Source organism: Lepidochelys kempii, chromosome 1 (genome assembly GCF_965140265.1).
Source record: "Lepidochelys kempii isolate rLepKem1 chromosome 1, rLepKem1.hap2, whole genome shotgun sequence".
NCBI classification, from domain to species: Eukaryota; Metazoa; Chordata; order Testudines; family Cheloniidae; genus Lepidochelys; species Lepidochelys kempii.
The window spans coordinates 294,157,533-294,260,941 of NC_133256.1; the positions used below are offsets into that span (position 1 = coordinate 294,157,533).

At 41.2% G+C, this 103,409-nt stretch overlaps 1 protein-coding gene across 10 annotated transcripts; it reads left to right on the forward strand.

Moving 5' to 3' along the window:
• Positions 1-5,417: 5,417 nt before the first annotated feature.
• Positions 5,418-73,423, forward strand: SCAF11 (SR-related CTD associated factor 11). 10 transcript variants are annotated; one of them, XM_073327979.1, is made up of 17 exons: positions 5,418-5,717; positions 20,731-20,785; positions 23,290-23,354; positions 27,099-27,179; positions 28,439-28,599; positions 37,281-37,358; positions 45,376-45,473; positions 47,094-47,158; positions 49,710-49,765; positions 54,521-54,618; positions 55,852-55,941; positions 59,745-59,851; positions 63,694-66,177; positions 68,207-68,550; positions 71,470-71,688; positions 72,169-72,288; positions 72,647-73,423. In XM_073327979.1, exons 4-17 carry the CDS (start codon positions 27,119-27,121, stop codon positions 72,779-72,781), a joined length of 4,116 nt encoding a protein of 1,371 aa, XP_073184080.1. In that variant the 5' UTR covers positions 5,418-5,717; positions 20,731-20,785; positions 23,290-23,354; positions 27,099-27,118; the 3' UTR covers positions 72,782-73,423. The 10 variants fall into 10 exon arrangements, with proteins under 10 accessions (XP_073184080.1, XP_073184082.1, XP_073184081.1 ...); XM_073327981.1 differs by lacking the exon at positions 28,439-28,599; XM_073327978.1 differs by lacking the exon at positions 23,290-23,354 and having other exon boundaries at positions 5,419-5,717.
• Positions 73,424-103,409: the final 29,986 nt, after the last annotated feature.

Genomic DNA, 103,409 nt, shown 5'->3' on the forward strand with positions numbered 1-103,409 from the left:
GCCTTCACAACATACTCTGGCAAAGAGTTCCACAGGTTGACTGTGCATTGTGTTAAGAAATATCTCCTTTTGTTTTAAACCTGCTGCCTATTAATTTCATTTGGTGTCCCCTACTGTCATAAATATAAAGGGAAGGGTAACCACCTTTCTGTATACAGAACTATAAAATCCCTCCTGGCCAGAGGCAAAACCCTTTCACCTGTAAAGGCTTAAGAAGCTAAGATAACCTCGCTGGCACCTGACCAAAATGACCAATGAGGAGACAAGATACTTTCAAAGCGGGGGGGGGGACAAAGGGTCTGTCTGTCTGTGTGATGCTTTTGCCAGGATCAGATCAGGAATGCTCTTCAGAACTCCTTAAGTTAGTAAGTAATCTAGCTAGAAATGCATTAGATTTTCTTTTGCTTAATGGCTGGTAAAATAGCTGTGCTGAATGGAATGTGTATTCCTGTTTTTGTGTCTTTTTGTAACTTAAGGTTTTGCCTAGAGGGATTCTCTATGTTTTGAATCTGATTACCCTGTAAGGTATTTACCATTCTGATTTTACAGAGGTGATTCTTTTACTTTTTCTTTAATTAAAATTCTTCTTTTAAGAACCTGATTGCTTTTTCATTGTTCTTAAGATCCAAGGGTTTGGGTCTGTGTTCACCTCTGCAAATTGGTGAGGATTTTTATCAAGCCTTCCCCAGGAAAGGGGGTGTAGGGGTTGGGGGGATATTTTGGGGGGGGAAGACATCTCCAAGTGGGCTCTTTCCCTGTTCTTTGTTTAACATGCGTGGTGGTGACAGCGTAGGGTTCAAGGACAAGGCAAAGTCTGTACCTTGAGGAAGTTTTTAACCTAAGCTGGTAAGAATAAGCTTAGGGGATCTTTCATGCAGGTCCCCACATCTATACCCTAGAGTTCAGAGTGGGGAAGGAACCTTGACACCTACTTCTTGTGTTATAGAGTAAATAATACTTCCTTATTTATTTACTTTCTCCATACCAGTCAATTTATAGACCTCTATCATATCTCTCCTTAGTAATCTCTTTTCCAAGCTGAAAAGTCCCAGTCCAACTCAAAGCAACACCCTACAGTGGGGTCAGTTACAACTGCTTGTATCCACGCACCACAAGTTAATACTCTATTAGTAATCATGGCTACATATCATGTGTCATTGCCCTTGCCAGCAGCCAAGGCTGGCACATAATTGTCTTAGTCTAACCAGGTTGTAACCATGGGCAGCGTGTGGCTCTGGCATTTGGGGAGGCTGGCATGAGCACTGGAAGCTCCCCTGGTGCCTGGCCCGTGGCCCCGCTCCACCCCCACTCTGCCCCATGCTCCACCTCTGCTCCATCCCAGGGCCCGCCCATGTTCCACATAGGGGAGAAAGAGAAGTAGAGTGGGCAGGAAGAGACACAACATGGGTGGGGCCACAAAGGAAGAGCAGGAGCGGGGCTTTGGGACGGAGTGCAGGAGAGGCCCTGGCCCAGGCGTCTGCACTCTCAAAGGCAGCGCGTCAAAGCTGTTTGGGGAGGCTTAGCCTCCCCTGGCCTATTATACCCATTGCCCATGGTTGTAACAGTCATTTTGGGTTGGGCAGAACCCTAACCAGTCTCTATTATTAGGATAGCCAGGCCTAACTCCCAGCTCTCTGTGCTACATCAGAGTGCATTGCCGTATGTGTGCTGTTTCTACCACTCGGCATGCATGTCATACAATATCAGGGTTGGAAGGGACCTCAGGAGGTCATCTAGTCCAACCCCCTGCTCAAAGCAGGACCAATCCCCAACTAAATCATCCCAGCCAGGGCTTTGTCAAGCCTGACCTTACAAACTTCTAAGGAAGGAGATTCCACCGCCTCCCTAGGTAACCCATTCCAGTGTTTCACCACCCTCCGAGTGAAAAAGTTTTTCCTAATATCCAACCTAAATCTCCCCCACTGCAACTTGAGACCATTACTCCTTGTTCTGTCATCTGCTACCACTGAGAACAGTCTAGAGCCATCCTCTTTGGAACCCCCTTTCAGGTAGTTGAAAGCAGCTATCAAATCCCCCCTCATTCTTCTCTTCTGCAGACCAAACATCCCGAGTTCCCTCAGCCTCTCCTCATAACTCATGTGTTCCAGTCCCCTCATCATTTTTGTTGCCCTCCACTGGACTCTTTCCAATTTTTCCACATCCTTCTTGTAGTGTGGGGCCCAAAACTGGACACAGTACTCCAGATGAGGCCTCACCAATGTCCAATAGAGGGGAACGATCACGTCCCTCGATCTGCTGGTAATGCCCCTACTTATACAGCCCAAAATGCCATTGGCCTTCTTGGCAACAAGGGCATACTGTTGACTCATATCCAGCTTCTCGTCCACTGTAACCACTAGATCCTTTTCTGCAGAACTGCTGCCGAGACATTCGGTCCCTAGTCTGTAGCGGTGCATGGGATTCTTCCGTCCTAAGTGCAGGACTCTGCACTTCTCCTTGTTGAACTTCATCAGATTTCTTTTGGCCCAATCCTCCAATTTGTCTGGGTCCCTCTGTATCCTATCCCTACCCTCCACCGTATGTACCTCTCCTCCCAGTTTAGTGTCATCTGCAAACTTGCTGAGGGTGCAATCCACACCATCCTCCAGATCATTTATGAAGATATGTCCTCTGAGCTCTTTCACTCCTACTGAGGCACTATGGAAAAAGCTACCCAAAATTAACTGATTCAAACACAGGAAACATGGACAAAAATGCATGAGATGGTTGTGTTGTGAAAAAAAGCTGCTAACAGTTCAGATAACAGCCGGGTTCTTGTAGCGCAGATATGGACTAAACCTTGCTTCTTCTACAAGGCCGACAAATACTAACCCAAACCAGTAATTGCTATCACCACTCCATTTTGAACAAATCAAAAAATTCCCCAAATTAGCACAATTCTCGGTGTCTTGTGTGTGCAATTATTGTAGGTATATTTTTAGTCCGTAAGCCCCTTGTGGCAGGAACTGTGTCTTTTTTACATCTTGTAAAGCACCTTGCACTTAACTATTGGCGCTCAACAAATAATATAATAATGTTAAAATGAGGTAATCTGTTGGGCACATATAACTAAGAATCTTGTGACTTTCTTAGAGTATTAGGGCCCAGTTCTGCTAGGCCCAAAATGCTGGATGTGACTTTGTCCCTACATCCGCAGCAAATTCTTACGCTATGCAAACTGTGAGGATCAGAATCACACAGGGACTGAATAAAATTTAATAAAGTAAAGGAGGGTAAGGTAATGAATGCAAATCAATATGGGTTTAGAAAAAATAGATCCTGTCAAACTAACTTTATCTTATTTTGATGAGATTATAAGTTTGGCTAATAAGGTAAAAGTGTGGATATAATAGACTTCTGTAAGCCATTTGACTTGGTACTACATGACATTTTGATTAAAAAACTAGAATGACATAAAATAAACATGACACACATTAAATGGATTAAAAACTGGCCAATAGGTCTCAAAATGTAATTGTAAAAAGGGAACCGCCATCAAGCCAGTGTGTTTCCAGTAGAGTCCTGCAGGGATTCATTCTTGGCCCTATGCTATTTAACATTTTTATCAATGACCTGGAAGAAAACATTCTTTGATATAGTTGGCAGATGACACAAAAACTGGAGGAGTGGTAAATAATGAAAAGGACAGGTCTCTGATTCAGAGCGATCTGGATCACTTGGTAAACTGGACACATGCAAATAATATTTTAATACAACTATATGTAAATGTATGCATATAGGAACAAAGAATGTGGGCCATACTTACAGGATGGGAGACTCTGTTCTGGAAAGCAGTGACTCTGAAGAAGATTTGGGGTTTTATAGCAGATAATCAGCTGAACAGGAGCTCTCAGTGTGATGCTGTGGCCAAAAGAGCTAATGTGATCTGGAGATGCATAAAAAGGGGAATCTCAAGTCGGAGTAGAGTGGTTATTTTAAATCTACTTGGCACTGGTGCAACCATTGCTGGAATACTGCATCCAGTTCTGGTGCCCACAATTTAAGAAGAACGTTGATAAATTAGAGAGGATTCAGAAAAGAGCCACAAGAATGATTAAAGGATTAGAAAATATGCCTTATAGTGATAGATTCAAAGAGGTCAATCTCTTTAGTTTCACAAATGGAAAGTTATGGATGATGTGTTTACAGTCTATAAGTAACTGCATGGGGAGGAAATATTTAGTAATGGACTCTTCACTCTACCAGACATAGGTACAACACAATCCAACAGCTGGAAGTTAAAACTAGACAAATTCAGACTGGAAATAAAGCATATGTTTTTAACAGCGAGCGTAATTAACCATTGGAACAACTTAGCAAGGCTTGTGGTGGACCTTCCATCACTCACAATTTTTAAATTAGGTGGTATTTTTCTAAAAGCTCTGCTCTAGGAATTATTTGGGGGAAGTTCTAAAGCCTGTGTTTTAATTACAGGAGGTCAGAGTAGATCAATGGTTCTAAAACTGTGGGTCGAGACCCCAAAGCGGGTTGGCATTAGACTTGCTGGGGCCCAGAACCGGGGCCAACGCCTGCTCCGACCACCCTGGGTGGTGGGGCTCAGGGTACAGGCCCCCCTTAGGCTTTGCCCCCCTCCACCCCTTACATGGGGCAGTGAAGCTCAGCTGGGCTCAGGTTTCTGTCCCTCTTCCTGGGGAGGGGGTCACAGAGTATTTTTTGTTGTCAGAAGGGGGTCGCAGCACAATGAAGTTTGAGAACCCCTGGAGCAGATCATCGCAAATCTCCCCTCTGACCTTGGAAACTAGGAACCTGGGTAAACCTTTCCCCTGCCCGACGTGGTCTGTCAAATCTCTCAAAAGCCCCGCTGCTCACGCAGGAGAGCCAGCCAAACACCACAACTACACACCGGCACGAACACCCGCTGTCTGGTCACCTGACCGCCGCCGGGCGAGGCCGCCCGCCCTGCACATGCCGCACAGCCGCTTTGTGCGCCCCACGGAAACAGCTGCGGGGCCCCCGGCGCCAGCGCCCCGGCAAAGGGGGAAATGCCCCGCTCCCAAAGGGGCGCCTGTTGCCATCAACCTCGCAGCGCCGGGGGCAGCAGGAAGCCGCTCACGCCCCGCACGAGGCGAGCACGAGCCTCCCGCCACTGCTACCAGCCGCGCCAGTGCGGCCCCTACGAGCCCCCGCAGCTCGGCACCGGGCGCAGCGGCCCGCGCCCCCCAGAGAAGGTTCCAGCCCAGCTCCTCGGCCTGCCCTTTCCTATCGCCGCAGCGACTGACCCCCACCCCCCGAGCTCGGAGCTGGAGGACCTTTCCCAGAGTGCCCTTGCAGGCGACGCGCGCGGGCCGGGTCGGAGGTGTCTCGTTGTCAGGTTGCGCCGCCCGCCGCCACGCTGTTCCTCTGTCGCAAAAGGCGGTTGGGCAGCGCCGCCGCGCGGCTTCCGTGGGTGCTGCGCAGTCGCCGCCGCGCACTGACATGTGGCCGGGGAGCCGCTGAGGATCGAGCGGAGTAGGCGGCAGTGGCGCAGCGCGCTCGGAGTCCGCCCCTCCCCTCCCCTCCCCTCGCGGAGCCTTTAGGCCGGGGACACGTTCCGGGCCTTAGCCGCGGAGAAGCGACCGCGGCGGCTCCCGGAAGTCCCGAGGCGGCGGCGCAAGGAGCCAGAGCCTCCATGTTGGGGAAGCTGGCAGCGCAGCAGTAACCGAGCCCTGTGGGGACACGGGGCCTCAACAGCCGGAGCCTCCGATCCTTGGCGCCAGGTACGCCCTGGGGCCGGCAGCCCGAGGAGGGGCTGGGGGAGTCTTAGGGTCCCTCCTGGGGGAGCGCTTGGGGAGGCGGTGTCGCGTGTCCTGGGACGCTGGTTCCCGGAGCGGGGGCGCGGGCGGGAGGACTCTCGGCAGCTCCCGTCTCACAAGTGAAAGTAGTTTGAGCCGGCTTCTCCCGGTGGGGCTGCGGGGCGACTCCCCTGTCCCGCGTCGGAGGCGGCCGCGGGGCTCCGCGGGGCCTTCACCTCAACTCGGAGCCCCCCGGAGAGTTGCGGTCTCTCTACTTCCCCCTCCCCGGGGCAGCGGGCGGAGTTTGGTGCCCGGCCCGCTGCGCCCCACCCCGCGCGAAGAGACTGACACGAGCCGGTCGGATCAAGAGTTTAAGACCAAACGTGACAGGCCGTTGCCCTGCAGGCGCTGGGCTCGGGCGCGCTCCGCTGCTTGGGCCCTTACCCGGCTGGCTGTGCATCTGCGCATTTCCCCGGGGCAAGAGGGAAAACAAAGGGGACCAGCGGCTGGAGTAACTGAGCTCCCCAGTCCCCGGGCCAGCCCCGGCCTCTGAGCCTCCGCCGGAGCACTGCTCCTCCTCGTCCCCGCTCAGCCAGCATCCGGGGAAAGCTTTTGTTACACAAACACAAACCACCAAAACAAATCCCGACTGTGTGTAATCGATAGGCACGGACCAAGCCTTGTTAAAATCGCATGTGTAGAGCAGTCCCGTGCACTGAGCTAAATGTTGCTCTCGTTTGGGTCGGTCAAAATCTTATCTAGACCGCTTTTGTAATAAAATGTTTGGATACGAGCTTTCTGTATTGGCAGCACCGTATCTGCACGTTGCATTCAGGCACCAAGAATTAGATTAACACCTGAAAGTTGTTGTAAAGTTAAAGGGAGGGATTTGGGATTTAGCCCAGGTATGATTGCCTTTATGCTGGAGTAAATCAGGAGTAATTTGTTGTTGGAGTTAGACTGGGATGAAACTGGTAGTGAGAAGAAAATTTGACCCTTTAATCAGTGAGACTTTCTACTTCTTGATTTTTGGAGGGAATGTAGTGGTGGTCAACCAGGTTCCAATTTTTTTTGTTTGTTTGTTTTGCTTGATATCCATTAAAAGGATGTTGTTGGACAGATGAGGCCCCAGGTTTAAATGTACATATATATTTCACATTTCCTAATATTAATAAAAGTAACAGTAGTACTTTATGCTTATTTAAAATTGAGTGATTTTCATAGATTTTAAAATTTGCAGTGTTTGTACTACAAATGCTATGAAACTAAATATCCAAGAAGAGCAAAATACAGAAAGTAAATAGGCAAAAGTAAGGTAACTCTTTTGTGTTAGTAATCTTATGTGGTATTAGTATAATTGGTAAGGAAGCTTTTTTTAAAATATAAGTAGACATTACCCAGAAAAGAGAACAGGAGTACTTGTGGCACCTTAGAGACTATCAAATTTATTTGAGCATAAGCTTTTATGGGTTACAGCCCACTTCATCGGATGCATAGAATGGAACATATAGTAAGATTTTATTTTTTTTTATATGTGGATATATGTATACACAGAACATAAAGTGGAGTAAGAGGCTAATTAATTAAGATGAGCTATTATCAGAAAGTTCATTTGTGAATTTATTTTCTGTACTACTTATTGGAATACAGTTTTTTGTGCTTTATATAGATTTTTATTAATATTTATATTACAATAGTGCCCAAAGGCTGGGTGCCGTTGTACAGATATAATAAATGACAGCTCCTGCCCCCAAAGAGTTTACTGTCTAAGAACTATCTGGGATGGAGGGTGCAGTGCAATTTGACATTTTTTAAAATAAAGCTTCATGCTAAATATAAGATTCTTAATTACAAAATAAAACTTAAATATAAAGTTCAAATTTAAAGATTCATCTGAATCTTTAAAGTGGAATGTAGCACAGTGCAAAATTTGATATCAGGTAGAGCAGTCCAATAGTTGCATTACAGTTAAGGTTGAAAAACACTTATATTATGCTATTTTCTAGGTTCTTAGAACTTTCTGAAAAGATTAGCCTTTGGGCTCTTATCATTTTGGGATTTTACCATTTTAAAAAAAAATTCAGAAACTTTTTTCTTTTTTCATTTTAGAAGTTCAGCCTTGTATGTGTATACTCAGTGAGGAATGAATTCTCGAGAGAAGAGTTTTCAGAGTGGTAGCCCTGTTAGTCTGTATCAGCAAAAACAATGAGGGGTGCCACAAGGACGACTCCTTGTTTTTGCGAGAGAAGAGAAGTAGTGTAACTCTCATACGTGGTATGGTTCTTTTCTTACTACTAATGTGAGCCCTGATCCTGTATATACATCCTCACAGATTCAGCTGCAGCGCTTGGGAGCTTTGTTTTGCTAGCTTATACATATACTTGGTTTTCTGCATGTTGAAATAACCAATTACATAGATTTATTTGCATATGCAATTATGTACATAATCAGTTATTGTTCAGGTAATGCATATGCAACATGAAATGAAACTATATTGTGTATAAGTGAGTTAAATGTGGTTCCTGTAAGGGACTAGAACTTCTTATATTTCCTAACTTTTTTGTGTAAACTCTTAAATATAACTTTGCATTATTGTATTTTTTTTACGTTCTAATTATCTGATTGGACTACAGAATTGTGTCCATGATATTCTACACAGTTTCACTTTAAAGATTGACTTTATATGATTTTTAGTCTACAGAACTTTATTTACCAGTTATTTCAGCAGTTTTATAGCTTTTTAGGACTTTTATACAGATGAGTTGATATTCAGTAAGTCTAAAAAGAGCCCAGAGGCTCTTTTTCACTCAGTTATTTTTTGCACAACCACAGCATCATTCATATGATTAACAACATGTTGGGCTTTTAACACAACTTTTTCTTAAGGGGATTTAGCTTTTAAGGGAAAGACACCTAATTTAGGGCTAGCATATACTACCGCACTACATCAGCGCAGCTGCACCAATGCAACTGTGCCATTCTAGCGTGTCTGGTGAAGACGTGCTATGCTCATGGGAGAAACGAGAGGGGAAGCTATGTAAGCGGGAGAGCATCTCCCACCAACATAGCATGGTGTAGATACTGCTTTACGTCACTTGTAACTTGCATCGATTTAAAAGGTAGTGTAGACAAATCCTTATCCAAGTGGTACTGTCTGATGCCTAGTCTACATCTAAAACTTAGATCATCTTAACTGCATAGCTCCTAGTTGCGAAAAATTTTGCACCCTGTCAGACGTAGTTAGGTTGACCTATTTTTCCCCCCCCCCCCAGTGCCTTTGTAGATGTAGCTAGGTTGGCTGAAGAGGTGGATTACCTACATCAACGGGAAAATCCTCCCATTGATGTTCTATTAGCAGTGCTATTGCTGCAGGGTTGTGGCTATGCTGCTATATTGCAGATATGCCCTAAAAGAGTTCAAGCTTACTATAAGGACAAAGAGTGGAGTAAATCCTTAACTCCCCTGCCCTGGCCTTCATATCAAAGCAATAACCTTGGCAACAGTAATTAAAATATCAGGATCTTGAGATGAAATGACAAATTAATATCACTAACTAAAATGTATTGGAATTTTATTTTGTAGGGATATGAAGTATTCTAACTCATCTTGTACTAATTATTGTGAAGTTATATTTGAAAGCCTAAAAATGGAAAAGTTATTTTGTGCCGTCTTTGGTTACTTTATGAAGTATTAAGAAGCCTTGAAAAATATTTTTCAAATTCTTTTTCCACTTATCTTTTACCTTAGCAATACCATGAAATGCAAATTTTGTCTTTTTTTTTTTTTTTTTTTTTAACTAATGGTCTCCTTGGACGAGACCCTGGAAGTGGATTGGGAGCTTCCACAGTCTTTTACTTAAAGAGGTCAGTGTGTTAAATCTTTAACAAAGATATCTTCTCAATTGCTTGTTTTTGTTAATACACATCACAAATTTTTTTTAAAGAGCCCGAATAAAAGTTCTTCCCTTTTCAGCAGATCAGGTTTCACTCATACGGTACTTGTAATGGTATCTTAAAAGTTATCCAGTTTTACGTAGTCTTCCAGGAAAAAAATAGGATGACAAGATCTGAATTTCCTGCATGTGTATGTGTTAAAGCAGAAAATCCCCCAAAATCCCTACTCCCAAGTGGTCTTAAAAGTAAGAAAGAAAACCCTTTAGACATTATAAAGAAGTAAACATAGTCATCCATTTTTCTTCTTATATGAGGTATCTTTAAGGCTGAGAGCCAGTTCATTCTAAACGTCTTCAGAAACTTTTCAGGCATTCTCAGGACTGTCATTTTATTTATTACTTGAATACTTTCAGGCACAATATGTTAGGATTGTATCCCATTAGTCTAAAACTGTAAACATTGAAACTTGTTAGATGAATGTTAACCTAATATTTACATGGTGTCTTCACAATCTGTGTTTATAGGGCAGTGGTTATCATGGTACCGTGTGTACCAGAAGCATGACTTCATATTTGTTGTGATTTTTAAATCAATAAATTTTGAGCATAGACCTCTATTCGTTTGTTTTAGAAAGGCTATAAGTAATTTCTGCTCATGATATGTCTGGTTACGGTCCACCATATTTAGTTGTTACACAGATGCCTGGATGTATGTGAAAAATTATACATTATGAAGAATTCACCTTCAATATTCTGTGGGAAATTTTGAGAAGTCTGAAATTTTTTTAAAGAAATCATTCCAAATGTATGAACATTTTTAAAGATAATTTATCCCAACAATTAATTTGATGTGTAATTTTAAATAAAATAAGCTCTATTTCACTCAGTCTTGGGGTTTGTTTTTTAAATCCTCCTTTAATAGGGGTTCCCTCTGAGGGCAGGGGGGAGTGCAGTACCTTTGCAGAAAGTGTTATATGCACTTGGGCCGTGTCCACTAGTTTTCTTATTAGTGTGGTTCTCAACCTATTTACCATTGTGGCCGCATATGGAGCTCTCTATCTGTTGTGTAGGGCTCTGTGCCTATCACGGATTCAGGGCAGCCCCGGTCAGTGGTCAGGCTGCGGCTGGAGCAGCCTCGGGTGGTGGCTGCGGGCCCTCTCTCTTTCCCTGGTTCACCCCAGCAACACACTGTCTCCCTCCCTTGCGCCCCCCCAAGATTTAGTCAAGGGTATTTTTAGTAAAAGTCATGGACAGGTCACTGGCCATGAATTTTTGTTTATTGCCCGTGACCTGTCCATGACTTTTACTAAAAATACTCATGACTAAATCGTAGCCTTAGTTAAGTGGGATACAGCCACACAATATATATACTACCTGTATGGTCCTGAGGATGTCACATAGGCCACATCTGTGTGTTGATTGGGCCGTAAGCAGGCCGCAGGTTGAGAACCAGTGGCATAAATGAACTCTGAAATAGTCATTAAGTGGATAACTCATTAAGATGGAAGAGTCAGTTTAAAACTCTGAGTACTGTACTAATGTTTCTGATTTGGGGTGTGTCTACGCTATGCGGACTGTACTGGCCTAGCTAGGCTCCTGTAGCTATGCTGGCATAACCCCATAATGTAGACTCAGACCATGTTGATGGAAGGGTTTTTTTCATTGGTGTAGGAATACCATGTACCCAAGCAACAGTAGCTAGGTCAGTGAGTGCATTCTTCCATCAACTTAGTTGCGTCCACACTGGGTGTTAGTTCAGGTGTTTTTTTCACACCCCTGGTCCATGTAGGCATGTTGACATAACCTTTAAGTGTACACAAGGCTTTTCTTTCAGACTTGGGAAGACAGCACTGAATTGGTTCACATTTAGAGACTTATTTCACAACCATAAAGACAAAACAAAAAAGTTCGTAATTAACAATGCATATAGTTTTTTACAGAACACTGTAGACACCATTAAACATAGAAGAGATCATGGGAGAGACCTTAAAAGAATTTCCACTGTCTGTATTTTCAGTGGCCTATAGTAAATTCAGTGATTGATTATTTTTCATTACCAGCAAATGGAGCTATGGAAACTGTTGTACTGTTTATCGAGGCTTATTGATGTTTCTTCTGATTATTTATGGCAGTTTTGCCTGATTTCTTTTGTTTGTGGAACTTGTTTTTGGAATTCCTTCACTAGCACTGTTCATTTAGTTGGGCTGTGCTTTGGAAAGTGTATAGGATAAATTACGTTCATGTTACTTGGGAAATTGGTTCATTTTCAGTATTAGGCATATTGGATGCACTGGTTAGTTGATGCATCCGTTATTTAAGTGCAGACTAATTTTCATGGTGGGAACTGATATATTTTACATGATAAAATACACATACTTACAGTCACTAAGTGAGCTTATAATAAAAACATTGCTTAAGGTTAGCAATCAGAAGTAATCTCCCTTAAAATCCCCCTAGATGGAGCTACTATAAGGTGGGTACATAACTGGTTGGAAAACTGTTCCCAGAGAGTAGTTATCAGTGGTTCACAGTAATTCTGGAAGGGCATAATGAGTGGGATCCCCAGGGATCAGTTCTGGGTCTGGTTCTGTTCTATATCTTCATCCATTATTTAAATAATGGCATAGAGCAGCAGTTCTTAACCAAAAAGAAAAGGAGTACTTGTGGCACCTTAGAGACTAACCAGTTTATTTGAGCATAAGCTTTCATGAGCTACAGCTACATGCATCCGATGAAGTGAGCTGTAGCTCATGAAAGCTTATGCTCAAATAAACTGGTTAGTCTCTAAAGTGCCACAAGTACTCCTTTTCTTTTTGCGAATACAGGCTAACACGGCTGTTACTCTGAAACCAGTTCTTAAGCAGTGGTCCAAGGCCCCCTGGGGCACCACAAGCAGGTTTCAGGGGGGTCCGCCAAGCAGGGCCAGCATTAGACTCACTGGGGTCCAGGGCAGAAGGTGGAAGCCCCGCCACCCCAAACCCCACCATCTGGAGCTGAAGCCTGAGCAGCTTAGCTTCGCTAGGCCCCCTGTGGCATGGGGCACCAGGCAATTTCCCTGCTTGCTACCCCCTAATGTTGGCCCTGGCTTTTATATGCAGAAAAATAGTTGTAGCCTGGGTGGGCTGTGGAATTTTAATAGCATGTTGGGGTGGGGGGTCAGAACGAAAAAGGTTGAAAAGCCCTGGCATAAAGAATACACTTACAAAGTTTATGGACGATACCAAGCTGGGAGGGGTTGCAAGTGCTTGGAGACTAGGATTATAATTCAAAATGATCTGGACAAACTGGAGAAATGGTCTGACGTAAATAGGATGAAATTCAATACGGACAAATGCGAAGTACTCCGCTTAGGAAGGAACAGTCAATTGCACACATACAAAATGGGGAATGACTTGGGGGGTCATAGTGGACTACAAGCTAAATATGAGTCAGCAGTGTAACACTGTTGTAAAAAAAGCGAACATCATTCTGGGATGTGTTAACAGGAGTGTTGTAAGCAAGACACAAGTAATTCTTCTGCTCTACTCCATGCTGATTAAGCCTCAATTGGAGTATTGTGTCCAGTTCTGGGTGCCACATTTCAGGAAAGACATGGACAAATTGGAGAAAGTCCAGAGAAGAGCAACAAAAATTATTAAAGGTCTAGAAAACATTACCTGTGAGGGAAGATTGAAAAAAAATTGGGTTTGGTTAGTCTGGAAAAGAGAAGACAGAGAGGACATAACAGTTTTCAAGTACATAAAAAGTTGTTACAAGGAAGATGGAGAAAAAATTGTTCTTCTTAACCTCTGAGGGTAGGACAAGAAGCAGTGGGCTTAAATTCAGCAAGGGAGGTTTAGGTTGGACATTAGGAAAAACTTTCTAACTGTCAGGGTAGTTAAGCACTGGAATAAATTGCCTAGGGAGGTTGTGGAATCTCCATCATTGGAGATATTTAAGAGCAGGTTAGACAAACACCTGTCAGGGATGGTCTGGATAATACTTAGTCCTGCCATGAGTGCAGGGGACTGGACTAGATGACCTCTCGAGGTCCCTTCCAGTTCTATGATTCTAAACCTCTCGGTGAATAACCCCTCAAAAAATACTTTGATAAACAGATAGCATTACTACTTTTTCCAGAAGGTCAGAAAACTTGCTTTTTACCTGGCCAGTTGTTGGAACCTTTTCATTTGTACAGTTTGGGGGTTTTGGTAGTTTTGGTCTTCCACATAGGACTTTTCCCCTAGTCTGGTTACACGCATGCATACTTTAAAAGAGTTGAAAGTGAAAATTTGGCCCACAGCTTGGAACATGGACCCACCAATTGTGCATATGTCTGTGTGGTATCCCAATTCATGCTTATTTAGCCCCCTCAGCAAGGAGGTGAAGGCAGTGTATTTTGTTTTTGTAACACTGCAACCCATGTCTCCTATTTTAAAAATCTCCTATGATCCTTCATACACATGTATGGAACTCAGGGCAGAAGAACATTTTCTTAGTACTATCCACTGGAATATCTAAGAAGTAGAATTGCCCTCAAGTGGCTGCATTCCTCCTTACACTAGGGTCTACAGGCAATTAAGTGTTACCTTATCAACTGTATTAATAAACACTGATAGATGGAATATTGACACGGACAACTAATATTCATTTGTTACCTGGAGAACATGAACGCTTATATTTCAGTCTCTGTGGAGTTATTTCTTCAATGCTACTACTATTTTTTTTTTTTTTTTTTTTTACTATAAACACGCCTTTTAAATGTGATCCTCCCTCAAACATAATACCCAGAATTGAACCTACTGGTTCAGGAAATAAGAAGCATCAGTATTGAGTTGTCTCATCAATGTTATCCTAGAAAGGAAGACTTCAAATATATTGACATTGGTCTGATAGTCATTAATCTCCACTGTATATTTTATTTATGATGGACCAAGTAATCCCCGGAGCCACCTTCAGCCTGGAAGGACATGGATCCAAAGTACATGTTGTGGAATAAAGTTCTCCTAGTCTCTCCAGAGACTTAGATAGCAATGCAGACAAAAACTGAAGCCTTGAAGTCTTGGTATTTGTCTCTCTACACATTGCTCTGCCACCACAGAAGCAGAGAGGTTTACATGAAATGGAGCAGTTTTAATCTACAAAATACATTTATTTCCTGTGGGACGGTCTTGAGTCAGCTGCTGAAAAGAGACAGCCTGTGTTAATCAGTCTGGCCTGCACGCAGGACAAATCCACTATCTGCCATTTTCCCAGCCACTGCATAAAAATTTGAAAACTTTTCAAAGCAATTTATCAGCTTTGGCACAGAACTTCTGCCACTGGTCTGTTTCTTTTGCATGCTTCATTTGTCACTTGTAATCCACAACCAGTGGTGACCCATACGGATACATAGTGAAAGAAACGTCTAGGAAAAGATCCTGTAAAGTCCCTATAAAACCAACCATAAGACTGGTCTGTTGGAGGACTGATATTCTCTTTCAGGGCAGGGTGGATTAATTTAAATCACCAAGTGGAAAACCTCGTTTTTAAATCAGTGTTTCCATTTGTACTTCAGTTATTTTTCTACAGAAAGATGCGTTCTCATATAACCATTAAAATGTTGATTTACAGATAAACAGAGCTTTTACGCTAGATTTGGTACATCTTTTTGCTATGTAGAAGGGCACGCTATAAGTATTCATTTATTTAAGCAATTATATGGCTTAATATTTTCAGATTTTTATTGTACATTATTAGTACATTGGAAAATTGGTGAATGATATTGCTCATTTACTAGATAATTAACTTTTTGCTCATGATCTATGGCAAACTGCATTAGGATGGTAGCTGGAATTTAATTAAACACACAAACCAGCATATAACATTTATTTTTATTAAACAAAATAACCGTAAATGTTTTGGATACGTAATCTTCTCTTATCAAAACAGGTTTCACATTTACAACTTAATGATTTATTAAATAGAGGGTTTAACTGTAATCAGTTTAAATAAATTGATTATTGCAGGCCAGCCTGGGAAAATTTTCAAATATGCCTATGTGAAAGTGACTGGAACTTGAGTTCCTATGTGCCTAAGTTTCTTGAAAATGAGACAGTCTTCTAAGCCGTTTACACTTTTAAAACTAGAGTATCTTGTCTCTCCTCCTCACTCCCCCTTCATTTTTATTCATACACTGGAAGAGAGAGACAAGTTTTCCTGCTTTTTCAACTCCCAATAGATTTCTTAACTTTGATAGAATATTTTCTTCATTTGGACTAATTCATTCTGTGCCTGCAGAAGAGGCTACTATTATGAAATACTGATTTAAAGCTTCAAAATTTCTGGTTCCAGATGCTTAGCTAGTTACTTCCACCAGTTCAGTGGTGTGACTTTCAAAATATAGTAAGCAAACATGTCTTGCTTGAATGGTTCACCTCCAGCTCTGAAGTCTAGTGTGGTTGGCATGATTGGTGTATGAATATTAGATGCTCCTGTCATAGCAGCATCTTCTTCAGCAGTTAGGCAACTACCTTGGAACTTTGAGTTGAGAATATTTTCAAGAAAACGAGGTGGAGTACTGCCCGCAGTTTAACTTTGTTGTTGGATATTTCTTTCGTCAGTGTCTCTAGAAGTTCTTTCCAAATTTCAACAGCATGAGCAGTACAGCAGCAATCTTCCTGCAATTTGTTCAAGGCTATGGAAAGAGATTTCAGTATATTCAGCACGTCTTCTACATTTTTCTTTAGTCTGTTGTTGACTACTTTGGCTGTGATAGTTCCAGGTATTTTGTCACATTTTTCTTCACAAATAGTCATCAGAATAGCCCAGTTATTTAATAAATAGGTCAAAACAATCAACCATTGAATTCCTTCATACATCTTGAGGAAAAATTAGTTTGGATCCTCCTGCTCTCCTCAGTGAAGCTGAAACACAGTAGCTGTTACAGAAGCATTTTGCGTACCAGCAAAACATGCGCAACACCTTCCCTGGAACGGACAGCAAGGTGATCAGCCTGTAGCTCTTACATTCGCTGCTCTGTCCCTTGCCCTTATAAAGTGAGATCACAGTACCGTCCTTCCGGTGGTTGGCAAGGTTCCATTTATTTTCTTTTATTCCTGGAGTTGTACGTAAGCTTTTGGCTAAAATATGCCTCAAATGAGCACTACGCCCATATGTTAGGAGTTTCAGGTTCCCTTCATTATTTTATTCAAGATTTTTTTTTTTTCCCCCTCCTGTCTGCTACATTTGCAGTATTGTCTGTGAGGAAGTTCCACACTTGACAGTTGAATTTTTGTTCACAGTTTGTTATAACAATTTACTGCTACTTTTAAGTATTCTGCTGTATGGGCATCTGATGTATCAGCTGTTTATGTGAGCTAGACAACCCTAGCTTCTGTTGTCACATAAGCATGTATTACTGGATCACTGTATACATTGCTCCAACCATCAAGATTCAGCTTAATGAATTTCCCATCAATGTTTTTGCACACTTTTCAATTTCCTTCTCATACACTGTATCTAGCAATGTCTGCTCTGCCCAGTGAAGTATAGCCTGGTCCTAATGATTACACTGTATAAATTAAATGTTTGCTCTGAACAAGATAAAAGGGAGAATTGGTTGCATAAATGAACTGAGCAATCTTCTCATCTGTGGAGTCTTGCTGGAGTTTGCTGATTTTGAACTCTTCCATGGTTTTACTGGATGATAAAGGTTGTCTTTACCTTTATTTTAAAAACAAACTGCCTGCTTGTATGTTTAGTTGCTGCACTGCTGGTGGTACTGGCAGATGATTTTGAAGTTGTAAACATTGCAGATGATGGATGTTCATAACCCCGTATGTCTAAGATGGACCCAAAACATAATGGTGTTTAAAAAAAAAAAAAAAAAAGTCGTTCTTGTTCGCTGGGTATTACTGAATTTATTGCTTTAAAGAAAATGAGATTGTATATGAAAGATTCCTCCTCCTGCAAGTTTGTACCATTTTTTAAATGATGTAATTTATTTTAAATCCAGTTTTATAGGGAAAATAGCTTAATAAATCATAAGGATTGTTTACATCTATTTAAATCCTTATGGCTAACAACATAACAACCAAACAGCTTGAAAAAAAAGTTAAATGTTAAAATTCCATAAATGCCTAAAACTTTGCTTTTAAACAGGAAACTTTCTTCTAGGATGCTTGATTATATTGAGCAAAAAATATAAAAATTTCTGAAGTCTAGCAGTAAAAATGTAATTGATAAATATCAAGAACATAAGAACGGTCTCAGGGTTTAAGCCAGTCTCTAACTATGCGAGCTATATTATCCCATATCTGCCTACTGCAGGGTTCTTACATGTTCCTCTGAAGCATGTGGTTCTGGCCACTGTTGGAGACAGGATACTGGCTTGGATGGACTTTTGGGTATGATCCAGTCTGGCAATTCCTTTGTTCCTAAATTCTTCAGGTGTTGGCATCGTCCTTGTTTATGTTTTGTTTTGCACATGCTATAGTTAGTGGGGGGGAGGGGTGGTTTGTTTTTTGTTTTGTTTTTGTGTTGTTTGAGACAGGCCACAAACTACTTAAGAATGGGAATCCTACACGGATTATCTCTTTAGGAAAGGGGTCTTTTACCTCTTAATTTATCTGAAAATAATCTCTTGCAAGATTCTCACTAGTCTGCCCTACCTCTGCTGTTTGGAAGGAAATCTCATGGAATATTGCTTTTATCGCTGTAGCTTGCTGGTGGTTGTCCTAGTCTGAACATATCTTTACAGAAGTATGCTTATTTGTAGGTGAATAGTTACAAATTTGCCTATTCTAGAGACTCTAGCGAAACTATATAATTTTATCTTGAAAAGTGATTGAGCGGCTAAATGGGTTCCATGTTTGTGTCAATGATTTCCATATCGCATTTTGTCAGCCTACCAGTAAAAAGATAGCTTTCCCATTAGACAACTTTGAAACCTAAGCATGGAATCTGAAAATCTTTTAGCTTTTGCTGATATCAGTAATAATAACTCAGGCCAAATTCACCATCAGTTACATATGAGTAATTCAGTGTGTTCCACTTGGTAGCACAGGTGCAATAGCAGAACTCAGCCCTACATTTTGAATGTGGTGGGTTCTATTTGAATCAGGAATCAGAAAAACGTAGATTGCTTTTAGTGTGTTTGACTCTGTCCAGTTTAATAGGAGTAAAAAAGTGTGTGTGTAATTTTAGTTAAGCAACCAGATATGACTGTAAGCACACATTAGGAGCAGAACTGTCAAGGAAGATGGTTCTATTTTTATAGTCCTTCTTTGTAGCAGAGGCACAAAAGATTTATAAAAACAAAACTGAACTAGTGGAAAAATATGGTGTCAACACTCTCTAAAGATGTTTTACTTAAACCAGTGCAAAACCCCTTCATGCTTTGGTTTAAGAGTGGCTTATTTCAATTTCACTTAAACCTCTTCCTAATCAATTTACGCTAAACCAAATTTATCCTGTTTTAAACTGATACTGGATTGTTCACAAACCCTTTTGCACCTGTTTAAGTAAATCGGTTTAAAACCACACCTTAAGTTAAACTGATGCAATTCTGTATGTTGGAAAGTCCTTAGAGCAAGTTGAAGCATCTGGGGGAGAAGTTCTCATCAGTCATGATCTCCCACTTCATAGCAGTGAACTACATGGTTAAAGATTTCATTAGTTTATTGTTGGTCACACCTGGTTATACTCATCAAAAACAGGTACAGTCTTTTGGGTTTAGATGCATGAGTCTTGATTGCATGCAAGGCACCTCCAGTTTTGTTTTGTTTTGTTCTTTATTTTATCTGATTGATTTCTACACCACTGCAACTTTATGGTAAAGATTTTAATTTTAATAGTTTAAGGTATTCAAATGTGTAACTCTTTCAGCAAATCAAACTCTGATCCCTTCTGCCTGTTCAGTAATGTGTATTGTGCTGTGTAGTGTTTAATGCCTTAATAGATTTGTAATGTAACTAACTTAAGGATGTTCTAATTTGTCCTTACTCACTTATCTAAACCATAACACATTTACATAGTTTTACCATTTAGCTATTTCAAAAATAAATGTAAATGGTCACGCTAGTGAATATTTTCAGATGCATAAGATCAAGCTTAGAAATAACCACAATTTCATTTTATTCCTTAGGGAATATATGTGGCTTGATGTGGATCTGTTTAGATGTATGTATCTTTGGGGCTTTATTCCTCATGATAAAAGTGAAACATCTGGAACTGTACCTGGGTCCTTATTTTCAAATAGAATTTATTGACACGTGTCAAAGAACTTTGTCTTGCATTGACAGAGACTACAATTCTCTTTTTGAATCTAGCCTAAATCCCTAAATTTGAAATGTATAAACAGCTGTTTTAAAACTAAAGTAGGTCATATTTAATTGGTGGAAAACATTTTATGCTCAGTTATCTGAAAAATTGCTAACTTCATCAAACTATGGCCACAATTCATCGCTAGACTGAGATTAAACAAGAAATTACATGCCAAAAGGTAACTTCTATAAAAAGTTTTTATAAGTACCTGAAAAAGCATCTTTTCAATTATAATGTTGCTACTATTCTTAAACTAGGTATTTTGTATGTTTATCTTGTAAAGGAGATATAAATTAGAATGGATTTCTCTTGGTTTTGGAACACTTACATGGTGTGATCTTTGCTACTACTCTTTGCAAACACTCATTTCCTTTTTGAATATTCCATGTCAACACCTGGATGACTGTAGCTGCTTAAACATTGTGCAGTATCATGCACAAGGCAATCAACAGAATTTGATATTATTAAAACTCAAATAGAAAATTTCTCAGAACCTTACTGGACATTCACAATTTGCATGCAAAATCAGTTGTTGTTTTTTTTTAAGAAACTGAGGAAATTGGACAGATGAATATTGTTCTCCATTTTGAATGCAAATTTTCTCTAATTACTTAAACTGATGTGGTATACAAGTGCAATACAATGAGCTCTGATAAGTGCTACTGAAATATTCTTAAGGTTTAAATTCTCAAGGTTTACTTTCTTGGAAGATATTTTATTTTGGGGAAGAGAAGTACTTCATCTTCTAACAGTCCTTTCTCTCCCCCCACCCCCTTCCTCCAAAAATCTTAATTTGCTTTTAAAATTCTTTGTTTTCCACAGTTTATCAAAACTCAGCTGTTGAACACATTCCAGACTCCTTGGATGCTAACATAACGTAAGTGTCCTTAAAAATCTTTAACCGTGTTACTACTGTGTTCCTTGTAATACCCTTTTAAAACTAGGCAGGAAAAATAGCCTTTCAAAGTTCCTTTACGAAATAACTTTTTATTCATATTTTCAGTGAAATAAAAGCAAACAGCTCTTGTATTGGTTTTGTTGCTGAAAATGTTGGTCAGTTGGTGAGGGGGAATAAGATTAGAAATTTATCAACCTTGTTGGAATCAGCTGTAATCCTGTGGCTTCTCTCCATCAAAATGTTCTTTTTTTTAGAATAACACTCAGTGCTTTTTTTTTTTCCCCTGCTAGGAAATCTTCAAAACAAGTGCTGTTTTTAATAATAACAATAAAAGAAAAAAGTTAGTCTCCATTCCCAAAAGGTAAAATGGATTTAAGTTATGTCCATCTCTCCAGTTCCATGATGTCCATGCTTTCTTCTTTATATTAGGCAATGTATTGACATTGCCAAGGTTTCTGCTCAAAACACTTCAGAATACTTGTTCATAAGAAGAGATCAGACAGAGGAAGCACCGGTAAAAATGCATGCTTTCAATCACAGTAAACCATGAATTTATGGGTCGGCTGCCGAAATTGAGGACCTTGGAAATTAACACTACTGCAACTCATGTTTGGAGGTTTGAAAGTTGACTGGTGGGTTTGCCTGTCAACCTAAACTTGGCTGCTTCCCTGGGGTTTATGCTATTACCACTTTTAAGCAGGGTGGATTTGATTTAAATCAAATTAGTGACTTAAATCATGATTTAAATCACTAGTCAAGAAGACTCAATTTAATCATGGTTTTCTGCATTCTTGTTGGTTTTTATAACCTTAATACATATTCTTCACAACTCAGAGAAAGATGTAGGTTTCATTTTTAGAAGGTACACACTATACATTTTTAAAGTGATTTATTCTGAAAACTTTTCAGATTAGTTTTACAGCTATATCAGAAAATGAATGATTGTTTGGTTATTTCATTTACCAAAGGTAATTGAAGATTATTTATGAAGTCATTGGGAGGTGAGCTATCTCCAATTCAACAGGTTAATCATTAATATTTGGAGGATTTTCTTTCCAAGCTGTATTAGGAGGAGAACATCATCAGACATACATTTTAATTGTTTTATTTAACTAAAACAACAATGTTATGTATTCTGGATTTTATTTTTTCTTCAGTAGCAGACATAGAATATTTTAACAAAACAAGCAAATGAATTTTTTAATTTAGTTAAACATTCAAGTTTTTTAAAATCAGGTTTGTTTTTGTTTGTTTTTAACTAAAATAGTTAAATGAAATATTTTAAAAAATAAAAATTAAATCGACTATGTCAGCCAGGTCAACATGAGAAACTTAAAATATTGGCTTCAGCAGCTAACTCAATCGTCTTCACCTTCATTTTCCTGTTTGTTCATAATCTGGAAAAGAAAAATAAGCTTTCCTGCTTTTTCAGGTCCCAAACGATTTGTCAATTTGGAATGAATTAGTCCAAAGAAAGAAAATATTCTTTCTACACCAGCAGAAGAAGCTACTGCTGTTAAAAGTGAGATTATCACCTCAACAATCTCTGAATCCTAGTGCTTAAGTGACTTCCAACAGTTCACTGGTGTGACTTTCTTTAAAACATCATCAGCAAACATATATTTCTTGAATGGTTATTATTCCTAAACTGGGTCTCTTACGGCCTGCTGCCATTATAGGTTTTCCCTTCTAGTGAGAGAGAATGGTATGGTAGATCTCAAATCAATGAAGGCTACACTCAAAAAGACCTCAAGACTTCTGGAATATGGTGCTCAAACAGTTTCACTTTTGTTTCTACTGCTTGTCCCTCCCTTCTCACATTTATCTCAAGACTTCTTCTCCTTGTCTGGATCTATTCCGCCCCCAACAATCTTCTATTCATTGAACTTTCTGAAACTTTGCACTTCTAGAGAGAGATAAGGGATTGACTCTGTGTACACAAATTTGCAGAGGGACAATAGGCTTGAGGTCTGTTATTTCTCACCTTTCTATGTTTGTTTGTTTATTTATTTTAAAACATTTTTGCTGTTAACAAGCATATTATCTCTGAAGAGACAAGTGCACAGTTTGAGAACTGCAAAATTAAGCATCTTTGATGGTAACTTCTAGACTGAGCACTGAGTTCCATTAGGTAGATAGAAAGATTAACCTAAATAATCTATACAGAAGTCCTGGAATCCCATAAAATTGGGTCCCTAATCCATGAACTGTTGGAACTCATTTAAAAAATTTTTCTTAAACATTAAATGAATATATTGTCTCATACTATAGAATTAGAATTTGTAATCCCTATTCTATGATGAGATACACTGTAGCTCAAAGGTATCTTAATTAAAACTATATTTAGATCAGTTTATTCCTCAAAAAGCAATTTATCAAAAAAATCCAATTTAAATAAAAAGAATTGATTTTTTTTAAAAATGTTTTAAAAAATCATTGATTTTTACCCATCCTGCTTTTAAGTACCACTTTTGTCATTAAAGGTCTCAAGACACTTTTTGAGAGATGGGGCATTAACCCTGGTGATGTTGCTTGAATTGCCATTCTGGTAACTACCTTATGCATATGTCAAACTCCCCTTGCAGATTATTACAGTATTTTGCACTTCCTGTCCTACATGTATCCATCTGCTGTGCAGTGATCATAGAAATCATAAGACTGGAAGGGACCTCGAGAGGTCATCTAGTCCAGTCCCTTCTACTTGTGGCAGGATTAAGTATTATCTAGACCATCCCTGACAAGTGTTGGTCTAACCTGCTCTTAAAATCTCCAATGGTGGAGATTCCACAACCTGCCTTGGCAATTTATTCCAGTGCTTGACTACCCTGACAGCTAGGAAGTTTTTCCTAATGTCCAACCTAAACCTCCCTTGCTGCAATTTAAGCCCCTTGCTTCTTGTCCTATCCTCAGAGGTTAAGGAGAACGATTTTTCTTCCTCCTCCTCCTTGTAACAACCTGTCAGTACCCAGCCCGAGCCGGGAAAGCTAATGATCCAAACAGCAGACCAAATTCACTGGTGAATCCTAGTCATGTGCCACCTGAGGCACGTTGCACATATATGCTGAGAAGATATCCTCTCACAGTCTTCTCCAGATTAAACAAACATCTTTCCTGAAATGTGGCACCCAGAACTGGACACAATACTCTAGTTGAGGCCTAATCAGCGTAGAGTAGACCGGAAGAAATTACTTCTCGTGTCTTGCTTACAGCACTCCTGCAAATACATCCCAGAATGATGTTTGCTTTTTTTTGCAATAGCATCACACTGCTCACTCCATATTTAGCTTGTGATCCACTATGACCCCCAGATCTCTTTCTGCAGTACTCCTTCGTAGGCAGTCATTTACATACAAGGGGATGAAATTTAGCACCATATGACAGCGGTGTGAACAGCTAGCTAGGTACAGTTGCTGTGGGAACCATATAACCTTGAATTTCATGGTTATTGTGCATTTAAAGGAGAGCTTCAGAGATGTTGATTAGACTTGTACATTTCAAAAAGGGAAAAGGACAATGTTTTAAAATATAACGAGTGCTCTATTTTAACAAAGCTATTTGAAGTCCTGAAAAGTCAAAATTGCAGATGTCTGGTTTCACTTCCAGACTGAGCAACATCACATAATTTAACAAAGGGGATTGAATTAGGGGTTTAGAATAGAAAGGCTGTTTCAGAACTTTGGTTTGAAACATTATGCATTCTGTTGGAGTAAACAGTCCAGATTTATCTGGAGCTAAAGGAAATGGTACCTATCACAAATCTTGATTTTAAAAACACCATTTCTCCTTTGTAGTTAGAGACACCTGTTCTCACAATGGTCTTTCTGTCCTCACAGCAAATGGAAAGCAGCAAAGGTGTTATTCACTGCTGGTGCTAGATCCAGAAAGCCCCTCTCAACACTCACTCTGTGTGCTCTTCTGAGAGCCAGAGAACCAGAAGTTACTCCCATAATAGCTTCACTATCTTGAATTCTTTCTACTGAGGCTCCCCTCTAAGCACACTCTGGACATTCAGTGACTTAGGGCTTGTCTACATGGGGAAGTTGCTCTGGAATAAGATAGGGTGTGAATTTAAAGCACAGTAGCTATTCCAGAATAGGTCACTGTATGGAAACTTTTACACTGGAATAAGTGTGTCCACATAGAGAGCTATTCCAGACTAGCTGTTCTGGAATAGTTTATTCCACAGTAGCTATTCTAGTCAATTCCCTGTATAGGCACGCCCTTAGCGGCCTGAAGTAGCCAATTAAATGGCACTACACAAAGCCACCAGCAGCAGTGCTGCTCACCTTGCTGTTCTTACCACAAGATTGGTAAACAGCACGTGGGAGTAGCTGGGAAGCCGGGGGCGTCTCAACTAAGAGTTACTAGCTGTGCTGAAGGGGACTGCTGCAAATGGGAATCCAAGTGCACATAAACATCAAATCTTAGCAGTAAGCAGCAAGGATAGTGAAGAGTTCAGAGAAGGGAAGGTTACCATGTTACAGCCAGTGGCCTTAGAGCAGCTGCAGGAAAGTGAGCTATGGCTTGGAGGGGCTATGTCTATGCTGCAGTTAGACACCTGTGGCAGGGCTGTTGAATTGCAGCGTACACTTCTGAGCTTAGGCTGCAGCCTGAGCTCTAGGACCCTGCAAGGTTGGAGGGTCCTAGGCTGCATCCTGAGCTCTAAGTAACTGCAGTGTAAACTTCCAGAAACAGCCCTGAAATCTGAGCTTCATGACTACAAGTCAGCTGGCACATGCCAGCCGTGAGTTTTTAATTGAAATGTAGACATACCCTCAGTCTATGGACAGGGTAAGTCACCTCCTCTCCCACACTCATTCCCTCTTATAGTCTCTATCTACCTCAGCTGCAGGAGTGGTACCAGAATTAGTTGTATATACATCCTTTTCAGGCAAGCAGGCTTCATACCTAGATACATCAGTAAATCTGTCTCTTAACTGGCCCTGGCAACAAACACATGGGACGTGAATTGAATCCATTCCTGGGTATTGTAAACATGTTTTAAACTATAAAATGTCTCCAACTTCTGCCTTTCTCATGGAAACTTGGATGTTTACTGGGGTTTTACCTCCTCTTCCCCTAAGACTTAGGAGTCTAAGATGCCGCAAGAGGAAAGGGCAATTCAGTGACACAATTCTTAGTGAGTTGCAGCAGGTGTTACTTTTCCAAGGCATCACCTTGTGACCTAAACAAAGATACCCTTCACAAAGAGAGAGAGGAAAAGACACCTATTTTCCATCCTCAGCTAAGAAGACCTGGGATAGGTATAGTGGACAGGCTTTCCCCAAAGATACATACATCCAAACAGATCAACACCAGACCAATGGACAGGCTGTCCTTCAAACCTGTTTTTTTCTTACATGGTAGCACATCAGTGCAGTCTGAGGGAATGGGATATAGGTCCCAGGGACCTCTCTAATCCTTCCCTTTTTTCAGTTAACACCTTTCCCTCTGGGTGATTGTTAACTGTGTCCTCTATGCTGGTGACTCTTAAGTCTATACCTGCGCTTGTGACCTGTCTCGAATCTCCTATTTCAGCCTGCCTCATTCACATATCTTTCTGGATGTCAAGACAACACTTTCAACTCAGCATGGCTAAAACATTTTCCTGTTAAATCCTCTTAATTCTCACTGTAGTCATGCTACTATTTCTATTCTTCAGGCTTGGAGCATCATCTTCATCTCTTCTCACTCTTCCATGTACATCTAAGTGATTTCCAAATCCTGCTGTTCCCTCCCTCTCCTGCCCCACCCCCAGCTGCTGAGGTGGGAATGGCAGAGCATAGTTGCTACAGTTTTGCTAGAGATGGAGAATCCCAGTTACAGGTACTAAGGGGGCCAACTTATCAAGGAAACTTTCAAGGAAACACATATTTTTATTAATAAAAAGTAATACTTTTCCTTTTAGAATCTTACAAAAGTTTGCGGGATATTTTATTAAAAATTGATTTGTAGTTCACCTATAAAATATCAGATATAAAGTTGTATTAATATAGTTTTGATATTAAAGGATATTCTTTATTAGGTTTTACAGTGGCTAAACTATTTCTATAGCCATCTACTTGAGCTGGTCCAGTGAGACATTGGGATCAAAACAGGCTACAAAAATGTGCATATTAAATGATCCATATTCTGCTGCTTTCCCTGGCAAATACGTCTGCTCTCCAATTTATATAATAAAAGAATGGCGAGCGCTGGAAATTCTTTTGTAAAGTTGATAGTGGTTAATTTCTTTAATTGGAATGTAAACATATATTAAGCGAAACTAAATTGTTACTTCAATATTTTTCAGGTTGTATTTCCCAAGTAGAGATGAAGAACAAAAAAAAATGTATTCCAGATATTGAGGATCAAAAACATGAAGACATGGAAGGTAACGTGTGTGTGTGTGTGTATATATGTGTGTGTATGTAACTTGTGCATGGTGTCCTGTAATAAAGTGACAACATCTGGAATTACGTGAAATAAAAATGTTAGGGAAAACATGAAAATGTTTTATTGTCAGTAGTCAGGTTCAAGCAATATGCTTAGATTTTGTATTTGATCTTTCTCTGAATTAGTAGATTGTAGAGTTTAATCTGTTAACCAAATTTTGCTAACCAGTGTAAGTTGTTTTTTTGTTTGTTTGTTTTTTCTTCTGCCTGGAAAGGTCCCTAAATCCTTTACAGCAACATGTTCAACCTGATCAGTTCTAGAAACAGAAACAGACCTCTTAGTCAGGTGCAGGCAGGGATTGGCCCAGCCCTGGGTTAGTAGTGTTTGCAACTTAATAGCAATGTAGTTTTTGTAAATTTTGAGTAATGTCTCTTCATTTGTGTTTGAATTATGGGTGAGTGGGAAAACATGAAAACACACTTTTGAGTGAAGGAATTAATATATTGTGTGAAAACTTTAAAGTTGACGTGTCATGAAACTAGTCCTTACTAACTGTTGAATTCAGTTTGGTCTGATTTGAAAATAAGTTTTGATTTAACAAAATTAAGAACGTTGCTGCATTTAGCATACACTGTAGATATTTTATTAGGTCAGGAGGAACTCATGTGAAAAAATAATTTTAATTTGAATGGAAGTACAAAAAAGCTAAAATTAAGGATAGATGTTTTTGTTGATTTACAAGGTATTAGAACTGAGACATGCTTAACTCATCCCATTATTCCCAGACACCACACGCATATGAGGGGGGGCTTAAACAAAAGGGAACTCATTTTACATTGTGCATTGATTCCAAATAAAATAGGGCTAGATTGTTCAATAATTTAGCCTATCATCCCTGTGTTTATATTTTTTAAAACAAATGTCGAGCTAACTTCCATTCCTTTGAATGGAGAATACTGGTAAGGGTTATGTGGTTTTTCCAGTCAAGTTAAAATTCCTTTATTAACATCACTGTTTTAGTCAACAGCTTGACTAAACAATTGAAACATTGATAATTGACTTGCCACTCTGCTCTTTACTACAACTAGATGAGTTATCTTGTACAAAAAATACAAGATATTAAACTTGAGGAATCAGGAAGATACTAATATGTACAGTTAAGAGTGTACACACTTATTTTTAACACACACTGTTGTATTCAAATCTAATGTAGTTCCAGAAATGAACAATAATTGAAAGTGTCAATGTTAATAACAGGTGAAGAGAATGAAGAAAGCTGTTCCTGTCCTACTGCTGTGTTATATGATGAAGCTGACAGGTGCCCGATCTGTCTAAACTGCCTTTTAGAACAGGAGGTTGGTTTTCCTGAAAACTGCAGGCACTTCTTCTGCATGACCTGTATTCTTAAATGGGCTGAAGTAAGTTTCAGAACAAAGATGTAATGTGTTCTGTGTGTCTGAAGTCTTTAATGGGAAAAATAACTGATTAACTGATCAAGTAAAGTTGTCACTAGTCACTTAGACCATTTATTTTAAATCTGTGAGTATGTGTTATAATTGGATTCAAATTTTCAAAATTTTTAAATAATCTGTTTATAAATAGTGCTAAGTAGCTTTCTCCACTGTTCAAATAGTCTGATACATTACATTTTCTTTCTCAAGACCTCCCACCTCTTGTGATGCCTACAAGAAATTAGCCCATTAATTATTGGCTATTTTGAGGGGTAGATGGGGATAATCTCCACTTTATATTTGTGATTGCTAATTATATAAAAAAATTTTATTTGAATCCAATTCCACTAATTATTTATACTTCCCTTATCTTATGTTGTAATACTTTCTGGGCAGGGACATTGTCTTCATAGGTGAGTGTACAGTACCTAGCACAATGGGGCTTCCATTTTCTAACTCTCGAGTTTGCTGCTGCTCTCCAGGAATTTATTAAGAAATGTTGCTTCCTCCAGATGCTTCATTGTGGTAATATTAAAATCATAACCACAATTTCTCTGTTCTGTAACCAGTAATTATTTTGTAGGTTCTGTTTGTTTGTCTAAAGTAAGTGGAAAACTTTTTTCTGTCCTTAACTTTCTTTTTAATGGTTTTTAATTCTGTTCTGTATCTAGTGTACACTTATTCAAGAACTGAACCCACTGCAGCAAAACTATTATTTTTCTAAGGTTGTCAAACCTAGCTTTAGCTGAAAGTAGGTAAAAGCAATGGATCGTTTGTTTTATGTATCGCTGTTTGGGTTCCTAGTGTAAAAATGACATTGTTTTCTTCAAAAAAAAATTGTCTTTTTGAGTTAGTATTAAGTTTATCTCATTCGGTACAATACAGACCTATGAGAGTTTTCTTCTCTACAATCCTCCTTGCTAGAGTAAATGAGATTTTTGGTTTAAATACATGCTTTACCAGATCCCTAATCATATGTTTAGAAAATAAGATCTCTGCCCTTCTGTTCCCCTCTGTAATAGCTTTTCTTATTGTCATTGATTTCCTCTACAGTGTATAGGTAGCATCTACAAGGCCTGATTAGGATTGAGACTGCCATTGTATTAGGCACTATACAAAAGCAGAATAAAAGGTGATTTCTGCCGCAAACAGCTTACTGTCTAATTATTTAAGATAGATAAAGATGTACCTTTTCAGTTTGCTTGTATTTAAGTTTTGTTAGTTGCCATGGGGACCTGTCTGCTTTTTCCACCATGGCTAAAGATAAATGTGTGTGGAGGGAAAACCTCAAATAAATAACTCTATGAAGGTTCCTTTCTCCTCTGGGGCTCTAGGATACCTTCAGCCCATGTAATTATATAAATATAATTTAAAATTTCTTTGTAAAGTCTGGTGGGGAGACACCAAAATGCCATTGTTGGGGAAATTTATAAGTGGTTTTATAGAAGTATATTTTAAATGTGTGACCACTAGAAGTATGTTTATGTCATGTAGTTTGGTCATTACTTTTCCTAATTAATTAGTATTAAATATTTACTGTTAGTTTTAAGGGGTTTTTTTTGTATTTGGGTGAAGGAGTAGTTTAATATTTGCTTACCTACCTTGATCCTTCTGTATGGTCATTCATTTATAAATAACTATCAATTACTTTGACTTATGAGTTATGAGAAATCACCCAATTCGGAATATAGAAGATACGACAATAATGTATCTTCTTTGAAATGTACAATAACTAGGTTTATACCACCATATACAAGTTCTTGAAGGTTTGTGGTTTATTTTAAAGGCAAAGCTACATCCATTGGGGTGGAAAAAAACTAAGCAGTTACCTGAAAATTCTAATCTGAAAGACTCTCCTCTTTCCCCCACCTTCCAAAATGGAGCCTATTTTCAATATATTCTGTAAAAACTGAGGATAAAAAGAGTTGCTCAATATGACTTGAACTACTGTCAGATTTTTATTTTCTACAGAGGAACCAACTTAAAAACACTAGTGTATACACAGTGACAAATGACATTTTACAGTTAATTACAGTTAATCTGCTATTATTTTAAAGAAACTGAAAATTTAAAAAGAAAGGTTTCCTGATTTCTTTGCAGTCTCTGCTTTGATTGTGTGGGGGTAGAGTAGTGTCCTAGGAGAGAAAAGACTAGTACACAGCAATAAGAGAATGTTGCTCACCTTGAAATTCTATTTTTGTGAAGCTGTTTTGTAGGATTCTTCCTCCTGGATCTTAGCTGTCTAGCAAGAGTCAGGTGGTACCCACCAAAATTCATCCCCATATCTGACAGTCTTATCTCACTATGGAACTTAACTAACAGGAAAACCGAGAAGTCTGCTGCTTGCCAGGGGCTAAGATTCGCGATGTGATGGAGAGACTGCCGAGACTCATCAAGCCCTCTGATCGCTACCCCTTCCTGCTTCTCCACGTGGGCACCAATGATACTGCCAAGAATGACCTTGAGTGGCTCACTGCGGACTACGTGGCTCTGGGAAGAAGGATAAAGGAGTTTGAGGCGCAAGAGGTGTTCTTGTCCATCCTCCCCGTGGAAGGAAAAGGCCGGGGCAGGGACCATCGAATCGTGGAAGTCAATGAATGGCTACGCAGGTGGTGTCGGAGAGAAGGCTTTGGATTCTTTGACCATGGGATGGTGTTCCATGAAGGAGGAGTGCTGGGCAGAGACGGGCTCCATCTTACGAAGAGAGGGAAGAGCATCTTTGCGAGCAGGCTGGCTAACCTAGTGAGGAGGGCTTTAAACTAGGTTCACCGGGGGAAGGAGACCAAAGCCCTGAGGTAAGTGGGAAAGCGGGATACCAGGTGAAAGCACAGGCAGGAACGTCTGGGAAGGGAGGGCTCCTGCCTCATACTGAGAATGAGGGGCGATCAGCAGGTTATCTCAAGTGCTTATATACGAATGCACAAAGCCTTGGAAACAAGCAGGGAGAACTGGAGGTCCTGGTGATGTCAAGGAATTATGACGTGATTGGAATAACAGAGACTTGGTGGGATAACTCACATGACTGGAGTACTGTCATGGATGGTTATAAACTGTTACTGTTCAGGAAGGACAGGCAGGGCAGAAAAGGTGGGGGAGTAGCACTGTATGTAAGGGAGCAGTCTGACTGCTCAGAGCTCCGGTATGAAACTGCAGAAAAACCTGAGTGTCTCTGGATTAAGTTTAGAAGTGTGAGCAACAAGAGTGATGTGGTGGTGGGAGTCTGCTATAGACCACCGGACCAGGGGGATGAGGCGGATGAGGCTTTCTTCCGGCAACTCGCAGAAGCTACTAGATCGCACGCCCTGGTTCTCATGAGTGACTTTAATCTTCCTGATATCTGCTGGGAGAGCAATACAGCGGTGCATAGACAATCCTGGAAGTTTTTGGAAAGCATAGGGGACAATTTCCTGGTGCAAGTGCTAGAGAAGCCAACTGGGGGGGAGCTTTTCTTAACCTGCTGCTCACAAACAGGGAAGAATTAGTGGGGGAAGCAAAAGTGGACGGGAATCTGGGAGGCAGTGACCATGAGTTGGTTGAGTTCAGGATCCTGACACAGGGAAGAAAGGTAAGCAGCGGGATACGGACCCTAGACTTCAGGAAAGCAGACTTCAACTCTCTCAGGGAACGGATGGGTAGGATCCCCTGGATGAAGGGGAAAGGAGTCCAGGAGAGCTGGCTGTATTTCAAGGAATCCCTGTTGCGGTTACAGGGACAAACCATCCCGATGAGTCGAAAGAATAGTAAATATGGCAGGCGACCAGCTTGGCTTAATGGTGAAATCCTAGCGGATCTTAAACATAAAAAAGAAGCTTACAAGAAGTGGAAGGTTGGACATATGACCAGGGAAGAGTATAAAAATATTGCTCGGGCATGTAGGAATGAAATCAGGAGGGCCAAATCGCACCTGGAGCTGCAGCTAGCAAGAGATGTCAAGAGTAACAAGAAGGGTTTCTTCAGGTATGTTGGCAACAAGAAGAAAGCCAAGGAAAGTGTGGGCCCCTTACTGAATGAGGGAGGCAACCTAGTGACAGAGGATGTGGAAAAAGCTAATGTGCTCAATGCTTTTTTTGCCTGTCTTCACTAACAAGGACAGCTCCCAGACTGCTGCGCTGGGCATCACAACATGGGGAGTAGATGGCCAGCCCTCTGTGGAGAAAGAGGTGGTTAGGGACTATTTAGAAAAGCTGGACGTGCACAAATCCATGGGGCCGGATGAGTTGCATCCGAGAGCGCTAAAGGAATTGGCGGCTGTGATTGCAGAGCCATTGGCCATTATCTTTGAAAGCTCGTGGCGAACGGGGGAAGTCTCAGATGACTGGAAAAAGGCTATAATGTAGTGCCAATCTTTAAAAAAGGGAAGAAGGAGGATCCTGGGAACTACAGGCCAGTCAGCCTCACCTCAGTCCCTGGAAAAATCATGGAGCAGGTCCTCAAGGAATCAATCCTGAAGCACTGACATGAGAGGAAAGTGATCAGGAACAGTCAGCATGGATTCACCAAGGGAAGGTCATGCCTGACTAATCTAATCGCCTTTTATGATGAGATTACTGGTTCTGTGGATGAAGGGAAAGCAGTGGATATATTGTTTCTTGACTTTAGCAAAGCTTTTGACACGGTCTCCCACAGTATTCTTGTCAGCAAGTTAAAGAAGTACCGGCTGGATGAATGCACTATAAAGTGGGTAGAAAGTTGGCTAGATTGTCGGGCTCAACGGGTAGTGATCAATGGCTCCATGTCTAGTTGGCAGCCGGTGTCAAGTGGAGTGCCCCAGGGGTCGGTCCTGGGGCCGGTTTTGTTCAATATCTTCATAAATGATCTGGAGGATGGTGTGGATTGCACTCTCAGCAAATTTGCGGATGATACTAAACTGGGAGGAGTGGTTGATACGCCGGAGGGCAGGGATAGGATACAGAGGGACCTAGACAAATTGGAGGATTGGGCCAAAAGAAATCTGATGAGGTTCAATAAGGATAAGTGCAGGGTCCTGCACTTAGGACGGAAGAACCCAATGCACAGCTACAGACTAGGGACCGAACGGCTAGGCAGCAGTTCTGCGGAAAAGGACCTAGGGGTGACAGTGGACAAGAAGTTGGATATGAGTCAGCAGTGTGCCCTTGTTGCCAAGAAGGCCAATGGCATTTTGGGATGTATAAGTAGGGGCATAGCGAGCAGATCAAGGGACGTGATCGTTCCCCTCTATTCGACATTGGTGAGGCCTTATCTGGAGTACTGTGTCCAGTTTTGGGCCCCACACTACAAGAAGGATGTAGATAAATTGGAGAGAGTCCAGCGAAGGGCAACAAAAATGATTAGGGGTCTGGAACACCTGACTTATGAGGAGAGGCTGAGGGAACTGGGATTGTTTAGTCTGCAGAAGAGAAGAATGAGAGGGGATTTGATAGCTGCTTTCAACTACCTGAGAGGTGGTTCCAGAGAGGATGGTTCTAGACTATCCTCAGTGGTAGAAGAGGACAGAACAAGGAGTAATGGTCTCAAGTTGCAGTGGGGGAGGTTTAGGTTGGATATTAGGAAAAACCTTTTTCACTAAGAGGGTGGTGAAACACTGGAATGCGTTACCTAGGGAGGTGGTAGAATCTCCTTCCTTAGAAGTTTTTAAGGTCAGGCTTGACAAAGCCCTGCTGGGATGATTTAATTGGGGATTGGTCCTGCTTTGAGCAGGGGGTTGGACTAGATGACCTCCTGAGGTCCCTTCCAACCCTGATATTCTATGATACCACCCTGGAACATTTTATTCATTTCCTCTTGACAGGAAAGGTTCCCCATAGAAGATACACCTCTTCAATTATTGTTCCTGTTCAGCACCTACTCTGCTTTAGTATCTATTCTGCATGCCCCTGTGCCTTCTAATCAGGTCTTGTCCTCCATTATTTAAGTTTTATTTTGGTGACATCAGGGCAGGACTCTTCAGCCATCACTAGATCAGGAGCATAAATAGAAAGCTAGTCTCTGAAGATCTTAAAGAATCCTCTGATGCGTTGCGTAAGTTCTTCCTTTTGGCACTGAGCACTTTGGCATTGTTGCTTCAGCACTTTGGCAAATAACACAATCTCCCACCAGGGTTTAATCCAAGGAAAGGCACAGAGAGGATAGTTTTATCATGTGGAGGGTGGGGTGTGATCCAAGGAAGCCTGTAAGGTAAAAGAATAAGACAAAAGGAGGAGTATAGCAGGGGTCTGTGAGAAGCCAGATCCAATTAAACGGGGGCAAAGGGAGACTAATGCCTAGGAGTGGTAGGAGCCATTTCCTCTCTGCAGCAAGAGAACAGCATTACAGTTAGTTAATTACATTTACATTTCAGTTAGTTATGAACTTCATTTCCTATCCTAAATTGTCATAATGATGCTATGCGCCATAAAAAAGCTGATGAGTTCCACTGCAGACGTGGCTGTCCTTTAGTAGTGGGCAAAGTGACTCATGTACAGTGTTTGTAAAGAGCTGTGGGATCCCTTTGGTATGAAAGGCACTATATGAACATAAACTGTGTTATCCATGGTAGCACGTTATAGAAAAATTGAGTTCTGTGAACTTTTTGTATATATGCTATGACCCAAGGAACCCTGAATGCCAGCTGGCAAGGGGGTTACAAGAACATTCGGATTCTGGTAGGTACATTCTGGTTCACCAGAGAAAATCCTATGTGGGCTTAAATGAAAGCCAGGGTCACACCAGTCATTGTCATTGTTATGAAATGTATGTACAGATGCTATGTAAGGAGTTATGTATGTCTGCTGAAAATATGTTCTGTATCACAGCAGAGGTGCAGAAGCAGGTTTCCTGTCAGACAAAAGATGTTTATTTACCTGTCTCTGTTAAAATGTAAATTGAGTTTTATCTGCTTCACAGTTGGTCTTACATTACCCATCAAAGCTAAATGCAGATGAAGGATTGTAAGAATTTCGGAAAGGAATGAACAGGTATAGAAATACAACAGGGGAAGAGAACCTTATCTTGATACCCTTTAAAGGTTCACTGGCTGATATTTTGGGAACAAAAAAGACATCCTGTCATCCTGCACCTAGGGAGTAAAAGTGCAGTACATTTACACTCATGAAAATGGGATCGCTGCCAGTTTGGTTTTAAGACTCTTCAAAAGGCTGTGAGTGAGGTTAACTTCATTAGACAGGTTAACTAATAGTTAAGTTTAGTCTCTAGAAAATGTTATATTTAAAAAAAAAAAAACCATAACTTTTTCTTTCCATTATCCTTGCTCACTATCTCTTGAATCATTGGTAATAAACTTATCGTTGTTTTCACTATAAATATATCTAAGTGTTGTGATATTAAGTAAGGTGAGTTGAAGTTGATAAACTTTTTTCAAAAAGATTCAGAAACTGTATTTTTTATTCAGCGTCCTTTATACCCCACATCTGTGAAGGAAAAAAAAATAGGTGCAGCTAACTTCATGTAACGTTATTTCTGGAGAGTACCTGCTGAACTAGATATTTTGGTACATTCTGTTTCACATATAGCAGTTTTGTCCTTAATTAAAAGTTTAATGGTTGGGTGAAATTATGAGTCTGTACATGACAGCTTTTATGATGGTTGATTAAATTTTACTAGGGTAATAAATGCAAATCAGTTAATATGAGCCAGTTGTAACATTGCATGTTTCGAGCAACTTACTTTCATTTTTGTGGTTTTTTGTATTTTGTTTAGGGAGTCTTAATAGGTTTACATACCATTGCCATGTAAATATCAGAAACAAAATAATAAATCAGTATTAGAGGAACAAGGTAGGTGAGGTAGTATCTTTTATTTATCCAACTTCTGTTGGTGAGAGAGACAAAGTTTCGAGCCACACAGAGCTCTTCTTCAGGTGTGGCTCGGAAGTTTGTGTCTCTCACCAACAAAAGTTAGTCCAATAAAAGATATTACCTTACTCACCTTGTCTCTCCAATATTCTGGGATCAACATGGCTACAACTACACTGCATACAATAATTAGCATGTCAATGAGCTTTTGTTTAGACACATCATACAAAAATATAGTCATCAAATCTTTCTTTAACGAAGTGGTACTATATTATAAAGTGAGCCTCCTTACATCTAAGACATGGTTCTAGTGATCTTATTAAATTGAGTAAAAAGAAAAGGAGTACTTGTGACACCTTAGAGACTAACAAATTTGTTAGTCTCTAAGGTGCCACAAGTACTCCTTTTCTTTTTGCCAATACAGACTAACATGGCTGCTATTCTGAAACCTGTCATTAAATTGAGGGAAATCTGCTCATTGAACAGAATAGGCATGTTTATCCAATATTATTTTATTTTTAAAAATATTGAACAAGAGTGCTGGGTTATTTTATAGGTGAACGTACTTTGTCTGAGTACTGAATAAAAGATAACCAAATATCAAAGTATCCATTTGCCCTCTGTCTGTTTTTCTGGGTACGTAATTAGTGTGTTAATTTTTCCATAACAACTTCCCATATTTATTGGATCCGTTCCTCTACGGTTGGACTATTTTTCTTTTTCCATTGAGAGGCTATCAATAGCTGAGCAGCTAGTAGAGGGTGAGAGATTTCTGCTAAGAAGTCCAGGAGAATTAAATGAATTAAAAGTCTAGACAATTAGGTTTTTTTTCCCTAATTTGGTGTAAATCCTAATAAATGAAAAATCTTCTTTCAGGTTATGGCTTCATGTCCGATTGATCGCAAACCTTTTCAAGCAGTATATCAGCTTGGTGCATTAAAATACCATATAAAGGTAAGTCCAGAGTTCTTTTCTTTTTCAAATACATTTCAGTTGTGGGCCATGCTGAAGCCTGTTGTTCATAAATTACTATTATTAGCTAAGACTCACTGGTTAAATACACTGCATTTTTACCCAATATTTGATTACATTTAAGTTGTTTTTGAACAAAAAAATTTTTTTCTTCACAAACTTTTACAGTATCCCCCAAAATAGGCATTTTCCTTGCATCTTATCTTCACTTAAAAAAGAAAATACTTAAGTGTCTTTATAAGCTAACCTTGTATAAATTTGCATGTAAATTATCCTTTCTCAGAAAAAGTGCTGCTTGTATGTACAGGTTTTGCTGTTCTATACAGTCACCAGTAAAAATTGAAATTTCAAGTATCAAGAAGCTTTGCCGCAGCCAGATGTTTAAGTTTGAGTGACTGTGAAAGGCTCAGCTGTATACAGTGGTTGAAGTGGAGCACACACAGAGAAGGGCAGTTTTTCAGAGAGCGGTAGTTTTTTCAGATAGCTAGAAAAAAATATAAAGTTTTCATGGGTCAATATCAACATCTTGAATTGCACCGGGAAGCAAGTAAATATGCCTAGTGCAATTCTTATGTAGTGTACTTCTTGTGGTTAACACAGCAAAGCAAGCTGGCTTCAGCATTCTTCAGAAGCAGTGAGGTAGTTTTTTTGCAGTTCAGTGGAATATCAGGTTGAGACACTAATTATCAGGTGACCAATTCCTGTCAGCTGTTTCTAGTGTCTCCTGGCAATGCAGTTTGTCTTTGATTCTGTTATCATTGACCTATAGCCAATAGCCTGCCTCCCATCAATAGAAAACTACTTTTCAATCCCATTTTATTCCTGAATTCTCTTCTGAAGAACCAAGGAAGTGGCTGATGCAAGATAAACTAAGTTTTTGAGGATGAGGGTTTTGTATTGGTTGTGGGAGAAGATAAACCTAGCTTCTAATGTCACAAAGAGACTGTTAAGGAGTGACTAGATCACAGTCTATATGGGAAACAGATATTCAGTCTAGCAGCCAATAGCTGGCAGTTGATGCTAGACATATTCAGACTGGAAATAAGGTGTGGGTTTTTTTAAAGAACAAGAGTAATTATATATTGGAACAGCTTACCAAGGGTTGTAGTGGATTCTCCATCACTGGTGATCTTTAAATCAAAAGGTGAAGTTTTTCTAAAAGAGATGCTATAGTTTAAACAAGTTCTGTGACCTGTGTTAGACAGGAGGTCAGACTAAATCACAATGGCTCCTTCTGGTCTTATCTGTGAATGTTCAAAATAATTGCATTATCAGCTGGCAAACGGGGCAGCAAAATAGGGCTTTTAAAACAGCAAAAATTCTGGATGTTCATCTAGCAGGACAGTTATGAGTAAGATTTGCATGAGGCCACAAACAAAATTTTGTGTGAAGCATAATGATCTATTGTTTAGTGTTCCTGATATATGACTAGTTTGAGTATTACAATAGGATAATTATTTATTGTATAACCATAGTGCCCAGGAACCCCAGTCATGGACTGGGACCCCATTGCACTGAGGTCTGTGCAAACCCAACAAAAAGAAGGTCTCTGTCCTAAAGATCTTACAAGCTAAGTACAAGACAAGAGACAACAGATGGATACTGACAGATGGGAGGGAATACAAGGAAACAATGAGAAAATATTCGTTAGCGTGGTAGGCTGTGATATCAGCACACCAGTGGCCTAACTATATAAGTAATATATGGATTACTTGATGATTTTTCATGTGTCAGAAGTATTTTAAAAGTTGAGTCTAGAACAAGGAATACACAAAAGTATAAAAATGAAGGATTTTCATTTTTCAAAAATGATCAAGTGTAATAAAATGCAGAAACTTGTTGTGGGGCCATGGTAGAAACTCCCTGATTAAGACTCTAACTTAATTGAAAGTTGGTCTTGTAATGGAAACAGTGCTCCTTCCCATTTTCACATACTTTCTCAAAGCTCCTCTTTATCGGAAATCTCTCATGTTGTCTGTAACCAACAGGAGAATCTTTGTTGGAATGACTGAGATAATCGAGCACGGTCCTTTTAAGAGATGGAACTATGGTGGGGGTGGGTGACTGTTCTAATTTGGAAAGTATTCAATTTTTGCACTGCAAAAACAGCTTAAACTAGAGACTTCATATTTGCTAATTTGTCTTTCTTCAAGTAGATGCAGATGTGTATTCCACTTTGTTGTGTACATGCCCAGCACACCAAAGCCGGAGATTTTGCCTAGCAGTACCCGTAGAGGCTGTGGTCCCTTCTCTGGTTATATTAGGAGGTGCTGTCCATGCGCCCCCTACCTCCTCCCCTCCCTCTCACGCCTCCCCCTCCCCCCCCGCGTTCCTTCTTACCGCCTGTGTCTGGAGTTGGAGCTGTGTGGTTGTAACCTCACAACCTTGCAATCAGTCTAGATTTTTATTGTATATAATTAGTGTTAGTAGTTTTAGTGTTGGTTAGTTCTAGTGTTTTTTCCCCTGGTGATACCCTCACTGGGGTTTAAACACTGTCCTTCGTATAGGAGAGCGATCCCTAATAACAATCCCCACATACAGTGCCTGCTTTGTCTTGATAAGGCCCACCTCAAAGAGCACTGTTTGATCTGCAGGAACCTTCACCTCAGGCAGCATCTGCTTGAACAGGTCATGTGGCCTGATCCAGTACCAATGCTGTCATCCAGCTGATAGTCACTCTCGGGCTCTGAGAGTGTGTCTGCTTCATGTTCGGGAGTAGCACCTCTCCAAAGAAGTGGAGGAGCTGTTCCCTGTCAATTGTGCCAAGGAAAAGGTCACATAAGATCAATCAAGACCGCTCCAGGTCTCAGGGTGACTCTTTTTTGCCTCCCCCAGGAAAAGCATGGACTGGCACGGAGCTGGTGCTGGCGGTCAGGATGGCACAGGTAGCTTTAAGCCTGCTACAGTATCAAGAGGGAAAGTCAGAAACCCTGTACCGTTGAGTCTGGTACCAACGAGGGGGATGTTGGTACTGACTGTGTCCATGTCGTCAGCATATCAGATGGCCGCAGACATCATGTGTCTTTTGGTCCCAACTTCACCACTGGTCCAGGATCAGGATTTTCCCAGAGCTGCACCACCTATAGCCCCTCCAGTGGAGCAAGCCGCTGTCAGCAGTTCATCCCAGTGCTCTTCTTCCAGTAGTGGGGGTAGAGTTAGTATCAGAATTGGTATGAGGAACCTCCTCAGCACTGCCACATGTGTTTCCCTGCCAGCTTTCACCACCCTCAGTGTCGGTACAGTCAGGTACTTCGGTGCCACTGTTTACAACTCTGCATTCGGCACTAGTAGGTTCAGTACCAACAGTATCACCTCCATCTGATGCACTGCTTCCTGCCTCATTCTGGACAATAGCTGAAACGGATCACTTCCTTGCTCCCTCTGGTTTAGCTCTGCCCCGCCTTGCCGGAATCCCAGAACTCTTCCACAGCCAAGTCAAGGTTATCCTGCTCTGCATCGTCCAGTGAACACTGAGGACCACTGATGGACTGTTACGGTCCGTAACATTGGCAAGCGCTCCCTGGCCAGGCGCCTACTGGCCACCAATGCCCTATCCATATCTGTGGCCTCCTTGGAATGAGTGGGATGCCCCTCGTTCCTGCAAGACCTGCTATTCATCTCGTTCAAAGACTAAATCATCTGCCAGCTCTGCAGTGATGGCTGTAGATCAGCTGTGGATGCAGAAATCAGCCATTTTCCTCCCCATGGAGCCTCCAGAGCCCTCTTGTCTGGGTGCATCATCCCTAAGACAAGATCCAGCCTTGGCTCAATTAAGAGCCTTGTCCTCGTCTCTGGATGACGCTATAGTACTGAGTTCATCCTTCCCTTCAATAACAGAGACCTCAAGAGATATCAAGACCTTTATGCCTTGTGGCCTCATCCGTGGGCATCCAGGCAGAGTTCCTGCATAAGAACACCCACAAATTGGTGGACGTTTTGCAGCCATCTGCCCTTGGGAGAGTTGCCCTCCCAATCAACGACATGCTCCTCAAACCAATGAAGTCCACCCCCAAGGACAGAGACTCTAAGTGATTGGACTTTTTGGGCAGGAAAGTCTACATATCCTCATCCCTATGGATGTCAATTGCTAACCAACAGTGTTGCTGTCCAAATATAACTTCCTTAGTTCGGCCCTTATATTCATGTTTGTGGACCAGCTTTTGTCAAGAAAGGCTGCTTGGTGGCCAGAACATCTCTGCAGTCCACCCTTGACGTTACAGACACTTTGGCCAGGGTGATGGCCTCTGCGGTCACTATGAGGAGGACTAAGTGGCCGCTAAATTCCAGCGTTGCACCTAATGATTGAGGACTTGCCTTTCAACAGGTGAACCCTGTTTGCAGACAAGACCAATGAAATCCTTGACTCCTTCAAGGACTCTAGGGCTATCCTGAGATCGTGGGTATGTACACCGTGCCAGTGCACAGGCACCACTACGGTGCTCAGTATCAGCAGTATCGCCCACTGTGTAACTTTGTGGAGCCCTTTCCCCTGAAGCAGCAGAACTGACCTAAGAAGAGGGATAGATCCCAAAAGAGAAAGCGGTTCAGCCAGCCTACGCACCATCCCTCGGTGGCATCTAAATGCCCTTTTGTCTACTTGGTCCCGAGTACTGTTCCAATAGTTACTCCTGCCTCCTCATCTTCCCATCCCTTTGGGGACAGACTGACCCTTTTTATAGCGGTTGGGGCTTGATTACTTCCAACATCTGGGTCCTGGACTCTGTTAGATTGGGTTATGCCATCCAATTTGTCTCCAAACCTCCTCCCCACCCTCCCTTCCTGTCCCTCTTCAGGGACCCCCTCATGAGATACTGTTCACCAAGCATTGGTGTTGGGAGTGGTGGAGGAAATTCCACTGGAATACTGAGGTCCTGGCTTCTACTCCCAGTACTACTTGATACCCAAATCCAAAGGAGGCTGAGACCTATCCTTGACCTTTTGCAGCCTCAGCAAACATATCAGATATATGAGGTTCCAAATGGTCACTCTTTCGACTGTCCTCCCTGTGTTCTCTCAGAATGATTGGTTCACTGCTTTGACCTCCAGGACCCCTACTTCATAAGAACAGCCATACTGGATCGACCAAAGGTCCATCTAGCCCAGTATCCTGTCTTCTGACAGTGGCCAATGGAGGCTGCCCCAGAGGGAATGAACAGAACAGGTATCAAGTGATCTATTGCCTGTCGCCCATTCTCAGCTTCTAGCAAACAACTTCTGTGTAGCAATTCTGCTCAGCCACAGGCAAATCCTTTTGTTTCATTGTAGAGCACCATTTTCAATACACAGTGCTGCTGTTCAGCCTCTCTTACACTCCCTGAGTCTTCACCAATTGCGTGGTGTGGTTACTATATATCAGGGAATCCATATCTTCCTGTACCTCAATGACTGGTTATGAGGGGCAGATCCAGAGAGGAAGTTCTCACTCACATCAGTACCACATTGCACTTGCTTAACCATCTGGACGTCATTCTAAATGCTGGAAAGTCAGCTTTGGCTCCCACTCAAAAAGTCAAGTTCATTGGGGTCCTTAGATTCCACAAGATCATTCCTACTGATTGACTGCTTTCAGACAATTTGATGGGTCTGCCTCAGTCTGCAATCTCTGTCTTCCATGACAGTCCAGGTGTGTCTGAGCCTATGGAGGCACATATCCGTTTGCATGCAGGTGGTTCAGTTAGCGAGGCTGAACCTCTGCCTCCTTCAGATGTGTGTCAACATGGTCTACCACCCCAACCTTCGTTTGCTGGAAAGACTAGTTCATCTCTCTCCGCTAGAACTAGACTCCTTACAGTGGTGGATGTGCCCATAGAATGTTTGCCTGGGAGTTCCTTTCACCCAGCCCTCACCCACCTAGTAAGTGATCACCAGCGTTTCCCAGCTAGGTTGGGGGGCACACCTGCCTTGCTGAAGGTACAGGCATTGTGGTTGAAGCGGGAGGCCTTGCTCCATATCAACATGCTGGAGCTTCAGGCCATCCACAATTCATACTGTGCCTTCCAGTACTGTATAAGACACTCAGTGGTTCACTTGCTCACCGACAATACCACTGTGAAGTACTGTGTGAACAAGCTGGGGAAGCACATTCCAGATTGCTCAGCCTAGAGCGGGGTCTCAAACTCAGTTTACCTTAGGGCCAGTGCCAGTCCTCAGATCCTCCCAGTGGGCCAATAATGTTACTGAAGATGGTGTTCAGAAAAGAAAACGTTTATATTGTATTTTTTATTTTCATTTTCTTAGAAATAATAACTGTCATACAACTTCATGCAATTCTTCGCCTGCCAGTGTGTTTAGTGTTTGCCAGGCGCCTGGCAATGCTTCAGTTCTGTGAGTTTGTTGATGTTTGACCTCAGTGGCTGAGCAGTTGAAACCTTCAGGATTGCAGCAAGGTGTGCATCAGATAGTTGTGTTCGGAATTTTGACTTGTTTATATTCATGGTGGGGAAAAAAGTGACGCCTCCATGGCTGACTCTGCCTGGCGACTAGTGATGGTATCACTGTCCCCGAGCCAATGGGAGCTGCATGGGGCGGTGTGGCTGCATCTTTCCTCCGCCGGCAGCAGTGGGGAGGTTCTCAGGCTGCAGATGGCCCTCAGGCCGGGACTTTGAGACCCCTGGCCTAGAGGCAATCAATCTGTGGCAATTTTGCACTGAGGAGGACATTACTCTGATAGCTGTCCACTTACCCTGGGTTCAGAATCATCTCACGACCACCTTAGCAGGTATTTTTCCCTGAGTCACGTGTGGTCCCTGAAGACTAGTGTTCTCCAGGTTGTCTTTGCAGTGTGGGGCATTACCATGGTCAATCTGTTTGCTACAAGGGAAAACGGGAAATGTCAGATGTTCTGCTCTTCGGGGGGGGGCTCCGTCCAGGCTCCCTCTCAGATGCTTTCCACTAAAGTTGGCAATCAACTCTCTTGTATGCCTTGCCCCCAATCCAAGTCATTCCCCAGGTCACCGTCAAGCTCAAGGCGGATCACGCGAAGGTTATCCTCATAGTCTCATTGCATGTATGAAGGCAGTATATGAGATAGCTTCGGCTGTGCCTCCTCAGCAGGTACAAGCTCATTCGACGAGAGCGTAAGCAATGTCAGTAGAATTCCTCAATGACAGTTCCATAGTGGACATTTGCAGGGCAGTAATGTGGTTGTCCATACGTACATTTACAGACATTATGCTATTGCCGCATCTTCCAGAGTGGACACAAACTTAGGAAGGGCAGTACTACGATCCCTACTTCAGTAGACTCATAGTCCCACCTTCTGGAAGGGATACTGCTTGCAAGTCACCAAGGTGGAATAAAGATCTGCATCTACTCAAAGAAGAAATAACGATTGATTACTGTAACTGGTTCTACGAGATGCGATGTAGACATGTATTCCACTACCCACCCTCCATTGCCTCTGCGTCGGAGTCCCCTTATATGGAGGTTTGGTGCAAAGGAACTGAGGCCACTCGGGGCAGCACTGCCTTATATAACCCCAGGGAGGTTCCACAGCCATGAATTGTGTGCACCATCCCTCTGCAGGTACCGCTAGGCAAAATCTATGGCTCTGGTGTGCTGGGTGTGCACACACCTAAGTGTATTACATGTCTGCATCACATCTCAAAGAACCATTGTAACTGTAACTAACTATTTCTGATTGGGAAAACATAATGCTGTTTTTTAACAAACTTGGATGGATAATAATGGAATTACTTGCTATGAAAATCTGAATCTTGACAGATTATGTAACCACTTTGATATTGCAGAATTTAAATGCATGATTGACAAGGCAGTAAGTCCTTATATATCAAATTAAGATTTATAAAAATACCTGACAAGACCTGTACATTTTGAGATCCAAATAGCTATCTCTTACGGAAGTTTTTCGTACTTTCCTAGTGGAGCTTGTAAGATTCAGGAATAAATAAGTCCTCATTCATTAGTTTTCAAATAATAATTTTTACACATTATACTGTGCGCTCTAGTTCCAAGACTGACTTCATTTTTTTTATTGCAGGTTCAGGAGAAGATTCAACTAAGGGAGAAGGGAGAAAAAGAAAACTGCTGCTGCAATAAGGAAAAATATTACCACATGAATACAAAAATCTTTATGAGGTTGGTTGTGCTCTGAATGTAATATGTGGTAATATCTGAATCCCAAATATAAATATGGCTATCAAATTTACAGATTGGAGACAGTTTTGAGCATCTTTTTCAATTTTAATAAGTTTTAGATATGGAGTGCAAAATGTCCCATTCTCCCGTAAGTGGTACATAAATTTGATAATGATGCCGTGTCTGCTTGATTGTAGTAAATATTGGATAATGGGTTAAGAGTCACCATTTGCTGTTAACCATTGATACCTGGGCTGGGAGGTTCTTCAGAAGGCAACTAACTGCATGCATCTATGCCTTTGCTGAGTAATTTTATCAAGGCACTAAAGAAATATGGGTAGATTGCAGTGAAATTAAATTTCTAATATTTTCATGATTCTCCTTTTAATACAACCTATGAAATGACGTGTAAAATAACTTATGAATGTATATAGGCTGATATTTTCAAACCAGGTTGGGGATTTAACACATCTATTAATTTTAATGAAGGGGATGTATGGCTAAATCACCTACACTGCTTTGAAAATATTAACTTTAGATGTATAATGGATATGGCCCCTTTTGGGGAAAAGCACTTGCCACCAAAGTAAAAGCACTTCCCCTCCATTACCTTGCTAATGGGATCTCTGGCAATACAGTCAGATGAACATAAGTCATCTCTTTATACATTGAAAGAAACCTGATCATGGTTAAAACTGGTGCATATGGCATTGCTTTAAAAAAAAAGTCATTAGCTTTTACTGATCCATATGGAGGAAGGGATGCTAGTGTCCTATTAAATCTTTGGTATATTGTAAAGTCTCTACACCATTGGTATAAGCACTAGTTTGGTGGTGTAGCGCTTTACTTAACTCTGTTTATGGTTCTTACTTCCATGTCTAAATGAGCTTATTCAACAGCAAAATAAATTGACTATAAATTAATCTATGAATAGAACAGTGAAGGAGTCACAATAATACTTTGCTGACTTTGTTGCTTCTGATTTCATCTAAGTTGTGATTTCAGAACTTACAGTAGCTCAGAAAGCAATTAGCAGCTGTTTCTCTGATATGCAAGCATGCAGATTTAAATATTAAAGTTTTATGTGCCAAAATATAGTAAGCAAATTCACCAAGAGCTGTATACTGAATTCTTAAAATAAACTAGCTTATTTGAAAACCAGCATCGATGTATTTTCCAGAATAAAGTTTTAAATTCCCTTTTTAAATTTCTAAAACTATTAAAAGATTAACTGCAAAGTTTTGCTGAAAATTAAAAACATGCGAGATCTTCACTTGGTGCTCTTTGAAAAAGCGTAACAAATAAAATAGTCTGTATACCCAGTACATTGTTTCTCAGTGGTTCTCAAATTGATCTAATAATTGATAATATAGTGAAAGTTTTTTGATTCTTTGCAATTATAAGACTAATTGCTTGAAACAGGGCCAGTTAATGCAAAATTTTGCATTGCAGATGATGTGAAGTTGCAAATCTTGGCTCTGGTCCTGCAGTCTGATCCTTAACAATCCAAGTGCTTTAAACCTACCAAGGTTTTAAAGCTCTTTAGGGCAGTGACTGTGTGTGTCTAGTGCAGTAGTACCCATAGGTGCTATTGCAAATAACTCTTCATTAATATTACAGAAGGGATGTACGTGCTGACAAAGGACCATTAATAGAAAAACTCTGTAAAGGTTTGAAGAACTATAGTAAGTTGATACTTTTCTTTCTCTTGTTGTTACTTGTAGAGCCACCCCCATATTCTAGGATTATTTTCTTACCTTCGTTTTCATAGTTCTTTTAAGATTCTGTCAATCTTGTATCATTTACATGTACAAATGGAACCCATCTTTCTATTATTCAGAATTTGGATGTAAAGGGAAAACTTCTGGTTTTGGTAGAACTATATATACGCTATACTGTGTAAGTTAATATGAAAGCTTTCTTTTTAATCATAATGAAACTGGCGTATATCACAAGTGAAATGGATTTGGTTTCAACCTACCAGGTGGTGTTCTGCACCATGGAGCCACTGCACAGTTTATCAGAAGTCAACACATTGGTAGTCTCTGCTAACAGGAAGCCCACAACTAGGTTATAGCAGTTCAGAACTGAGTTGCTTTAGCAGTATTTGGGGGGGACATTTTCAGAGAGCCTTTCTCTAGTTAATAGTACCAGCATCGCTTTTTTTAAGAGCTTTATAGTTCACAAAATTCAGCCAAATTTTGGAAACTGTAGCCTACTTGGAAAAAGGCCATTATCAGGTAGCTTAGAAAGTAAACAGTATTGAAGTGATTTTAAAAAATTATTAACCTAAGGTGCTACAACAGTTATTTTAAGAAGTTTCCTTTGCTTGACAGTAGCCATTTAATCTGATATAATGTAGAGACAAAATTGCAAGATGACATTTTCTTTGTTATATTTTATTAATAGCTATAAATAATAACACTTAAAGTTGGCTTGTGATATTGAAGTTGATCTGTTACAGTACAGCTACATTGCAACAAAAAAAAAACAAAAAACACCCCCCCAAACCTTAGCACTGAGTCTCAGAGCCCATGTTAATTGACTCAGGTTCATGGGCCTCGAGCTGTGGGGCTACAAACTGCAGGTCAGATGTTCAGGTTTAGGCTGGAGTTCGGGGTCCGAGTCCCTTTAGGGGGAAGGTCTCAGAGCCCAGGAACCAGCTCAAGCCCAGGCATCTAACCTGCAGTTTGTAGTCCCACAAGCCCAAGTCAGCTGACCCGGGCCAGCCGCAGCTGTGCCATGGGTCTTATTGCAGTGTAGACATACCCTTAGATTTTCTCTTGAAGTGATTGGAAAACATTCTTTTTATCTGGTGGTGAAATGCAGGCTTTATGGACCTTCACAGAGCTTCAAGCAGAAGGCTTAAATCATCTGCTGTGACCTTCTGTATATCACAGGCCATTAAATTTCACCCAGTTATCTTGTACTGAGCCCAGTAACTTGTTTAATTAAAAACATACCTCCCAGAAAGGCATCAAGTCTTGATTAGAAGACATCAAGAGTTGTAAAATCCACTGCTTCCCTTGGCAGTTTGTTCCACTGTTTAATCATGCTCACTGTTAAAAATGGGTGCCTTATTTCCTGTTAGAATTCGTCTAGCTTCTACTTCCAGCATTGGTGCTTGTTATGTCTTTCTCCACTAGATTAAAGAGCCTTTTAGTACCTGGTATTTTCTCTCCATGGAAGTATTTATACACTGATTAAGTCACCTCTCAGCTTTCTTTTTTATAAACTAAACACACTGAGCTCTGTAAGCCTCTCATTGTAAGGAATTTTCTCCAGCCCTTGAATCATTTTTGTGGCTCTTCAAAACCTCAGAACTCCCAGTACAATTAATGGAAATGGTATACATGGACAGTTTGTTAAATCAGCCGTGTATCTTGACAATATTGTCAGTTTTTTCAATAATCCATGAGTTCACAAACCCTTTCATAGTGTTGGCCGTAACTAAATAGAAGAAATATTGTGTCATTGATCCCTTTTTCTCTCTCTCCCAATTTTGTATCCCCTCTCCTCCCACTCATTATTGCATATAATCCTGGTGTCAGGTATAGCAATTGCTGTGTATTTATTGTATTTTATTCTTTCTATTACCGTCATATTAGGAAAGTGGTGTCGTATTTTTCACTGTCTGTGAAGGTAGTTTAGTGGTTGGAAATAAGGAGAGCTATTACTTTGACTAGCTCGATCTCTGTGGTTTACAAGCAGTTGGTCCATGGACAAGTTTAAGAATTGCTTTAATAATCTATTTCGTTTCTAAATAAAAACTGAATAACTCTGGTAATTTGGAATGCATAAATTTAGTTCTATAAGCATCTCTCCAATTGACTGCTGAGAAATTCTTTGTGGAAAAGTATATATCACAACATAAACCTAGTTTGATCGGTGTGCCTCTCTCTCTCTCTCAAAATGAGATTATATGTTTATATTCTGATTTATATAAATTAATGGACTACTCAGTATTTCATTTTCCAGTCTTGTATGCGCTAGTAGCAATTTCTTCTCAAAGCAGTTCCCAACAATTTACTGGTTATTCTCTATAAATTACTTCTTGGCTCTTGCCTGTAACAGTTAAAAAAAAAAAAAAAAAAAGTAGTAGTAGTATTTGGAGAGAGTCTCACTTGACAGTGCATATTATAATGCTGTTGCATTAATGCTCTTAAACATACAATTAAAAAAGAGCAAAATGTGTTAAAATTTAGACCAAAGCGTGTCATCTTGATTTTTGCACAGGTGGTATTTCAGATGATGAAAGAAATAAGGAAACTGCATCTGTGAAGATAAACAAGGTTTGTTCAAATAACTGGAGGAAATATCGTGGTTGAAACTAACTAGGAAGTGAAAGTGTCAAGTTTTTTACACTGTAAATTATTTTGAAAGTTAACTTGTCTGTTCTATCTAAAATACTGCATATCTGTAGTTATTTAAAAAAAATTAGCAAGTGATTTAAGTAATACTGGTTATGTGAACTTTGACAGTCTGCCTGCAATACAGTTTTATACTGGTCCATTTTGTTCACTTACACTAAAATGTCACAAGGGTACCCTGCAAATACCTAAAAGTAAGTTGCAGTATATTTCCAAGTCTTAGCTTGTGGCATCTGGAGAGCTCAAAGAAAGGTCTTCTCTAAAGAAAAATAGCTTGGAACTTTATCTTCTCACCAACTTGCAGCATCAGCCACAAGCTCTTAGGCAGAGAAATTAAAATATGAAGGCCACGGAGAGAGGAATGCCTGAATCAGCAGATGTACTTAACCAAGTAATTTGCTATGCGAATAAACATTCAGATTTAGAAAAACTCCATTTTTGTGGGATTATCTGAAGATAACGAATTAGTATCTTCCAGTTCTTTTGCTTTCTTTGTATAATTTAATGTTACACCAGAGCTTCAGAGCCAAGGTCACAAGAAGCCATGAAGTCTCCAGCCAGTTTCTTCCTTTTCATCGCTAGCTGTGGTTATAGAGACCTTCACTCTGTGCCCAGAGTTTTTCTTGGATTTTGCCTAAGAATTCTTTATCTGTTAGTTGTTTTTAGACAGTTACATTTTTAAATAGTTGTAGGTTTCTGTATCATGCATAGTTTAGGTTTCATGGCCCCAGTTTTCCTGATGTAAGATCCACATACCTGGTGTCTGGTGGGCCTTGAGGATATTTGTTTTCTGGATGATTGTTTCTTGTGTTGGGCCTTTACCTCTTGGAGCCCAAAAGTAGTTCCAGGCTTTCTCTTCCTGTGATAGCCCCCACAAGCCAGGTCTTTTGATCTGTTTGGGGTCTCATTCCCAAGCAGATATCAAAATTATCATTCATCCACTTAAAAGCATCTGAAGTCCAGGGAAAAGGCCTTTGATGTCGGATCAGCCCCTTAATCTGGCTCTGGGATGGATGAATACTCTGGGTGTCCAGTCCTAGTGCTGTTTATTATACCATCTTTGGAATAATCTTAATCATTGAAGCTGAAACCTGTTAATAGAAGGCAATATGCCACATACATAAGGTACCCAGTCTTTCTGCAGCAGAAATCAATAGAAAAAAGACTCCTATTAGTATCACTGGAAGAGATCCAGAGCTCAGAATTATCCACAACAAAATTATTTGTTGTTTACTTACAGCACCTATTTACTTTAAATATAGCTAGTTTTCACGGATATTTAACTATGGAAAGAGTGAAAAGATGGTAAGCAATTGAGACTAGGGGTTCTATCTATACCGTCACAAGACATTGTCCTAGTGCAAGTTTCCATAGCAAATACATCCTTTGGTTTGACAGTTCTTCAATCATCAGTACTGCATAGGTCCTCACACCTTCCTCCTCAGTGAGTACTGTCTCAGTTACCCATAGTGGAATACACATAGGGAGTTGAAGAAAGAGGTTCTTGCCTTGTATGGTAACTGGGTTCTTTGAGATGTGTGGTCCATGTTTGTATTCCACTACCTTCCCTCCTTCCCCTCTGCTTCAGATTCTTGACTCATGATTTGCAGTAGAGGAGAGGCAGCCAATCCACACCGCCCCTTCTACTCTCAGTTCAGAGCACAAGGAGATGAGGAGCGTAGTCACAGACCAACAGATACTGCTAGCAAAAAATTTTCAGTCTTATCGCGTGTGTAGCCCCAGTGAAATGCAGGTATGGACCACATGTCTCAAAGAACTGCAGTTACTACACAAGGAAATGACCTGCTTTTGAATTTTCCTTTTATTTAAAAAAAAAAAATTAAATACTTGAAATTGAAACAAAACATTAGTTTTGCGTCAAACACATACTCTGTTGTTCACACAGATCTAATAATGAACACCAAATAGACATGGAAAAAATATCTTCAGTGGTTACACATTAAACTTCAGGAATTTTTTTTTGTATTGTTCTCAAGTGAACAACAGCGTCACTTTGTAGTTTTCAGAATGTTTGAACCATGAAATCTTTACTCTTTGGTCCAGGGAAGAGGGGAATATGGATTATTAGGGCTGTCAATTAATTGCAGTTAACTCATGCGATTAACTCAAAAAAATTAATCGCACTTTTAATCATACTGTTAAACAATAATAGAATACCAATTGAAATTTATTATAAATATTTATGGATGTTTTTCTACATTTTTAAAAATATTGATTTCAGTTACAACACAGAATACAAAGTGTACAGTGCTCACTTTATATTATTTTTTATTGCAAATATTTGCACTGTAATGGAATGGTGGTCGAAGCATGAAGGACATATGAATGTTTAGCACATCTGGCACGTAAATACCTTGTGACACCGGTGCCATGAGAATGCCTGTTCTCACTTTCAGATGGCATTGTAAACAAGAAGTGGGCAGCATTATTTCCTGCAAATGTAAACAGACTTGTTTGTCTGAGTGATTGGCTGAACAAGAAGTAGGACTGAGTGGACTGGTAGGCTCTAAAGTTTTACATTGTTTTATTTTTGAGCGTAGTTAATCTTTTTATATAATTCTACTTTTGTAAGTTCAATTTTAATGATAAAGACCTTGCACTACAGTACTTGTATAAGGTGAATTGAAATACTGTTTCTTTTGTTTCTCTTTTACAGTGCAAATATTTGTAGTCCAAAAGTAAATATAAAGTGAGCTCTGTTCACTTGGTATTGTGTTGTAATTGAAATCAATATATTTGAAAATACAGAAAACATCAAAAGTATTTAAATAAATGATATCTATTAATATTTAACAGCGCGATTAATTTTTTTAAATCACTTGACAGCCATATTGATTATCCAATTTTTAATCTGGTGTGCATTTATAAACCGCAATACTGGGCTGTTGAGTCTCCTGCATTGTTGGGTTATTCATAGGCATAAGAACTCTGAAATCTGCCTCCTGTTGCTGTTATTACTGAGACTTTCTTGTAAGCAACTGTGATTAAACTTTTATGGTTCATTTTTACTAAAGTTGGGAGAAATATTTGCTAGTGTAATACACATTTTTATGTTCATGTACTGTAGCATGAACTTGCCTATAAACTCTGCAATCAATTGCTGATTTGTATCATGTTTCCCTGAATTAAAAAACAAAACACAACTTCACAATTGCAAAAGCAAACTACCACAGTAATGATAAATTTAATTTTTTTACCTACTGGTGATATTTATTATCTAGCATCAAAAATGCGATGGACAATAGGAAAACGAAGTATGTACCCAAGGACCTTAGTGGATTTAGTTATCCCACCATCCAGAAACTTCATAGAATTTAAGTTCAGGCTGCTTATGTACAGAACTCATCATCACAATCACTGAAGAGCAAGGACATCTCCAATTTGGGCAACCTTATTGAACATGCTGTAACACCACACATGATATTATGCAATCACTGACAGACTCTGCACCTCTGCAAGATGGTTCTTGACACTTCTAACTTATTCAGCAACACAGTGGATGCACAGCATTCCTCTAGATTGTACTCTAATACAGAACCTGATCCTCAACAACATTGTAACATTTTCTGTGGTGATATGAGCAATTAATATGCGTAAGTGGTGGTTGTTCATGGGGAAACGTGAGGTTGGGGTTAGTTTTGCATTCAGAAGCGATTCAGAAGAATTTAGTGTCTTTTTGTTGGAAATGCAGTGAGCTGAGGCACAATCACTGAGAGTGTACAGACTTGGGGCTCTCCCCAATTCTAGGCTTCTCCGAAAAGTCTCATCCTCAACTCACCCCCCGTGTCCTGTTCTCCCCAAACATAAAAACACTTCTTCTCAGGACATAGACACCTATTCTCCCCCCATCCCTTGCAAAATCTGTTCCCCTCTCTGCTTCCTTCCTTGTATGCTCCTGTCCATGGTGCTGTTGCCTGGTTTGCTGGGGATCCCAGACTGCTCTGAAAGCTGCTGCTTCTCCTGCCCCTTTATAAAGCCTCTTCTCCCCTGCCCCACTGCAGATGTGTAGAATTCTGTATGCCCCACAGACCCCATCTGTCCCTACCTACCTACAGTCCTCCTTGCTCCCCAACTGCCTCTTTAGGGTCTCTGTGCTAAGTAGAACTGGTGACTCCAGGCAGGCTGACAACATTGGAGGAAGGAAGTAGCTGAATTTGATTTGTGCATTGACTTTTTCTAGCAAAAATGATGAATGTGATGATACCTAACTTAAGCTTTCTTAAACCCACAAAGTTTAAAACTTGTCATCTTTCTGAACTCTTTTGACGATGTCTCTGTGAGTGGGTTTGGATGTTCGTTGGTACCGTAGCTCATTAGCTAGAGGAGTTAGGAAAAACCATGAGACTGGAAAAAATTCAAAAGGGTCTAATTTTTAAATGTTTCCTGTACCAAAGCTAGAGAAAATCTGACTATGAAAAATTAAATTGGCCAATGAAGAGCATATGTATAAAACTTGGAGACTGAATTCAAACATTTGGGTATAAAAGTTTTAGTCCTGCATTAACTGCACATCTCAATACAGTTTTAACTATAAAGCCTCTGTAATATACAAATCTTACCAGTGTAATTTAAAGTCTATGGACAGTTATGTATTAAGCGCTAAAGATGCGGAAGATTTAGTATTGGCTCTCTTTCATTTACAATTTTATTTTGTAGCCCAGAAGACAGACCTGCTCCAATGAGTGCTTCAGAAATCATTTTTGCAATAGATCTCCTTCCACTGGAGAATCCTTCTCCAGCTATAGAAATGATTGGTGAGTATTTGCTAACGCTTTACCCAAATTACCATGTAAGTTTTAGCATTGTAGATGCTGTAATTGCAGTTAAGGGATGCTTTCATTTATATTTTATTACCCCCAAATACATGTAATTTTCTTACGCTCATTGCTAAACAAAAGCCTGCATTTTTCCTTTAAAATCTGGTATTGGAAATGGAGACCTCAGTTCAGCAATCCATCCCTGTTCACCAAAGCATGTGAGTACATGCTTAAGTCTCACTGGTTTGAATAGAATTTAACTACATGCTTAACTTAATGCTTTGCTGAGTTAGATAAGACCAATATTAGTTGACTCTCAGAATAATGAGAGAACACTATTCAGAGCAAGGGCAGAGTTTAAAAAAAAATTAGGTTGCTCATGCAGCAGAGAAAATCTTCTGTTGTTGATCTATCTTGGCACAGAGAGGAGTACTTTTCCATCTCCCTGAACCATCGTTTGCTAAATGGCCCAGTACTTTTAAGTCAATAAATAAGGAGATCACAAATATTTTGGGGTTGTTCAGGTGGGTGGTCATGATAAGGGAAAGTTTGGGAACTCATGATGCGTACAAAATGTCTAAAGAAAGAGAAAAATAATGAAAACCTTGAACACTAGTTGGATAACAAAACAGGGAGAAATTATATGTCATTATTTAGTACTGTATAACTTAAGAAATGCAATTCCTCCTCACTTGTCCCATATAGCTTACCAATACTAAATGTCAGGGTAACCAAGTTTCTTCACTCCTTAACCTCATCACAGACCTTTTCTTCAGGCTGTATATTTGGGAGTCTTCTAGAGGATTGATGAATGCTGAAACTCTACTCTACTCTTCTCTTGAGGAGTTCATGAATTTAAAGTCCCATACTCAATTCCTTCATAACCTTATGAGATGTAATCCAGCACATCACTTCCCAAACCTAATCTGTGTGTCTGTTTATGACCCAGTCAAAAGATGTCAGATATTGCATTCTGCTGTCATCTTAGTAATTCCTGCTTTTCCTTAGTATCATAGCTTAACATGCTCTGGGACATTTTTACTCAGTTGTATGTTCAGGTGGGTGGGCATGAAAAAATCTTGAAACTTTAAACATGTAGAAATATTTTAAAACTAATTTAGGAATAATTGCCTTTTATTAAATTTGCTTGTGTCAATTACTGACATGCATAATATCCAAGACTGGTATAATGCAAACTGTTTAAAAAAAGTTCTGAAATTTATCTTGCAGTACAGAACTTACAGAAATTCATACGGTGATCAGACAGAAGAGACGAGAACTGGAATTGTTGTCATCCTCTGTGTTAGCTAGAGTTCAAAGGTAAATAAATGTTTCCTATCCAAAGTGTTCAATGGTTTTAAGTGGATAAAAGTTTAAATGGATACTCAGATTTGAAATCACATTATTCAATTGTTAGAGAAAACTAAAATCTGTTTTCAGATCATAATTTTCTTCATTTTCACAGCTTATTTGCTACTTTTTATGTAAATTGAGACTTTTTATTGTACATCCTGGTACTTGCTTTTCATGTGCATCAGTGCAATAACCTCGCTGTGCACTGATCTGTGAGCCTACATGTGCCATTTTTCATACGTGTGAGTTTAATTTTAGTTTGCATGATTCAGGGAATGTCAGTGTTTGTTGTTGTTTATTTTTAGAATATTCTTCTGATTTAAACGCAGACTACTAAATCTCAAGACTTAAACCTCAACTTTAAACCAGTTAGGCTTAACCTCTCCCATGATTGGTTGTGACTTTCTTCAACTTGGGGAGGAAAAAAAATCCACATTTTTCACCCCATGGTGGATAAAAAATGGGGGAGATGGATGGACCTTGACAGTGTTAGCAAATGAAACGCAAAGCACATTCAATTTCAGTTTCTTCTTCTTTTTCATTGTCTCTGCCTATGACAGAGGTAGGCAGACTACGGCCCGCGGGCCACATCTGGCCTGCGGCACTGTCCTGCCTGGCCCCTGAGCTCCTGGCTGGGGAGGCTCGCCCTCGTCCCCTCCCCCGCAGTGATGCCGCCGTGCCGCTAGCACTTTGGCCTGCCACTCCTGCTGGGCAGCGCCGGTGGTGTGGCTGGCTCCAGTGGGGCTGTGAGCTCCTGTTGCTCTGAGCAGCATGGTAAGGGGGTGGGGGGTTGGATAAGGGGCAGGGGGTCCTGGAGGGCAGTCAGGGGAGGGGGAGCAGGGGGTGGGGGGTGGTTGGATGGGTGTGGGAGTCCTGGGGGGGCCTGTCAAGGGGCAGGGGTGTGGATAGGGGTCAGTGGATGGGAAGCACGGGGGGTTGGATGGGGGTGGGGTCAGGGGAGGGGTGGGTTGGAGGTTCTGAGGCGTGCGGGGAGGGGGTGGGGGCCAGGCTGTTTGGGGAGGCACAGTCTTCCCTACCCGGCCCTCCATACAGTTTCGCAACCCTGATGTGGCCCTGGGGCCAAAAAGTTTGCCCATCCCTTGCCTATGACCTTTTAAATTTTGAGATCAGTTATACTGGCTGTGTAATGGAAATGTTCTATAGCTGCTTTGAATAGTTCCTCAGTTTTGTTCTTGTGTGATTCCATTTCTTAATTAGATCAAGCCAGATTTCACTGAGACTGTGCCAATAATGCCATCAGCTCATCTGTCAAATCCCTCCAAAATTTCCTTCAATTGCATTTGTAAGTTTAGTGTCTTTCTGTAGATTCTTTTGAGTATGCTTGGTTTTTTGCATTGAGCAATAGAGGACTTTGATCGAATTTTCACACGCCCTTGGTAGTTCAATGCAAAGGTAGAGATACAATTTTCCTGAGAGCTCAACTGAATATGATTGCAAATGGGAAGATGGAGCATCAGTCTTTCATTTTCTAACAGCCAAATAGGGTGATAGTTGTTGCAGAAGTCTTATTTTTGGACTTCAGATGTGTTTTACGAGTGTGGTAAGTGTTACTACTTTATCAAAAAGACAGTGCTGAACACACATTCATCAGAAATTTTCAAAATAATTGCATGAGGAGTTCTCTCATCTTTTTTTTTCTGTCTTTCAATTCTTTGTTTTCTGAGCAAATGGGAGAGATTTCTTAAACTTCCTTCTGTGTGCTTAGATGACATACATAATCAGCAGTTTGGACCACTTTTCTGCTGTTTAAATTGAAAACAGAATCAACATAATTAAGAATAAAATGAAATCCCTCAACAGATGAGTGTAACTGTTAATCAGACACAAGGACTAACTCAATACCTTGCATTAATATCAGTGTTGATTATTATAGTTTTTCTTTTTTTCCTGTATTTTTTTCTCTTGCAACTTCTAGTGCTATACTTAAGAGTTATTCTGTCTGGTGGAGTAAACTCAGGGAAAAATACTTCTATCATTTCTTTAAATTACTTATTTGCTATGTAGAGGGCTATTTTGTTTGCGTATCACAAGATTGCAACTTTTTTGTCAAGTTGAATTTAAGCCTGTCGTTTGTTGAAAAGTCTTATTGATTGATATTTGCTATTCTTTTTGTTTTTAACGAGAAAAGACAGCTCCTGATAAATCTTATGTTGTAAACCTGCTGGAAGTCTTGGAACAACATTTAACTTAACCATTATAATTTAGATGTTTACTTCATGTGCTGAGAATCATGATAGTATCAAAAATGTCATTTACAGAATCCTCAAACTCACCTTTGTTCTGCTTTTCAATTTCATTAGAAAGTTTAATTCAAAGTCATGCTTGATGTTGAAGAATCCAAAAAAACCCATATGAAATGAGCATGAATTCTTTGTTTTACTACTTATCTCGTTCTGACAGTGTTTGTTTTAGTGTGGAAAAACAGTTTTAATTACTTCAGTTCATTCAGTGAATTATTTCCTACTACTTACTTCAGCTCTAGGCATATTGAATGAGAAATTTATACATAGGTGTTTAGTAATCATTTCCCTAATCTTCACTTGCAGTGTTAATCAGCAGATTTCACATTTACTACAGGTAAAACTAGAAATGATCTAGTGAAATCAACCGTGTGAAGGGAAAAAAAAAAAGATGAACTAGCCAGCTTTTATGTTGAACCATGTTGTCAGATATCCTGTTTACTTTCTAGAAGTATCTGGTTTCTAGTCATCTTAGCTCTGTTAAAATTCATAAATCCACCTTGTCTTCAGCACCCGATGACAGTTGACTCTGTAGGCTAGCCACACCACTTTCCCCAGTCACCAGTAACTTTACCCACTTTTCTTCCCCTCTAGATTTCTAGGCAGTTCTGTAACTTTCTTATAGTTTCCTAATAACAAGATCCTTGATGATGTCACCACTTCCCTTTCTATTTTTAGAATAGTTTTCCTTTGCTGATATGAGGTGTTTAGGTTCTAATTTCAGAGTGATACAGAAATTTAAAAAGATAGATCAGTGGATGGTGTGTTTTGGGTTTTGATACCCCACCCTCCAGCAACTCTGCCCTGCCCAAGCAAAACCCATCTTGTTATGTCCATATGTTCTCCATATTAGTGAATATACCAGTATTTGTTAACTTCCCCTGACCGCAGCAAACCAACTGACTCTCCATATAACATGATATGGCACACTGGATTTCTTACATCTGTGGTGGAAACTTCTGGTTCTTCCCTACATCCATAAAAGAAACGTTTCTGGAGAAAATGATAACTCTTCACTCCCCATACTCTTTTTCCAGAACTTCTGTGTCTGAGGGAGAAGGAATCTCTCATCCCTTCACTGTGCTCCAGCTGGAGATGGATTCTCTTAGTAGTATTCCTTCTGCTTAGCCAATGGAGGGGAGATTATTATTGGACTGACTGTGAGGGCCTACAGCAGGACTCTGGATTTTTCTACTGAAACCTTGCTTCAGGTTGTTATGTCTGATTTCATCTAAAGGATTGTAGGGAGTTAGTTAGTTTGGCTTTTGTCAATGAATAAGGACTCCTGAAGAATACATCTTTCTGGGAAAGAAAGCCTACTCATCAGCTTTGACTCTCTGTATCACTACCTATGAGGCAGTCCTAAGTATAATGTTCCATTTGTCAGCATGGTGAAACATGATATTACATGCTTAGTACATTAAATGACATTGTTATATCTTATTTTTCTAAAGTTCTTCATAAACCATTGTACCTTTTTCATTGCTTCATTGTTTTTTAATATTACAGAAGTCCCTTCGTGTTTTGTGAAGCTGAAGCGGAAACCTTTCTTCTTGCTTCCAGTGTAATGCCAGGGACTGTTTTTCCAACATATACCACGCCTTTGGAAAATTTTGGTAAACTTTTTTTTTTGTAAGTTTTATTTATAGTTCATATAAACTGTTGTCCCACTATGATTCTCTAAATTAGATGAAGTGTTCAGTTATAAAGAAAAATTGTAATCAGATGCAGTACAATTAGTAAGCTTCAAACCCAGATATTTTCATAATCAATTTTCAAGGTTAAAATTTAGGAGGTAAACTGTTGTGCCAGTTTCCAAATAATTGGTCAGTTACATAAAACACTTGTTTTCTTCATTTAGTGAAGAGCAAAATGTTTTCTATATAAAATTTTCTTCTGTATATCAAAATTATATGAATCTTATATTTACTCTTGTAACCTTATCAAACTTGTCGAAAGGATGGATAGCAGCTTTGCTGATATGTTTATATATTATTTAACAACCTAGACTGTCAGTGCTCTATTAAATGTTGTGAAGGAAGCAATCTTGTACAGGAGCAAGAGGAGTGGTTTAGATTAGTATTTAATTGGTGGGGCACAGCCCATCACCAAAAGGTGAGGGGGAAAAACTGGCAGAATTGTTTTGATCTTTAAGTAGGAATTTGGGGCTGGGGCAGCAGTGAAGGAGCATACTCTCCCTCCTGCTGCGGTAACTGCCATCTAGTCCCTGCTCTAGTCCCTTCTGCCCTCAAACCCAGTTAGAACGGAGATCTTCCTCCTCCCCATAACCTGCACAGCTTTGAGATGTGGGAAGCAGAGCTTTCAGAGACAGCGGAACTATCATCAAAACCTCTTTGAAGCAGTATTGCCTCAGAGCGAAGTGCTGGGCAAGCAGAGAGAGACTTTGGGTCTTCAATGCTAGCGGCAAAAGCAGGGAAACAGCTACCAAGGGACAAGAGGAGGGGGTGAGAATAGCTCCAGCAGTAAAAGTACAAAATTGTAGCAAGCAAAAACTTTACCCCTCTCTTGGGTGGGGGGAGGGAAAAATTGACTCGTCAGGGCTCCACTGTTTAGTAGTGCAAGTTAATTGGCTCTCTTTCCCCTCACTCCTGTCCATGTTCCTATCCTGCATCCAGTAGTGATAGGAGAACATGTTAGCTGGATGCCGCCGCTAAAATTCTCAGTGACTAAATAGTTAATATTGACATTTAAATTATAACTATTTTCAACTGGGTGTCAACTTTGCAATTATTAAAGCTGTATAATGTCCCTCAAAGCTATTGTTTCACTCCATCTGCAGATTCAGGAGCACATTTCAGTAGTTCATATTTTAAAGGCTTTCTTCATCTTAAAGGGGGTAGAAACTTAAGGTTTGTCCACACCTGGGAGTTATACCAGGATAGCTACAGTTTTATAGTTATTCTGCTATAGCTGTGTTGGTCAATTTCGCCATACAGCCAAGCCCTTAATGTGCTTTAAATTAAACTCAGACAGAAATTGGAGCCAGTAGAGAGAAATTCGGGAGAAACGTAAAAGCTTTATTATTGATTCTACTTTTAAAATTGGGGGAGGGGAGTACATTTAAATATAACTTGAAAAATTGGTTAACTTTCATACACTTCCTCTCTTTGGGGCTGGTCCTATTTTGTGGTTGCAGATATTTGACTTAGGAACTTGATCCTCTTAATTGAAGGTGGGGTCAGCAATTAAGAAAAGGGCTCTTCTCAGGATGCTTAGGGACTGCCCTTCAGTGATTGAGATGTGGCATAGGAAAGCGCATGATTCCAGCTGCTCTTTTTTTAAACATGGAGCTAGGTTGATGGGAATCCACTGCAATGGAATGCGGGAGTGCTAGACTTCTCCCCTGAAGTGAGGGGCTTCTCTATTAGACTGCACCAAAAGTAGAAGTGTATACATTTTTTATTTGAAAAGTTAATGAAATAAAATATTGAACATTATTTTATTTAAACAGGTCCCAAATTGTTATTCATATTGGGCCTAATTAGGGTTGATAACGCTAGCAACTCTTCAAGTGTTGTTGACACTGCATATACCTAATGCAAGACAGGGAACTAAAATCTTTCACATTGCCCGCTAGAAGAAGCACAAAACACTGAGTTCGGGTCTTGCCAGGGAAATGAGAGGAAATGATTTTCACACCATTTTAAAATTAAAAAATCTGTGGTTTTTTTATCATGCCTATTCATTTGTTCTCTTTATTAGAATTCAATTTAGTATTTACAAGTATTTCACTGACTTGAAAAGGGAGCTTGGACGGACACCCACGAGATGTTCATTTATATATACCTATGCCTTGTCTGAACTAGAATTTAAAGATGTTCTTAGCTAACACATTTTAATAGTCTAATGTGAACAAGGCAGTGTAGGGTTTAATGCATGCTGAATTGGGAGAATTGAAATTTACAGAGCAACCTCATCAAGACAAGACCTTAAAGAAAACATTGTCGGACCTAATCCAGGTTTTCACCATTCAGGATGTAAGTTCTGCTTGAAGACTTTCTTAGGCCTGGGTCTATGCTATAAACTTTGGGTATTATAATAATTTACAGATGTGAGGTTTTTACAACATTTTTATATAGAGACTGCTTGCTTGGTGATATCATTTCAAATAGCTTTAGTCACTTGGCATTCTTTCTAAGAGTTTGGGATCTCCATTTAATATCCATTTGGTTTCCTCTTCATCTTAAACACATATTCCTTATAGTAGTCACCTGTCACAACTTGTCACCTGTTGTGGCAGATTCTGTCACTGGAAATATTTTAAATCAAATTTTTTTTCTAAAAGAGGTGCTTTAGTTCAAACTGAAAATAATTCAGGATATTCTTATTGTGGAGCTGTCAGGAATTTTTTTAAATAGTTTGTTGGTTAGAAATTGCCAATTTGTGGAAACCAAAACTTTTCCTGTGGAAAGGGTTTTCAGGTCCAGGATGGAATTTCAGGGGAGAGAGAAGATCCAATAGTCAGGTGGTTAGGACACCCACCTATATTGTTAACGGTTTCACTGCTGATCATTGTAGCAAAAAAAGCAAATGTGCCTACCACCCCGCATGCTTTCCTGGGTGTTAGAAGTCCCCACTGTCCCTTTTCCAGCTACCAAAACCTCCACTTTGTTATGACAACTTTTAGGCAATGCCAGTACAAAAATATGTGGCACGTTGAAAATTCAAAATTATGGGTAATGCAGAGTAAAGGGAATATAGTATCATACCAACAAAAAGGGTACTGTGCTTCTTATAATATTTTTCATATTACTTCGTTTTTAAATTTGCCAGAAGCTGCTGCAGAATTTGTTGTCCACTGTTAGTCACTGTAGTGCTGCAGAATTCAGGGAGCCTTGCAACAGAGTTTGGGTGCTCCATGGCAAAGTGAAATTAGAGTCCTATTTATAAACTGTGAATTTAAGATTTTATTAGGAGTTACGCTATTATTTACATTTGTTAATTAACCACTTTTCATGTGGTAATTCACAGTTGCATTGATGCCCATTTAAAAAATGCATCTTGCAGCAGCATTGAACGTTAGCACTCTGGAGCTGCAATAAGTCTTATGCTTGAACTGGCAAATTCTGCTGTAAATTAGCCACTATAGGTGGTGAACAGTACCTTTTTTTTAAATGGCATTCATTCTAACTCTTCAAATGGTAATAGTAAGACTCACTGTGGTGAAACATGGTTGCTTGTTTTGTTTTTGAATGCAATTGCTACCAGGGAGCCTTGCCAGTACATCTCCAAAATGTTATAGTTTTAGTCTATTTCTCCTTTTGAAGAAACAGTATAAATTGGACAAAATGCTAGATTTTAGCCCTGCAGGTATCTTAGCCCAAAATTTATATTGTGCTACACATCAATATCTGTTGTTCATTAAACTTAAAATACCACGTTTGCATTCACATTACATTTAATTAATATATTTACTAAATTTACTTTTTTATATTAGATCCTTCAGGAAAGAGATATGCTGTTGCATGTACACAGGAAGGAGAGGAGAAAAAACAAGCCTCTGGCACATCTGGTACTAGAGGAACAAGAAAGAAGACTGCGAATACTACTCCTAGAAGATCTGCACGGAACAGAAAACCTGAGACTATGACTCAATCTCGCAGCTCACCAAGATCAAGTAATTCTGGATGTGATGCCCCCAATGATGATAACTCAACTATAAATGTTCCTTCTGCAGAATCAGAAAAACCACTCTCAAAACGAAAGTCTAAAAGAGGAGTTAAACAGCAGGTACCTTTGGTTAAAAAGAAACTTAGAAGTTCTCTGCGTTCTGAAAAATCATCCAGTGATTCAGTGGAAGATGACGAAGCTGCGGAGTCTGATACACATCCAATATTAGATAAAGACCACCTGTCGGATATTGAAAGTAGTAACTCTTGCCTTATGCACAAAAATAATGCAGAAACAGAGTCTGCTAATGGCTTGGAAAGCTGCAGTGAACATGTAGAGAGTGAGGATCTTACAAGAGAATGTGACAAAGAACAGGATACCCTAGAAAATTCAGATTCAGGTTCTTATATCCAAGAACCTCCTGTGTTAACCTTAGAGACTCAGAAATGTGAAATAAAAGATGTTAATAAAAATGTTACAGATTTTGAAAGTAAAGATGTCTGTGAAAATATTCCTGAACAAATAGAACAACCAGTGGCTAGTCACAGAGATCAATTACTTGAGGATTCAGTAACATCTACAAAAGTAGATCAGACATTAGATAATCCCCAAGATGAATCGTCTGAGTATCCAGAATCTGTGGCAAAAGTAGATCCATCTTTAGATAGCCCCAGAAATGAATTGAGTGAGCATCCAGAATCCATAGAAATTGATGATTCTGAGGACAAAGAACAGTCAGCAAATTGTAACACTGAAGATATTGAGAACATAAAAACTGTTCAAGATACTGAAAGAGCTGTATTAATAAATAATGTTTCTCTAGACATTAACAAATTGGACCAGTCTTTAGAAGAGGAGCCCATACCTGTATGTGAAGAGGCCAAAACTACAGAGTTACTCAAGGTGAATGTTGAACAATCTAATAAACATTTTAGTGAGGATAACAGTGAAATGATACCAATGGAATGTGACTCATTTTGCAGTGACCAGACTGAATCTCAAATTGAACAGCCACCACTGGTTGATAGTATAAAACAAGAGGAGGCAAGCTCATTGCAGCAAGATTCCGAAAACTGTGTATCACACTCAGGTCTTTCTGACAAAAAAGATGAAGCTTCTTCTCACGAAACAGAATGCTCAACAGAATTTAAAAAAGATAAAAAACCTCGAACTAGAAGGTCTAGATTTCACTCTCCATCAACAACTTGGTCTCCTTCCAGGAGAGAGGGTGGGAAATCTCAGTCACCATCTCCCAAAAGGGAGACTGTCAAGGAGGGCAGTTGGTCTCAGTCACCCGAAAGGGAAACTGCCAGGGAGGGCAGGCGATCTCCTTCTCGGTCTCCAAAAAGAGAGACTGTCAGAGGGGGCAGGAAAACACCATCTCGGTCTCCTAAAAGGGAGACGGATAGGGAAGGCAGAAGATCTCCTTCTCGGTCAAGAGTTAAAGATTCCTCTCCAAGGCAAAAATCTAGGTCTCAAAGCAAAGACAGGGATAGTGATAGAGATGGACAAAGGAGAGATCATGACAGAGAGAGAAGAAATAGGAGATGGTCAAGATCCCGGTCACGATCTAGATCAAGATCCAGATCAAGAACAAGAAGTAAGGGTCCTTCATTCATTAGGAATGAGAGAGATGGTCACTCTCCTCGGTGGAAAGAGAGATGGACAAATGACAGCTGGAGAAGTCCCAGAGGAAATGATAGATACAAAAGAAGTGAACAGGAGAAACAGAATGAAAATCTGCAAAAAGAAAAAGACCATACAGACAAAAGTACTGATGAGCAATGTTCTTCTGAAAAGCATAAGAATGATTGTCCAGACTGGATAATGGAAAGGATAAATTCTGTTCCCGAAACTAGGAGCAGAGAGAGAGACAAATTTAAAGATCCACAATGGGAAGAAAATAGACATGATAATTCAGGACATTCTTGGAATAAAAACTTTGGTTCAGGTTGGATTTCAAATCGTGGCAGAGGCAGCCGTAACAGAGGTGGCCGTGGCAGAGGCGGTTTTATGTATGGAGACCAGAATGAAAACCAATGGCAAAATAGAAAACCCCTCTCAGGAAACTCAAATAGTTCCGGGAATGAGACTGCAAGGTTCCCAGAACATCAACCATACAGGCGTAAGAGTGAACAAGATTTTTCTTTTGATACGCCTGCTGATAGGTCTGGGTGGACATCTGCATCTAGTTGGGCTGTAAGAAAGACTTTACCTGCAGATGTACAAAACTATTATTCAAGAAGAGGGAGAAATTCCTCAAGTCCACAGTCTGGATGGATGAGGCAAGAAGATGAGACATCTGAGCAAGGTATTCATTTTTATCTGATTTTCATAGTATTTAAATGGAGAAAATGCCCCCCCCCTTTTTTTTAAGAATACTACAAATCCTGTGTGAATTTGACACTGTCACTTTACTGTTCTGTGCAGCAAAGGCTAACTAGTAGTCACACAACAAACAAAATTGGCAAAGCCTACTATGAAGAGAGGCCTTTTTTTCTTCACCCCTGTTTGTATGCTACAAACACTCTTGGGCTGGATGTTCAGTAAATTAAGAACTGGACTTTGAGTCTTCGGGACTAGGGTGCAACCAACCAAATATGTTCCTCAAGAAAAAGAAAAAACATCCATGTATATGTTTTGCTCATTTGAGTTTACACACACTGTGGTATTGTTGGTACAGAATGAACAGGAGAGAAATGTAATGAACTACTTACTGCCTTTTTTTTAAAGGGTGATTTCTTCAAGGAAGACTTAATAGTTACCAATGAAAACGTATACAAATTATAGATTTGATCATGTGTTAACTTGATTGCGCTAACTATAATGTAGCAGTCAGCATTTTTAGAGTGAAACTGGCTTTCATGTTATAAAGTATTTATAAATCCAAAAATGTCTCATGCTCTTACTAATTAGCAGATGGCTCTTGACTGACCTAAAGGGAGTCCTTGTTTACCCCAGCTTGATCCTTTAGTTTTTGACATCACAATTATCACTGTGCACAGACTGTTGCAATAAACATAGGATTATTATTTAATTACAAGAGCAAACAGACAAAGAAGTCCTCATTTGTACAGAAGATAATTTTTTCAGATATACACAACTACAGTAATATCAAAGGGCATTCAGAGAACTAGGAGTAAATAAAACATTTTATATAAGTATTACTCTTTTCCATATTTGTTACAGTGAACATCCCCACCCAATGGGACTGTAATATCATTTTCACTGTTTCTTGTTAAGTTCATAAAAATATTCTGGGCTGAATAAACTATGAAGTAGAAGGCTGAGGAGTTATTAGCTCAGGATGAGGTTAATTCTGAATTAGTGGAAAGCTCCCTCAAGTTACTGATACTCTGAAATTGTTATGAAATATGTGAATTAAAAAATGTAAGCTACAGAACACAAATGGGATGTTACATAAAACTTACAAAAAAAATTCCTACCTTTGCTCTCGTCCCTGTTTCTTCACCCATTTTTTTTCTTTCTCCATCTCTATTCCTAATCCCTATTTCCTACATGTCCATAAAATCCTCTTCAAAATAGTCCAGTGTATTTTTGTTGTTAACTGAATTTGGAGGTAGAGGATTAAATTCTTCCATTATAAACTCAGTAAGACGGAGCCATGTTGGCCTACAGAAAAGGAGGCATGTGTAGGGAGGGTGAGGCATAAGAGAAAAGGTCAAATCTTGATCTCCTTGAATTCAGTGACGCAGTTCCCACTGATTTCAATTACGTACAAAGAAGGAAAGTGAGCCAATGGATTTTTAAACAGTGCTGCAGTTTCACAGTCCCAGCTTCTTAGCTTTTGGGGGTTTACTACTTATATGTCAATTTCATTTTTTTTTTAATGTATTTATTGCCTTCTGTTGAAGGGGGGAAGTAAAGTTGAAGTTAACACTTATTTATTTCTGGCACAAAGTGTGACCATTGTGAGTAAGGGAGCATATCACTATCCTATACAGTTAATATTCCTGAAGTCTGGATAATAAGCACTCTTAGCCAATCAGAGTATAAATATCCTTATACTATAGAACAGTTATTAGAAATAACTATAGCATGGTTGTGCAAATCAGACGCCCAGAATTGCATACATGGGCAAATGTATGCTTATGTTTCAGTAGTGACAGTTTGGGTGATGTGTGTTGCATTCCTGCACTTTGACTGTAACAAATTTTAAGCTGTGGTATAAATGAGTAGTGGGGGAATTCAAAGCAAAGGCTCTCGGAGCAACCTAAACTTTGTGACTCCTTAAACCTCTAAATTGGTGTTTCTTGGGGCGTCTCTGTTCTCTATAGAAATATGTATTTTGTACTTTAAATATTCTGTTCTTTTAATAGATCCAAACCTCAAAGACCAAACAAACCAACCAGGTGATGGCTCTCAGCTACCAATAAATATGATGCAGCAACAAATGAATGTAATGCCACAAGTGAACGCACAACACCAGCCTATGAATATCTTCCCATATCCAGTGGGTGTTCATGCTCCTATTATGAACATCCAACACAATCCATTTAACATACATCCCCCGCTGCCCTTGCATCTCCATACAGGAGTACCTCTCATACAGGTAGCTGCTCCTACCAATGTGTCTCAGGGATTACCTCCACCTCCACCTCCTCCCCCACCATCTCAGCAAGTCAGCTACCTTGCTTCACAAACAGATGGAAAACAATTGCAGGTATGTTTTTTCAGAAATCAAGGTCTAAGCAATATAGCCATAAAACATAGTTAAGCAGTGTTGCATCTATCAAGAGTATCTTGTATTAACATACTATAAAACTTGTCAAATATATAGTAACAGTTCTTCCTTCCCCTGAAAAAAGGTGATAGTGAAGTATTTATGGCAAAATGGATTGGCTCTGAAACCACTTAAAAACGTTAGTCAGAGTACACAATTTTTACTCTTTATTTATAGTTCTGTAGCACCCAGAGATGTCAACCAAGAATGGAATGTTGCATAGTTTTCTCATAGTTTGTCCACTATCAAATTGTGTATACACACAAGAGATTTCAATTCTAGTAGTTTTTAGAAATTGGATACTAAATTATTTTGAATATTCTTCCCATTTCAGCAGAGTGATGGCTTTATCCTCTGGGAAAGCTTATATATTTTGTAGTATGAGGAAGCTTTTGTTGTCTCATTTAACAGTCCTCTAAATCAGTGGTTCCCAACCTTTCTGTTGGAGCCCTCTCTTGGGGTGGATCAGCCCTATAATGTCCCCTTGCACCATTTCCTTATGCCATTGCTTGTGTCTGTTTTTCTTTTCCACTCGCCTTTTTTTTCCATGTCTTCATCCTTGTTTCCTTCTAATCATTTTTACTTTTTTTATTTTGGCTTTTTTACCTATTTTGTCTAGTCTCTGTCCCTCCCCTTTGATGCTGTAGTCCCTACCCCATTTCTCCAGTCATCAGAAGTCTCAGTTCTGCTGGAGATAGTGGGGTATCTCTTTGTGCCTCACAAAGTTGGTAGTTCCTGTGGTGCTCCAGAGAAGTGACCTTTGGGCTGGTGGCCTGTTGCCTTAGCCTTCAGCTCTGTACATGTGAGCTTCTCCCACAGTCAGTCATGACATTAGGAGCCACACAGGAATGCTGAGGAACAATGGGTGGCTTTCAAGAGGTTACCTAACACATTACTAGAACACACAGCAGCACGTTTGCAGTGTGTGGAAGTGGATCTGGGGTTCTGCAGATTTTCTCGTCTGTGCTGATCCTCAGCCTTGGCCTGTGACCCCAAACTAATCTGGCATCCTTTCCTCTGCATCCTAGGTTGGGAAACTGTTCTAGAAGATGTTCCTTTTCCATTGCTGTCAGTCATTAATATTCACAACCTCAACATCACATAAACAAATGGGAACAACCATAGGAAATACTGACTTATATGAATGAACATGACACATTTCAAATGTTTTGCAGACACAATGGTAAAATACTAGTATAACAGACAATCAGCCTGCATTTTAATTTGGTTTAGGTCTGCTGTCTGAAACAATTTAAAACTAGATTTTTACATTGGGAAATTAAATATTCTAATCCCAGAAGCATGAGAGAGCTGAAGTGTTTCTGTGAACCCTTCACTAATGGAATTGTCCAGTGACTCAATAAATGACTGTAAAGCCAACATATTTAGTAAAATGTGTTGCTCCAAAGTATGCTGAGGAACTGAGACTCTACTGATGTCTGCGTGCTGCCCCTCTCTATCACTATGGAATGGTGTCTGTGCTGAGTCCTGAATCTGTTAGCACCTTGTAATGCCATTGACTATGAGAGACTGAGGCCTGGTCTACATTTAAATTAGATCAGCCTAGCTATGTGGCTCAGGGTTGTGAAAATGTTGCACCCCAATCAGCACAGTTAGGTTGATTTAACCCCCAGTGTAGGTGTAACAGTGTTGACTGAATTCTTCCATCAGCCTAGCTATTGCCTTTTGGAGAAATGGATTAAATATGTTGATGGAAAAACCTCTTCTGTCAATGTAGGAAGTGTCTATGCTGTAGCGTAGACATGCCCTGAGTTGCCTGAAGGGTCTTTTGGGAATACCTCTCTAATAGATTTGCTCCTTCTTTAAAGAGGGGTTTGAGGGTAGTGTCACACAGTTACTTGTCCTTGTGAGTCCTGCAACATTCTTATAAACACTGAATAGGAAGGAAAAACTGGAAACCGCTAAGGAAGGTTAAGGATTGTTTTAACTGAATTCTTGTCATTGTAATGTTGATATCCAGCTCTGTATCTCCTTTTCATTTGAACTCAAATTCTAGTTTCACTACTGCCCAATCTGGATAAATATAAACTGGCTGTGACTCAACCTGCCTAGTACATAAGTGATGCTTGTAGGGAGAAGTGTTTGGAGCAGCAGGCAAGAGGCAGCATTTGCACCAATAGGAGCTGTTGGCACCATTGTTATTCCCTGATTCCAAGGAAGCAGCAATGGTCCATTGTGCCTTTTGCTGATATCTCAGAATGGCTTTTCCCCGGGTGTAGACTTCAGTGGTCATTTGATCTCTTCTCGTCTTGACTGAGCACTAGCTATGGCTACCCTTGAAGTTTACAAGAAGCTCCATCTCTTGCGAAACACAGAAGCAAACCTTCTCAGACATATGGACAAACATTCTGTCACCTAAGCTCAAGCACTTGCTTAAGCTCTCATTTTTGTGTATGCATTTCAAAGTGCTGGGGTCTAGGAACTGATTTACCTAACAGACACATTCCTGTACATGGCTATGAGAGCCAAAAGTGTCTGGGAAGTACCTGCCTTCAGAACTTAAATTTGAACATGTCCATTTCCATTTGTAGCACCGTTCTTGGGAATTCTTTCCCAGTAGGTAGAAGTCCACCAGAGCCAGGGTCTAGCAACTTTAATGATATGATGTAAGGTGCATTTATTTTGTTCAGGATTTCATTAACTGTTTTTGTTCTTATGTGTGTTAATCTTTATATAAAAGTGGCTGACTGCTATAGCAACAGCTGATGTAGAAATTAGCTGCTAAACCCAAGTACCTGTGGTATTCGTGCATTTATTACACTTGCTGAGAGTTCTAGAAAGTAAGTTATTGAATATCTGAAGAATAATGTATTAACTGCTGGTAACTTTTTAAAACAGGGTATTCCTAGTGCTCCTCATGTAAGTAATAACATGAGTGCACCACTCTTGCCTGCTCCAACAGCAGTCCTGGGAAATGTGGGAACAGTTCAGGGACCAAGTTCTGGTAATGCAACATCATCAAGTCACATCAAAACCTCTAATGCTGCTGTAAAATTTGCAGAAGGCAAAGTAAGCGTTACGGTGGAAGCCAGCGCAGATAGCTCGAAGAAAGACCAGGCAAGTTCAGAGTTGAGAGCAATATATATAAATCTACAGTGTTAAAAATTAGAGAACAAATGTGTCGACCTCCTTTTTAATGTATGGGATACTTATTGCTGTCATCCTTAAACTTCCATGGAAACTCTATAACTACAAGCAAATTAACTTAATTTTTATCTAATAAAATATTAATACTTTTAGAGCTGCACTTCTGTAAGTACTTTAAAATATTTTAAAGTGTAATTAATTAGTAGGGCCACGTTCTGCTCCAGATAGGTATGTGTGGTTCTCATTGACACCTGTCGAAGCTGGTTGTGTGTTCAAATATTAGGGCAGAACTTTGGCCCTGGTTCCGACAGCATTAGTTTAAGAGAAACTTTCAGTCTGCAAAGCCTTTCTTACTTTGATTGTTAGAATTAACTTGAAATAATCTTTTTATGTTTAAAAAAAAAATTGCACACATACTTACCTAAAAATCAGGTCTTTTTCTTTTGACAGAAATTATTAATTCAAGAAAAAGCAGCACAAGAGGTAAAACTGGCTATTAAACCTTTCTACCAGAATAAAGATATTACCAAGGAGGAGTATAAAGAGATTGTGCGGAAAGCAGTAGATAAAGTAAGTTGTATTGAGGAATGACTTTTTAATAGTCTAAAAATATACATACATTAATATTTTAATTGATTCCGCCCTCCTCCCACCTCCCAGCAATATTGGAAAAAGGGTGATGAGTTGAGGGTGCTCAGCACCCTGCAACATCAGGTACATTTGTTCATTCCATAGACAAAATTATAACAGTGGCGAGTAGGTAGATATTGCCTCATTAAATTAATAAAACAGCCTTCCTGATTTAAGTTTTGCCCATCTTGGTGAAAGTAAGCATTATTTATCTGTGAGTGACTCTTTACTGACAGCTGTGAAGCATTGACAATGGTGTGTGTGTTTGTGTGTGTGATACATATATTTCCTGTTGTAGGTTTGTCATAGCAAGAGTGGAGAAGTCAATTCTGCAAAAGTGGCGAATCTAGTGAAAGCATATGTAGACAAATACAAACATTCACGGAAGAAAAATCCGGAGGAAGCAGTCTCTGCTGAAAGAAAGAGAGAATAAAATGAAAAAGAACTGAAAACATGGTCAAGATTAATCTGCAAAGTGCAATTTCAACATGAACCATTAACTGAAGATTATACAATTGATTGGAATCTGGTTTTGATAAAATTATTTTTCAATGTAGTATATGTTTTGTTCTAAATAATTATAGATCTAACTGCAACTTCTTTATCCCTTTTCAAAAAAAATGCTTAAAAGAAAGTAAAAGGTGTAAAGGAGGGTGCATTTTTATTAGGAATGTACGATTGTGTGGATACTAGCAGATGTACAGCATTTTGACTTGAATAATGAAGTGCGTAAAATTAGAAACTTCTAAGTACATTGGTTTTGGAACAGGTATGTACAGTACATGTAATCAGTCAGGTTAAAGATATTAAAGTAAGATTTTTCTCTTTGATTTTCCCCTAATTATAATAAAGATAATGTATTCCCCTGACAAATATTTCTAGTGTTAACTGGACAGATTGATTGCAGGGGTCAGTGTGTGTATATAAAAAAAAAAAAACACATGGCTATGTCTGAACAGAAGAACTGTTTAGATACACACAAAAAAAAATTAAACATAAACAGTAAGATTCAGTGTCCAATATCATGGGCGCTGTAATACTATTGTAACACCAAATAAAGGTTATGCTGCTTGTTTTTGTTTTGTGACTTTTGTTTTAAGATGTTGGGACGAATCTGCTTAATTCTTATGGAAATTAACTGAAGGCTTCATTCAGTTCCAAGAGTTATGGTTTAAGCAACCACAGTACATATCTAATTCTTCCCTCATCTGGTAAAAGGACCTAGGAAATTATCACTCTGTAGGGTTGGATATTCAGGAATATAAGCACTGGGTTTCTATAGCTCTTCAACTATAGTGAACAAGATGGACTTCTGTATTAAGTCTTACTAGGGTCTCTAATGACCAGAGGTTGCCAGTTGTGCCAATTTTAGTTGTGAGGTATTTTATTAACATGAACTATAGTTTTCAAGGGAATACAGCATAGACCACCAAACTTGTCACTAAAACTGCACACAGGTATCCTAGGTGACATACAAAATGTAGTCACATATGGTAGCTTTCATATTTCCCAAAACACTTTGGACTATCTGCACCTAACTCTTTATTGCAGTCATTCTAAAGGTAAATGTGGGAGCCATTAAGTGTGTTACCGGAATGCTTGCAATGTTGAGTAGAACCTGCTTTAAACTGAGAGGGTATGTTTGTCAGGACCTTGAGATTTTTACCAGCTCTATGGAAAGAGCACCTATTCAGCTCCTTTTAACTTTCATCGGGACAGTGACTAGGGGTGCGGTAGACAGGACCTTGCTTTCCTTTTCCTTTTGAAGGGCAGCATTAACAAATGCAGTGTGAGTCCCTCAGTACTGCACTCTGGTGATACTGTTTGTGAGCCCAGGACCTTTGTGCTCCAACTAAAGGTCTCAACAGTGTGAAGGTGCCATGCTGACACTTAGTCCCTGCAATGTGGTGTAATATACTTCGTTTTACCTTCTGGCATGTTACCATCCACATAGCCGTCTTTGATAGGGGACTTTCAAATGCTTGTCCATTCCCTTCCATGAGATGAAAGATAAAATAAGGGATATAGACGTGTGTAACTAAATGCTGTCACAAAACAGTTGATCACTTGTTTTTAACTTTCTGCAGACTTACTGAAGCATTTGACTTGCTATATTTATTTTTGTGTGCCTAAATCAAAATCTTATGTAAATTGGAGACTGATGGTATAATACATTTTCTACAGTCAAGCCATGTTTTAGATCTTTCAAAAGTGATTCAGTTTTAGACAGTTGTAGCAATTTGTATGAACTCTCAATCTATTTTAAGCTAAAATTGGTTAGCACTTTTTGACAAATCTTGTAGCAAATTGCTATGTCTATCCTGGTTAATCACGCCATGCGTACTTACTTTTATTGCATTTTCCTCCTCTGGTGAATTTTTGGAGTTTAATGATTTTTATATCTTTTTACTCTATACAGTTGAGCCTCACTATAATGCTCCTTTTAGGAAATAGGTAATTGTCCTTTTGAAGGGAAGTAGGAGGTGAAGAGCTGGAGGGATGGTTGCTTTCAACATGTTGCGGGCGGGAAGGGAGGATTTGTTAATTTTTGTTTCCACAGCTCCTGTCTGGAAGACAAGATGCCACTTACTACCACATTCTAATTGGGGCAGTGATTATTATAGTGATGCTCCACTGTATTTCAAATCCTAATGAAGAGTATCTGGTAGATTAGAATGTGATCAGTAAACCTTATTTTTTACAACTGAAATATTTAAGAATTTATCAGAAAATATGCAGTCCATTAAAATGGATGTGTTTAAATTAAAAATGCATTGCCTTAATACATAGACTATCCTATATTTTTCCAGAAAAATCAGCAAAGTCTACTTTAATATGACTGCATGAGAAGGCATGTGCTTTAACTTTGTGAACATCTTTTTGTTAAACGACTAGTATTAAAGCTGTGTTCCTGTTGATATTTATTGAAACTCTGTGTTAACCCCTAGTTGTTGGGATTTCCCAACATGCACTAATGCAAAATACAAAGTGGCAGCAGGAGCTCTGGGCCCAGTTGATGCTGAGAAGGTTGAGAAGACAAATTCATCTTATCTAAATTGCCTCGAGAAAATGTTACACATTTTGTGAATTTAGGCAAATCACAAGGAGTTTCCCCGCACTCCTTCAAATAGTTTCACTGTGCGTGCTGCTTGAATGTCTCATCCTAAAGATGTATCTTCAGGAGCACAGTGGCTGGGTAAAGTCTATGCTGTGGTGTTTAAGGCTCGAGTGCTGTCTACTGAAATAATATTCTAAAAATAGTTTTATGTAGTGCATAATCTTTTCTAATAAATTCTTTTGACTAAACTTCAAGTAATGTGTCTTTGGTCTTAAACTATACTGGCTCAGAAGGTTTCATTTAAATGGCTAAATCTCCCACCACAGTCTGTCACAGGAGAGTTCTGAAATGAATTGCTGTTTTGTAGGCATATAAAACTAAATGGAAATTATGCTGCTGTATTTGCCTTCTCTAATCCCTAACTCTCTCTAGTTAGGATGGTGGTTTTCTGTACAGCTGTACTTAATTGTGCTTTATAATGATTAGTTAAACAAGCTGTTGTATTTAACTTTTGGGAGACATGCACAAGTGATGAAGTGTTTTTGCCCAGTGTCTAACTGTAACAAGAAGGTTTCACACCTTTCAGGTGATGTTCTGGGAAAGGGTGTGTTTAAGTACAGAGGAGTCCAAAGGTTCATCTTTGTGCCCAGAGGGGCCCGCAGCTGGATAGTAGGTTCCAGCTCTTAGAATGGTGTGTTAGACTGCAGGTCTGCACGCTGAGTTGTGTGCCTACGACCTCCAAGATTGAGGTAGTGGGTAGACTCCCTTAGGGAACCAGAGGCTTGATTTCCCCTCACAGCAGTCTGGTAGGTGGCCAGCAAGGGGCACCTGACCCATTAAAACTACAAACCTGCCTTGTCTGTATAGGAGGTGAAATCTTGACTCAGGAGTTTTTACATTTACTTTAGCAAGGCCAGGTTTCACTCTACTACTTTAGTAATTGTTGATACTTTTTCTAGTGTAAAAGTGGCCTTGGTAGGGGGGCAGTTTAGCAGTGGTGAGGTACTTTCAAATGAGGGCACTGTAGGAGGGCATGCAGTTGCCTTGACTATGTGACCAAGGCTTTACTGTTGAAGGAACCTCAAGCCCTCTGTTTCCTATTCAGGCTTTATTCTGTGGCCTCTCCTGAAGGACTCCATGGACCACAGGTTAAGAGCCACTGATTCTATCTGAAAAACTACTAGAAGAGCTGTGTAAGCTACTGCTCCAGGATATGAAGTTACAGTCCATTAGACTTTGACAGGCGACTGTTGTAAATGCAGTGAGTCACACTGGAGCTGTAACGTTAGGAAAAGGGGTGGCCATTCACGATGATCTAGCTGGGAAGTAGAGGATCCAGGATGAATAACGCCCTGAGGTAACTAGGAGAAATATGCACTCCTGTAAAAGAAAAAAAAGAACCTTAGTCTTCTATTTAAACTAATGAATTTAACCTCAGTATTCTATGTTTTACAGGAAGCTGTTGTACAGATTAAATATACAGTTTACTAGCCCAAGAGCACACAAGAAAGCCTGTAGCAAAACTGGAAACAGCCTGACTTTCTGATTCCTAGTTTTGTGCCTTAATTATAACCATTATTCCTCCCCAATGCCAGTCAATCTCTAAATAATATCTAGCTTAGATTCTCCAACTGTAGTTCCAAGAAAATTAAGACAAAGGCCTTGTCTACACAAAGTTGGTTTAATGTGAGTCTGTTTTTTCGCAGGGTTTGCCCTGGGTAACATTGAGTAGAAACAGGTTTTAACGACAGCATTGAAACTAAAATAAATGCCTACTCAGAAGATTTCATTGGTTTTAAATCACGTCTTTAAAATCTAATTAAATCAGGCAAATGGCTCTTAATTCAGTAATAAGCTTTGTTTCAAATTGCATCTGAGAGCCTGGTCTAAACTATAAAATTAAGTTGGCATAACACTGTGGCTCAGGAGTGAAAAATCCACACCACCCGAAATCTGTAGTTAAGACAATCCAACCCCCAGTGTAGACAGTGCTAGGTCAACAAGAATTCTTCCATCACTCTAGCTATCACCTCTCGAGGAGGTAGGTTAGCTACATTGTTAGGGAAACCCCACCTGTTGCCGTTGGTAGTGTCTACAATGAAGTGCTACAGTGGAACAACTATGCTGCTGTAGCATTTAAAGCCCATAGTTAGACTGGTTTAACATTCTTATGTAACACAATAAGCAGCAGGGTTATGCATCCTCTCTTGGGAATCCAACTGTTCAGTGCAGTGATAGACCCTTTCCACAGCCACCTTTAGTTCCTTTCTGCTGCTGAAATACCAGCTAAGGCCTTTAAAAAGGGAGGAAAGAGGCCTGGATGAGTGTGACTCTGCACAGGCAACGTACCTGGGCAAACTCCAATGACAGGTGAGTAAACACTTTTCCCTCATCCAGAGCCATCTTTATAGAGCCCATGTTTGAGATGGACCAACAAGAACAACCCCAGAGAGGAAAGCCAAGTGCTTGAAGCCTGGTCAACTGCTCTCCTGAAACGGGTATCCCAACTTGGCTCCCCAAGCAAGGGCAGAGTGGAGCAACATGTGACCTGAACTTCAAGTGGCATCTTTACAGATTTAAGCCTGCGCTAGAAGCTGCTTTACCCGTAGTGTAAGGGATTCTGGTCTGGCACAATTGCCTTTATTACAACTCAGCAACTCCTGAAGCGTTTTCTTGCCTCTTTGTTTCAGGGTTCATGTCACAACACTCTGGAGACTTATGCAAAGGATTTCTGCTCGCAGAGAAAAGCTTGCATGTGCTTTGTTGTCTAGTTTCTCTATAAGAAAAGCAATGTTGAAAAGAAAGGCAATGTTGTCTAGTTTCTCTATAAGAACACGAATATTTTTAAAGATTGACCTCTTCATATTTCCTGCCCCTAATAGTGTAAGGCAAAATTTTTCAGCCAGCCTCAGCTCTAGTTTTATACTTGCTCATTTTATGCATGCATATTTTAGTTATGTATACGTAAGTGCAGTAATAAGGTGCTTTGTTACTACATTTGTCTGTACAAAAGCCTTTTTGTATAAGCAAATATGCATGCAAATATGTGCACGAATAGGAGAAACAAAGTTTGTTTCACCCTAGCATTATGCGTCTGACACCTGGCAATAAGGGGTAGAGAACCCAAGTGAGCTGTAGCTCACGAAAGCTTATGCTCAAATAAATTGGTTAGTCCCTAAGGTGCCACAAATCTTCCTTTTCTCTTTTCACCTCATTGGAGTGAACGAATACACAGGCTGAAGAGGCTACTTATCTGTAACTGGAAGTACTTGGACACCTGTGGTCCCTATTTGTATTCCATGGGGGGGTGCGCATGTCTGCCCTGCACCTGAGTCCAGAAGTGTTTCTTAGCCGTGTCTGTTGACCCCAACGTGCCCAGTGTGGCCCTTTGCACTCTCAGCAGAGGGTGTAATAGGTCAGGCAGGGCCATGCCTCTCTAGTGTCCTGTTCTTACTGCTGCATCCAGGACTGCACAGAAAAGGGGATGGAGGGCAGGTATTGGAATACAAATAGGGACTAGGCATTTTGAAGAACCGCCAGTTACTGGTAAGTAACCCCCTCTTCATTGTCGAGTGATGGTCTGTATATGTATTCCATATGTGGGTGATTAGCTAGCAAGCAAGCGTTAGTGAGAGAATGCAATAGGAAGTGAGGTCTGTGGTACGGTTTAGCTTACAGCAGTGTCCATAGCTGCTACTTGTGCGAGGGTGTAGGGGGTCATGAACATGTGGACAGAACACCAGCTTGCTGCAGGACAGATGTCTTGCCACGAGACATCTGGGAGGCAGGCAGAGTGCACTGGCATTCCATCAGGCAGGGGTATTTTGAATTGTGTGTGGCATTCAGGGATGCACCCAGTGACCCATTTGGAGATTCACTGCAGGAAAAGGGCTCGGCCCTCAGATTGGTCGGCAATGGACAAATTAGTTTCTGTGATGCGCAAAAGGAGCGAGTCCTGTGGAGGTAGAATGCCAGTGGACGGCCATCAGTGAGGAAGTGCAGGACCCTGCCTGCGTGGGAGACGTGGTTTGGGGCAGAAAACAGCTAGGTGGATGCACTGAGTTAGGAGAAACTACTTTTAGGGGGTACTGGCAATGACACTTTGTCCTTGTGGAATACAATGTTTCGGGGGAAGGGGGGCGGAAGGGCGTGTCTGTCATGGCTGCCAGTTCACTGACCCATCTAGCTGAGGTAATAGATAATTCTTGGCTACCAAGAATGTCACCTTCATGGAGAGGGAACATGTTGCCAGTGGCTCAGAGCGTGAAAGAGAAGGAGATTAAGGTCCAAGAGGCATGTGGGTCTCAGTATTGGCAGGAAGGCATTGAGTAAACCCTTCATGAAATGGATGATGATAGTGTGTGCCATCCCCAGGGGGGAGAAAGGCACTGAACACTGCCAAGTAGATCCATGAAGAGCTGAGGGCAAGGCCTGACGTTTTGAGATTTGAGAAGGGAGTAGAGGCGATAGGTACAGATATTATACTCAGTGGGTGGTGATGGTGGTGAGCCCGTGGCATGAAGCATCTTCATTTATCATGGTAGCAGGCCCTGGTCGACGCCCTCCTGCTCTGGTTAAGGATATGTCACACTGGGTGGAGCAAGCCATCTACCCTTGAGCCCCATCCAAATACCAGGCTAGGGGTGAAAAGGGCCCAGATTGGGATGCTGGATCTTGCCCTGATCTTGTGTGAGATCTGGCAGTGTTCAGAGGAGGAGCAGTGTGCAGGTGCAGAGCCTGAGGAGATCCATGAACCAGAATTGACAGGGCCAGAATGGGGCTATGAGTACCACGGTGACTTGATCCCAGTGGATCTTGTGGGGAAAGGCAAAGCAGATGTTACTCATCCAGGGGAAGAGGAAAATGTTGCCCTGTGAGTTCTCCGCTATGGCTCCCCTGAAACAATAAAGTGGCAGGTTTTGGTTCTTGGGAGTGTGTTACCAGCACACACACACCTAGCATTGAATGGACATGAGCAACACATCTTGAACAACAGTTATGGAAGGTCAGTAACCGTTTTTTCCAAAGGCAGACAGACTCAGAGCAGAGGGAAGGTGACTTAGCGCTACCATGCTTGTTGATGTACACAACTGCTGCAGTTTTGTTGGAGAGCAATGGAACACGGTGGGACTGGATCAGAGGAAAAATTGCCTGGCACGTGAAACAGACTGCCCACAGTTCTAGCATGTTTATATGTAGCCTGGATTCCTGGGGTGTCCAGACACCCTGGCCATATGATGATCTAGATGGGCTCCTGAGGGAGGCCTTCATTGTAATGGTGGCCTGTGGGGTGGAAGGGAAGAAGGGGGTGTTGTCCACAACTGTGGACGGATCTGTCCTCCCTCTAAAGGAGGCTAGCACTGTCCAGCCAATGACCGTGGCCTCCACATGGTGTGTGTTGGGGCTGTAGATGGAAAAGAGTCAAAAGTGGAGGCAACACATGCGTAGACATTCTCTCCTTGGACATATAGCAACCTGGGCCTCTGTGGTACTACATGAGAGAATGGTGGACTGTGGTACATAGCCTGTGACACAAGTCCATGATAATGGTTGTCAATGTTGTGAATTGGTCCACCTGAAGAATAGCCCATGCCACAATGAAGTTGAGCTGTGCTCCAATAAAGTGGATAGTCTCTATAGGTATCAACATAAATTTTTTCCTTATTGACATAAATACCTACAGATGCCAGGAGAGTGCAAAGGGTGAGGATGGCAGAGTTGAGTCATCTAGAGAGGGGTATACTAAGTAGCTGTGATGGCTCATTTGTACTGCTACCATGGCAAAGATCTTAATGAAGACTCACGGAGTGTTTCTGCTAGGGGGATGCTGATGCAGGGAGAATGAGAGAAATTCTATGGAATATCCATGGTGGATGATCTTGCCCCAATTGCATGCAAATAGGCATGACAGCCCCCAAAGATGACATGGGGCATTGAAGGTGGCATTGGGGGAAGTTCGCAGGTCCCGACTGGCGTGTCAAAACAGGTTTTGGCTGCTGGTGGTAGGGGGTTGAGAAGGTGGTTGTGGCAGAAGCAGAGAAGTGTGGGCACTGAGAGCAGTGCCATTTACGTGGGACTGCCTCCTGATGGTAGTATGCTGGGTAAGGCGCGTACGGGTGTGGATGGAACTGCTGCCTCTTGTCTGCATCACATGGTGGCGGGTTGTATATACTAAGGGCCCATAATGTGCAGTCCTTCAATGAGTGAAGGGATTAGTTGGTGTTGTCACGGAACAGCTTGTTCTCATCAAAGGGGAGGTCCTTGAGTGTATCTTGGATCTCTTTGGGGAAGCTGGATTGGAGCCACAAGTCCTAGTGCATGACAACCCTGCTCATGAGAGAGCAAGAGCACGTGTCAGCCATATCCACAGCTGCCTGGATGCCCATCTTGGCAACCGAGCACCCCTTGTCTACCAGTGCCTGAAATTGCTGCTGTTGGGGGCAGCTTGTCCCAGAACTCTGCTAGCCTACCATAGTTATTAAAATCATACTTGCCTAGCAGAGCCTGATAGTTCACAATCTGGAACTGTAATGCCACCGAGGAATATACTTTCCTCCCGAGCAGTGGAGGACGGCTTCATCCACATGCTATGCTGCCCGATCTGGAGGGGTTGACTTCTGCAGGTGCTGGCATGCCTGCTCTTCTGCTGTGTGGTTGACAAGAGAGTTTAAGTGTGGGGGCACAGGAGGCAGGGGTATGCCACACCACCCGCACTGGTTGGAGGATGGCTTCATTAACAGGTACAGCCACCCTGGAGGGTCCCTGAGATTGGAGAATGTCCAAAAGCTGATGGTGCTGGTCCTGAACCTCCTCCAAGGGAATCCCTAGATCTGCTGCTACCCTCTGAAGCAAGTCCTGATGTCGCCCATGATTGTCCAGTAGAGAAAGTGAGAGGGGAATAAGTGCCTCATCTGGCAGAGAGAAAGAGGCCCTAGGGGCTAGTGGTACCAGTTCACTATCCGGCTTTTTCTCGAAGGCGCTGCTGGAAAAGCAGGGGCTGCACGATCAGATGCATGGCATTGATAGTAAAGGTCCCAGGCTGCCCAGTTCAGACAAGGGGAAGGGATCCATGGATGCAGTGGGCCCCGTAAGTAATGGTACCAGACCCTCACTGCTGGATCATAGGCCGGTGGGGACACAAGTCCAAACTGTGATGTGACATCAGGGAGAACCACGGTTCTGGCTCCAAAACTTCCTCCGATTCCGAAGACAGTTCTGCCACTGAGGGAACTGTCAGTGTGGGAGGGCTGTGGGTCAGCGCTGGAGGGGGCCTAGCTGGCAACAGCAGAAGTTTGTCTTCTGAAGCGGGGACATCTCGGCTGAGCAAGGGTTCTGAGAGGAGAGGAGATGGCAGTACAGGAGTATCAGCTCCACTGCTGATGAGAGGCTCTGAGCAGTCAGCAGTCTTTGGTGTGCCCATGGAGATGCCAGAGGGCCCCAGCAGCATGAGCAGGGCTAGCTTGTCCAGGAGGCATGGGGGGGTGGGAGGCGGGAGCCGTGGCATGGGCGGTATGTATGCTAGTGAGTGCTCCAGACACATGGATACCATTTGCAGATCCTGTTTGCTCCAAGCTTTACCCTCCATCCAGGGTAATGTGATGGAAACCACTTCAAGAGCGGTGGGCGGCAGCACCCCCTGCATTCCTAGTTCCATCACTTACGTATGGAGGTGCAGCTCCTGAGCTTCCCAGGTTTGGGGCAGGAAGGACTTACAGAGGGAGCAGTGAGCCGCAGTATGTGCCTCGCCGAGGCAGTACAGGCACTCTGGTGCTCGTCGCTCACAGAGAATGAGCGCAGACAGGAGACGGTTTTTAAAACCTGGAATCCAGGACATAGGCAGGTGGTGTGTGCGCGGGGGGGGGCGGAAGGAATAGGAAATGGTCCTTAATTGGGGAAAGAACTTCACTACCTAAACTATCTACAACAAACGGACAGTAGTCACGCTCTTAATGAAAACTAAGTGTGTGAAGAGGCAGGAACAGGAGAAGCGACGACCCACACGACCTCTTATACCCTCGGCTGCAAGCATGAGGGATGCATTACCCATGTGTGGGTCAATAGCCACGGCTAAGAAACGCTTCCGGCTCCGACGCATGGCGCGCATGTGTACCCCAGTATGGAATACAAATAGGGGCCATCACTCAAAGGAGATTTAGTTTTAACGAGGAAAATTAACAAAACTCCTTAGCTGTAATGCTACACAAAAGGGTCCTCAAAAGCCTGTTGCCCGTGTGCACACACAATGTTTTTATTCAATTTGATCTATTTTGGTATGATGGGTGAGAAGGAAATGTTCCATTTGTTTCTAAAGCAGGTCCAGCCAGGGCTGTGATAATACCACCACTTTGTCATTGTTCCTCCACCCTGACAGTGAAAGAACTAGCTTTAGGCTTGGCTTATGCACACAAGTTACATTGGTGCGATGTTAAATAGGTCTAATTTTATGTGTGGACACTAACAGCAAATTAAACCTGGCTGATAACAGTCCATCTGGTTTTGCAAGTGCAAGCTAAAATGCTGTAAGTGTCTGAGTACAGAGCAACACTGATTTAACATCACACCTATAGGTAAACTGGTGCAACTTCTGTGTGCAGGGCAGCCCTTACTCCTGATCTATACTACAAAGTTTTGGAAGCATAGCTATGCTGGTTAGGAGCGTGGGGAAAAAAATCACCCCTGCTAGCTGACATAGCGGTGCCAGCAGACCCCGCAATTATAAATACAATTATGCCAACAAACAAGTGATTCTGTTGGCAAAGCTAGGCTTGATCTACAGTTAGAACTGATTCAACATAACTATGTCAGCCAGGGGTGTGAAAAAACCACACCCTTGAGTGTCCTAGCAATACCAACTCCACCCCCAGCTGCTAGCATGGTGACAGAGGAGGACTTCTGGCAAGGTAACTATCTTTGTTTAGGTGGGTGGTATCTACACCCACAGAAAAGTACTGTCAGTCATCATAGGCTGTGTCTACACTACAAGGAGATGCTGGCGTAGTTCCTGCAAAACAGACTGCCAGCCCTAGTGCCATTCGTGGAGGTGGTGTTACTATGCCAGCAGAAGAGCTCCTTCATAGATTCTAAGGTCAGAAGGGACCATCCCATCTAATCTGACTTCCTGTATAACACAGGCCTTAAAATAATTTGTTTTCTTGGCATATGCTGCATCTACACAGGAGGGGCTCTGCAAATACAGTGTAGAGCAAGACCTAAGTGAAAGCTTATGTTTGCTCCCCATTTGCCCCTTTATCTCTCTGCCATGACCGCTAATTAGCATTAGCTGCAGTGGCAATTTTGTGAAGTAGACACCTGAAGCTAAATCCTCAGATGAACTAGACCAAAGCTTTGACACTTCAGTGCTCTCCTGAGCCCAGAGGCCAAACCAGGCCCAGCGCTTAAAGTTAGAGCAACTAAGAGATGCCAATGGATTACAGACTTCAAGGGACTGTTGCACCAGTCAATCACAGGATCAGTTTACATTCCTGTTGCATAACATCCCCCAAACCTGGGGCAAAGAGGATATGGCTCCCCCACCAGAGCTTCAATAGGGCAATGCACTGAATTGGATTGAGACTGTTATCTTATTCGCTCACTGAGCAGCCATAGAACTGTAAACATCTTTCAGTCACTATCTGTCGGGGCTACATTTGAATGGTTGCCTAAAGGTGAAATGCTCTATACTTTATCATCACTATTCCAGGCTCCATAAATTGTGCATTTAAGATTGTGGCTTACTTGTTAAAACAAAACATTTCCAAAACTTTCCAGGTTGTTTGTTTTGTTGGTTTTTTGGGGCTGAAACTATTTGCCAGATTTTACCCAAATTCTCTCCAGCCCAGGATCAGGAGGGTGCAAATGTGATTTTAAACCAATTTAGCACACCCCTCAGCCTGGGCTGTGAAATCTATGCTATGGCGCAGAGATGCAGCCCTGAATCTTATCCTTAGCAGCCTTTACTTAGTAGAAAAGCATTGTTAAACACCGTGGTAGTACTTCTATGCTTCATTAAGCTTGTCTCATAGTTACTGCACATTGTTTCAGCAGCTGAAATTCTTTGCTACAGATCTAACATCTTTGATGACATCAGACAGAACTGGAATCAAACCAATGAAATGTATTTATTAGGTAGTTAGAGTGATAAAACCTGGTAGAATTTAGTTGCTGGCTTTTGAACAGTTGCTGGAGTTGTTTCTAATGAAACTTTTGACATGGCCACTATTGGAAATGTATTGAGTAGTTAGGTCTGTGGTTAGTTTAACTGCTTCAAAACCAATAATGGCCAGTAGGGACCCAAAAGTGAATCTTACCTGTTACATCACTCATCCCCTTTGGTGTTACAGTAAGGACAGTTGATACGAACTTTTCTATAGTTGCTCCCTTCGTGACTTTGTGGTTTTTTTCTTTTAGGAGATGTAATCAAGGAGCAAAGGAGCCTCCTGAAAGTACAGAAACACATTAGAAATTACAGGAGGAAAATACCCCACGAACAGGAGGACCTGTACTGTGGGCTGCATGCGGGAATTGCTTGGCCCCAAAACATACACCCATGATGATGCAAAGACTTACTCGTGTGTCTAATTTTACACATGCTGAGAGATCCCATTCTCTTCACTGGGACTACTCAGAATGTTAAGCATATGTGTAAATCTATGCAGGATCAGGGCCTCAGCGACTTACAAGTGGTAAGTATGAACAACCTCTATTAAATTCAGGCCCCACTCCATAAATTCTTAAAGGATGAGACCAATGTGAGCAAAGCCTACTTCTAAAAATGTTGCTGATTTATTTCAAAAGCTAAATCTTGGGCTTAATGACACATCACATCAACTGTAAAGCAAACAAATGTTGACTGCAGAGCTATGTAAATCTTTGTTGGTTTGTGTCAATGGGTGAGCATCTATAGTTATGCTATAGCTGATGGTAGGTGGTATGAGTTGTTAATATACATTGCAATGCTGACATAAATCAGAGAGCTTAACAACATGCATATGAATAAGATGCAGTAAATTGGACAGCTGATTTCAATAAATAAAACATATTTACTGGAGGAAAAATGTTTTAACATCAGAAATGGAATTTACTATGTGATTATCCTGGGGTTAAACATTTAAACTAGAACTAAAGATAAAAAACAAAAAACAGCTCAATTGCAGAGTAACCATAGGCTACAGTGGAACGTAAACTTGATTCAGATTTTGCAAATTTTACTGAGCCACAGCTCCCACAGCCTTAAATGACAACAATAACATTTCAACCCAATCTTCACTTTAATGGGTTATCAATGCAAGTATGCAAAGAATGGGATCATACAAGAGTAAATAGGACTATGAATAAACAACATACAGTCAGTCTCAGTGGATTGTAAGCAGTCAGTACAGGACCAAGAGCCAGCAAAGGGAAAGTTTACTGCTGTAGCTGAGAACATGGACTAAAGTTTTGGCAACAGAGTGTCATATAACAAAGCAGTCCTGAAGTGTTACAGAAATGAAGGAACTGACTTACTGTGGGAAATAGCAATCAAAACAGCTAGTGATTCTCAGGTGACAATGCACAAATAACATACTTTAGGGGCACAACAAAACAGAGAGGTGTCTAAATGCTAGAGCCTTATAACAAGAATTAAGCTTTATCTATAATTAGCATAATACATCTAGTGCATCCAGTTTATAGCTTAGATACAATGTATGTTCACAGTTAAATAGTTTTTAATATCAGCAGGGATCCTGTAACAAGTCTCAGTATGCAGTAATAGATCAACCAGCTCACCCCAGACCAGTGGTCCATCTAGTCCACTATTCTGCGTCCAACAATACTGAGTACCAGATGCTTCAGCGGAAAGTACAAGAAACCATGCAATGAAAAAACTGACCATAAAGAAAATTAGTTCCTAGTGGTTGGCATCCGCTCTCAATCATGAGGATTTATAGTCCTTACTTTCATGATAATATTTCTAACCTGAGACCCTGGATGTGCTCATTCTCCCTATAAAAGTCTAATCCTGTCCTGAATCCTACTAAGATGTTGGCCTTAATGAAATCTAAAAGTTATTAACATAATCAGCTGTCCTGGGTAGGAGGTATGATCTGTGATAACTAAGAATCTAGCTGTAATGCCTTTGGAGACCAAGATTTACAAGCAAGTAATTTTATTTCTTCAGAGGAACTAGTCATGATAGATCTCATTCTGGGTCATTACAATCTGGAAGGATGTCTCTATCATTGCACCTGCATTGTCTAAAGTGATGTTGAGCCAGGAAGCCCAGAATATGACAACCAGCATAAAATAATGGCGGAAAAGGCAACACCCCCTCCCAACAGAATATGATATAAAAGATGGACACACAGGAGCCAAACTACTTGAGTGGTAAATAGAAATTTAACATGATCCTAGGAAATTGAATGAAGGTGACCATGGAGAAATAAAGGTCAGACTATGATGCCCTGCTCAGGAAGGGATTCAAACTGAAGTTTTCATTGTTAGAAATGAATATAAACCAATTCTGTCAGCCCACACGGAAACTAGTGTTACCTCCTTGCTGCAGGCAGTTGGGGAATGCCCCACAGTGTACTCTGGCAATATAGGGAGAAATGTACTAAACATTCATGAAGATTTACCCTTTCAAAATGCTGTGCTGCCAACATCAGCAAATGCAACCTTAACTGTGTGAGTTATCTAAGTTTTACCCCTATTTACAGCTGGGAGAACAGACACAGGTTAATTTCCCCAAGACCGGAGAGCAAGTTGTGACAGAGCGAGGATTGGAATGCAGGAATCTTGACACAGCCATATGCTCACTCCCCAGCTTCCTCTCTAATGCCTTTTCATGATGGTGGCTCCTAAAGAAAGACTGGGGAGACAACAGGAAAGCACTTGTTACTAACTCCTCTGTCAAGGTTCCTCCCCCACTCTGAACTCTAGGGTACAGATGTGGGGACCTGCATGAAAAACCTCCGAAGCTTATCTTTACCAGCTTAGGTCAAAACTTCCCCAAGGTACAAAATATTACACCCGTTATCCTTGGACTGGCCGCTACCACCACCAAACTAATACTGGTTACTGGGGAAGAGCTGTTTGGACGCGTCCTTCCCCCCAAAATACTTCCCAAAACCTTGCACCCCACTTCCTGGACAAGGTTTGGTAAAAAGCCTCACCAATTTGCCTAGGTGACTACAGACCCAGACCCTTGGATCTTAAGAACAATGAACAATCCTCCCAACACTTGCACCCCCCCTTTCCTGGGAAATGTTGGATAAAAAGCCTCACCAATTTGCATAGGTGACCACAGACCAAACCCTTGGATCTGAGAACAATGAAAAAGCATTCAGTGTTTTACAAGAAGACTTTTAATAAAAAATAGAAGTAAATAGAAATAAAGAAATCCCCCCTGTAAAATCAGGATGGTAGATATCTTACAGGGTAATTAGATTCAAAACCATAGAGAACCCCTCTAGGCAAAACCTTAAGTTACAAAAAAGATACACAGACAGAAATAGTTATTCTATTCAGCACAATTCTTTTCTCAGCCATTTAAAGAAATCATAATCTAACACATACCTAGCTAGATTACTTACTAAAAGTTCTAAGGCTCCATTCCTGGTCTATCCCCGGCCAAGACGACTACAGACCCTTTGTTTCTCTCCCTCCTCCCAGCTTTTGAAAGTATCTTGTCTCCTCATTGGTCATTTTGGTCAGGTGCCAGCGAGGTTACCTTTAGCTTCTTAACCCTTTACAGGTGAGAGGAGCTTTCCCCTGGCCAGGAGGGATTTCAAAGGGGTTTACTCTTCCCTTTATATTTATGACATCCTCACACACACCTGGTGTGACTAAGCCCCTGCTTCCCAAACCGAACAATGGCTAAGCAATTAGGCCAGCTGCTGAAAATGGATTCACATTGAGCCATGCCAAGAAACCCACTTTATTTCTGAAAACCAGGAAGAAAAATATTTCAACTGTCCTTGTTCTAGAAAGTGACTTTATGATCCTCATACCAGTATAAACGCCTTCCCTAGCATTAGAAAATGAAATCCGACAGCTGCTCATAGACTCATAGATATTAAGGTCAGAAGAGACCATTATGATCATCTAGTCTGACCTCCTGCGCAATGCAGGCCACAGAATCTCAACCACCCACTACTGCCATAAACCTCTCACCTATGTCAAATCATGGTTTAAAGACTTCAAGGTGCAGAGAATCTGCCAGCAAGTGACCCATGCCCCATGCTACAGAGGAAGGCGAATCTGCCCTGGAGGAAAATTCCTTCCCGACCCCAAATATGGCGATCAGCTGAACCCTGAGCATGTGGGCAAGATTCACCAGCCAGATACCCAGGAAAGAATTCTCTGTAGTAACTCAGATCCCACCCCATCTAACATCCATCACAGGCCATTGGGCCTATTTACCATAGAATAAATTCATGCCAATAGAAAAACCATGTCTTACCTAGGTAGGGTGACCATACATCCTGTTTTGGCCAGAACAGTGCCTTTTATAAGCCCTGTCCTGGCCATCCCGACTTTTTTTTGGCAAAAGTGGACATTTGTCCTTGCTAACTGATTAGGTTTCCAAGAGCAAATGGGACAAATGCCCACTTTTGTCAAAAACTGGAGTGCAGAGGAATGTGTATGTGTGTGTGTGTGTGGGGGGGCAGCGATGCCAATCCTGAGCATGGGGGGAGGCAGGTGGGGCTCAGGTGAGCAGCAACACCAGCCCCAGCCTCACATGCAGGGGGAGGGGGAGGCAGGGCTTGGGTGAGTGATGACACCAGCCCCAGCCTTGCCAGGGTGGGTTGGTGGGCAGGGGGGAGAGGCAGGGCTCAGGCGAGCAGCAACTGTCAGCCCCAGCCCCAGCCCCAGCCCAGTGTGTGTGTGGAGGGAAAAGGGCTAGCATTTTCCATTGTGAAATATGGTCACCCTATACCAAGGTTAGAGAGACATGAACCTGGGAATAAAAGTGCAACTGAAACTCAATTTACTCCCTTAAACATTAGTATTATTTATTTGTATTGCCATAGGGCCTATAACCTCAGGCATGGACCCCCTCTTGTGCTAGGGGCTGTACAAACACAGAACAAAAAGAGAATCCCTGCCCCCAAAAAGCTAAACATCGCTGGCAAGGCAAACCAGAGGCTGCTAACACAGAGATTTCTTACACACTGTTGCAAGACACAAACTGAGAGAAGCAGCACCGTTCAGTGTTTAGAAGCTGTGACAAAGTGGAAATTTTTTTGTAATATTTGAGGTACACATAGGAATCAAAGTTCCCCTCTGTACTTTGCTTTGCCACTAGTGCGGGTAAAAGGGTCAAGTCTTCTCCTGGAACAATGCAGGAGATATGAGGTGTGTGTGTCACCTCACTGCCTGGTGGAATGAATGAGTCATTAAAGAACTGGTTGAAACTGACCCAGTTCAACAAAGGAAGCCCTCACTGACCCAGCCACACTCAACGGCTGGAGGCTTCAGCAGCAGGGTTGTGAACTCATCATGGACCCTGGAGAACAAAGGACTGAGAGGACCAGCAGGGGACAAAGGCTTGGCCTCTGGAAGAGGCTGACTGCTGTCATCTGAGACCAAAAAAAGGGAGAGACACAGGAACAGAGATAGGATACAACAGGTTGGCCGACATTTGCACAGGCTTGGTCAAGATGGACTATGTCTTAACCTTTCCCCCCTGTGCTAACCCAAAGATTTTCAGATTCTGTATGCCAGGTGACTAATAAATTGTTACCTTGCTTTGAAAAAGCTGACAAGCTTCACTGTATACGCTCACTGAGAGCATTATGCCCCCTTGTTTGTTGATGTAATAAATGGTGGGAGTATTGTCCAACATGATAAGAACATGATGGGAGCAAATAGAAGGTAGAAATGCTTGACATTCTCATTGTACTACCCAGAGTTCCAGAATATTGATGTGCACCCTGGATTCTGAGGTCCATGTCCCTTGCACCATGAGGTCTCCCATATGCACTCCCCATCCTGTGAGCAATGTGTCTGTGGTAATCGTCCTGCCTGGAGAGAATGGGAGAAAAGGGATACCTGTACATACCTACCACGGGTCCATCCACCACTAAAAGGAAGAGAGCATTATGGGGGGAACTTTCAACATAAAGTCCATGCATGTAGCATGGGTGAGTACGCTCTCTGGAGCCACATCCAGTGGTGATGGAACAATTTTTAGAGTGGGGATGCTCAGAGCCATTGAGCCAAACTGTAAACCCTGTATATGATGGAAACCACTTCAAGACACGGGTGCAGCAGCATCCCCAACACCCTTAGTTCCAGCACCAATGGACATATCTGTAATCAGCAAAGGTGGAGGCAAGTGAAAGCAGTGATGTACATGTAGTCTGCCATGTGGCCCAGGATGGATAAAGAAGTCCTGACCAGGACAGATGGACTGTTGACTACCTGGATGATGAGTTTCTGCAGAGTCTGGAACCTGTTTCTTGGTATGTAAGCTCAGGCTGTGATTGAATTGATGGGGGCCCCTATGAAGTCTAGGAACTATGTGGGAATCAGAGTTAATTTTTTGACATTGATGCTGACTCCCAAGGATGAAAGGAGTCTGAGCAACATGGAAGTTGAGATTCAAGCTTCATCTCTGGATTGTTCTGCTAGAAACTAGTTATTGAGATAGGGAAAAATAAGGACCCCCAGAGCGCCTCCGGTGGGCTACTATAATATAGAAGATTTTGGTAAAGACCCAGGGAGTAATGGTGAGTCCAAATTGTAGAACCCTGTACTGAAAATGCTAAGGGCCTACCAGGAACCTCAGGAATCTTCTGTGGGCTGGATGGATGTCTGTGTGAAAACAGGCAACCTGCATATCGAGAGCCATAAACCACATGCCTTTTTCTAGTAACAATATAATGGCTGCTAGGGTGACCATCCAAAACTTGGGCTTGCAGATGAAGAGCTTGAGATGACAAATCCAGGATTCATTTCCACCTGCCCTTCTTCTTGGGTGCCAGGAAGTAAGTTGAATAGAACCTGTGACGTTACACCCCGTATTCTTCATAGAAATATTGTTATGATATGAATATGGCATGACTAAGATATGTTTTATGCAAGTCCTCCAATCTTCCGTAGTTAGGGAAGTCATATTTGGCCAACAAGGCCTGGTAGTTTGAAATACAAAATTGGAGGCTTGCTGAAGTGAAGACCTTGTGTCCCAGAAGGTCTAAGCATTTGTCTTCCTTATCTGTCGGGGTGGAGTGTGAGTGTTGCTGCCTGGACTGTTCCGTTGCTGCTTATACTACCAGGGAATTGGGTGGAGGGTGTAAGAAAATAAACTCCGACCCCTTAGCTGGTATGTAGTATCTCTCCCCTTGGGGGTAGGCATGCAAGTATGTGGTATGTCAAACTGGTAGAGCTGGTTGGAGTATGGCATCGTTGATTGTTAGAGCAACCCTGCTCAGTATTGAGGAATGAAGCATGTTCAGGATCTTATGCTGCTTGTCTTGTACCTCCTGCAGTGGAACATGAAGCTCACTGCCACCTTTTGTAGGAGTTCTTGGAATTGCCGAGTCATCTGGAGGCAAAGGGGAGGCTGATGTTACTGCAGCATGTGGAGAGGATGATGGGAAATGCTTTTGCTCTGGCAATACCGACGGAACCAGACTGAGTGGTTTGTCCTCGATAACCAGTTCAGAGTGCCTGCTCGAGGGTGCCCTTAGCAGGGACAGGGTGAAGACTCCCTTGCTGAGCGGGTGAATTCCAAGAGTGGTACTGGGGCCAGGATCCCCAATAGGACCAGCAAGACTGATCCGGCAGATATTGTGGCTGGCCCCATGGAGAGAGCAACTAGCGACTTCCCTGCTGCTGGAGAGGAGGATAATGCCATGCCGATGGTGGTCCTTTTGAATACTCGTACCAGTGGTAGGAAATGGGCAGCTCTTGTGCTGCACTGGAATCCTCTGATGAGGAAAGCTCAGATCCTGGGTCCAATGGTGGTACTGTTGGAACCGGCAGAAGCATGTAAACCACAGGAGGAGGAGTTGAAGCGCAGCCTGACTGTGGCAAGTCCTTGATAGGAGATCGGACCTCCCTAGGTGTGGATGGCAGAGGAAGGCGTGGATATCTCAGTTCCCTTAGGGTTAACTGCTCATGTGGCTCTGGTGCTTTCTCCAATTGTCCTGGCATTAATGGCACCCATTCCATAGCCAGAGCCAGAACTGGAGCAGAGGACTGTCCGCAGATCCTTTGTCATAAGGGAGGCTGACATTAAGGGCATGTGGGGCTCAGGGCTCGGTACCGGCAGATCCAGCAGTCTACGTGACTTCTTGTCATCCTTGTGCACCTTGGAACACACTGCATCTCTGTGGCCAAAATCTTGTGGAAGGTGCATCATTCTTCTTCAGTTTGGAGGAAGACTAACTGTCATGCTTATGCACATGCTTCCTTGCCTACCGAGTAGGCTGTGGCACAGGGTTCGTAGCGGTGGTACTGCCAGAGCCAGACTCAATTTCTGTAGCAGGAGGCACACTCTTGACTTTCTCAGGCCAATGTGCTGTGGTGGTTCCCCAGTCTGTTTCTGACTGAGGCCTGATGGTGACTTCCATGAGGCACTTCTTGAAGTGAAGAGCCCAGCCTTCTCGGGTACGGCTTGGGAAGGACTGGCAGATACTGTAGCTGGATGAAATGTGGGCTTCTCTTCAGGGCCAGATTAAGACCTTTAGAGGCCCTAAGCACTGAAAAGATTATGGTGCCCACCCGCCCCCATATGTAATTCAAAATAAAAACAATACTATACCGTAAAATAAAATTTTATTTTCCGAAATGACACAAAACTGACGTGTATGCTGAAATTAAAATTCTTTCTAGATTTTCTGATTGCAAAATTCTGGATAAGTTCACCTCTCCTCTTCATATGAGCTTCAAGTGTATCAATTATAGTGTAGTAAGTAGATATGGGAAATTTGTCTCTAGGATTCAATGCTGTTTCTGTTGCACTGTTATCATTTGCTTGGTTTTTCCTGATTTGCTTCAGGACTGGGCTTCTTTGTAGTTAGTATCAAGCAACGTATCTTTTGATATGTCTTCAAATCTTTCGAAATCATTCCTCAATGTGTGTAAGTGGTCTGCTAATGATTGACAGAGGTCAGTACATGTTTTCAGATCCAATTCTTTTTCTTGGAGAGCTTGACTTGTGTGGTAAAAGTGTTGTAAAATTTCATTCCACCTTGTCAACATGAATACAAACTCTAGTTCTTGCATCTTGTTTGCAACGTTTTCTGCCTCTTGTATAGTTTCTCCCTTTTACGATTGTTCTTCAGCTACACTTTCTAATGCATCCACAATCTTCGAGTAGAACTCCAGAATTGCACTTGTTGCCACTGCACGTGCCTCCCAGCGAGTATTAGAAAGAGATTTCAACACAAGAGATTTCAACAGAAACAGATTTTGATCATTGCCCAAATATGTTTTAAGAACTGCCCATCAGTGTGTTGAGGCAGAGAAAAATGTATAAAGTAACTGGACTGTTGAGAAAAAACTTACTGCCACTGGACAACAATCAACAGCACCACGGCCAACAAGATTGAGAGTGTGTGCAGCTCATGGTATGAATATGGCATATTTGTTCTGTTCTAAGAGCTTCTTCTGCATTCCTTGATAACGCCCTGACATCTTGGTAGCGTTGTCATAAGATTGACCTCTGCACTTTGAAAAATTTATTTTGCAAACTTGGCACAGATAATGCAGTACTTGATTTGCCATTTCTTCACCAGTGTGGCTCTTCAAATTGAGGAATGTTATAAATCGTTCAACAGGTTTTCCATCTGTGGGAGACACATATCTTCGTACAATACTCAACTGATCAGTATGTGAAAGATCAGATGTAGAGTTGACAGATAAACGGAAGTACCCAACAATACTTATTTCATCCACAATAGCTGAATGAACTTTGTCACTCATTATACCAATGAGTTCATCACATATGGTCTTGGATAAGTATGATGGGTTACCTTTGCCAGCATTCCCATATTTTGAGATATGGCCTGCTAAAAAAAAATCTCTTTTTTTTTTTTTGATGCCCCCTGCTTTGCTGGTGCCCTAAGCACATGCTTAGTCTGCCTATTGGGTAATCCAGCCCTGCTTCTCCCAAGCAGTAAAGGCAGCATTGGTGCTTGTCGCTGACTGAGAACAAACACAGGCAAGAGGTGCAGATCTTGAATCCTGACATCTCTGGAATAATCCAATACCCGCGTATGTGTGTTCGGGTGCAGTGGGAGGTGGGGAGGAAACCAGTAAACAGATTCCCCTGAAGTCCCAGTCTTTCTAAAACTACTACTTATTTATGTAAGAAATAATAAAACAGGAGAAGAAAAACTATATATACAATTTTAAAACTTTTTTTTAAAGTGCATTAAAGAGGAGAGAATACTAGCAGCTCTGACTGAGAGCATGCAGTGATGAGAAGGGACTGGAGATGCTGTTGGTGCACCCAGCCCTTTATAGCCTCAGACAAAACTGTGAGGCGAAGAAAGAGAGCATGCATGGACCAATGGACGTTCCTACTTTCAAATTCTCTGGCTCCGGACACATGGCACACGTGTAAACCCTCAGTGGAATACAATAGACCATCACTTCAATGTTGCCATGGGAGCACTTCCATTCACCAAGCCCCATCTAGCTATCTTAGCTCCTTATCCTGCCATTGCTATTGTATCTGAGCACCTCAGAATTTCTAATGTATTCATCCTCACAACACCCCTGTGAGAAAGGGATGTGCTATTATCTGCATTTTACAGTTGGGGAATTGTGACATAGAGACTAAGTGATATGACCACGGTCACAGGAAATTTATGGCAGAGCTGGGAACAGTATTCCCAGGCCTATGTCCCAACCACTGACCATCCTTTCTCTCCTCCCTTTGTCTGAAGTGTGCTCCAATGCACTGAGGAGATATTGATGCCCTTTGCAGAAGTGCTATATGCAAGAGAGTCCCAAACTCTCCCTGTACTAGGACGATAGTGGCTACCAGTGTCTCCTTATGCTTAGACCCTCATATACTGGGCAGTGGGGAGAATGGAAAAATGCTCTGAAGTTTGAGGTGCTTTCTTGTGTCACAATTCACCTCTATATTAATTCCTAGCACTACCTGCAACTTGCTTCTTGGCATACACATGTGGTATATATGGCTTCTTAAAATCAGCTGTCCTGTCCTAAACAGCCAAGACTGATGAATCAAGGCCCCTAATTCCAGCCATATCACTGCACTAATGGCACAGGCACAAGACTATTGGACTGAGGAACACAAAACAGCTGACAAACACCACATACCTCCTTTCAAGAACCAGCACCCTCAGATATTGCTGCCTGAACTTCCCTTTTCTCACTACCATTAGTCAAGATAAGACAGGCATGTCAGCACCAATGATATACCAGCGTCCAGATATGATATCTGGATGGTGGCATAGAGCTCTCAGTTTAGGGAAATATGCCAACTCCCATAGGGAGCCGACCTGAGGCCTGGTCTACACTACAGAGTTTGGTCGACGTAATGCGGTTTATGTTGACCTAACTTTGTAAGCGTCTTCATTATAATGTTGCTCCCGCCGATGTAAGTCGCCCACTACACCGACCTAATACCTCCACCCTCTGTGAAAGGCATAACACTTAGGTCAAGGTAGTTAGGTGGATGGAGTCTCCATGTATAAGCTGCATTGCTTACATCGCCTGTTGCTGTCTTTGACAGTCCAAGCTCCACCGCTGTGGGGCTAATAGCTCAAGCCTACCCATCCCGGGCTGGTCAGCCCAAGCCCCACCGTCCTGGGCTGGTCAGGTGGGGCTGACAGCTGGAGCCCCGCCACTCTAGGACCCTGCAAGGTTGTCAGCCCAAGCCCCGTGAGCCCAGGTCAGGTGGACTGTGCCAGCCATGGGGATCTACTTGCAGTGTACACATACCCTCCAAGGCTGGAGGATGGGCAACGCTTGGAGCTTTCCTCTGGCCTCCCCACAGCACTGCCAGCTCCCTACTGGTCCCCTAAAAGTTTTGAGCCCACAAATGCCTTGTTAGTTAGGGCACTGGCCAAGGCATATGAGAACAGGGTGTCCAGGACCCCAGACTCCAACAGTTACCCTCTGAGCAAAGGAGGGAGAAAGCTGATGAAGAAAACAGTTTATAGTACACAATTAAAACATGATTACAAGTTACTTCTGAGCTAATGTCAGAGCTGCACAGCCAGCTCCTTTCTCTATACGCAGCAATAACAGCAGGCCACACCAGGACAGAGGCATTCTTTCCCCCTGCATTCTACATGACTGCCACTATCTCTAGAGTGCTGAAATCTTTACTTTCATTATAAAGCTTCTGCATCTCTTTACAGCCACCACCAAAAGCCAAGAATGAGGAACTGTGTAACTTGTGTCTTTAGAGACGGGAAAATGAGTTACCTGTAATTTTGTTTCTTTGAAGATGTCACTTTATGGAATTCTCAGTGTCTGGTCCCCTTATGCCAGTATACAGGGTGGCTTGGAGCCCTACATACATAAAGTGATAAACTTGCAAGATAATATCTTTAAAGAAATAAACTGTAACATGACAATGAAAAAGACAGCAGATTACCAGACTCAACATGTATTTTTGATGTCATAGTCCATTTTTAAAGATTTTGGGAGCAAAGCTATGACAATAATGATAATCATTTATGTTTCTTGCATTCTTGAAATGTTTGATAGTAACGATAATCCATCAAGATCAGCTTTGAGTTCTCACCACATACCCACTTAAAAAGAATTGATTAGTTCAAAATATCCCACTTAAAACCCCTTCTTCTTATTAACCTTACATCGTTCGTTATTTCTATAAACCAAATTTTAAAACTTGAGTGATTAAAGGTGGGCAAGTTGCTATGCTGGGCCATAGGGAACAACCTTAAGCTTTCAGTTCCCTGGACTGGTGATCACTAGCCATGTTGAGCTGATTATTGGCCTTGCTGTAGGCAGCACAGGAAGACAGATGGCCACTGCACATGCATTTGTGACTACCCACCAAATGAAATTATACCAGCATTGAGACTGGAAAAGGCTGTTCAGAACCATCCAGACAGATAAAACTGTTTGCCACCATGACAGTGTAGGTGGAAAAGGGCCCAGGAGTGAAAAGAACTGTGTTCCCCCAGTGTGACTGGATAATACTTAAGGCCAGAGACCACCTGTACCTGCTGATAGTGGAAGGTGGGGGGGATGAAATGAGGGCAGCTGCTTCAGCTGATGTTACTGAGCATGCTCAGTACAAGCCAAGTAGCAACTCTTGCGGGGAGGTGCGGGGCACATGACCCTCCGTGCCCCCTCTCCCCAATGTGGCGCCTCTGCTCAAGGCCCTCCCTGTGCACAGGACCAAACATAGATGGAATGAACCAAGACACTTTGATGGTATGTGGGTACCATTTTGACCCCACATTGCTATAGCCTCTGAACACCATTTATTGATTTATCCTCATGACACCCCTGTGAGACAGTGCAATTCTATCGTCACTATTTTACAGTGAGGCACACTGACATTAAGCAACTTCTCCAAAGTCACACAGGAAGTCTTTGGCAGCACCAGGAAGTAAGCCAAGTTCTGAGCCCTTGTCCAGTTCCTTAATTCCAAGGCCATTCTTCTTCCTCTCATGCTAAAAGGCAGAATCATGCACTGACAAAAACAAGTTCATAATAATTAAAAAAGCAATTAAAAAAAACCAGAGGAAAACAAAGTCATGTTGGCAACATAAAATAGTTTGGGTCCAAATACTGATTTTGTCCGAAATTGAGAGCAAGTTGTTCACTGCTGTGCCTTCACAGTTCTGGCATTATACATTTCAGAAGGAAGCAATGGACAATGCATCAGAAAGAAGATCTTAGTACAAATGAAAGAAGCAAATGCTGACTCTAAGCTTATCAGTTGTGACTTTCTTCCTCCTCGCAGGAGAAGATGCTGCATTACTGTTGAGCTGGCCTTAGTAGAACATAGATCAGTAAAAGCAGGCGGGTCTTTACCACACAGCTGATCACGTACAAGCCCTAGAAAAAAAATAAAAGGGTAATTTAAAAGGAAAAATACTTACATAACTGAAAGAAAAGGAGGACTTGTGGCACCTTAGAGACTAACCAATTTATTAGAGCATAAGCTTTCGTGAGCTACAGCTCACTTCTTCAGATGCATATCGTGGAAACTGCAGCAGGCTTTATATATACACAGAGAATATGAAACAATATCTATTTGTGTGGGGGGGTGGAGGGTGAGAAAACCTGGATTTGTGCTGGAAATCACTTTAGATAAGCTATTACCAGCAGGACAGTGGGGTGGGAATAGATATTGTTTCATATTCTCTGTGTATATATAAAGCCTGCTGCAGTTTCCACGATATGCATCTGAAGAAGTGAGCTGTAGCTCACGAAAGCTTATGCTCTAATAAATTGGTTAGTCTCTAAGGTGCCACAAGTCCTCCTTTTCTTTTTGCGAATACAGACTAACACGGCTGTTACTCTGATAACTGAAAGAGATTCTATTAACCTACTTAATATAATTAGAAACACTTATGGCAAACAATGAGAGAAATCTGAACTAACTCTGGTAAATATCAAGGACTTCTTTTATTTTTAAAAATTAGAATGTTTTTGTTCAGAAAGTAGGCAGCTGACAATTAAACAATATTACAGAAGTACTTATGCTTCAATTATAATAAAAGCATTTTTATTAAAATAAAATTAAAATTATATCAGTTTTTATTCTACTCTTATCAAAGTGTTTTTTATTAGCTGTCAAAGACCTAAGACAAGTCAGAGCTGCTCTAAAAGTAAGCTGAAGTGGAACCAAAGCCATGAATGAAAACATTGCAGGAAAGAGAAATTCTTAAAGACTAAGGGCCTGATCCAAAGCTCACTGAAGTCAATAGGAGTCTTTCCACTGACTTTGATGAACATTAGATCAAATCTGAAGTAACTTCCAACAAAGAAAATACATATGATTTTTCAAAAGATAAACATTTGATTCATGTTATTTTCTGTTTGAAAGTATAACATGAAATACAGAAACAAACAGATTATCCACCAAGTTGCACTTTGTGAAAGTAGGCTTACTCCTGCGATCTTGGAGCTGATGTGGCTAAATGACAACTCCATGCCACCAGATCTGCCCCAAAATCCTATTTTTATATTCCCCAAACCTCTGGCAACCTCCATAACAAGTACTAAAATAAATAATAGTTAAGGATTTGATCACACTATACAGCAGCATGTATATTTACACTACTAAGGGAACTATAATTTTTTTTATTTTTCGGTATATACATTTGATGCTGATTATTCTCTTGAATAAGTGGTCACCACATATTTCATGACAACACAAACATAATACAAAAACCTTAGCATCACAGTTCAGAATAATACACAACCGTACAACATATATTTCACTTAATACTCACTACGTGTATTGCCAAACATAATGGCCAAAGGTCAAATCACCTTGAAAATGGGAGACTGTCAAGTAATCAATTGCAATGTAAATCATTCCAGTCATTGGGAAAGACATTTAATAGAAGCTAAGGAATGACAGATAGAAAAGCTCCATTTAGTTTATTGTGTCTATAGCAGTCATAATGCAGCAGTGTTTTCTGTAGTATACACAAAAGCTTTGTCCAGTCTATTTTTAAAATGGGTCAAGCACCTCCCTTTAAAGGGCATTCCAATAGTCTGTTTTTAACATTACTTACTTTCATCGCATTGTTCCTTGCTATATCTCCTTGGACCACCCAAACAATTAGTCTCTCTGAGTTGTTTGTGGACTATACCACATGTTCCATAATCATTTGGTAAAGCTATATATATTTAAGTTTGATTTGTGAAGAAAAAGTATATCCCACCAGCTCCTTAATTATTTTTGTTAAACAATTCACAAATCCACCAATTAATAAAAAACTGTCACTACCCTTTCTGTAACTGTTCTTCCAGATGTGTTGCACAAGTCCATTCCAATGTAGGTGTGTGCGTACCCTGAGCACAGCTACCAGCAATTTTCTCCTCAGTGGTACCTGTTGCATCAGCTTTGGCGCCCTCTGGTGCTGCATGCTCTTAGCATCAGTATAAAGGGCCTGGCCAACCCTGTGCCCCTCAGTTCCTTCTTTCCAGTCAACTCCGAATTGGGGTAAGAGAGCAAGTCTTGGAATGTGCAAAACATTTTGAAGAGCAACAGTTACGGAAAGGTTAGGAACAAGTTGCCAATGGGTCAAATGGGGTAGGTTTGATAAAACCAGGTTGAGGTCCCGGGGCGGGGGGACTGGTTGCCTCACATGGGGGTACAACCTCTCATGGCCCTTAAGGAAATGATTAAAGATGTCATTCGAAAAAACGGATTGGCCATTCACCCAAGATGAAAGGCTGAGTTTGCTGCCAGGTGGACTCTAATAGATGCCACAGTTAGACCTTGCTGTTTTAAGTGCAGTAAGTATTACAGAACGAATGACAGTGATGATCGCATAGGTGAGACACCCTTCTGGGAAGACCAGATAGAGAACCGTTTCCACTTTGTGAGGTAATTAGTCCTGGTGGATGGCTTCCTGCTTCCTAGTAGAACTTTGCGGACCTGCTCCGAGCAGGCTAGTTCTGTGGGGTCTAGCCATGGAGCTTCCAGGCTGTCAGGTGGAGGGACATGAGATTTGGGTAGGGTGACCTGTTTTTTGGGACTTTTTCTTATGTAAGTGCCTATCACCCCCCATTCCGTGTCCCATTTTTTCATAGTTGCTTTCTGGTCACCCTAGGTTTGGGTGATGCGCTGCACTGTTGTACTGATCTCTGAGGTGCTCTGTAATCATCATGATTGCCTGGAACCATCCTTCTGGGAGGAAGGTTCTGGCTTGGACAGAGTCAAGCACCACTCCAGTGAACTCTATCTTCTGTATTGGTAAGAGAGCAGATTTCTGCACATTTATTAATAGGCCTAGGTCCCGTTAAGTCAACTGAATTAAAAATATGCTGGACATCACTTCGGCCCTGGTCTGGCCTTTGACCAGCCAGTCATCGAGGTAAGGATAAACCTGAACCCCCTGCCACCATGCACTTTGTAAACACTCATGAGGCTGCCAACAGGCCGAAAAGGAAAACCGCGAATTGGTAGTGCATGTAGTTCACGATGAACCTGAGGAACCTTCTGTGTTCTTGAAATATCAAAATGTGGAAATAAGCATCTTGACTGAGGGCCTTGCACAGGGGGAAAGCCCACAGGTTCCAGAAGGGCCACTGTACCGGCATCTGCCACTGCCCAGGAGGCCATGCAGCCAATGCAATGGCCTGGCCCCATCGCAGGGTAGTGCCAAGCTATACACCAGTGCCGGCTCCTGCAGGAGATATATAACTCTGCCTCGTCTGTTTGGAGATCAGGGGGAAGTGGTACCCGCCGGTGCAAGGGACCAGTGCTGAAGTGGGGAAGACTGGGACTGGGTCATCATGGCTGGTTTCCCTTTACATAGTACCAAGGTAAAACTGGTAGCCTGTTCTTTTCTTCCTACCAGTGCAGTTGGCTCTTCTATCACCAGAGATGCTAGTATCAACAGTGACAGTAGGTCTATAGCTGAAGAAAAACTGCCGACACGGAAGGTACCACCAAAGCTCCAGTACCATGCTGTCCCTCTGGTGCTGGGCTCAATGACACCTGAACTGAGGGCAATGTCAGCATTGCCGCCTGAGTTTCTGGAGCTGCGGAGTGACCCAGTGCGGGTCACACTCTTCCATGGTCTCCATGTCCAGCCGTCCTAAGGGTTGGGGAACATCCTCTCTCAGCCATCTTCTTCTGTTTCTTCCTCGGCACTGGAGTTGGTGAATGGTGCAGAGGCTCCTGAATGGTGGCAGAAGTACTCCTCACTGATGCAGAGCTGTTTGGTGCTGAATCTGAATGTCCCAGCTCTGAGGGAGGTCGAGCGCCACTTCCATTAGAATGGACTTCAGTCTAGTGTCCTGGTCTTTTTTGGTACGGGGCTTGAAGCCCCTGGAAATCTTGCAGAGCTCCCAAACGTGAGCTTCCCCCAGA

Bases quoted from the DNA above. Each gene is read 5' to 3' on its own strand.
- SCAF11 (XM_073327979.1), top strand. From the start codon at position 27,119: ATGAAGAACAAAAAAAAATGTATTCCAGATATTGAGGATCAAAAACAT. The intron at 28,600-37,280 runs GTAAGTTTCAGA...ATCTTCTTTCAG, and splicing joins GTATTCTTAAATGGGCTGAA to GTTATGGCTTCATGTCCGAT. The intron at 68,551-71,469 runs GTATGTTTTTTC...TTTTTAAAACAG, and splicing joins CAGATGGAAAACAATTGCAG to GGTATTCCTAGTGCTCCTCA.